We start from the raw sequence: 144,179 nt of genomic DNA on the forward strand, positions 1-144,179 counted from the left end.
AAAACTACCAGAAGAGGGGTCTGACAATTAACAATTCTTTTGAAAAACACGTTTGCCAGGTAAACTGTCACTTTAGCTAGGTTGCTGAGGGTGGCCACTATGAGATGTGAGGACAGCTTCTTAGGCATTTTACCAAACACAGTTCTCAACTTCAGGCAGTGAATGAAATTCAGTGGCAAACTGCACTGAGTGAATATTGGGATGCATATATGCTTGGTCATTTTGGGTAACTCGGGTATACTAATCATCAAAAGTAAGGGAGATGAAATAAGATAATGCAAGATTTATTTTTAATTTTTTTTCAAAACCAAAGCTTTAGTATAAATCGTATTAGCCTTATTTACTCACCCATATAAACACATACTACATACATATACATACATATACATATATATAAATATATTTATATTTATTTACATATAAATAAATATATACATATATAAATATATTTATATTTATTTACATATATATGCACACACATTAAAAGTCAGGAAGGTAAGATTTATATATATGTGTATATATACACATATATAATTATATTTATATTTATTTACATATAAATAAATATATACATATATAAATATATTTATATTTATTTACATATAAATATATACATATATAAATATATTTATTTACATATATATAATATATATAAATATATATGTGCATGTATGTATACACACATTAAAAGTCAGGAAGGTAAGATTTATATATATACATATATTAAAATATATTTATATTTACATATAAATATATACATATACAAATATATTTATATTTATTTACATATATACACATATATATGAATATATATGTATATGTATGTATACACACAACACACACACATTAAAAGTCAGGAAGGTAAGATTTCTCATAATGTTTATTTGAAAAAAAATTACATGCAAATCCCAAGCAAAAAAATTATAAATCAAAGTGAGCTACTCAACACCTAAGGATTTCTCTGTCACTGATTCTGTAAATCTCTATCCAGAATTTGGCAGGATATAGCATGTAAAGAGTAAATCACCTATGTCTTAATTTTTGCCAGGAACTGTTTAAAGGCAAGTAACTTGAGTTTTCTGGGTCTGGTTGTTGAAATTTCAAATGTGAAAAGAAGCTCACTTTGTTACCCTACAAAATATTGTTGAATATAAAAAGACTAATTAGTAGAGAGAAAAATAAGGCCAAAAAATATTTAAAATGGCCTATAGAAAGAAAGTATCCAAAATGACTGAGTTCTTGCCAAAGAAGAATTCAGCAAATTAAAGAATTTTTATACTTTATATGTGTATTAAGCTAATTGTAATAATTTATTGGGTAAATACTCTCTTCATCATGTCGTATGTGAATTTACCTTACTAGCATTTTACATATTTCCAGTTCCCAAGACACATTATCTCTTATATTCTCAGCACTATACATCAGAATACAGAATGTTGACTACAAAATAAAAGTCTGAAGATAGATTTCTTGAGAATCAAAATAAAGTTATGAGATATGTCAGAGTATTCTCTTTAAAATGATCATACAGGGGCGCCTGGGTGGCTCAGTCGTTAAGCGTCTGCCTTCGGCTCAGGTCATGATCCCAGGGTCCTGGGATCGAGCCCCGCATTGGGCTCCCTGCTCAGTGGGAAGCCTGCTTCTCCCTCTCCCACTCCCCCTGCTTGTGTTCCCTCTCTCGCTATGTCTCTCTCTGTCAAATAAATAAATAAAAATAAATAAATAAATAAATAAATAAAATGATCATACATTTGGGAATTTCTATAAGACTGATTTGAAAGACTCATTTCTATTGTTTTCCAAAGAATATCAGCAATCATCAGAGCCAATACTGGATCAGATAATAAAACATGATTCTGTGATTACATTTTTGGGTAGAGATTAAAAGAGATCGATATAAAAGTAGGCACAAATAGAAAATGTTCATTCTGAAACTGGGTTTTTATTCACTGGACTTCACATCTGTTCTGTGGCTGGAGCTGCCATTAGTGAAGCTATGGATCAACCATGGAGCTGTGTTTGTCATATAGAAATGGAGTAGTTCAGGCAGGAAACAAGTTCTGGATGATGGGGATGTTAATGAAGAGAGGCAATGAAGAGCTATGAGGTCCAAAATAGCAACAAAAATTCAAAATAATTGTAGGGGCTATCAGAGCAAATATCTTACATCAGATCTCCAGGACCAGCTTAGTACGAAAGGCCCATCTGATTCTCAGTTACGCAAAAACACTCTGAACTCTTACTTTACATTAATTTTAACAGAAGTAAAACTAACATGGGATGTATTTTTGTATAGCTGAGATCATTGCTGATAGAATAATAGTCTCGTTGTAAGATGGTCTGAGTTCTCTCAGATGATCTCCTGAATATGTTCGTGTCCAGACAGCCCTTCCCATGGAGAAGTCTGGACCTTCTCCCTTGGCTTATGGCTCTAAGGAAGACCAGCATCCATACAAGTCAGGAGGACATGAGTTCATCAAAATAGTAATGGCTGATCAAAATTGGTAAAGTGAAAGAACTCAAACCAAAGGAAAACTGAGTATGTATATATGCATGGAAGATGGATAGATAGTTTATCTATTTCATTTTCACAGAATATGGGGCAATTATGTCTCTGAAATTGCATTTTCCAGTTACCAGCATACCTAGCAGAGCCCTGAAACATTTTTATTACCTTTTTTTTTAAATTAAACTGACAAGTTCGTCTTATTCCATAAAACTCCTGCAGTTAATGTCTTTTATAAGCTTATTGAAAGATACTCTCTTTCAAAATGCCTAATAATCATGGAAATATGTATATGGGTGTAGGTGTGAGTGTTTACATGTGTGCATAATAGAATAGTGAATATAAAATTCGCCACAGGGCTTACTTCTGGAGAGGCTGTGAAATGATGGAGGTAATTCCACACTCGTTGGTAAATGGCTAGTGCTTCAGTTTAGATGAGTATCCTCTCTATCTAGTCTCCCTACCACCCCTCACCTTTACCTCTCCCCAAGCAGGTCTCCTAAAGATCCAGGCACTGGAAATTTGCCCCCTTTAGCATAGCAGGGGTCTCCAAAGTCGCTCCAAAGTTTGGCCAGCCTCAGTTTTCCTCATCTGTGCCTGCTTTTTCCTGTTCTTAGATAATTTGTATATCGCCCCTGGACCAGCTGTATATTACTTGCTGTTTTATTTCTTGGGTTGAGTTATGGATGTATGGGTGTTTATTATATTATGAATTGAACATAAAGCAAATAAAAGAAGGGAAAGGGGACAAAAAGATAAGTGGATAATCGAATTGAGTATTCTCTTGTGTTTCTGATAGTTTTCTTATGCTTTGTGACTTATCATACAGTAGGTTTAGTTCATTTTTCCTCTTTTGCTTCTAGCTGGGGCCCAGACAGGAAATTTATCCTGCATGTTTTCCTGGAAGACATAATCTTCATTGACATTATCAATACTGGGAGCACTGCCCAGGGAGTGAGATTCAATATTAATTATTATTACTTATCGGGCATTGACTGTGTACTTTGGATTCTCTAAAACACAGGAGACAAGGTCTCTGGCCCGAGGGTGTGTATAACGCTTCAATTAGTGAGACAAGAGAATTGAGCTGATGCACAGTTAGGAGAATCTGAAATTGTGTTCCCTCTGCTAGCTGCCTACCTATTTCTCCTCACATAAGGCTAAGACATGACCAGGTCACAATCAATCCTGCTAGAGATCTTGCTTAAAAAATTTATGAGTTTACTGTTGTTATTTTTTATTTTTATTATATGTTTGTCTAGTTTTAATACATGTCTACATCCTTACCTATAGGGACCTTTTTAAATGATTCTATTGGAGGAATGCTAAATGATCCACTCTCCTACTGTATTTCCAATAAAAATGCCAACATTTGTTTCTAGCTTTGTGTCTGAGAATATGCTAAACAATTTGGATATATTTTCTTATTTAATGTTCACTAATTGAAAAAACAAATTTTTGGTATAAGGGTGAGAGGTTTTTTTTATTGTTAATCACCATACATCATTAGTATTTGATGTAGTGTTCCATGATTCATTGTTTGCGTATAACACCCAGTGCTCCATGCAGAACGTGCCCTCTTTAATACCCATCATCAGGCTAACCCACCCCCCAACCCCCTCCCCTCTAGAACCCTCAGTTTGTTTTTCAGAGTCCATAGTCTCTCATGGTTCGTCTCCCCCTCCGATTTCCCCCCCTTCATTCTTACCCTCCTGCTATCTTAAAAAAAAAAAAAAAAAAAGATAGGGTGAGAGTTTTAAGAGTAAGAAAGTAATAAGCATTTTGAAATGGGAGGGATAAAAAAAAAGCAGGATCCTTTTTAGGAAGAAAATTCTCATTTTGTTACTGGGCATATTTAGATGTAAAAAGTGAATTTCCTCACTTGGCTAGCACTCTCATAATCATTTCTGAGGAGAGGCTGTAACTAAAGTTCTGCCTGTGGACATAAATGGAAATCTGGAAGTTTCCATCCAGGAACTAGAGTACCTAATAGATTGAGGTTCTTTACCTTTGGAAATATAGAGAGATGTAAAGAAAAGAGGAGGAGAGTCCCACAAAAGATTGGAGGGGGGTCCACCTGAAGGACAAGTCCATCAAGACATTCCCCAGGGTAGGGAATAGCCAAGTATTTCAGGACATTGATACCTAATATACTATTTTAAATATTCTACATGTTGTTGTAGTCCTCTCTGCTAGCCCAAATTGTGAGTAAACTCACATTGTCCTGGAATTGATGGCACTTTAGCAGAACAAATAGAAGCATGATAGGTGGAATTTTTTTTTTTTTAAAGATTTTACTTATTTATTTTTCAGAGAGAGAGAGAGAGGGAGAGAGCACAAGCAGGGAGGGTGGCAGGCAGAGGGAGAAACAGGCTCCCCACTAAGCAAGGAGCCCAATGCGGGACTCAATCCTGGGATCATGGGATCATGACCTGAGCTGAAGGCAGACACTTAACCGACTGAGCCACCCAGGCATCCTTGATAGGTGGAATTTCTAAAATGTTTGCTCAACGGTGTCCCAGCCTAATCTACAGAACCTGCTTTTATGTCAAAATACCGCCCCTGTACTTATGTTATCTAGTTGACCTTAAGATGGGAAGATTATCGAGGTAAATTTGATCTAATCACACCAGCACATAAAAGCAAAGAGCTTTCTCTGCCTGATAGTAGAAGAGGAGGTCAGAGAGATGTCAAGCCTGACAAGGACTCAGTGCACCACTGTTTCTTCCAAGCTGAGTGGGATCACATGAGAAGGAATATGGATTGCTCTGGGGACTGGAGAGTGGCACCTGGCTGAAAGCCAGCAAGGAAACGGGGACCTTAGTCCTATATCCACAAAGAACTGAATTCTGCCACCAACATGGATGAGCTTAAAAGTGGATTCTTTCACAGAGATTGCACATAGTAGCCAAGTCTAGCCAACACCTTGATTTCAGTTTTGAACGTGAATCTATTCAAGCTCATCAGGATCTACAAAACTGTGAGCTAATGACTGGGTGTTGAACCAAGCCACTAAGGTTGTACTAATGTGCTTCTCAGAAATAGAAAGCTAATGAGTCCTACTAATTATAAGCCAAAAGGAGTGGACATAGAAGAGGAATCCTAAGAAACAAGAGAGCAGATAGGATCCACAAAAAAGATGGGCAGAGATGTGAGCTGCATGAGGAAGACTCAAGGTTTCCCACAGTAGAATGGATGCTCATCCATTTGATTTACATTTTAAATTAGTATGAACACCCCTTCCCCAGATTTGGGGGAACATCCTGTGGTAAAGATATAAAATTATTGTCCCCACTTTGTGCAAGAATTGGTGAGTAAGGAATTTCAGTGACCTGGGCCAGGAGGGAAGGTAGAAATTCCTTAGCTTGGGTGAATACATAAAAGAGTACTTACCCTACCTTGAAGTAATCTTTTTTTTTTTTTTCCCTAGATGGAAACTAGAAAGTTGTAAAGAGTAGAAACTATAAAACATCTCACATTTCAGAGGCAGCAGAGATCGGATGTCTTTTATGGGCTTTAAGTAGTTACCAAGGAAATCTGTGGATAAAAGTATGTTCTTGACTGTAATGATAATATATTTGCAACTGGATGGCATTAAATTAAGACCAGAATATCAAAGGTCAGAATATATCTATATATCTATATCTGTATAAACACACACACACTTTCTGAAGACTACTGGTTAAATGTGGAAAAATCATCACACATACTGCTAATCTCATCACAGACCCTACTAAAATGTGGAATAAAGGGTTTTTGGAAAGCAAAAGCCTGAAAGTACAAAGAAAACAGGAGAGGCAAATACAGCAACACAAATTGGAAACCAGAAAACATTTGGATGAATGGTTATTGACTTATGAGTGGTACTAAATACCAGAGAAAACTGTAAACCAGAGATGGGGGAGGCCAGCTCCAGGCACACTGATGATTTAGCACCTTGAAAAAACTTGAAAATTGAAGGCAGCAGGTACAGGTACTAGTAGGGGAGCAGGTGATGTTGAAAGCAGGGGTAGTGTTTTAGTGACTTTCAGATCATATGCCACACTCTATAGAGTTGCTTACTCTTCTTGACTCTTCATGGCCAAAGATGAAATTTACTTCATGGAGATTGGCAGAGACACTTTAATCCCGGAAGCACTACTTACAGCTGAGGAGGGGCTATCTTATTAAAAACAGGAGGATTTAGTGCAAGACAATATACTCAATGGTGATGTCTTAGGTTTCCTTCTTTCACTAGACTCTGAATGTTGGCAGTTGAGTTTATACTACATGGGAGGAGAGTAAGGTAGGGGGTGGAAGCAATGGCCTGTTTTTATAAAATTTTATTGCAACATAGCCATACCCTTCATTTGTGTATTTTCTATGGCTGTCTTTGTGCTACAACAGCAGAATTGAATAGTTACAACAGAGACTATATAGCTGATAAATGATAAAATACTTGCTATCTTGCCTTTTATGGAAAAAGTTTGCTAATCTCTGGACAAAAAAATATTCAAGGAAACTGACAAAATCTATAGATTTAGAATTACCAAATGAAAGGGCTCTGCAAATTTACCCTAAAATAAGACCACCAATTGACAAAGTCTACCTATGCAAATAGAATTTATAAACATCAGGTGCCTGGGTGGCTCAGATGGTTAAGCGTCTGCCTTCGGCTCAGGTCATGATCCCAGGGTCCTGGGATCAAGTCCCGCATTGGGCTCTCTGCTCCTTGGGAGACTGCTTCTCCCTCTGCCTCTCTCTCTCTCTCTCTCTCTCTGTCTCTCATGAATAAATAAATAAAATCTTAAAAAAAAAAAGAATTTATAAATATCTTTGCATTGCTTCACTTCCCATTACATACAAAAGAACATTCAAGGATTACCAGACATTTAAACAAAGCTTCTAATATGAAATATAAAGATGAGGGGGCATAAGAAAAGAAATCAGAATAAAGAGAGTCAATGAAAATAGTAGAATAAAAATCCAAACGAAGAAAAAAAAATATGCATACATATGTGTGTGCACATACATATCCTTAGAAATTATAATATAAACTAAATATAATATAAATTTGTATGTAAACTATATATACCATATATGCAGATATAATTAGAAGTTCAATTGCCACATCTTCTTTATCCATTCATCTGTAGATGGACATCTTGGTTCTTTCCACAGTTTGGCTATTATGGACATTGCTGCTATAAACATCAGGGTGCATGTGCCCCTTTGGATAAAAGAAATTCCATTGCATCCATGAAACAGGAACTGAGGCTAGATAAGAAAAGTACTAAGGGGCACCTGGATGGTACAGTCAGTTAACTGTCTGACTCTTGGTTTCAGCTCACATCATGATCTAAGGGTCATGTTATCGAGTACTGCACTGGGGCACTGGGCTCTGCACCGGGTGTGGAGCCTGCTTAAGATTCCCTCTCTCCCTCTCCCATCCCTCCCTCTAAATAAATAAATAAAATCTTAAAAAGTACTAAGAAAAGTTTTCTTGAAAATGAATATACAATAACAGAAAAAAGATAAGAAATTCTGGAAGATAAAGTTTTACTCTGAGAAACAAACTGAGGGTTCTAGAGGGGAGGGGATGGGTTAGTGGTGATGGGTATTAAAGAGGACACGTACTGAATGGAGCACTGGGTGTTATACGCAAACAATGAAGCATGGAGCACTGCGTCAAAAACTAATGATGTAATGTGTGGTGATTAGCATAACATAATAAGATAAAAAAAATCTAGGAAGTAGAACAATAAAGAAAGGAAAGTATTAAATAATTCCATACATTTCCTAAAACAGAAATACCAAAGTTTCCAGACTGAGAGGAGTGACTATTGCCTGGGGCTCTGATACAATAACCACTTAATCCACAAGTCACCTTTTCAAACTGAGCAGAATTTACATAATACAGAATTTGGAAGAAGCACTAATAAATGGTCAATATAACCAGTTTTTTCCCTAATAATCTGGTTATAGATCAGATATATATATATATATATATATGTATATATATATGTAATACCTCTGTGTATATTATGACTTTATGTATGTATATGGATTTATATATAGAATATAATCAGTTTATGTTTTATATAATTTTATAAATTATATCTGTAAGTATATATATATAAATTATACATATACATATAAAATTTTGCAAAATTTAGAACAATAGAAATTGCACATAAAATTCCTGATTTGTGGTTTCTCTCGAGTCATCAGAAGACTTTGCCACATAAAGATCCTCATACATGGTAATAATGAGCTAGAATTAAAGAAAGGTTTTGGGGCAACTGGGTGGCATAGTTAAGCATTGGAACCTTGGTTTCAGCTCAAGTCTTGATCGTGATCACGCTCATGGGATCAAGTCACATGCATGGGGATCCATGCTCAGGGTAAAGTCTGCTTCCAATTCTGTCTCCCTCTGCCCCTCCTGCTTGTGCTCTCTCTCAAAAATTTAAATAAATCTTAAAAAAAAAAAAAAGGTCTTGTCTTCTAAAAAGAGTGCACACACTCTACTTTTCCATAATCTATGCTACTCCCCTTTGTCTTACAAAAGGCTCACCCACTTTGTTCATTCCTGTAGACCTTGATGCTGGAAACTGCTGGTTCATGTCCCGTCCATGAAAGCATCTCTGGTTATTCCATTCCTTAGCTTGGCACTCCTGTAAATTTCTCAAATGCTTCTCTTACATTCTTCATATAAATAACAAAGCAAACGAATGCAGTCTATAACCAAAGGCAAGGTTAAATGTCTTTCTCCACTAACGCTTTGTAATTTTTAAGATTTATTTATTTATTTCAGAGTAAGAGGGGGTTGGGGCAGAGGGAGAGGGAGAGAAAGGATCCTCAGGTAGACTCTTTGCTGAACACACAGCCCAAAGGGACTTGATCCCAGGACCTTGAGATCATGACCTGAGCTAAAATCAAGAGTCAGACGCTTAACCAACTGAGCCACCCAGCCCCTCACTAATGTTTTTTAAACTCCGTTAGAGTTGGATGAAGTCTCATTTGGTGTTTCCCTCTGAAGAACTTAGCACAGTAAAGTACACAGACTCAGCAAGTATTTTTTCAAGAAAGTAAATGAGTAGATAATTAAGTTCCCCTGGAATGTATTTTCAGTAAGTTCAACTTACCATTTCCATTAAAATGGCAAATATACAAATATAGCTCAAGCGAGATTGTCATGCAGAAGAATCATTTGGAATTTTCACTTACATGTAGAAGAAAATTGTTGTATTTTACCCTTCACAGCTAAATAAATTTGGTATTTGTCAAGCTCTGTATTTGGTAATGTCACTAGCACATGTATTTTCCTCATATTGTCTGCAATTATCTTAATGGAATCCTTATTTGGACCCTCACACATCTAGCCATATGGGAATAAGCTGTTATTTGATATGACCTTGTATCATTACTTCAGCCTCTTGAAAACACTTTTGTATTCAGAGCACAAAAACCAGTCTTCATTAGTGGTGGAGTGATTTGTTCAAAGGCAGGGAGTTATTGAATCTCACTGTCAACCTATTAAACCCAAATTACTTAGAAAATCATAAATTTGGAGGCACTGCTCTCTTTAAGTTGGATAAAAAAGAGTTCCGTCTCATGGACCCTTGGTCTCAGGTTTGTTTGAATGGTGTAAGCACCTGGCTTCAGGGCATTAGACAGAATGGACTAATATTCAATAAATTGGCTAACTAAAACGTAGCTGTTCAAACAGAATAAAAATTGGCTAATGGATTACTTGCAAAATGACCACATAACTCCTGATAGGAAGCTCTAACATTCTTCCTTATCATTTGACCTAGGAGGAGAGAAACATAAACAGTCCCTGTACTCCTTAAATTTGTACCTTCAGTTAACCTTTTGAATACTCTTGCTTTTGTTTTGTATTCCTGAGCTCTGGGGGGAAAAGTGAATGATAAGCTCATCAAGGGAGTTAAAAGTGCAGTGGTTGCATATTAGTCTAATGGAATTGTCAGGTCTCATTAATAATAGGTATGTATCATTTGCAATCAATCAGCTATTCATTGATAGAAACAGCAATGCTGTCTTCATTTTTTTAAAATACCATTTAGTTAGACTGAGATTCTTTCTACATGCTTTATAATTGTTTTACAAACCATTTTAAAATTACTGTCATTTTTACTTTTTTAGAAGAGTTCATTTCTGTCATATCGATGTGACTGCAGAAGAATCAGATTAAACTAAAAGATTTAGTTTGGCTGATTTATTCACCACTAAGTGGGTTTCTTTACCTTGAACCTTGGTAAATCAGACAGTAATGTCCTAGTTTGAAGGTAGAGGCATTTTATGTTACTCATTGCATGTGTGTGTAAAGAATTAAAAATGAGCCAGCTGGACTGATGGTAGCCTGAGCGTGGGCAGGGAAATATGTTAAATTGGGGAGTAAAGGTTCCCTTTGTAACTCCTCTTGACTTCTGAAAATTTCTGCTAAGCCAGTGAGACTGTGAGGCTAATCTGCTTTCTATTCCTAGAGACTTTCTAAGAATCTTGAACCAAGAAATACCTTTTTCCTTCCATTTCCTCCTCCAGAACAGAAAAAACGTAGACATTTCAAGAAGAAAGTGAAAACCAATCTCTTTCAAAATGCTGAAAAAAGTAAAATATGATTAGTTTTGATACTTGCGTGCCTGTTATTTTAAACATAACTTTAGAAATATGTAGGGGTTCTGGTATCATTCACTAGGTTCCTTTGTGCAAAAAAAAAAAAAAGTATATGGCCTCAGTGTTATTGCATAAACCATGAATTTTTAACAATTCATCAACAGCCTCCTTTATTTACAGCTATTTACAGTTAGCAAACATCTAAATGATACATTTTATTTTTTTTAGGTAGATTTTTTACTGAAGTATAATGTGCCAATGGAAAAGCACACAGATCATACTTATACAGCTTATTCTGTATAATTACATGCAAAATGAGCTATGTCACCGGTACCCAGATTAAGAGGCGGAACATTACAGACAACCTGAAATCCTCGCTTATCTCCTCCCAGGGACTATCCTCTAAAGGTAACTAAAATCCTGAATTCTAACACCTACATGATTTGTTTGTTTGCTTGCTTCTCAAAGTACAGTGGTACTCATTTGGCTTTGGTTTATCTCTCTGTGGTGTTTTTAAAGTCATCCATGTTATTGTCTGAAGCAATAGTTGGTTCTGTTCTAATCATGCATCGTGCTCAATTGTATGAAGCATTTGATTGTGTTCTCCTTAGAGGTTATGCTAAATAGTATTGTCATGACACAATTAAATATGTCTTCCTATTTAGCACTAGTCAAATGGTAAGCATATACTCAGCTTGATGGATGTTGCCAAATCATTTTCTAAGGTGATTTTTCTGATTCTTATTCCCACTAATGGTATATGAGAATTCCTACTGTTCTACCACTTTGTCAACACTTATTATTGTCTATCTTTTCCTTTCAGCCATTCCTGCATGTTAATAGAGATATCACATTTTGATCTAATTTGCTTTTCTCTAATGATTAATTAAGCATCCTTTCTAATGTTTACTTGCTAGGTTGGTTGGTATTCTATGAGTCTGAAGAAACTCAAATCTCTTCTAAATGGGTTGTTCACATTAGGGCTCAAACTGTCTTTTTTATGAGCATGAGACCATGCTAGTGGGTCTGAAGCCTACATGCCATCAGGAATAAAACTGTTAGACAAAAACCTTTCTCTTAAACTCCCCCAATCTCATCGTTCCTGTCCCCAAAGTCTTGTCAAAGTAGGTTGGTTTAGGGTAAAGAGGGATTGGGCAGATATAAAAGATATCTAATGAAGCTGAAAATAATGTCATGGCATTTATAATTTTCCTATTGTAGAAAGTATGTTTAACCTCAAAAATTCCAATCAAAACAGCAGACCAAAAATGAACACTGTTTATATCATAACACAGATCACCCAGAATGAAGACTGAGAAAGTGATGGGACAGAACACAATCCTTCCTTGGATTCTGTGGTCCACATAGATGGAAACAAACCCCCACAGATATCAGCTAACAAGTGCTGTTCTATAAACCAGTGCACATGCAAATACTTGGGGATTCCAAAAGATAGCAAGGGCCCTAAAACTAGAAAACAGCAATTACTGAAGACCAGTAATGGATGGCTGTAGCAAGGGCCACACAGAAAAGAAATAGAAACTATTCTCTTGGCCTTGCTAGTTCTGACACCTTACCAGGTACTTAGCAAAGAATGTCTAGGAGACTTCATTAGACCAAAGCTGTATAGGACTTAATATCTATACATGAGTGGAATGATCAGGTATGGGGGGAGAAACACTGGAAGTGATCCTGTTCTTTAGACAAGTTATCTTTGCTCTTTTGTTAAATACAGGCAAACTCAAATGCCCTAAGCAAAGGTATATTTAAGACAGAGTAAATTAAGGAAGGACAAAGGCAGAGAGAAATAATTGGAACAGGTCATTTATAAAGTGAAGGAGAGAGAACTAATTAGCCAGTATATATCGAACGTCTTCTGTGTTAGGGCTAGGGAGGGAAGAACCGGTTTGGCAGGAAGTTTACAAGCGGGAGAGAAAAATCAGCAACTCCGCAGTAATTCCACTCAGCAATCCTTGGAGGCATCCTGTGGCCCCTGAGGCCCCAGTGAGGACATCATGCAAATGGAGCCACAGTGTTAACACTCTACTTTGTCAACCCAGAATTTTCTATGGAGCCAATACAAACAGAAAGGGCCATTGTAAAGTTTTCTTTTTTTTTTCTTTTCACAATGTGACTATCTAACCAAAGTCCCAGCTGTTGTGTCTTGTGAATGGATCTTCCCCTTTTAGCATTTTGAGAGATATGGCTTCTCCTTGGCCATGTCCAGCTACTTTGTTCTCCTCTTTGCCACACCCCTTCTCCATTTCACTTTGTAGAGAGACACACTTCTTTCCATGTATTTTATAGGGGAATCTGAGCGGGTGGGAGAAAGGGCTATTTTTCCCATTGGCATGCAGTTGGGCATTTGTGGCATTCTGTAGTTGAGACCGGGCGTCAATTATTGAGTTATGTATCAGTCTTATTTAATGTGATCCCCACATAAAACTGTCCACCCAAACATACACATTTATATATATATTTTTTATTTTATGGTTAGGGAATAAGTGTCTTTCAGCTCTAAAATAACAACTGGCAGATTGTGGTTGCTGCCTGCCTACTGAATAGTTTATTGAGAGTATAGTTAAATTAACATGAGCTTTGTCATAACACTTTATCTTTGGAACAGGATTCATGATTTGGCTGACATTTCCCCCTCTTACTCCATTGTTAAATGTATTTTCATTCTATTAAACTCAGCCTAGGCTTAACGCAGTAACTTGGATATGCCATCTTTCCTTCCCCCTCCACCCCCCGATTTAAGAATTTATTTAGGCTTGAGAAATAAACTTGCAGGTCTAATGAAAGATTGCATGGTGTTAAATTTGATAACTCTCTCAACACATTACATAAAAGGGAGAAGCTTCCATGTTCTATTTGTGAGGAAGTTGGACCGGCAGGGTGGTCCACTTGTCTTTATGAAATAGTGTTTCTCTCATTCCTCCATCATGCCTCTGGGACTTTGTAAATTCATTCATTTTATTCTACCTTTGCAGACAAAAAAAAAAGTGGAGGTACAGAGAAAGGATATCACTTGTGATCTCAGAGTGTTACTGTATTGGAGGGCAGGTTAGCACTCCGCCTATTTGTTGGGTCACGTTGAGTCTCCACACTAAAGAATTATTCTGCTTATTTTGATCCATATATATCACTATTCTCTAAATAGTATGATACCCTGAAGGCACCTACCTAGAAGTTCTACTTTCTGGATTCTCACAGATGGGCAACTTTCATCTCTCCTGTTCTCAACTCACTTCTCCAAAAAGAGTGTAATTAAGCATTAGCTTCTGGGCTACTGTATCTATACAGGATGTCAGTAAAGACCTAAGATCAATGGGCAAATCAAGGCACATGTCCAGGTTTCATGAATAAATTTCCCCAACCATGAAATCCAGATAGGTTCATCTGGATGCCTCATAGAAAGCTAGAGTGTGAAGCCTCCCAAATACAATTGCAGGGAGTAGCTTCAGCAGGTAAATAATGGTCTGGCAGATAAAATCTCCATGAGGGGTAAGTGACAGCATCACGAAGCTGGAATCAGGACTCATTACAGGAAATTCTGAGCATTTGTCTCAGACTCTACCACCCTATGACCCCAGGCTTCCTGAGGGAGACAATCCACATGAATACATCTGGGACAGAATAAGCCAAACCACAGTGATTTTGTGCTGAGAAACAGAAAGCAGCAATGTTGGAAGTGAGCCAAGGTTACAGTAAGGCATGAGCATATCATATAATATGGATGTCCGAGATGAAATATGGACATGCCCATGTGATGAACGGCATATGGCCGAAACAGAAAAACACATCTGCCCTTTGACATTAAGTTCCAGGCATCTACACATGGGAGACATTTATGTAAAGGCAAAAGTGCTCAAAAATGGAAAACAAAACAATTGAGAAGTTGATTTTGATGGAAAGATTACATAGGTTAAATAAGCTGCCTGTTACATACAGAGAGGCAGCTAAAGGGTTAAATAAGACCTTTGAGGAATGTGTTCTGTATATCCCTAACATCTAGCAGAGTTCCTGGCACATAGTTGGTGTTCAGTAAATACCTGTTAAATGAATGAATAGCTTTCAAGTATAAACTCTATTATAAAAAAAGGAGCCCCTGTTCTCTACAAAAATGTATAACCCCAAGATATTTTTAGTGCCCTTCTTTAGAGGGTTGATAAATAATTTAAAGAGAGCAGACTCCGTTATTTTCTCTAACCAAGAGACAAAGCTTATGTACTCCTCTGATGCACAAAGGGAAAGTGAACTTCCTCATGATGCTGCTTCCAACATCTTCTCGGATGTGAGACATTCCAGGCCTCTGCTCAAGACCTGTAAATTGTGCCAACGTTCACAGACAGAAGCAGGAGCTTTTTATATGTTAAAGATCATAGATTCTTTAGAATGAATTGTGAACTATGAAAGCTTCTACCCCACATGCCACCCAGAACCTTACTGTTCCTCATATTTGGATGTCTAAATAAAATGTAAATTACACTTCACCATGTATATCAGGATTTTTGGCTTTGCCTTGGCTTTGTCATGAATAACTTCAGCAATGGAATTAGACTGTAAATCTTGGCTGATTTTTAAATAGCCAAAACGTATTCACTATATAGCTGCAAACGTTTAACATGGCATGCATTTGATCAAAACTTTAATAAAATGCAAGAAAAGTTATATGGTTCCCATATGGGAAGCTGGAAATGAAAGGATAATGCTGTGACTCAACAGTGCCATGTTTACATAGTTGTCTCTGGTAAGATTAATCCAGAGTTCTAGCCCGGGACAGGAGATCAAAGGGAAAATTAGGGAAACTGGTGTCATCTCTGACAAATCACCTGTGGGTAACATGAACAAAGAATAACTTTTATCAGAAGATCAGGATGTAGGAGTACGGAAGATTACCAAAAGGTCCATTCAGTAGCTTTTTCTTTTAACAGAGTTTGGATGGTCTCAGAAGATGCATGCATATTGTTCACAGAGCTTTTGGACATGGTGATGGGGTCTATTTCATGGCCAGCCTGCTTTCTCTGGCTAGCATTAAGCAGACACAAAATAAGTAGTAAGTGTAAGAAGACGTGAAGTAGATGACTGGAAAAATAATCTTACCAGCCTGCGGATGGGCTGTCATGCCAGTAGATCATTTTTCTATTTCTAAGTAACTTAGGGTCCTTCATGATTAATATTAGTTCCCTATTGGGTGAGGCTATCCTTGACTCCAAATCCTAGATGGGTCATTGAATGCGATCATTCCCACACTGAATTCCTACTCCATACAAGGTACATTTTTAGTGTTAAATCATCATTATGTGTAATTATTAATTTATTAAGATGATATGGAGGCAATGTAACCAGGAAGAGCTACACGCCTTACATCATTTCAAATTCTCAAAATAAAAGGGAGGTTATGGCTCCCACTTCCTGTTCTACCCTGGGCAGGATAGCTTCAAGCCAAGCCCCTCCTGTATTACTCTTCTCTCTTAGAAGTTAGCAGTGATACTCCAGCCATCTCTCAAGAGAGGGTCTCTCTCAAGCCTACCCTCCTTGCTTTCTCCGCAGCATTTGTCTATTTGTTCACTTCCATTTTCGCTAGATTCCAGGATACAGAATTGCCCCCCTTCTCTCTGACCTTCACTTGCTATCTACTATTCTTACCCCTTTAGTGTAAATCATTTAGTGTAATTCTCACCAAATTCTGCCCTCAGACCACTTTTCTTCCACTTCTGGTGTCTGTCCACTCGTTCTGTTACATCAGTAACCATGCCTTTCACCCCTCACTTTCAAGGACCATCTCTCCATGAATGTTCAGTCATCATCTCAAATCTGACATGTCTACACCTAATCATCTCCTTTCTCCTTGTGTATATGCTATCTTGCTTTTTCTCCCCATAATCTAATTAAGAACTGTCTTCTGTTGTGACGAATATCAATAAGAGGACTTATTTTACTACAATTCCTTCTTTGAATTAATTGTGTGCAATAGTGGGAAAAATGTGGCTAAAGCACAACTCTGATCAAGCTGTCCCTAATCCCATAAATTTTAGTTGTTTCCAAATAATTCATGAATAAGTGAAGGGTAGGAAACATAAGGACAATTAATTCCAAAGCAGAGGGCACTGGGTTAGATGAGAGAAAGACTGGAGGAAGTCTTAAAAAGTAATAGCAAATATTTTCCATGAAGAAACTGAAGAACTCTGTATCTATGGTAAGGTATGACCAAAGGTATCATGCTATCTTTATGATATATAAAGAACCAAAATGTCTTTATCTAGATCATTACTCTCCTATACACCTTCCTTTCTTGACTCCTCAATATCATTCTTTAGATACACAGTTATTAAAACGAACATACCGCTCAAAGATGTATTGTGGGATTTAATCAATTTCATGGTTGTTGACATAGATCTGGGAAGGCACGCGAGGAGCCTGTGGGCTGATAAGGCTTAGGGTAGGCTCTGAAAAGCTGAGAAGCTTCTGTTCTGGACTAAGTCATGAGGAATGCATTCCTGATGCATCTCCAAATATCACCAGGTCTGTTTTGTGTCAATAATTAGTAATCATCTAGAAAGGGAAGTACTGCTATTAGGGGTTAATAGCCCTTCCCAACTCGTATCAACCAGATTTATTTCTGAAGAAACACTTTGATGCACTCAAAGCTCTAGAACAAGAAAATTACTCCTTTCAAAAAGGTCTCCTTCAGCTTACAATAAAAATCACAAATAATTTTTCAAATCCCGATAAAATACCACTTTTCATTAAGACTCTCTAAACCATTAGAAAGGTTTTGGTCCTTTGTATTTTATAGCATTTTGCCTGAACCATTATGATTGATTATATGATGTCAGGTGTTGAGGTTACCTATATTTCTAATGCATTCTGTATTCACTGATGGCTAGAGTGGAACTTCTGTGTTTTGTTAGGAAGAACATGGAATATGGAATCAGAAGTTTTGGGTTTGAGAAACATCTCTGGCATGTATGAATTCTGTGATGGACTTCAAGTCCCTACAGAAACCAGTGTGAGTCCAATTCATCAGGGACATTTATCTCTCGGGCCTGAGAGGCAACACCCTGGTCCAGACATCAGTGTTCTCATGGAGAAGCCAACCATAGTCTCCTTGGAGACCTAGAGGACTTTTCAGGAAGCAGTCCTTAAGGAGAAAGAGCCTGAGAACGTGGGAAAGCATAGGACAGGCCTAATAACAGTAATAATAGAGTGTCCAGCATTTTCTGAGTGCTTACTATGTCCCAGGCATTAACTCCCACTCCTTACACCTGTCTCCTCACAGAATTCTCACCATACCTGTATGGGGAAGGCACTCTTGGTATTCGAGTATTCCAATACGACAGACCCCAAAATGGAGGCAGAGATTAAATACCTTGCCCACCGTTGTAAGATTTGCTCTTCACAATTCACAACCATGCCTTCCTGCTGCCTTAACCATCTGAAATAACTGAAGCTGAAAAACTGTTGGTGGACAGGTAGCTGTACCAAGTAATACACCTGGAGGTGCTTGTAAATAATCTGATGAGTTTGAGACAGGTTTGTGTGAAGGGGTGAGCTGTGCAAGTCCATTAAGACTTATCTCCCTAATGGACTTGCACAGCTCAAGATTCAAGTTTTCCTAGGCCTTGCTGACCTGCAAAGGCAAATGGAGTTAAGGCCACCTGGACATGTGGAAGATGCTCGTGGGGCTCATGTTCCTCTCAGAAAAAATGTCCTTAATTTTCTGAGATCTGGGAATAGAGGGACAAATGTTTCTATGTTTCTGTTTCATTCTAATTGCTTTGTCAGTATCTCATCAAAGTTGCTCTCCTGACTGTAAATCTTTTGGCTTCATCTTTACCTGGTGTATTTTCTTCTGCCTTTTTATAATGGATGTGGAGAGTAGGATGTTCCAAATAAGTATCAGAGAGGAAGGAAGGGCAGGATAAATAAGGAGGTGGGAGAAGTGTGTATATAATGGCTGTTTCCTTGTAATGTTGTGGGGACCCTTGCCTGTGGGAAATGTAAACAGTGAAATACGGGATCGTCTTTTGATGACCTTACTTGTCAGAACACTGTTCTTTATCCATGAATTTTCTCTGCCACTGAATGTATAAAGTAGCCCTCCTACTTGTGAAAATTGCTTCCAGACCCTTCCTTCCTACTGTAGTGCAAATGAATATGATTTAGAGTAGTGGTTCCTAAACTTAGCCTTTTTGTGCAATGGGCTATGTCAACAGACATCTATGGAACTCCTCAGGATGGTGTTTTTCAACACATAAAATATTTTTAAAATATGTAAAAATAATGTATTAAAATAATGTCACAAAATAATTATAAAATTATTTGGAATAAAATTATGTTATTAACATTGAGTATTTTAAAATAATATTCTAATAGAAATCATTTGTATTGAAATATAGTTCTAAAATACTAAACAAATTTGTAATATAATATGAGTCCTCTAGCACACTAAAGTTCTGGCAATTACTATAATTTCTAGATAGTGGTGAAGGTGAACAATATTTTGCCATTTTTGCAACAACCAAGCATAAGATTTCTATTGGTGGCAAAGTCACAATGGCTGCTAATATTACTGTCCATGTTGCATACATTAATAATTGAAAATCATACTAACTTTCAGTTAGAGATTAGTGAAAATAAAGCTGTAATACTTCTCCATCCTTGACTTCCCTTCAGAGATGTCTTGGGGATTCTGTGGACTCAAGGTTGAGAACATTAAATTAAGTGGTGTCCTTTAGATGTGACTTCAGATTTTTTTTAAAAGATTTTATTTATTTGAGAGAAAGAGAGCACAGAGGGAGAGAGAGAAGCAGAATCCCTGCTGAGCAGGGAGCCAGGCACAGGGCTCAGTCCCAGGACCTTGAGGTCATGACCTGAGCCGAAGGCAGATGTTTGACTGAGCCACCCAGGCGCCCCCAGATTTTTAAACTTATGAGTGACAAACATTGAATCTTAAGTATCATTTGTTAGGTGGGAGAAGTTTGGGCAAGCCATTGCTTTCTTTGCATTCCTAAAACCATGCCGTAAACTAGGCTACCTGTTACACGCACATACATTCCAGTGAGTCCTTTTTTTCTCACATTTGCCCTTAAAGGGGCAGCAAAATAAATAACTGCTGCTCAAATAGGGTCATGCATTTAAACAGTTTTAATTCTTGTTTAAATTCACGTCCAGGTGTCTATCCAGGTATGAGCCAAGAAACTAACGAAAGAAGTCACAGGCCTGATAATTTTGAAGTAGAGATATCTGTGCAGTGGAGTGACTTATAAGGAGGACATACAAAACAGTTGTATCCTAAAGATCCAGAGCGACATCTGACCCTGCTAGGAATCCTGACCCTACTATCAGATGAGGAAGGCAAGGAAGAGGGGCCAGTAGGCAGCTACCTCACTAGAATTTAGTATCTACAGTGAGATCTGGATGCAACATAATAGAGAAGCTGTTCTTATAACCCATGCTCTGGAATAGCCTTATAACTCAGGCGATTTATTAATGAGATCTTTTGGGACTTGGATGGGACTCAACACAAGCCTGCCTTCTTATGAATTCTATACTCTAAAAAGCCTTTGATGGAGAAGGTCCTAATATCTTTAAAACGTTGAGAAAGGAAAAATGTCTCCTTTATATAAATACTGAGATGGCAAAAGAGGCAATAAGAATATTTGAAGTTTTTCTTCCTTTTTTTTTTTTAGTTCTTTGGGGGGTTGATTCCTAGACAATGCAGGGAACGGGTCATGTGTAACTACTGTGGTAATACAGTTGAAGGTGGAATAAAAAAAGCCTCAGACACAAAGACATGACGAGAGCAACAGGATGGATGTGTATGTTTATGTATACTCATGTTTATACAAAGACTTTGCCCACCGCCAAAGCCTCTGGGTGCATTTGCATAATTAAAAACAGCCACATAATCAGCACTCTGGAAAAACAGCAATAACTAGATAGACTTATACTCTTCTGAACATTCTTGGGAAAATGCTTGTTCCTGGTGAACTCTGAGTCACAACAGTCTGAGCAAATTATTGAGACATATCCAGTGCCCTGAAGGTTAGTGGACTCCGTCTTTTGAATCAGCATAGATGTGGTATATAGTGTGGGAGCTTGGACTAGGAATATCCTTTCCAATGTAGAACTTTCCTCTAGTGATCTCTAAATATAACAGAACTCTTAAGAAAATAAGTGGCTTCTTTGGGAGAATAAAACAGTACTTTCTAGTTGCATCCAGAAGCACTCAGGGAGTTTAGCTGTTCAATTCCTGTTACATTTGTGAGGCATCCAGGGCAGGAGGAATTTCAAAGAACCAGCTGCTGCCATAGACAGATGGAGCCAGCTAGCCCTCTGCCTGCTTGCTCACCCGCCTGCCCTCTTTCTGTCTCTCTCTCTGCAGCCTCTTCATGGAGGGCTATAGGGTCCCTCTGCTCACCCCACTTTGAGGATCTAGTGAAGCTTATCTCTACCTTAAATTCTCTGTGTTTCATAAAATTTAGCCAGAGTGCCCAGTTACATTCAAAGTCTTAAATGTCTTGGTTTGTTTCATGGCCCCATTGATGCAATGCTGGCAGAATTATCAGAAGAACTGCTGATGGACAAGAGGCAAAAAGGATCCTCTCTGTTGGCTCCCACTTACATACTCCCAAGGGAGAGGTGCATGCCCTGCAGGGTGTACAAGGCTCAGGCATTACTCTAGTTGTCTGAGGCAGTAATGACCCATTTGCTCTCAGAGTGGGAACAGGGCTGATCTTCTGTCCACATTTATTGTGGACACAAACCAGAAAGCATACGCTCTTGCAACAAAAATATATCCTGTCACTTCCACTTTCTTTAATAGTTGTAAAACAGAGTCTGGAACCTGGCTGAGTCAGAGAACAAGAATCTTTGTATGCAAAATAATTAGCTTATTGAAGTTCTGTCTTCCTAAATTAATTTGCCAAGGATCAAGATGTTCAAACTTGGTGGCTTAAAATGCTTGTTTTTCAGTTGAAAACATTGATTGCCCCAGAAATATGAGTGGGTGTTGAGGGAGACATTTTCCCTAATGGAGTCTTATGACTTGGAATCATTCATTAGCTTTGGGCTTTGAGTTTTCTTTTGCCCTGCTGGTACCTCTCTGGGGAATGTCATACATGCTCATGCACACTGGCATCATGCATCAACAGTGCGATAAGCACGACTGGATAAACCCGTGAATGAAGATACGATGAAATGGAGTTCAAAATATACGTAAAGATGGAAAATTACTTCTCTACTGAAATTTTTCTGTAGGGACTGTGGTTCTCATTCACTCCAGTTTCCATAGTTGTGTTTTCTGCACCATCTTGCAGAGAGTGAGACATTCACGGACTGAAAGTGCGTGACAACCTTGAGACTATTCACTGTCAAGTTCAACTTCAACTCACATTTCCCCATTCCACTATATTTTCTCCTTTACACCATTTGTGTACATACCTCTATCTCTATTAGATTTTAAACTCCTGGGAAACCTAGATCATATTTTTATTCATCCTTATGTATCTTCCACCTTAGCTCTAACACAGCATTTTATAATCATCAGTCATTAAATAAATACTCACTGGAGACAGAAACAGAGGACATTATTTTCTAAAGTGAGCTACATAACATGATTGCAGGCAGTAAACAAATTAATCTCATTATCTTAATAATATAATTATTTTATGCTTATTATTAAAATCACATAACATACATCATATCTATAATTTTAATGATACCTTCATAACAAGTTAAAATGAGAATATCCAAAGAATGAGTATTAGCAACATTCAACAAATGCTGTTTTATGTGAATATGGCAAGAATTTTGACCCTGGTGTGTTAGAGAAGCAATAATAGGAGGAAAGCAAGGGGTCCATTACTAATGAGTATTTCTTACTATCGGTGAGTTTGAGGGAGTAAAAACAAAATGCTGAAGGCAGTTTCAGAGCAGGGTGTAGAACCCAGGGCTCTTCAATGATGCTGGGAGTTTAAGCCTGTAAATACCCTAAATCTTGACTTTCTCATCTGAAAAAGCAAGTGATTGGACCAGACGGCATGGTCTCTCCTGTGCCCCGAAGACCATACATAGGAACTTAATGAATCTGTTTAAAGATGGCCATGAGTACTTTAAAGACCAGCTGCATTTTTCTGTCTGTTTTTAAGTAAATTCTCCTTGTTCACTCTCAGGTTATACAACGTGGCTCTGATCAGATTTGCTGCCAACCACAATATGATCCGTCTCTTTATTATATAGGCCAGAATGTGAGGATAAGCTGATTTGGGGTTCCAGCAAGTCAGGTCTTGAAATGCTATAGCTCTCTTGAAAGTAATTCAAGCAAGTTTCAATGTCCTTCCAGAGTATGTGAATGTAGGTGCTTTGTATGCTTTTTTCTCACCTGTAGAAATTAAAGTTTTAGATAGTATTCTTCTCTTTGTAAATAACACGTTTTCTGTAACCAGTTTGTGCTCCCATATGTTACCTTTTTATTTTTTTATTATTATTATTTTTTATTATGTTATGTTAATCACCATACATTACATCATTAGTTTTTGATGTAGTGTTCCATGATTCATTGTTTGCGTATAACACCCAGTGCTCCATGCAGTACGTGCCCTCCTTAATACCTGTCACCAGGCTAACCGATCCCCCCACCCCCCTCCCCTCTAGAGCCCTCAGTTTGTTTCTCAGAGTCCATAGTCTCTCATGGTTCATCTCCCCCTCTGATTTCCCCCCCTTCATTCTTCCCCTCCTGCTATCTTGTTTTTTGTTTTTTGTTTTTTTTAACATATAATGTATTATTTGTTTCAGAGATACAGGTCTGTGATTCAACAGTCTTACACAATTCACAGTGCTCACCATAGCACATACCCTCCCCAATGTCTATCACCCAGCCACTCCATCCCTCCCACCCCCACCACTCCAGCAACCCTCAGTTTGTTTCCTGAGATTAAGAATTCCTCATATCAGTGAGGTCATATGATCATGTCTTTCTCTGATTGACTTATTTCACTCAGCATAATACCCTCCAGTTCCATCCACGTCGTTGCAAATGGCAAGATTTCATTCCTTTTGATGGCTGCATAATATTCCATTGTATCCCATATGTTACTCTTGATGATATCTTTCTAGGAGGGACTTGCTGAGCACTTACAGTCCTGCTTCATCAATAAACACAGATTTATATTGCTTCCATGAGCTCTAAACCAGTAAATTTTCTCTAAATAAGGCTCATGGTAAGTATAATTGAATTATAGATTCACAGTACATATTTATAGAGGTACCATGTTATGGAAGCTCATGCAAAATGTAACTGATGCTAACTAATAGAATATTTCCCATTGGGTACAGCCTACCAGGCTATATTTCTACCCAATCCTAATGTTGATAGTCTCTGCTTTCCTATATATAACTTTTAGAAAGTGAGACTTTTTGAATGAAACTACTTATATGTTTCTTAAGTCTTTTCTTCTGATTTTAACTTCTTTAACCATCCACTCTGTGGAATCTGGTTATTATGGATGGTTATAAAAAGATTCCTCTTGTTACCAGGTCTGTTTAAACTCTAAAATGAATAGACAATTTTACTTCATCCCTTGCATGAAACTACATGAATTTTAACAATTTAATATAAAATGTAAGTGCTCTAGTAATGCTTGAACCTGGCCTCAGAGGAATGGTATTTGAAGATCTCAGTAGGACATTAACTCATTTGAAATTGTTGTGTCCCTCAGGGAAGCCCCTAACTTCCCAATTTTTCTTTAGTGATATAGTATGACACTGTGGATGTATGTTCACAATCAAATTTACTCTCCTAAGCAGATGATACAGCAAATCTTTTATTCACCTAGGTCAGCTGGCATGAGCTAAGCAAAATGCCTTATTAGATGAAATGCTCTGAATTACTCAGTGGATTAATACAAATCTGTTTATCTGAACCTACAGCTGGCAATGTAAACCATTCTCTGAGTTCATTGCTAACATTCAAAAAAAAGAAGGTCATATTCCTGAAGGGGGATAAAGAGAAGAAAAAAGATAAGCAATTCAGTTCTTTCAGATCAATGGGGCATGCTTTTGTACAACCTGGCAAAATAAAGCCACTAGAGACCTTGTATCCTAAAAGGAGACTGGGGAGTCTTCCTACGCAATCAGTGACAATCAGCAAAGCATTAGTGGATTGTCTGGAAATCCTCCCTTGAGGATCTAAAATACCACGTCTTGCCTTAAAACCTATAGAACAGCAATTCAGGACTCTCAAATAGTGATTTTTTTTCAAGTTCATTGAAGTGTCTTAATTTTCCATTTCACTTTGGCAGCCAAGTCATAGTCATAAAGAAAACGTACATTTATTTAGTTTCCACCATGAGCCAACCATTGCTTTAGGTGTAATCACAGAATTTTCTTACTGAATCTCCTTAATAACCATATGAGCAAATTGTTGTTGTCCCTTTTATCCAAGGAAGACAATTGAGACTCAAGGAAATTAAGTGATGTTTCCCAAGGTCACACAACTAATAGGTACAGAAAATGGGATTTTGACATAGACTAATATGGCTGTAAGGCTCATGTTCTCTGCACATATCATGGTTCTCAAAATACTAGATCGAGCCACATAAAATTGCTGGTTTTATTAGTAAAAACCAATAGAAGATAGGTAACTGCATGATTCAACCTAATACATTTGGAGTAGTAGGACTTTTAATGACGCATGGACATGTTGGGTAGCAACACAGGAGGGGCTCTGAGTTTGACAGAGCACAAAACCTCAATGAATATCTTTGGAAAAATTTGCAGTGTATTTAGTATAATGACTAGTATACTTTTGACCAGGAAGTTCACCAATGCTTCCCAAACTCTTATGTACATACAATCACAGAGGGATCATGTCAATAGGCTGAGGCTGACAACGTTTGGGACAGGGCCTGAGATTCTGCATTTCTAACAAGCTTTCAGGTGATGAGAGTGTTGCTGGTTTGAGAACCATACTTTGAATAGCAAGTGATCAGATACCTGTTGTTAAAAATGAGCATCCACTCTTCAAGAATTATCTGGCGCCCACAGCCTAGAAAATTACTGAGAGTCTTCTGTGTGATGCTTGGCTCTCTCAAGCAGAGAAGTGGGAGCTCTACAGGGGTGGGGCAATGACCTCTGGACTCTGCAGGAATCACCTTAGCATGTGATTTGGCTCTTTTCCAGACCTATATACATAGGAAATATTTAGAGAAATTATTCCTTTATCCTAGATAGGTACCACCACCTCTGTGATAGATTATGGTAGTACAAGCCATGAGAAAAAGGTAAGTTCAAGACCCAGCAATTGTACTACTGGGTATTTACCCCAAAGATACAAATGTAGTGATCCAAAGGGGTATGTGCAACCTGATGTTTATAGCAGCAATGTCCACAATAGCCAAACTATGGAAAGAGCCAAGATGTCCATTGACAGATGAATGGATAAAGAAGATGTGGTGTGTGTGTGTGTGTGTATATATATATATATATATATACACACACACACACACACACACACACAATGGAATATTGTGCAGCCATCAAAAGGAATGGAATCTTGCCATTTGCAATGACGTGGATGGAACTGGAGGGTGTTATGCTGAGCAAAATAAGTCAATCAGAGAAAGACATATATCATATGATCTCACTGATATGAGGAATTCTTAATCTCAGGAAACAAACTGAGGGTCGCTGGAGTGGTGGGGGGTGGGAAGGATAGGGTGGCTGGGTGATAGATATTGGGGAGGGTATGTGCTATGGTGAGTGCTGTGAATTGCGCAAGACTATTGAATCACAGACCTGTACCTCTGAAACAAATAATGCAATATATGTTAAGAAAAAAAAAAAGAAGAAGAAGAAGAAGATAGCAGGAGGGGAAGAATGAAGGGGGGGAAATAGGAGGGGGAGACGAACCATGAGAGATGATGGACTCTGAGAAACAAACTGAGGGTTCTAGAGGGGAGGGGGGTGGGGGGGATGGGTTAGCCTGGTGATGGGTATTAAAGATGGCACGTTTTGCATGGAGCACTGGGTGTTATATGCAACCAATGAATCATGGAACACTACATCAAAAACTAATGATGTAATGTATGGTGATTAACATAGCATAATAAAAAAAAAAAGAAAGAAGTTCCTGTATATAGTTAAACCAAGGAGACTGTTTTGTTTTAAACCCTGCAGGTACCAGTTCCTCTTAAACTCTTGCTCCAAACCGAGTATTGTTTTCTTGAGAGCAGTGGTATTTTCCTCAGTTTTAGCACACACAACCATAAGCATCCATGGATAATTTTCACATTCAGTTTGGAGACTTCCTTAGCTAAAATCCAAAAGTTGATTAGATATACTTGTCTGGCAAGTTATTACAGCTCAGGGTTTGCCAATTGTGTTTCTGCTCTATAATACAGGTTATTATTTTTCCAATCTCTTCTTCGAGAAATTTCTGTGCTGTTTTTCCAGACTTCACTAAGAGTTTCCTACCCATTGTTCTGTCCCACCTTCACTAACAATTGATTCCCAGCTCTTCCACTCCTTTCTGCTTCCTGGTCCCAAGTCTAATACCACATGTTTTGTGTTTTTGTTCAGCAGCACTGTGCTTCTAGGTATCAATTTCTTTTTCTTTTTCTTTTTTTTTTTTTTTTAAAGATTTTATTTATTTATTTGACAGAGAGAGACACAGCGAGAGAGGGAACACCAGCAGGGGGAGTGGGAGAGGGAGAAGCAGGCTTCCCGCGGAGCAGGGAGCCCGATGCGGGGCTCGATCCTAGGACCCTGTGATCATGACCTGAGCCGAAGGCAGACGCTTAACAACAGAGCCACCCAGGCACCCCTAGGTATCAATTTCTGTCTCAGCCTTTGCTGTATAGCAATTTACCCTGACACCTAGCAGCTTAAAAAATTATACCTTTATTTTTATTTTCAAAATTCTAGGGATTTGCAGAACTCTGAGCCAGGAACCGGTAATCTGAATGACTATATATATATACATATATATATGTATATATATACACACACATATATATATTTATATATTATATATTTTATATGTTTTTATTTATATTTATATGTATTTCTATAATATTTTATATATGCATGTACATATATATATACATATATACATATATATATATAAATTTCCTACCCATCACAGTATCACAATTCCCAAATCAGATGATTCTCTTTTGAATAAAAAACATGGGGCTCATTTTTTTAAATAAATTCTGTTGCATTTTTTTTCTTTTTCACTGTATTTTACAATTACAATAATACTTTTTATCCTAATTGACTTCATTTGGCTAAGGACCTTTTTTTACTTATATATGTAATTTAACAACCAAGTTTTCACTCATTTTGTAAATCAAACTCTCAATTACTTTTTTATACATGGCCATAGGATACTTTTTATTTCTTAAAATGTTCTTTTAAGATCATCAGTGCTATAATTGATACAGTATTTACTTTCTTTTCTTTTTTAAAGATTTTATTTTTTTAAGTAATCTCTACACCTATTTGTGGGGCTCAAACTCACTACCCTGACATCAAGAGTCACACGCTCTACCAAGTATTAACTTTCTGAGTGTTGTCAACCTTAAAGACAAAATAGCTAGCTATTTTACTAGCAAAATGAGTTTATTCAGGAATAGCAGAGGAATTGTAATACAGCACATATGAGCTATAGTGAACCATAGGTCAGTCCAGAGAGACAAAGGGAAGGTCAGTTTGTATTAGGTTTTAGGAGGAAATCAGGGAGGTTATTTTGAACAAAAGTTCATTGGAGAAGAACAAGAGTTAGAGGCTGGAGCAGTTTCTCATTGGCTGCAAGAGGTGGCTAATGTGTTGCTGGGGCTGAGAAGGACCTTCTTTTTCTTAAAAGTAGGAGATGGAGTTCCTTTGTGAAAAGTGCTCTACCTTGTCAAGATCATTCTTACCTTCTTTCTGCTGGGTCTCCAGGCCCCAACAAGTACCTGCATGAGAGCTCCCCCTTCAGGCCTTCCCCTCCATTTTAAATGACTTTTCCTTTACTTATTTTCACAATGTAAATTTAAGTTAGGCAGAATGTTAACAAATGTAGAACTGAGTTGCCACCTTTAGTCTCCAGAATTTTTCTTGAGTGTTCTATTAAAATTATACCTCTAAATCATTCCAAGTAAAACAAATGATGATTTTACATAATTGGGATTTTTTTTTTCCCCACGTAAGAAATGTAACCAATATTGAAAATTTAATTCATCTTAGAAAGATTGGAGTATACATGTGATCATGAAGTTTATCCGTTTTCTGGTAGGGCCTGGAATATTTGATTATAGAAATATTTTGATAAAGTAATTACAAAGCGGTACTTATAATTTTTATTTGTCCGTGACAACTCAGAGCATAATTTTTCTCATATAATACCTTAAGTAATCCAGAACTTACTTATCTAGTAGCTGCAATTATTTTAAATATAGCTAAAAGACAGGTCATAACAAGGGGACTAAAATGATGTGTCATTAAATAATGAATGAATGAATGGATGAATGAATGATCTGGCATCAGACCCAAATCCCTGAGGCCCTCTGCAATACATAGTTGCTCTTGTTTTACCGTTCATTTAGCAAATAGGTTCAAACACCATAGGTTCAAACACCAATTTATATCAAAGAGATGCTAAGGATAGGATAACGAGGAAATCACTGTCCTCCTTGCTCTTAGGGACCAAGAGATGACACAGGCAAGGAAAAAGACAATCACAACACAGTATGGTTTTGGTTAGAGGCACTGGAAGAAAAGTTCTCGATAGCCCAATGTGGAAACTACAAGTCAGGATCAAGGGAGTGAAACAAGATTTCCTCAGAAAGCAGCCTCTAAACTGAAACTTGAGGATAAATCAAAATTGACCAAGTAAAAGGTGTGGTCAATAGGGACAGGAAGGGAGGTCATTCAGGCAGAGGACAGCATTTATAAAGACCTCAGGGTGATTAATAGTGGCTCTCCAGGACTCCTGTCAGTTCCCTCTTTTGGGGGTTAAATGGCAAACAGTTTGCTTCTTTTGTCTGGAATTTCTCCTTACCCTACACCATTACAGTTGCAAATTCCCTTTACTCAGATGACACATAATCCCATTTATGCCCTAGTCCTAATTTTACTTCTTCAGAGAATGAAGGTAAAATTAAGGTTCTTTTTCCTAGCGAATGCTCCAGGAGAACACCATATTTTGTCTTGGTAACATTTGTCACATTTGAATCAGATAATTAAGCAATGAGCTGTTTATTAACTCTGTTCTCGTAGAGTTAAGACTCCACCAAGGCAAGGACTATGCCTATTTTGATAACCAAGGCTTATGCTCTGTAACTCTTTTTGTTCGATAAATGAATGAACAAATAAGAAAGTAGTCATTGTTGGCTACCATGTTACTATTTTTTATCTGTAGCAGCATTGTAGTATGGTATGGATGAGACTTGGAGAATTTGATGAACATTGGTGTTTTGTATGGAGGTAATAATTAAAGGATAATGCTACAAGAATATTGTATAAATACTGGAAGGAATATTGGTCAAGTGATACACCACAGATTCTAAGCTGAAAAGGAAAAGAGAAGAGATTGATAGAGATAGAAAATGTGCAAGGTTAATGGGACTAACGATCTCCAGAAAGGTACTTACGAAGAGCTGGAAAACAAATAAAAAACAAGTGAAAAGAGCCAGAAAGAAAACAGCTGTAGAAAACGGGTAATGAGAGAATTATAGACCTATTCCTCAGAATATCTATCTCCGTGTTAATATTTCCCAGTAAACTGCCTCTTGGTTTTCAATTTTACAATGTAAAAGAATAAATGCGGGGCGCTTGGGTGGCTCAGTTGGTTAAGCGACTGCCTTCGGCTCAGGTCATGATCCCAGGGTCCTGGGATCAAGTCCTGCATCGGGCTCCCTGCTCCGCGGGAAGCCTGCTTCTCCCTCTCCCACTCCCTGTTTGTGTTCCCTCTCTCGCTGTGTCTTTCTCTGTCAAATAAATAAATAAAATCTTTAAAAAAAAAAAAAGAATAAATGCGTAAATATCAATTTTTCAACCAATGTTTACAAAGGAAAATTTTCAGTTATGTACTTTTAACTCATTGTAACATTTAAAAGCTGTCAATCTTTGGGTCGCCTGGGTGGCTCAGTCAGTTAAGCATCTGCCTTCAGCTCAAGTCATGATCCCAGGGTCCTGGGATCGAGTCCCGCATCAGGCTCCCTGCTCAGCAGGGAGTCTGCTTCTCCTTCTGCCTGCTGCTCCCCCTGCTTGTGCCTCTCTCTCTCTCTCTCTCTCTCTCATGCGCTCGCTCTCTCTCTGGCAAATAAATAAATAAAATCTTAAAAAAAAAGCTATCCATCTTTTTTTTTAATTTCCTATTTTCATCATTTATTTTCATTTCCCTCCTTGAATTACTTGGCTATACATAATGTGTAAAAATGCTTGCTTGTTTTCAATTTTAAGCACTATCTTCCAGTTGCCCATTGTTGGTGGGGATCAAAATGTCTCTTGTTCCTTCTTCATTACCACTCCACATCTTCTTTTCATACCCACATACTCTCTAATATTATAATTGAGGTTAGATCAATGTCCAGTATTTCTATCAATTTATATTATTATTACCACTACAAAGGGTATCTTTTTACCATCATCCAGGGGAAATGTCCTTTGTCTCTCTTCTTGTGTTGGGTCCCTTGTTTCTTGCCTCCCCCAAAATGTCTCCTTGCTTGGTTTACTCCCTAATTATGGGCGATCAGACCTACAATAACATCCTGAAAAAGGATACATATGGGATCATGGAAGGTGTTCTTACATGATGATTTGACTAGATAAAAAATTCTGTATTGGAAATAATTTCTGTTTGGAATTCTGAAGGCATCAAACCCACCATTTTCTAGTTTCTGATGTTGCTGCTTAAAAGGTCCAAGCCATTCTGATACTCTGATTCTCATCTGCTACCCTGAGGCTGTATATCCTCTCTCCACCTCATCCCCACCTTTGTGGAAACTTGTAAGATCTTCTGTCCATCCCTAGTCCTCTGAGATTTTGCACACTCGGTGTGATCTATTTTAATCATGTATAGGTAATCAGCAAGCTCTTTCAGCCTGACAGTGAAAGCTCTTTTGTTCTTGGAAATATTCTTGAATTATTTGATAGATGATGTCCTCCATTTGTTTTTCCCTTTTCATTTACTTTGGAACTTCTTGTATTAGGATGTTAAACTTTTGGACTTTTTATTTAATTATATTTTTCTCAAATATTTTCCATCTGTGATTTGTGTGTGTGTGTGCACATGTGCGTTCTTCATGGGATATTTCTTTAGTTTTCCATCATTTTGTGAGTTTTATAAGTATTCTTTTTTGCTGTCTTTTTAAATTTATTTTCAAGAGCTCCTTTTTGGTTCTGTGAGTACTCTTTTTTCTTTTTTCTTTTTCCTGAGAATTCTTTTATAATAGCAATCTACTCTTGTTTTATGGATTCAATATCTCCTCTTGGTGATCTGAAGGTATTAATGATAGTTTATTTGAAGAAGTATTCTCTTCACATACTTTTACTTTATGTTGCTTTTGTTTATATGTATGTGCACGAACATGTGTTGGTTGTTACAAATTTTATACTAAAGACTCCTCTCAGATATTATTTCTAATTTATTTTGGCCTTTGATTTTTTTTGTTAAAGACTTTATCAGAAACTGAGTAATCTATGATTTTCTTCTCATACTAAAGATTAGAATGCTGAAAATAGGATTGGAACCTCATAGACTTGTTAACTAGTTTTCATTATTAAGTGTGCTGCCTGAGCACATAATTTTGCAGCTTTCCTCTTGCCAGCTCAGTCCAATTCACTAGAGAGGGATGATTCAATCTCTTGCCAACATTCTGAAAGCCAATTGGCAGAAGAGGGTTCAGGAGCCTCAGGAACTGGTATGCAAATGCCAGTACCATATTTTAGTACAGTACTCCTACTCACAACTGTGGCTAATTTCTCTCCTGGAGTCTCTTCTGTTTACCTTCCTGAGAGAACAAACCTCCAGAGTCCTGCTGAAGTAGAAGAATGGGTGGTTGCTTGGCTAGAGCTAGAGGTCTCACTGAGAATGGGGGCTGGGTCAGAGAAGTGCACAGCTCATCAGGGGACCTTCTTGGCTTCAACTAAACATTCAGATTTACAACACTATCATGGGCCATGCTAGGACCAGGCTGCTCAGATAGATACACGCAGGAATGACAGCTTGCAGGAGGGCAACATCAAGCATCCCTTCAAAAAGAGTCCTACAGCAAGCAACCATGCAGCTGTTCACACAATCATCCAGTAGCCATCTTGAGCCTAGATCACAATGCGAAGACTGGAGGTGAGTCCACATTAGGAGGTGCAAGAGTCATCTTGGCCTAAAAAACTCATGCTTCATAGAAAGTGATAGCTTTTATAAGAATTCTGTAGGTATAGCTTCCAGAGTCTGCACAAAAGATATCCCAGTTATAAGAGCCACCATACTCAAGGAAGACTAGAGCTACATCCAATTCACGTGTAGTTTTTTAGGGGTCATTTTTGTCATAAGCAAAAACTGTAGACCATTTTTATCAGATATCAGATGAACAGTTAGAGATCTAAATGAATGTCAAATTCTCCAGCCCGAAGGAATGGATATGATTAAGCCATTCACACAATCCCATTGTTTCTTTTACTCTTTTCTTATTATTGATGAAACAGGAAGGAAAGAAGTACATGGAAAGAAATGTGGGGAAGGTGGCAGGTTCATGTAGTGTGAAGATAAGGGCATTTCTATTTCTATATGCTCAAGGAACATGAGGTAAAAATACAGTCGTAGAGTAAGAGTGGGGAATGAGGTGCAGGTGATTAGCAAGGTGAGGGGAGCAAGTGATAATTAGTCCATTTTGTAAAAGCATTTGATAGGGACCTCGACTCCTCCCCCAAAAATGTTATATTTAGGATTCTTTTTAATTGAAAAAGATGATGTGTTGCTCAGGATAGGCTCAATGCAATAACACACTGACTCCAAAATGTATAATGGTCCAAACACAATAGAAGTCTATTTAATGCTCACATAAGAGTTTTAGGCAGGGACATAGATGGGTGTGACGAAACCTCCTCCATACAGTCAACTTGGAACACCTACTGGCAGAACCTTTTCCATCTACAGTACCTGGCTGGGTCTTCTTTCTTTCAGCTAGAGTGGAAAAGTCCAAGGGGGCGTGGGTTGTTTGAAGTAGACCTTAAAGTTCTACCTACTGGAACAAAGGCACATAACCACACTGAATCTCCAGCAGGGCTGAGTAATGTAATCCAGCTATGTGCCCACTCTGATGAGGGAAATATGGATTTTATTGAGCAGTAGTATGAGCATTTTGATTTTAGAATGATTTCTATTAAATACCTTCTATTAAATATATAGTAGACATTATTTTAGCATCCAAGGATATAGTCAGTTATTGTTAAAGATCCTATTTGGAACATCTAATTCCTTAGGAAGGGCAGGTCAGTAAAATAGTATTTGAAATTGAGCACTAGTAATTTCAATAGCATCACTTTAAATGCAAATCATCATGTCATTATGGTAGTGATTTATGTGTATACACACAAACGCATACTGTTATATATAAAACATACTCCTAAACTTTGCAAAACTGACCATAGGTCAATTACCTTCACAGTAAATGAAGTATTCATCTTTATTTTTAAAGAAAAACTTTTTTTTAAATCTCGATGGCTTATTTTCACGGTTATTTACCTCTTTTAATTTAGGTAACAGAGTATTTTACTCAATTAGACATGGCACCAAATTACCACATTATACTGGATATGACATTTTAAGGGATCAAAAGAAACCAGATATCAAAAGAAACCAAACCAACTGGACACATCCAGTTTATTAAAATGTTTCTGTAACTCTGCCTGCCACCAGCTGAGGCTCTATTTTTTGGTTATCTTGCTTTTCCTAATGGAACACGGGAACTGCCTTGAAGCTGAACGAACACCATTTTTGCTTCAAAACACACTTTACGACACTAAAATAAAAAAATAATTAGAAAATAAATCTTTTTAACTCCTACATTAAAATTAAATACTAAAAAGTATACCCCTGCCCTTAGTTCATAAATGTGAATTATTTTAATTTTGTCACTAATTCTACCAGTTTTATACACGGATCTCTTTTGCCTCACTTATGATGGTTTGTAGCACACCTTTTTTTTTTCTTTTTAATAAAGTGACTTCACAAAAAAGGAGAAGAAAGAAAGGGCCAACTCAGTGTTTGATCGCCTGTTTCCATTCATTCACATCTTTCTGTAAAATTATCCTTCTGATCTAACAGGTTCCAGTAAAAGATGAAAGTTTTCATGGTGTGTGAGCCAAACGCACATTGCTTTTTTTAAGTTTACATAGGGATGAAAGGAAAATGCTGTCCCTGCCCTTTGATTATTTTTGCATATGTGTAACTTAGAAGGTGACTGTAAAAATTGAAACTTTCCATGGATCTAGTTTGCAAAAAGGAAGCCTCTCATGGCCAATTTAGAAAAATAAACATCCAAAGTCTGAATGTTTGAAAAATTACTCCAAGGCCAGTTCTGGGGCATTACAAACATTTCAGCTCACCCTTATTAAACGCCCGTCTTATCTATTGCTGAGGATATTCACACATATGGCATAACTGTCTTATGCCTATGTGGTGCTGGCATCTTTGGTAGTTTTTGTGTGTGTTTGTGTGTTTGTTGTTGTTGTTGTTGTTTTGTCGTGTTTTCTACTCTTGGGTTGGGGGAATAACGATGAACCTAAGTGACTCTGAATTTCAGCACTACTTTTTTTGCACAATGTATCAGTGTGTCTGTAATCCCTCAACTTTAGGAATGTGGATACAATTACAAAGGAGAATAAATCTGAGTATGTTCAGACATACTTACCTCCTACACTCCAGAGAGATAGAAGCAGGGGGAGAGGGAGAGAGAGAAAACAATGTACATTTGCTTAGCCCCCAAAATCAAGAAACATATTTCTCACCAGAGGTTAGAACAGACAAAATGTTCATGTATCTAATTTTATTTGAGGGAAAGGCAAAAAATTTGTGTTAATGTTGAGTTACATTCCGAGCCCTCTTTCTACAATTCTACAAGAACTGGCAAGATGTTTCTTTGCCAAGTGATGCTTGTCAGAATTTAATAATAAAAATGACATTATGGAATTAAGTGACCCTAAAGTATATCTTACAAACCCTCCTTGTTGTGGATGACTACAGTCAAAACAAGTAATATTATAAGTTGAAGATGATAAAAATCATAGGTATGCACTTAGTATAATAACCAAGCTTAGCTCACAAGGTGATAACTGGTGAGCCATCTTGCTGGGTTTTTAATATTATACCATAACAAGCATAGAATCTGAGCACCGCTTTGTGGAAAGCCAGGAGATGTAGATTTCTGCTTTTCTGGGAGTGAGAGCTTCATGCTTATATATTATAGAGATGATATATCTCCTAAACATCGTTCCCTTAAATTTTGGCGATATATGGATTTCCCTGATCAGAGTAAAGACTTTTGGTCTTGGACAAAGGAGCATGTCAGTGAAGCTGTTAAAGCTCCTTTATGTTTCAAAGTAATCTAGGAATCTCCCATGGGAGAAGTCATAATTTTTTTTTCAAAATCTGCAGTATGAACATCAGTGATCCCATTATTCAATGTAAATATCATAAGACAAAGAGGGCCCATGAACATGCTACCATCCACCAATCCCCTCTTCAGAAATCTTCCATCCCCCCTAGGGGCGCCTGGGTGGCTCAGTCATTAAGTGTCTGCCTTCGGCTCAGGTCATGATCCCAGGGTCCTGGGATCGAGCCCCGCATCGGGCTCCCTGCTCGGTGGGAGGCCTGCTTCTCCCTCTCCCACTCCCGCTGCTAGTGTTTCTGTTCTCTCTCTCTCTGTCGAACAAATAAATAAAATCTTGAAAAAAAATTAAAAAAAAAAGAAATCTTCCAGCCCATAGACCACATACCACGGTCTGTTCTTTCCCCTCTAGCGTCATGCTTTCCTTTTCCCTCACACCCTCATTATCTTTCTTTCTTTCTTTTTTTTAAATTTTATTTATTTGCTTTAGAAAGAGAGCATGAGAGAGAGGAGAGGGTGAGTGGGGGGAGGGGCAGGGAGAGAGGGACAAGAAGACTCCACTCAGAGCACGGAGCCCAGTGCAAGGCTGGATCCCACAACCCTGAGATCATGATGTGAGCCGAAATCCAGAGTCAGCCACTTAATTTGACTGATCTACCCAGGCATCCCCCCTCATTATCTTTCATTTGGTCTCTTTGTCTTATCTCTTAACAGTCTTGCCCTAAACCATTGCCAAAATGGTTTACATAAAATGCATGTCTGATCACACTGTCTTCTCTTCCACATAAAGGCTAATTGTTCTGTGGTTTTACCATGACTAAAGAATGAAGTCCAGACTCTTTAACAGGGCAGGAGACATAATGTCTTTCATCCACCTCCTTCCTACCCTACATCTCCTCTGTGATGCCAAGCACCAGTCAATCAAAAATGCCTCAAAGCCACACCATTTCCTACCTGCTTTCACCCTTCCTTTTATTTTGTTTGCCATACTCCGTCCTCCCACCTCATCTACTTTTAAAATCTTTGAAATTAAACTTTTAAATGAACATCTTTAACACATCTCTGGCATACATAACCATCACCTAGATAATAGCCTTGCCTGGAGAGAATACCTTCCTTCAACAGTTCCTGCTATAATTTTATGATTACTCTTAAAGTCATATTTATCCCACACCCTCAAAAAGCAGAGTGGACTTTGAATGAAAAATAAAATGCTTGTTTTGTGTATCAGTGGAGATATTAACATAGTGAGATCCATGTTTCACACCCACTCATGCTTTTTTCTGCACGGAATCATACTTGCATTTGGAGGAATGGAATCCCAATACTACCCACACACAAGTTATATCTCCAGAGTGCCTTGGATACCTGGGGGATGCAATGACTTTCAGGTAACTCTGATGCTTTGGGGCAAATGCAGATGGAATATGCTGTTAGGCAATTGACTGATGGTTCCACTAACTGATATTCAAGTGACTTGAGAGTTAATGTAAAGGTAAATGGCTTTAATACCAAAATGAAAAAATGTGTTTGACTTATATCTATCTGAGTCATACATTCTCATTACTGTTGGAAAGAAGGATTTGTGTTTGGCAGATCTTTTCAGTTACACACTCTAAAGGCAGAAGATGTTTTGTTCATCCTGGCAAGAACAGTATTTTCCCTTTTAGATTTATTTTTAAAAATAAGTTGCTGATTGAAAAGTCACCCAGGTAAATCATCTTCTATAGAAGTAATGACATTTCCAGGCCAGCAGGCTTTAGTTCAAAATACTAAACCAGGCACCGTCTGGAATATTCATTTCCAAACACTGTGCCAATGGGATCAAGCCCTGGCATGCTCAACCTATATTTGAATGAGTAACATACTTTTAAAATAGAACTGGCAAATCAAAACCTTTAGATTTCTACCCTTGGCTCAGAGATATACTGACATGCTTGAGGTTGACTTTACTTTTTAATAGGAAGCAACACCTGGCTGCATAGTAATCATGGAAGAAGGTGATATTTAATTGTTAAAAAAAAAAACAACCCACAAAGTTGTCCAGAAGTGAAGTCAGTGATTTAAATGTATATTAGATGGCCTTTGAATGTGCACTTCAATGCTCCTAATCAAAATGGTGCTGTTAACCTCACCTAGATTTCATGTTGCACACGTCATTCACTCAGAATCATGTGATTTTGTATGAAGGTAAGGAAATTGTATGAGGGTAAGGAAATGATCAACTATTCAATTTCTTCCGTAGCTTCCATTCCCTCTTTAATTTATTCAGCGTTTATTGGGTGCCTGCTATTTTCCTAACAGCAATACTTAGGAATATAAATACAAGCATCAGTGTTCCTTACTCTTGAGAATTTCAGTGTAATGAGAAAAACAGATATTAAAACAAATAATTACGGCATCCTGGGAAATGTGGTACAGTGTAGGCATGCAGGGAATATTATGGGACAAGAAAGGGAAAAGCCACATTGGTCTGGGAAGTTGGAGAAAGATTTCGAGAGATCACTTTGGGTTTGGCCTTGAAGAGTGAGTAGGATTTAAACCAGAGCAAGAAGAACGAGAACACTTTAGGTAATGGCCCAGTCCAGAAAGCCCTGTAGGGCCAAATGTGCTTACATTAGTGCCAGCCCTAATTAGCTTTGGCTGGAAGAAAACACCTTCCCCAGAAATCTTGCTGTAATTGTAGGATTTCTGTAACAGTAAAGAAAACATAATAAGAATGTAAATTCTGAACAATATAATGCAAGAGAAGTGTGTGGTTTAAGGCGTGTATTTTGGAACCAGACTGCCTGGGTATGGCTTCCAACCTGAACACATAAATGCAGTAAGTTCTTTAACTGCCATTGGCCTCAGCACCCTGGCCTGCAAACTGAGGGAGATATTAGTAACTAGCTTATAAACATTATTGTCCATATTAAATAAAATAATCCTTAAGGATTTCCAAGAAAAGTGACAGGTATGTGAAAACTTTCTATAAACATTGGCTACAAATGGTTGATCACTTCTTTTTTTTTTTTTTTTAAAGATTTTATTTATTTATTTGGGAGAGAGAGAATGAGAGACAGAGAGCATGAGAGGGAGGAGGGTCAGAGGGAGAAGCAGACTCCCTGCCAAGCAGGGAGCCTGATGCGGGACTCGATCCCGGGACTCCAGGACCATGACCTGAGTCGAAGGCAGTCGCCTAACCAACTGAGCCACCCAGGCGCCCGGTTGATCACTTCTTTAACAGTATTATTGAGTTGTAACTTATATACCATACATGTATACCACCCATTTGAAATGTACAAGTCAGTGATTTTCAATAAATTTGTGGTGGGGCAAGCATCCCATCAGTCCAATTTTAGAATTTTTTCTTCTCCTCAAAAAGGTACATGTTGATATACATTCTCTATTTCTACCATTCTATCTAGGTCTAAGTAAAAACTAATCTCATTTCTGTCTCCATAGATTTGCCCATTCTGGATATTTCCCATAAAAGTAGTCATAAAGAGACACCTGGGTGGCTCAGTTGGTTAAGCATCTGCCTTTGACTCAGGTCATGATCTCAGGGTCCCAGGATCGAGCCCGCATCGGGATCCTTGCTCAGTGGGGAGTCTACTTCTCCCTTTGCCTGACGTTCCCCCTTCTTGTGCTCTCTCTCTCTCTCTGACAAATAAATAAATAAAATCTTTTAAAAAAAGTAGTCATAAAAACTGTGGTCTTTTGTGTCTAGTTTCTTTCTGTTAGCCTCATGTTTTTAAGATTCATCCATGTTGTAGTACATACCAGTGTTTCATTTCTTTTTATGGCTAATACTCCATTGTATGAAATGCCACATAATATTTATTCATCAGCTGAGGGATGTTTGGAATATTCTGCTTATTGGATACTATTAATGCTGCTAAAAATATTTATGCACAAGTTTCTACATGGATGTATATTTTTATTTGTCTTGGTTATGTACATAGGAGTATCGTTGCTAGGTCATGTGCTACTCCTATCTTTAACATTTTGAAAAATTGTCACCCTGTTTTCCAAAGCTGCTGCACAAGTTTACTTACCATCAGGAAAATGCATGAAGGTTTTAATGTATTCATATCCTCACCAATGATTATATTATCTCTTTTTGTGAAAAATGCCATTAGAATTTTTATAGAAATTTCATTTAATCTAAAGATAGCTTTGGGTAGTATGGACATTTTAAGGACGTTGACATTTCTGCTCCATGAACATGGGCTATTTTCCACTTATTTGTGTCCTCTTTGATTTCTTTCATCAATGTCTTATAGTTTTTGGTATATAGATCTTTCACTTCCTTGGTTAAATCTATTGTTTTTGATGCTATTATAAGTGATAATGTTTTCTTCATTTCTTTTTCAAATAGTTTATCATTAGGGTAGAAACATAACTGACTTGTATGTTGATTTTGTATCATGAAACTTTACTGAACTCATTGAATAGGTCTAACAGTTTTTTTTTTTTTTAGAGTCTTTGGGATTTTCTATATACAAGGTCATGGCATCAGCAAACAGACACAATTTTACTAATTACTTTTAGTTTTGAATGACTATTATTTCTTGCCTGATTCCTTTGGCTAGGACTTCTAATACAAAGTTGAACCGGAGTAGTGAGATTGGGCACCTTTTTCTTGTTCCTGGTCTTAGAGGGAAAGCTTTCAACATTTTACTGTTCAGTATCATGTGACTTGTGGGCTCATTAAACATGGCCTTTATTGTGTTGAGTTACTTTTAGTTTATATCCAGTTTGTTGAGTTTATATCATGAAAGGATGTTGAATTTTATTCACTGTTTTGTCATCATCTATTCAGATGATCATATGATTTTTATGTTTCGTTCTATTGTGATACACCACAATAATAATTGATTTGCACATGTTGAATCATCCTTGCATCTAGTGATAAATCACACCTGATCATGTTGTTTGATCCTTTTATTGTGCTGATGAGTTTGGTTTGGTCATATTTTGCTCAGAATTTCTGCGTCTATATTCATCAGGGATATTAGCCAGTAGTTTTATCTTCTTGTAGTGTCCTTATTTGGCTTTGGTATCAAGGTAATGCTGGTCTTGTAAAAACATTCTGGGTGTGTTCCTTCATTTTCAAACTTTGTAAAATACTTGAAAAGGATTGGCTTTGCATCTTCTTTAAATATTTGGTAGAATTCACCTTTGAAACCATGTAGTCCTAGGCTTTTATTTGTTGGGGTGTTTTTGATTACTGATTCATTCTCATTACTCATTGTGGGGATGACCAGATTCTCTGTTTTTTCTTTACTTTGTCTCGGTAGGTTGTATGTTCCTAGGAATTAAGCTGTTTCTTCTGAGCTGCCCAATTTGTTGGTGTATATTTGTTCATAGTGGTCTGTTATGGTCCTTTATATTTCTATGGTATAAGTTGTAATGTCTCCATTCATTAATGATTTTATTTATTAGAGTTCTGGTTTGGTTTTTTTTTGTTTTGTTTTGTTTTTTTTCTTAGTGGATCTACCTAAAGGTTTGTCACTTTTGTTTATCTTAAAAAAAAAAAAACAACTCCTGGTTTCATTGGTGTTTCTATGTTTTTCTGGTCTCTATTTAATTTATTTCTGCTCTGGTTGTTGTTATTTCCCTCTTTCTGGTAACTTTGGCTTTAGTTCTTGTGTTTTTAGTTCTGGTAAACTTTAAACTTTAAACTTTATTATTGGGTTTGTATTGTGGAGCTACCAGCTTTCTCTTAATTGTTCTCCATGAAATCCCCAATGCTCTCAGACATGTAGTTCTCCATGTTCTGTTTCAGGTAAATTCAGTTCCCACCAGTTCTCATGGCTTGCCTTTACCCTGGGCAGAATCCCAGAACTACGGCGCTGGAACTTGGGGGTGGGGCTCAATTTTCCTAAAGTTGACATCCTCATTCTAGGAGTGGTCATGGGATGGAGGTGGCATCTTCTGGTCTTCTGTTTGGCCCTTTCAATATAGAATTTCTACCCTTGAAGCAGTCTGAGGAAAGACCACTGGGGCCTCTTTATTCTTACCCTTTCACATTTAGAGTAGAGCTTCTGTTCTTTGCAAGGAGTACAGTGGGAGGCTATGTACCTGATCCTTTCAGCCTTCCTGGCTGGAATAGAACTTCTGCAACATACAACAAGAGATGAGAAACCCTAACATCCTGCCTCTCCATGGGTGAAATCCTATCCCAGAGTGGATGTGACATAGAGAGCCCCTTATCTTCCTAATCCTCACTTGACAATTGTAGGACATTTAGGGTAGAGCTTCTGTATTGCAGAACCAGTAGAGTTGGGGAGGTTGGTGGTGGTAAGACCATGCTCAAAACCACAGTCATGTTCTTGCTGAGGTTTAGTAGATTTTCTTTAATGAATGTTTCTCCATTTGCTGTTTTCCCTTAGGACAAATTCCAGAGACTTTAAATAATTGTTGGTTTGATATTTTTATTTAATGTTTACAAATTAAATTGTTGTTTTTTAGGGTAGAGGGCCCACCAAGCTTCTTATCTTGCCACTCAGGTGGTCTCACCCCCTATAATTATTGTTGCCAGTGCATTATTTTTTCATCTCTTATGGTAGAGTGTTCATCACTTCTGTAGTTGTGCATTTTGCCATCTATTTTTATAAGAAACTGCATTTCTTCATGTTTGATAAGAACCTCTGTAATTTAAAAGAAGTGATGCGGTCATATGTTTTGAATCTGTCTTATAGGCCCCTCTTAGATAGTCAAATTTCTAATCAGAATATTAAAGGGTATAACAACCTTACACAGAGGAAAATTGACTCTATAAAGTCTCTTTATAAAGCAGTGTTTACTGGAAATGTGGCAGTGGTAAGCGAGAGTCTGTAGACAAGAATAGAACAAAGTGTGTGCTCTTGAAATTGGAGACCATAATGGAAACAAAGGCACAACCAGGGTGGTGTGCAGAAACCTCCATTTTAACAGAGGTCAATGAAAATATATCTCTGCTGTAACAACATGAAACATATACACTCTACCCCTCAGCTGCTGCCATCCCAGGGAGGAGAAAACCTTTACCTGATCATAAATTTATTGCGGGAGACTGGGTTTTAAACTAAAACTGACTGTTACCTTGAATACACAAGGTTAAATTCCTCTCTGGCATAGACTGAATGTTGATGTCTCCCTGAAGCTCTGTGTTGAAACTCAGTCCCCAGTGTGATGGTATTTGGAGCTGGAGACTTTGGAAGGTGACTGTCATGAAGGCAGAGCTGTCATGAATGGAATTAGTGACATTATAAAACAGACCCCAGAGAGCTCCCTTACCCCTTCTGCCATGTAGAACCCAGGGAGAAGTCCTCAGTCTGCAGCCCAGGAGAGGGCCCTCCTCGGAATTCGATTATGCCAGTGTCTTGATCTCAGACTTCCAGAATGCAGACCCGTCAGAAATAAATTTCTGTTGTTTATAAGCCCCCTACTCTATGGTATTTTGTTATAGCACAATACCCTCCAAGCCTAAATGAGTAAAGCAGATCAAAGTTCATTTCATTACAGACATAAAAGCAAGTTTCATATTTGATCACTTGAATTTTGTGATTAAAAATTCATACCAGCTACACTGTCTTGTACTTTTCCTATGTAGATGCCGTTTGAAAAATAATAATATAAAATACAAGGTGAAAAGAAACACTATAATGAATGAAAATGTGCCCTCATGCTTTTTAAAAAGACTAATTTATGGTGCTAAAATATTAAACATAATAGACAGGTACCTTCTTAAGCCACCTCCCATGCTTATGTTCATAGGAGCATACACACACCACTCAGTTCAAACATACTCATAAAAAGTTGTCTCTTAAATTTCTATTACTATTCCAGACTAATGATGACAATGTGTTAACATTAAATGACTAAAATTATATATAATAATTCCTAAGATCCCCATTATATATCACTTATAATAATTTAGGCAGATAAACCAGACCAGAGTTTTTTCTCTGCTTATTCTGTGAAGGAAGGATATGTTCTAAAAAGCCATAGTATGTAAGTAGACCACTTCGGAAATGTCTAAACAACTTAAGAATATACAAATACTTCTGGAGCAGCACCAGATAATTTATAAGCTTTTATTTGTAAAGGCATTGCTGCATGTTAATGCAAATGAAATCCTTTCATTTAAGCAAGCCCCTTAGGACAATTAAAATGCAACAGTTAGGTGAGTTCTACTTATTGTATTCTGAAATAAAGTACAGTTGAAACATACGGTTTTATGCCTGTCTGACTCCTGAATTCAAAGCAGAATAGATTTCTATACAGACTTCTGAGTTCTCCCTAATTCTCACACCTAGATCTTGTCAATTAGTACCTCTTCTATTTGTAGCTTGCTTCAATTACATTATTTTTCATTCTCAATTTTTTTTTCAGAGCTCAGTACTTTTTCTTCTCCTTTGTATATATTTTTTTAAGATTTTATTTATTTATTTGACAGAGAGAGACACAGCGAGAGAGGGAACACAAGCAGGGGGAGTGGGAGAGGGAGAAGCAGGCTTCCTGCCAGGCAGGGAGCCCGATGCGGGGCTCAAACCCAGGACCCTGGGATCATGACCTGAGCCGAAGGCAGACGCTTAACAACTGAGCCACCCAGGCGCCCCTCTTCTCCTTTGTATATTTTAACCCTTATATCTAATTCGCTCCTCCACAACACTTCTTCAGATTGGAGCTTTCCAGATGAACAGAACAATAGTAAGCAATTCCTCTTTGGGGATTACACGTGTCTTTACTTCTCTCCGCAGACAGAACCTTTCTTTCTTACCAGCTCTCTCTCTGCAACAAAATTCTGTGTGTGAAATAAAGGACTCGGGCACATTTAAATTGTGATGCAATATTTTTTAATAGCTCTGAATACTGCATTCCATGATGTAATAGTGCCTGTTAGCTTTTAAAGGGTTGAAGTTAATAAAAGTGACATGTACCTACGACTTCACAGCAGCAACAATAGAACTTCCTTATTCCTTCCAAATAGATCTCCCAACTGAGATCCTTTTGGAGCTGTCAGGGGACTGCTATGTAGGAATTTGTTCTGCATTCTGACACACACTTAGATAATAAGATGGATGATGATCAAAGCTGCCTGCTGGATAATCACAGCAACCCTCTGCAGGTTCTCCAGAGGCCTATGGCCATCAGTGAAGGCTTTCTGTTTTATGAGCTATCAATAGTGTGCTATCCTCCAAAGTCAAATCTCCAGAAGATAGAATCACACCTATTACTCTTATACAAACTTTACAGCAAGTAGCAGCACTAAAGATTATTCATACATATCCAATGTCACATCACTAATATGAGTTTTGAAACCCAGGAAAAAAAAGAGTTTTGCCATTTAACTTGCATGTGTTTTCCATCATGTTGCAAGCCTTTTAAGATTGCTTGCTAGGCTACTGGGTATTTACCCCAAAGATACAAATGTAGGGATCTGAAGGAGTACATGCACCCTGATGTTTATAGCAGCAATGTCCACAATAGCCAAACTGTAGAAAGAGCCAAGATGTCCATCGACAGATGAATGGATAAAGAAGAGGTGGTATATATATACAATGGAATATTATGCAGCCATCAAAAGGAATGAGATCTTGCCATTTGCAACGACGTGGATGGAACTGGAGGGTGTTATGCTGAGCAAAATAAGTCAGAGAAAGACATGTATCATATGATCTCACTGATATGAGGAATTCTTAATCTCAGGAAACAAACTGAGGGTTGCTTGATTAGGGGATGGGGTGGGAGGGATGGGGTGGCTGGGTGATAGACACTGGGGAGGGTATGTGCTCTGGTAAGCGCTGTGAATTGTGCAAGACTGTTGAATCTCAGATCTGTACCTCTGAAACAAATAATGCAATATATGTTAAGAAAAAAAAAAAGAAGAAGAAGAAGGTAGCGGGAGGGGAAGAATGAAGGGGGGGAATCGGAGGGGGAGACGAACCATGAGAGACTATGGACTCTGAAAAACAAACAGGGTTCTAGAGGAGAGAGGGGTGGGGGGGATGGGTTAGCCTGGTGATGGGTATTGAGGAGGGCACGTTCTGCCTGGAGCACTGGGTGTTATGCACAAACAATGAATCATGGAACACTACATCAAAAACTAATGATGTAATGTATGGTGATTAACCTAACAATAAAAAATTAAAAAAAAAAAAAGATTGCTTGCTAGGAATTCCTTTCTAGGAAACACTTCATAGTTGTTAGGTAATAAATGATACATTTTCTAGATAAATTAATGTTTGAAAAATATTTCATATATATATGTGTGTGTGTGTATATACACACACATACATATTCTTTCCTTTATTAGTTCCAAATTCTTTTAAACCAAGTACTCTAAAATAGGGATGACTTTATGCATCAAGTGGCTGATGTGATCACCGACATAAACTGTAGAGTCTCCTTGGCATATGTTCTAAATCTCTAGGGTGCTGTACAGATTGGGCCTGGGAAGTGCCGTTTGGTTATTTTCTGTTTTCAACCTTGTGCAGAGCCTGTATTGAATTTTCAGAAAAGAAATAGATGGCATAGGTTTATTCTAATTTCATATAAAGCTCCAATACAATAAGTCATATATTATACTATATGGCTTCACACAAATAGACTTTTATATTAATATAGTAACAGAATAAGATGTTTAAAACCCCTTGAAAGCACATCTAAGCCTCAGTTAAGATGTTGTCAGAAGGAACCCCTGGCATTGGGAAAACCACATGGTTAACAGCCTTTTCTTTTCCTTGCCGAAGCTCGTGAGTCTGCCCTCACTAGCCAAACATTTCAACTATTTCTTAAATTTAATTTAATTTTATTATGCTATGTTAGTCACCATACAGTACATCATTAGTTTTTGATGTAATGTTCCATGATTCATTGTTTTCGTATAACACGCAGTGCTCCATGCAGTACATGCCCTCCTTAATACCCATCACCAGGTTAACCCATCCTCCCACTCCTACTCCTCTCCCCTCTAAAACCCTCAGTTTGTTTCTTGGAGTCCATAGTCTCTCATGGTTCGTCTCCCCCTCGGATTTCCCCCCCTTCATTTTTCCCTTCCTTCTCCTAATGTCCTCCATGCTATTCCTTATGTTCCACAAATAAGTGAAACCATATGATAATTGACTTTCTCTGCTTGACTTATTTCACTTAGCATAATCTCCAGTTCCATCCAAGTTGATGTAAAAGTTGGGTATTCATCCTTTCTGATGGCTGAGTCATATTCCATTGTACATATGGACCACATCTTCTTTATCCATTCATCTGTTGAAGGGCATCTCGGCTCTTTCCACAGTTTGGCTATTGCAGACATTGCTGCTATGAACATTGGGGTGCATATGGCCCTTCTTTTCACTGCATCTGTGTCTTTCAGATAAATACCCAGGAGTACAATTGCTGGGTCATAGCATAGCTCTATTTTTAACTTTTGAGGAACCTCCACACTGTTTTCCAAAGTGGCTGTACCAACTTGCATTCCCACCAACAGTGTAAGAGGGTTCCCCTTTCTCCACAACCTCTCCAACATTTGTTGTTTCTTTCCCTGTCCATTTTTGCCATTCTAACTGGTGTAAGGTGGTATCTCAGTGTGGTTTTGATTTGAATCTCCCTGATGGCTAAAGATGATGAATATGTTTTCATGTGTCTGTTAGCCATTTGTATGTCTTCTTTGGAGAGGTGTCTGTTCATACATTCTGCCCATGTTTTGACTTGATTATTTGTTTTTTGGGTGTTGAGTTTGAGAAGTTCTTTATAGATCTTGGAAATCAGGGCTTTGTCTGTAGTGTCATTTGCAAATATCTTCTCCCATTCTGTGGGTTGCCTCTTTGTTTTGTTGACTATTTCCTTTGCTGTCCAGAAGCTTTTTATCTTGATGAAGTCCCAAAAGTTCATTTTTGCTTTTGTTTCACTAGCTTTTGGAGATGTATCTTGAAAGAAGCTGCTGTGGGCGTTGTCAAAGAGGTTACTGCCTGTGTTCTTCTCTAGGATTTGGATGGAGTCCTGTCCCACATTGAGGTCTTTCATCCACTTTGAGTTTATCTTTGTGAATGGTGTTAGAGAATGGTCGAGTTTCATTCTTCTGCATGTGACTGTCCAATTTTCCCAGCACCATTTATTAAAGAGACTGTCTTTTTTCCATTGCATGTTTTTTCCTGCTTTGTCAAAGATTATTTGACCATAGAGTTTCAACTATTTTTGAGGAGAACATAAGATGCACTCATCTTGTAGGCAGTGGTTTCCTCAGAAGACAAAAATAAATTTGTTTGTGTTATTAATAGGTGATATTAGGTATTTTACCTTTTACATGGAAAGCCAGCTGACCTTCCACTGACATGAGAATGAAGTCTGTGGCTCTCATGGGCAAGATGTCCACCTTGTAGAAGGGAGCTGTGATGGTTAACTCTATGGTCACAAATATCTTTGATATTCTTCTCCAGTCAAGAAGCAGGCTATCCCCTCCTTTTGAATTTGAATACCTTATGACTGACTCCTTTGCTCAAAAGGGTTCAGTAGACATAAAGCTATTTGATTTCCTAGCCAAAGTTACAAATTCAACACAGCTTCCAGATTTTTCCTGGGACATTTAATTTTTTTGGATCTCTGAACTCAACAATTGTTGAGTCTTTAAGCCATGAAGAATAGCCACATATAGGCACCCTTTACAGCAGTCAAAGCTGGGCACACAGAAGATAGAATTAATTGCCAGTCACGTGAATGAGCATCTTCGACATCCATCCAGTTGGGCCTTAAGAGGACCTCAGTCCCAGCCAGCATCTGACCACAATCACATAAAAAAACCCAAGTGAAAACTGCCCAGCCAAATACTTCCCAAATTCCTGATCCATAAAATAGTGAGCACAAGAAAATAGTTGATTTACATCGGTTTTTAAGTAACTTGTTATACAGCAATGAATAACTACATCAGGAACCAACCACCAATTGTCTGAAAGCTCAAAAGAAATGTTTTAAACTGAGTAACAGTTTGGAGTTATTATATATGGGACTGGAAGAATTTTTTTTTTATTTCAAAAATAGAGACCATTAATATATTATTTGAGGATGTCAAAGAAGGTAAAGAGATTGTCTTAGATTTCATTCTGGGAGGAAATGTATGCCCCACAGAGCTGATTAAAAATAGCCGTTGTAAAAAATGATTATGTTGCTTCCTTCTCACATCATGCTGAGTCCAGTTTATTTAATAAGTCCAGTTCCAAACTGCATAGACCACCACCAGCTCTATCATCACCATCACTATTACAAGAAATTAGTGTGCTCTGATTAAGTTGTTAAAGTCCTCCATTAAAGCACTTTTATTTTGGCAGGCATAAAGGAGATATCTTCATACTTCTTCCCTAACCCATTTTTAGTGATTAGCTAATTACCATTGGGTTAGTTGTAGATGATTCCATAAAAGGAATCCTTTTGGAAGAGATGATGTGGTCCAAGGAGCCAGACTCAGTGCCTCAAAATAACATAGAGGAGGAGAATTGAAAGAATCAGAGAGAATAAACCCAAAAGACAATGATTTGGTATTTTCCTAATTCCATCTACATACTGAAATTATCTTATATGTGAATTACCTTCTGCTTCTTTTTATGTGAGACCCATCTTCTTCCCTGAACAATAAAAGGTTAAGCTTCCACTGTGACTGATGCACAGCAATAGAATCTTGCTAGCCATGATTCACCTCTTGTATTGTAACAGAGCATTAGGAAGACTTTAAATGAACTTCTCTCTAAATTAACTTACAAAAAAGAATTCCCTTTTGTTCCATTGCCCTACAAATATGACTCAGTGTAGTAGGTAAAATTCTAAGATAATCTTCAGTGATGCACATCCTGGTACAATCTCCCCTACTTTGAGTGGGGGAGCACCATGTAAATATGTTGATATATCGCTCCAATGCTGAGGTATTGTAAAGGTAGATTCTCTCTTCCTGGCTTTGAAGCTTTGAAGATGGGGGCTGGAGCAGGAAGCGGGTGGCAGGGAATGCAAGTACCATCTATGATCTGAAAGCCACCACTAGTCAAAACACAATGAGAAAATGGGACCTCAAGTTTCAGATCATAAGAAACTGATTCTGCCAACAACCTCAATGAGTTTGGAAGCAGATTATTTCCTGCAGTCTCCAGAAAGGAACACAAGTCTGTTGACTCCCCATTTTCAACTGTAAGGCTCTGAGCAATAGACGAGCCACCTCAAGCCCAAACTTGTGACCTATAGAATTGTGAACTAATAAGTAGGTATTCTACTAAACTGCTAAACTGGATATAATTTGTTCATAGCGATAGAAAACTAATGTGGGCAATAGATCATAATTTTATTGTATCTAATGTGGTTCCAGAAACATAAAGTTAATTGTGTATCAACATTTTTTAGCATTAGAAATCACTTTTGTATTAGTGTTAATGAATCAAAATAAAGGCCAAATACACCTCAATAAAATAATTATCAGGTATCTTTGGGGATTTGTTTTAAATAAATTTATCCTATAACTACTTTTTTTTTTCTTTTATTATGGTTTTCATTATCACAAGTGTACTATTTCACCCATTCCTCCCAGACCCTCCTCTCTGGTAACCATCAGTTTGTTCTCTATAGATGAGTCTGTTTCTTGGTTTATTTCTCTCTCTCTCTCTCTTTTTTTTTTTCCTTTGCTTATTTGTTTTGTTTCTTAAAATCCAAATATGAGTGGGATCATATGGTATCTGTCTTTCTCTGACTTACTTCACTTAGCATTATACTCTCTAGCTACATCCATGTTGTTATAAATGGTAAGATTTTATTTTTTTATGGCTGAGTTATATTCCTGTGTGTGGGTGTGTGTGTGTAGATGCTTGGGCTATTTTAGTTTGGCTATTGTAAATAATTCTGCAATAAACGTAGGGTGTGTATATCCCTTTGAATTAGTGTTTTTGTATTTTGGGGGGAGGAAATACCCAGTAGTGGGATTACTGGATCACAATGCAGGTCTATTTTCCCTTTTATGAGGAATTTCCATACCACCATACTGTTTTCCACAGTGGCTGCACCAATTTGCATTCTCACCAACAGTGCAGTACTGTTCTTTTCTCCATATCCTCACCAACACTTGTTGTTTCTTATGTCTTTGATTTTAACCATTCTCACAGGCTTGAGGTAATATTTCATTGTAGTTTTGATTTGCATTTCTGTGATGATGAGTGATGTTGAGCATCTTTTCATGTGTGTGTTGGCCATCTGGACATTTTCTTTGGAGAAATATTTGTTCATGTCTTTTGCCCATTTTTTAATTGGACTGTTTTTTAGGTGTTGAATTGTATCAGTTCTTATATATTTTGGATATTAGTTCTGTATCAAATATGTCCTTTGCAAATATCTTGTCCCATTTTTTAGGTTGCCTTTTAGTTTTGTTGATGGTTTCCTTTGCTCTGCAGAAGTTTTTTTGTTTTGTTTTGTTTTGATGTAGCCCCAATAGTTTACTTTTGCTTATATTTCCCTTGCCTCAGGAGACATATCTGGAAAAATGTTGCTGTTGCTGGAACTAATGCCAGAAATATTACTGCCTGTGCGCTTTTCAAGGGATTTTTATGGTTTCAGGTCTCCATTTTGAGTTTATTTTTGTGTATGATGAAAGAAAGTAGTTCCGGTTCATTTTTTTTGCATATGACTGTCTAGTTTTCTCAACACCATTTGTTGACTGTCAAAGATTAATTGACCATGTAATTGTGGGTTTATTTCTAAGTTTTCTATTCTATTTCATTGATCTATGTGTCTGTTTTTTATGCTAATACCATACTGTTTTAATTACTATCACTTTGTAATAGAATTTGAAATCTGCACTTGTAATACTCCAGTTTTGATTTTCTTTTTCAAGATTGCTTTGGTTGTTTGATGTCTTTTGTGGTTCCATACAAATTTTAGGATTGTTTTTTCTAGTTCTGTGAAAAATGCTGTTGGTATTTTGATAGGGATTGCATTAAATGTGCGATTGCTTTGAGTAGTGTAGGCATTTTAGTAATATTTGTTCTTCCAAGCCATGAGCATGGAATGTCTTTCAGTTTCTTTGCATCATCTTGAATTTCTTGTGTTTTAAGGTTTCAGAGGACAGGTCTTTCACCTCTTTGATTAAGTTTATTTGTAGATATTTTATTGTTTTTGGTATAATTATAAATGGGATTGTCTTCTTAATTCCATATTCTGCTGCTTCATTATTAGTGTATAGGAATGCAATGGATTTTTATACATTAATTTTGTATCCTGTGACTTTACTGAATTCATTTATCAGTTCTAGTATTTTTTTGTGTGAACCTTTAGTGTTTTCTGTATGTAGGATCATGTCATCTGCAAAAAGTGAGAGCTTTACTTCTTATTAGTTTGGATGCTTTTTATTTCCTTATGTTGTCTAATTGCTGTTGCTAGGACTTCAAGTACCATGTTGAATAGATGTTGTGAGAGTGGACATCCTTGTTCTGTTCCTGACATTAGAGGAAAAGCTCTCAGTTTTTCCTCATTGAATGGTGATGTTAAATGCGGGTTTTTAATATAAGGCCTTTATTATGTTGAAGTATATTTCCTCTAGACCTACTTTGTGGAGAGGTTTTAATCATGAATGGATGATGTACTTTGTCAAATGCTTTTTCTACATCTATTTAAATAATCATATACTGTTTATCTTTTCTCTTATTGATGTGATCTATCATGTTATTTTGCAAATACTGAACCGCCCTTGCATCTGGTGAATAAATCCCACTTGGATTGTGGTATATGAATTTTTTAATGTCTTATTGGATTATTGGAATATTTTGTTAAAAGTTTTTGCTTCTGTATTCATAAGAGATATTACTCTATATTTCCCTTTTTGTGTGGTGCCTTTCTCTGGTTTTGGTATCAGGGTGATACTGGCCTTGTAGAATGAATTTAGAAGTTTTTCGTCCACTTCTATTGTTTTGGAATAGTTTGCAAATAATAGGTGTTCACTCTTCTTTAAATGTTTGGTAGAATTCACCTGTGAAGCTGTCTGGTCCTGAACTTTTGTTTTTTGGGAGATTTTTTTGATTATTGGTTCAATTTCATTGCTGTAATTGATCTGTTCAAATTTTCTATTTCTTCCTGCTTTAGTCTTAGTGGGTTATGTTTTTCAGAATTTATATATTTCTTCTGAGTTGTCCAATTTCCTGGGGCATATAGATTTTCATAATATTCTCTTACAGTTGTTAGTGTTTCTGTGGTATTGGTCATTTTTCTACTCTTTCATTAGTGATTTGGTTTATTTGGGTTCTCTCTTTTTTTAATTAGTCTGGCTAAAGATTTATCAATTTTGTTGAGCTTTTCAAAAAATGAGCTCCTGGTTTCATTGATGTGTTCTACTGTTCTTTTAGTTTCTACATCATTTATTTCTGCTCTAATCTTTATTATTTCCTTTCTCTGGCTGGGTTTTGGTTTTGTTTGTTCTTTTTCTAGCTCTTTTAGGTTCAAGGTTAGGTTGTTTGAGATTTTTCTTTTTTCTTGAGGTAGGTGCATACTACTATATATGTCTCTCTTAGAACCACTTTTGCTGCATCCCAAAGGTTTTGGACTGTAGTGTTTCCATTTTCATTTTTTTCCATGTAATTTTTAAATTATTCTTTGATTTCTTGGTTGAACCATTTGTTGTTTAGTAGCATGTTATTTAACCTCCATGTATTTCTGCTCTTTCCAGATTTTCTCTTACGTTTGACTTTAGCTTCATAGCATATAACTACTTTCCTACTTCAATACATGCACTGTATCATAGTGTTGTCCTCTTTCACAAGACATGTTTTGGCATGTTAGCAATTAGTTCTCTGCAAAGAATTTAAATAATAACTCTGGCCAAATTAATTAGCAAAATATGCTCATTACTCCTTCTTTGGGGAGAACTTTATTTCAACTAACATTCCAGTGGGACATGAGTCTCAGCCCCTTCTTTCTTTTGTAGTATTTTTTCCCCCCTAAATGTTATTTGCTCTTTTGGAAGGGTGTACATCATGCATTCATGTCTGTTTGTGTCTCCCTTTGGCTATGTATGGACATTCTGATCCTGTATTCACTTAGATGCTATCTGTTCTACACACTGACATTGGCTGAATTTCCAGAGGGTCCAGGTCCATCAAAAGCCCTGCTCAGTAAGTGACTAAATAAGGTTCCCAGAGAACTTCTTCACTCCTCTTGAAAATACTCTCCTCACTTCCCTCTCCCAATGATTTATAGCCAGTTTTCTAGAAAACACAGTATGAAGCAAATGGTTACATGCCAACCCTGTATCAGAGAATGCAATCCCAGAGAATTGCTTGTGATGAAGAAAGAAAAGTATGACAAGGAAGGACAGAGAGCAAATGCATGAGGATATTTACTAAGCTAGTCACAGATTCAATATAAACTCATTGTTCAGACTCATGGACTATCTGCGGAGAGGCTATATAAAAAAAACACTATATTTTATAGTAGTTGGAATATTCTGGACCTGGGGAAGGAAGGAAGAAACTTGCTAGATTTCTTGTACCTCATCTCCAGGTGGTCAAAATCCACCCCACAGGGCCTTAATACCTGTGCTACCGTGGAGTGTGATCAAGCTCTGCAGGCAACCACTGAGGAGCAAAGAGCCTGTATGAATCTATTTTTGCCAACTCTACCATGTAGGGCTTTTCTATGGGTAGTGGTACTAATAAAAGTAGCAAACAGCTGACAAGCCGTTTTAAAACTCTTCTGCTAGGAAATGAAAGAAGAGCCTGAGGCTTCGAGCAGAGGGTGTGGGCATGGCAGAAATGATCTGAGGTGTCATAAAAATGGAGTCAGGAACATCCCAAAGCTCATTACCTTACACGGAGATATGTAAAAGAAGATCAGGATTTGTGCTTTACCTCATAGTTTACACAGTGAACAGAGGAGACACAAGACACCGAGGTGGTATCTTACCACTGGATTCCTGCTTTCATACATCTCTCCTACATCCTTTAATCCACACCTCATCCCTCCTCAACCGCTCACACTTTTCCATGGTGACCTGTGGAACTCATGGTCTGATACCATCTAATTCTTAATACTCTCAGTCTCCTCTCTGAAGGAACCTTACCATATGTCTCCCAGTTTATCCAGAAATTAACTTGAAATTATCATAGAGATAAATGTAAAAGTTGCTATCATAACATTTCTAAAAGAAAACATAGGAAAAAATCTGTTGGCTTTAAATTAGCTACTGGATACCAAAAAAATGAAAAACTGGATTTCATAAAATTATAAGTTTTATATTTTGAAAGAGAAAGGAAAAGTAGCCAAATACTAAGAGAAAATACTTACACATTATATGTATGCTCAAGGTCTTGTATCCAACATTGATAACTCTCAAAACTTAATGTTAAGAGAATAACCCCATACAAATAGGCAAAAGTATTTTAACAGACACTTAACCAAAGTCATGTAAATGGCAAATAAGCACACAAGAAGATGCTCAGCATCATTGATCACTTGGGAAATGAAAACCTACATTCACACAAAAATCTTTATGTTAATGTTTATAGCAACTTTATTCAAAATTACTGAATTATTAAAACAACCTGAATGCACTTCAGCTGGTGAATGGATAGACAAGTTGTGTGATATGTCCCTACTATGGAGCAATGAGAAGAACACATTCTTTTTGTTTGCAATAACATTCATAATTCTCAAATGCATTATGGTTAGTGGAAGGAGCCAGGCCCAAAAGATTATATATTCTATGTCTGAATTTATACACTGTTCAGGAAAGGGCCAAAAAAAAATCTACTTTTATTGAGAAACAATTGATGTACATTACTGTATAAGCTGAAGGCATACAATATGATGGCTTGATTTACAGAGATTGAGCAGTGATTGCCTTAAGAGTTTTAGTTAATGTCTATCGCTTATAGAGATAGAATAAAAAGAAAAGAAAAAAAATTCTCCTTGTGTTGAGAACTCTGAGGATCTACTCTCTTAACAATTTCCTATATATCATACAGCTGTAGTCATCATGGTGTAGATTATATCCTTAGTACTTATTTGTCTTCTAAGTGGATGTTTATACCTTTTGACCACCTTCCTCTAACTTCCACACCCACCTCCGGGGATCCACAAATCTGAACTCTTTCTCTGTGACTTTGATGAGTGTTTTTATTTATTTTTCTTATTTTTTAAAGATTTTACATAGAAATGAAATCATTTCTTTGTTTGACTTATCTCACTGAGCATGATTGTAAAAGGCAAAATTTTCCAAGAAAAAAATAGACCAATGTTTTCCAGATATTAAGGGTAAGAAGTAGTTCACTGAAAGTGGATAGGACAAGGGAACATTTTGGGGGTGAACTGTTCTGTATACTGAATGTGGTATTGGTTTATACAACTCTGCATTTTTCATAATTCATATAGTTCCTTTTTCATCTTAATATTGTATATTTGTGGGTTTTTTTTTTAAGTTAGACCATACTGTACAGATTTTTTATTTACCTGGAGTTTCTACTTGTTGTTCTACCTTATTATTAAGAATATTTCTGCTTCTCTAGAATGGAATCTCTTCCTAAACAAGACATTTCATGAAATTTTTTTGAATTTCTGCATGGGAATACCCATGGGATTTATTTTCCCCCTTGATCTAGTTTAATTGTTCTTTGCTGTCAAAGTCTCTTTAAAAAAGTCTTACTTAAATTCTCTCTTAGTTTTGCTAGAGTCGAGTATTCAAGATTGATTCAAAAAAAGGTAAATCATTAAAAGATAAAATGATTGGGCCATGCTCTTGTTTGATGAATCAGGGGTGAATTATTTCAAGTTTGTTTCTCCTCCAATGTTGAAGTTACTGTTACATTGTCTTCTGGTATCTTTTGCTAAATTAATATCTTGATTAAAGGAGATTATCTGCCCTTTTTATGAAATCTGTTTATTCTTTGTTCTCTGTGTCTCTCTCTCAGAAGTTTTTAGTACTTACTCTTTGCGTTCTACAACTTAACCACGATATGTCTAGACATTTTTTTTTGTCATTCGTTGTGCTAGACATTCCAGTCATTGTCTTTCAGGTTAGAATTTTTTTTTTTGATATGGAACTTTTTTTTCCTGTTATTTCTTTGATTTTCTTTCCTACTCTCTCATATACACCCTTTAATTTTCTTTGTTCTCTCTTTTTGGGAGAGCTATCTGAAGAAGGTTAAATTGCTTGTATTTTCTTGTGTTGCTTGTATTGGTTCTTATGTCCTAATTTTCTCTTAGACTTTTCATCTTTCAAATTTTCGTCTTTGATATAAAAGATTTGCTGGAGTCTATTTTCCAGGTCTCCTATTAAACTGTTTCATTTTGACAAGCACATGTGTGATTTTCAGAAATTGCTCTATTCTCTGATTATTCTGTTTACATAACAGGTTCCAAAAATTTCAATATCTTTTCAAATTTTTCTATCAGAGTATTAATCAGAATCTTCCAAAATTACTCCTTAAATTACCTTAAATATATAGCTTTTTTCAAGCATCATTGTTTAATTTGTTTATTTGGATTCTTATCTTTGGGCATGTTGTTTTTTTTTTTCTCTAATCTCAGGTCATCCTGGATTTCTGTTCATAACTATAAGGAGAAAGTTTGACTCATCAAAATCTATTGTTGCTCAGTTTTTTGTTTGTGAAAAGAAAGTGTTGACTATCAGACTGTATTTCTAATTAACCTTTGATTTGGAAATTATTTTCAAGATAGCAAAACTTTGTAAAAATAAAAATGGTACACAGAATGCCCATATCCTTCACCTACATGTACCTGTCATTAGCATTTTACCTAATCTTGTTTACTTTATCTTTGTATGTATAGATATGTATATTTAGCTACTCTAGGTTAAGTCTCATACATCATTGCCTTTTACCCCTAAATACTTTATTGTGCATTTCCTAACGATAGAGACAGTCTAATGTCTTTATAGCATTTTGTCCTTTCCAGGACAGGACCCCATCTGGAATCAGATATTTCATTTAGTTTTCATGTTTCTTTAGTGTCCTTTAATCTATAGCATTCTTACAGTCTGTCTTCATCTTCTATGCCATTGACATAGTTTAAAGACTACAGCCCCTCCCTTTGAAAAAAAAAATTCTTATTTTCTGTTTGTCTAATCTTTCCTCATGATTAAACTAAGGGCCTGCATTCTCACCTGGGATATTGCACAGGCAAAGTTTTGTCCTTCTCAGGATATCACATCTGGAACAACATCTGTACCCGGTTAGTTATGTTAATTTTGATCACCTGACTCAGTCTTATTAGACTTTTTCACTGCGTAATTATTGTTCCCCCCCTCCCTTGCAGTTAATAAGCAGTCCATGGAGAGATATTTAAAGATCTTTTTTTTTTTTTAAGATTTTTATTTATTTATTTATTTGACAGAGACAGAGATTGCGAGAGCAGGAACACAAGCAGTGGGAGTGGGAGAGGGAGAAGCAGGCTTCCCCCTGAGGAGGGAGCCTGATGTGGGACTCGATCCCAGGACCCGGGGATCATGACCTGAGCCGAAGGCAGACGCCTAACGACTGAGCCACCCAGGCACCCTAAAGATCTTGTAAATACTTGATACTCATCAAAATTTTCCCTGGACTTAGCATTCATTGGTGATACCTGTTTAATCTGTCCCAATGGTTACAAAATAATGATTTTCCTCTGCATTTATCAGCCAGCCTTTACATTCTCCTGTAAGCAAGCACCCTCAATTCTACTCCATTTATTTATGTGCTTAATATCTTATTGTTGGTATGAGTGTGAGTTCCTATTTTTCAATGATTTAAATTTTTTTTACTGTATTTTATTATTTTGCTGTTGAAACTATTGTAAATTTGACCAGTGACATCCCCTTTAAGCTGGCTCCTTCATCCTTGTGACATTCCCTGATCATTTTGGTGGGGGTGTGGCGGAGGGGCACTTGCTTTTGTTCTGACACAGCAAGATATTCCAGGCTCATCTTGTACCTACTCTGTCCCAGCCCTAAAAAAAGCCTTTTCTCTGACAAGTCTACATTCCTTTTTTTTTTTTTTTTTTTTTGGTTTGGTTTGGTTTTAGGCTGTGGGAAATTTCTGTCTGTGACAGCTCTATGTTTTGGGAGACGAGAGGAGAGGTAGATATTCCTTTCATTTTCTTCCAATTGTTTCCTCAAAGACCAGCCCCGATTTTTATAACTTCGTTTAACAAATGATAATAATTGGACATGTCAGCTCTGTGGATTGATATTATTTCATGAGTCAAAAGACTTCTGCTCGTTGGAGCCTAAACAATCTTTAAATTGACTTCCAAATTGAAAATAAAGCAAAACAATAGACATATGTTGAGAAGGCAAAAAAGAATCTCTTCGGAATTTTCCTCTGATGAAGAAAGTGGTATTAGTTGATATTCATGGAAATGGCAGACTATAATAAGATATACTTTTCTTTCACATTCTTTTTTATTTTAGGACTTACTGAAAAATTCACTCATCTTATTTTATTCTTAGGAGAGGGAGGCAACCATTGATTAACATGGTTGGCTCTTCCCATCTCCAGTATGTTTATGCGGGTATGTTTTGTATGGAAGACAAACTGCTATCAGGCATTCACAAATATCTGTTGAATGAATAGATAAAGATAAGCCATTGACATCTTTTGTAATGAGGGAAATAATTTTAAAGTCAAGATAGAAAAAGAAATTGGAGAAATTCTTATCAGTTTTATTTATATCTTTCCAGCTAATTACATCAGGAAAAATAATAAAATTTTGCCATAAAAACATATGCAAATTATATAATACATTGCCACATGGTGCATTTAATTTCATTTTTAAAGCAAAACAGTGATAATTTGTCCTTCCTTTGGGCTTAGCCCAAAATACAATTTTTTTTATGGTAACTTATTTAACAAGGCTGGCCCCTGTCTATAATCGTCAAAGTATATTGGATGATGAACATTTTCAAATTACATGGTCTGCAGTTCCTGGTTCCACTACATTTACACCTGCTTTCAGACTCACTGAACTGCATTTGATGAGGCTGCATTTGGTCCAGAATCTTTCTTTGGGTACATAATTGAAACTGTTCTACCAAATCTGTTTCACTGAGACAGTCTATAGTCACATCATTCTGTCAGCCACCGAGAAATAGCCACACTGCCACAGACAATTTGCACATGTGTTAAAATGCCATTTAATCTCTTTTCTAAGGTGTGGGTGACATTCCACCCAACTGTTCAGTGACAGTCCAGGGTGACAGGTTCCATGATGAAAAACTGAATATTCCAATGGGTGCAATCTCTGGGGATCATGAGTAAGAATTCAGACATGACTGTGTTGCATAAAAAAGAGTATTAAAAAAAACTGGTCCCCGGGCGCCCGGGTGGCTCAGTTAGTTAAGCGACTGCCTTCGGCTCAGGTCATGATCCTGGAGTCCCGGGATCGAGTCCCGCATCGGGCTTCCTGCTCGGCAGGGAGTCTGCTTCTCACTCTGACCCTCCTCCCTCTCATGCTGTCTCTCATTCTCGCTCTCAAATAAATAAAATCTTTAAAAAAAACAAAACAAAACAAAACTGGTCCCCAGTTTCAAAAACACATGTCTACAAAGCTTAAAGTAGAAACTTTCATCTGCCCAGTCAGTTACAGATCTTAGTTGTTTGGATCCCTATTTCTCCAACAGGGACTTTATAAAGCAACAGAGGGCTTAAGTTGCATAAACAGGTAATAACTACACTTTTCTCAACTACATTTTTTTTTTTACTCACCTACTTAGAAAATGATTGATTGATTTCTCTAGTCAGGCATAGAGCAATAATGGCCAGCTTGTACGTTTGCCTTTATTCTGTACCAGAAGAAAATCTCCCTCTAGGTTTTCTTCAAAAGTTCATGTTCACCCAAAATGGAAAAATGAAAAAATGGTACCGGTTCACTAGAGGAATTAATAGCAGAGAGGACAAGCTAAAGCAGAGGACAACGTTTGTTTTATTCTGGTCATTGTCAAGATGCATATGAAGAGTAGATGATGTTGTCAGAATGAGTTCAAAGTCACTGAATGCAAAATGGATGGAAATGGCAGAGTGTTGAGAATGTACCTCCTGGTAATGCTAAAGAACTTACCAGCAGCCCTCTTTGAGGAAAATGTGAATTAAAGATGTAGACTAATTTTTTTCAGTTTTCATTTAGATGAAGGAATCTGAGATGCAGCGTTATCCTTTGCCATGATAATGCATGGACTCTAAAAAAGCCAAGAGCGAATGGCTTCTAAACATGGCATAGCAGAATTCTACACTCTTAGCCAGAAAATCTAGGATAAAATCTCATTGCCTATTCTCTGTGGGACCTTACACTAGTACCATAAACTGTGTTGTACCTGTGCTTTCTTAAGTGCAGAACTTAGCTGTAGAGATGAATAATCTCTATGCCACAAACATTTTCAAAATGGCCGAATGAGAATACATTTTGTCAACTAGAAAGTGTTAACATAAATTGAAGCTGTTTCTGAAACAGTGAGCTCTCCTCAAGGAAGATTTCTTTGTTCCCTAGGTTGGGTTAGTTGCTCTATCCTATATCGTTTCATGGCATACCATGCTTCCCTCTAAATCAAAGACATAATTATAACATGATGTGATGAGTGCTCTCTAACTTGAAGACAATGAGCTAATGTGGGAAATACGTCTGATTTATTTCTATAGCTAGCTCTGGTGCCTAAAATAGTGCATTTCACTTAATGGGCACTCCACAAATTTGTGATCATATTGTTGTGTGACCAAGTACAATCAATCAATTTGGAATAAAATGTGAGTACATTTATATATACACAAAATCATAAGTATTGAACAAAAAGTAAACACAGAAACCCGAAGGTTATTCCATCATTCCCCCATACCAATCAAAATTAGTTCCCTGTGGCATAAAACTACAAAAATACATAATCCACAAAGACCATGGTTTGTCATTACAGGAAGCACTAGAAGGCTTGGTAATGTAATTTAAAATAGGGGTTGGCTGAGTATTTGGAAAAGAGTGACTTTAGAAAAATTCAAACATCACTTTCCAGCAACCAAAAGAAAAGTCAAAAAGAAAAGGAGAAAGTAATAGCACGCAGAAGAAAAATACAAAAACTTGGCCTTGATACAAGAAGAGGGAAACCAATTCTTTCTTACCCTTCCTTTATGTGTTCAATGGGTAAGCAGATGTTTTTAGAATATCCCAGTGATTGCATAGGTGGTGTTTTACTCTAGGAAATGGTGTCCTTTGGTGTTCTGAACATCCAACTTCCAGTGTGTGTGTGTTGAGAGATTTTCACTCACACCAACAAACAATTCTTGGACAATAGCTGGGTGTCTGAGAATTCAACTCAATTCTGACGCTCTGTGCCAGGAGATAGCATCATATTTTACAGGTTGAGGGCTCAGTCCTACAAGACTGCTCAGCCTCTACCTCCTACCCTCTCCCTTTCAGATGCCCGTGGCAGGTCCAGGTTGTTCGCTGTACTTCAGACCAACTGGCTATCAATAAGAGGTTCCTACAACCTCTTCCTCAGATTTGATTTATTTGCTAGAGCGACTCAAGGAATTCAGAGAAACACTTTCTTACTAGATTACCAGTTTATCATAAAAGGATACGACTCAGGCACAGCCAGAAGGAAGAGATACGTAGGGCAAAGTATAGGGAAGGTGCACAGAGCTGCTATTCCCTCTCTAGATGCAACACTCTCCCCAAATCTCAATGTGTTCACCAACCTGGAAGGTCTCTGAACCTTTTTCTTTTGGGGTTTTTCGGAGCCTTCTTTGCACAGTCGTAACTGATTAAACCATTTGCCAGTGGCATTTGATTCAACCTCAAGACCCTCTTCCCTTTCTGGAGGTCAGAGGGTAGGACTGAAATTACCAGTTCTCTAATCTCACGGTTGGCTCCTTTGGCAACCAGCCCCCATCTGTACTGGCTTTGCAAAAGTCGCTTCATTAACATAACAAAAGACACCATAATCATTCCTAACACTTGGGAATTTCCTAAGGTTCTGATAGCTGTGAGCCAGAAATAGAAGGCAGAGACAAATATATATATATATATTTGTATCTTAAAATAAATCACAATATCACTACATGGTTCCCATTGTAATGGCCCAAGAATACAAGGATAAAGAAAAAAGTCACTTAGATTGGGAACTTGGTAACATTTAATGATTTACAGATTATGATTTTTTCCACTAATCAAACTTGAATTCATATAAGCTGAGGTAACATATGTTAGTAAGAGAAAAGCCTTGTCAGAGTACTTGTCCAGGGTTGCTAGTAATATTTATATGTCAGCAAGCCATATACACTTAACAGAAAACTGGCCAAAGGTTGTACAGTTTTGGGTGTTATTTATAATTCAAACCCAATTCTTTGTTAGCTTATTTTAAATAATGCCTGGCATAATGTTTACTCTTTTCCCTAGGATACAATTCTTTGATGATTGCATTCTTTTCCAACTTAGACTCATTTGACTATTCTTAAATTACATTTTATTATTTCTACCAACTTTGAGCTCAGATACAAGATTTTCATTTTTCAAATATTCATAACACTCCTCATTTGCTTATTATTTATTACTTAGCCAATTAAATACACATGCTCCTTTAATCTTTCCTCATGCATAAATTTCTCCATTTTATGTATCCTTTTTCTTTGAACTATTTCCAGTTCTGTGTTTCTGCTTCTAGGATCTCACTTACCTTCTGAGATTGTTAAGTGCTTAGAAATCACTAGAAGACCACCAATTAGGGCTGATCACCTAACCAGAGTGATGAAAAGAGAGATTTAAATTATTGAGCTTTTATTTTTAATAATACATTTTATAGTTAGTAAAGAAAAACATTCCTTTCTACCTTACTGAATGGTTGATTCATCTATCCCTCTCATTTTTTTTAGAGAGGAATAGGGAGAGAGAAAGTTAGAGAGAGGGAGAGAGAGAAGCAGAGAGAAAGGGAGAGAAAGAATCCTAAGCAGCCTTCATGCCCAGTGTGGAGCCCAATGGGGGCTCAACCTCACAACCCTGAAATCATGACCTGAGCCAAAATGAAGAGTTGGACACTTAAGTGATTGAACCACCTAGGTGCCCCTATCCATCTCATTTTAAATAATTTCTAAGACTCTGGGGAATGTCATGAGCTAGGGAACAATGCTGGAGTGACACTCTGAAAACCTGAGACTTAGGAACTCTGCAAAATATGACCATAGGCATCATAGAATGTTTTTAATTTACCTGTACAAATGAGGAAATGATACTACCACTGTAATGGCTGTCTCACTTTCTGTGTAGGGCTGTTGTGAGCCCTACACAAGTGAGATACAGGTGATAAATGTGCTTGTAAACTATATATTACATTAAAATTATAAAGTAGGATTAGTCCTTCATGCTTTGCACATTGGCATATAAAAATGGTAACATTGCAACTTTTTCATGCCATCATTTATAACTGAGTTTAACTTAGTGACCATGAATTCACATAAAACCATAAGACTCTGATGAGAAAGTATTTCATAGATGACATCTCAAGCTATTACTAGGAAGAAGGTTGAGAAGGTTACAAATAGCCACATTAGAGCAGGGGAATGACTAAGCATTTGAAAAGAGAAGGAAGAATGTGATTATTTTATTAGAAAGAAGGCAAGAGGTCAGAAATAAAAAAAAGAAGAAACAGGAAGCTCACAAATGGGAAAAGAAGAGTCATGGAGTCAATTAGGTACGGAAAGGCTGTTCCAGATGGCCAGAGGAAGCGTGGGAGAGGAGTCTTCTGGGACAAGGACTCAGACAATTGCAACAGACTGTGACTGAGGCTGATGGTTGTAAATCATACACTGTTTTCTTTTTCAGGGGAAAAATAACACCCATAGAAACATTACCCTCTACTTCCTGTCATACCCCAATTTTAACCTTTTCTTATAAGGTACACTTATAAACATTGTCATAAAATTTTTTAAGTCCTGTAGTTACCTTAAAAAAAAAAGGCTTTCTAGAGATTAACTACATTTATAGAATTTCCTAATAACATAAGGGGGAAAAATACAAATGGTTCATATCAATACCAGGTAAACAGCCTTGCCCACACACAGCAAGGGAGTCTCCCAGATGACTTAGTGTTGTCATATTCCAATATTTCTTAAGGAAAGCTTCCATTAAATTTAGTAGCTGGATCAAAAAAAAAAAATCCTATTAGGCTCAACATGTTGAAAATCTTATAAGAAGGAAGTAAAAGAAAATTAGGTTTCTCTGAGTTCATAGTAGCAGCAGCATCCACCTAAGAACACAGCTTAAAAAACTCAGACATTGGGCGCCTGGGTGGCTCAGATGGTTAAGCGGCTGCCTTCGGCTCAGGTCATGATCCCAGAGTCCTGGGATCGAGCCCCGCATCGGGCTCCCTGCTCGGTGGGAAGCCTGCTTCTCCCTCTCCCACTCCCCCTGCTTGTGTTCCCTCTCTCGCTGTGTCTCTCTCTGTCAAATAAATAAATAAAATCTTTAAAAAAATAATAATAATAATTAAAAATAAATAAATAAATAAATAAATAAAAACACCAAACTAAACAAACAAACAACAAATTAAAAACCTCTCAAAAGGGGTGCCTGGGTGGCTCAGTCATTAAGCCTCTGCCCTTGGCTCAGGTCGTGATCCCGGGGTCCTGGGATCGAGCCCCGCATCAAGCTCCCTGCTCCACGGGAAGCCTGCTTCTCCCTCTCCCACTCCCCCTGCTTGTGTTCCTGCTCTCGCTATGTCTCTCTCTGTCAAATAAATAAATAAAATCTTTAAAAAAAAAAACAAAACTCAGACATTAACAGTAGATTTCTACCAATTCAGTATCTTCCAAGTCTCTGGAATCCTACCTTTCCTCTTTATCCCTGAAGCAGCAGCTGAATTAATGCTTCTGTTCTCTTTCTCTGGGGAGGGGTAGCTCTCTCAGCAGCCTCCTATCTACTTTCCTTACAAAACAGGCTGCTCTCATCTTCGTTGTTCTTCTGGGTAGTTTTCTTTAAATGGCAGTTTGCAAATGTTGCCAAGATCATTTTACACTAAAAAATGATGGAGGACTGCAAAGAATTTTTGTTTATGTGGGCTGTATCTATTAATATATTTACAGATAGTCCTCATTTTGTATGTTACCATGTTACCTGTAACTCAAGAATGTCCGAGAGTTTACCCGAATTACCAAAAAGCTGTATAAGAAGCAAGAGCACCATTCCAGTAAACATGGGTTTCAGTCAGCACATCAGAGTGTAAAATGGAAAATTACTTGTATTAGAAATTTGAGTTGAAACATTTACAAAGTATTTAGTTAACCAGTTTGTTTTAAAATAACAATAACAAATTAATCATAAGTAAACATAAATAGAAATTATGTTTTCCAAAACAAAAGAAAATGAGCAGGTACACACTGTTTTACATTTTTGTAAATTTCTTTTAACGCACGGCTTCACGGAAGACCACTAAGACAACTGAATTATCTAGTTCTGCATTCAATCTGTTGAGATATGTTTTGGTTAAAATATATGGGGAGAATATGGACTCAACAGACTTATAGTCAGAAAAAGGAAAAGTAGTTTATTAGTCTTTTCAGATAATTGTAAATATTCTTTAATATTATATTAAAACTCAACAAGAGGTAGAATCTTAAAGATTAGATGCAGTGAAGAATGTCAAACTGTATCAGTTAACTTTTGATAATCTTTTACATTAAAATCCACTGGTTTATCTTGTATTTTAATGGATTTTGCCCATGCACCAGTATTTTTAGCATCATTCAATGGTCATTTGCAAAACATTAATTCATTGGATTATGTCAATCTTCCAAATGTTGACATATTTCATTGTAAAATATGATAAAACACCATTCATTAATCACACTGATCTCATTAGGCATGACTGTAATTATTAGCAAACGATTAAGCTATCAAAGGCAAATACAAATTTTCCAAAATTCCAGTTTTCCTTTGAAAACATTACCATTTGCAACAAACGCTCTCTATTATTTTCCTTGTATATATGTTGCTGAAATGAGCACACTCTGTTGTTTTCCTTGAAGTGACAGCCTCGCTTCATTCATATTTTGAAATATATTTGTCAAATACCAAAATCTGAATGAACATACATTATTATCTCTTACCTCTTCTTTCACACTAGTTCAACCTGACATTCCAACAAAAATGTTTTTGTTATAGTTTGCATCAAAAATGCTTTATGCCTTATGTATGCTTTCCATGTTATCACACAGAATATTAAAAATGCATGTACTCAAGGGTCATAATTGAATAAAATCAGTAATTTGTGTTACCTCATCAAGGACATTCCTAAGTGAAACTGGCTCTTTCTTTCTAACTGCAAGTACATTGCAATGAAGAATATAAAGACTACTAGCGTTCTTTGCTACTCTGAACTTCATGAGGGCTAAGACACCAAGAGTTTTAGCCACTTTTGCTTTTCAAACTTTAGTACAAATAGCAAACTACTGGTGGTGAGGGGGAAAGAATGTCAGTATTACTAAGAAAAATGTTTTAAACTTGCATACCCCCAGAATGTGTTTCTCAAAGTTATAGGGATCCACAGACTACACTTTGAGAATCATTGCTTTAAAACAGATCTGATCTTATCAAGTCCCTGCTTTAAAGTCTTTTATCTTTTGTCCTAATGTCAGGCAAACAAATTCCAAATTTGACACACAGAACTTTGACAGTCTGGACTCCACCTGCCTCTAGACTTTTGGCTGTCATGACTTTTAGAAATGTACCTTCTTCACGCTGAGCTAATTATTACACATCTCAATCTGTGCATTTCTTTCATCACTGGTTTCTGTACAAGTGTCACTTACTGCCTGATATCATTCCATCTCTGCTTACCTAAAAAGCTCATTTTTAAGATCTAATTCAACTCTCAGCACCCTGAAGAAGCCCTTTCTCTCACTCCTGGCCAGCTGGCCAGCACTAGACACTTCTTCCCCTGGGCTTCTATAGTACTTCATTTATTCCTTCAACGAAGTATTGGGAGCGTGTGTAAATGCCAGGTGCTCTTCTCAGAGATGAACAAGACAGAAAAGAACCATAATTTTATCTATTAGAACTGATCTAATAGAACTTAAATATTAGTGGAGTGATAGACAAAATACAATGAAGTGTAAAGTCATAGGGTTTCAGATGATGATAACTGCTATGAAAAAAAAGTAGAAGGGATGGAGAATCACTGAATACGTCACATGTACTAGTTAACATGTTCAGGGAAGTGTTCTCTGTGGAGGCCCAGGACATTTAAAGGAATAAGTTGGGTCAAGAAAAGGGGAAAGGCATTCTGGATGGTGAAATGGAAGATGTAAGGGGCTAATAATACACTTAGGGTGTTGGAAGAACGGAGAGAACCCTAAACCACACAGCTGTTCATGATAAAGGAGTCAGATGCTGAGCAGATCTGCTCAAGTGCAGGCGGTAGTAGAGACATTAGTTTTCTAGAGGTTGCCTGGAAAAGCCCAAGGAGGGACCCACAGTGCCCATATGGAGGGCAGTGCACGCACAAGTGTTCCTGCTGTCCTGTATACAGTGGAGCAGTTTGTGGTTTAGGGAACTCTCCATGCCCAGGTCTCAGGCTCCACAGATGATGCCTTGAGCAGCTACATATCCCATAATAAATTCTCTGTTGTCTTGAACTAGCTAAGCTGGCTCTATTGTCAGTTGCTAAGAACACTGACTGATATAACGGTCCTTGCTATATATTTTTGTGGTATTTGAGACAAGGTCATCTAGAGGGTAAATACGGGATGAGGGTATCAAGCAGACTCTCTTCACTGCCTTGCAATGCATTATCTCCCCAGATAGATGAGGCCAGCCAAGAAATTCCTTCCTGATGGTCCCTGCTCTTGCTCCAATTTGACCAGTTATCCTACTTGTTTGGACATGTCTTTCCCAAATAACATATTATTTGTCATGTCCTCTGTATGCCAATTATTCCACGCACCTAACCCTCCCCTTCTCTTGTGCTCAGGTCCAGACAGCAGCCGGGATTCATCTCGGATGGTATGAGCTATTTAAAAACAAACAAACATGGGAGGTGGAGGCACAAAGAAACTCAGGAAAGCAGATGGCTTTTACTGGTCTCAGAGTGTAAGGAGCAAGGAAAAGGCACACAATTATAGGAGTCCAGGGACAGAGGGAGTCTCGGCACCAACTAGAAATTCAGAGCTGATGCAGGGAGACTCAGCCTCCTGTAGGACAGACCAGGGTGGAGAATGGATCTGGAAAGCCAAAACGGAGAAGAAACAGTATACTCTTGTTTTAGTCTGCTCGGCCTGCCATAATGAAATCCCACAGACTGAGGGGCTTAAGCAACAGCAATGTATTTTCTCACAGTTTTGGGGGCTTGAAGTCCAAGATCAAGGTGTCAGTAAGGTTGTTTGCCTCTGAGGTTTTTTTTCCTTGGCTCACAGATGGCCATCTTCACATGGCCTTTCCTCTATGTGCATCTTCCTGGAGACTTTTTGTATGTCCACATTTCTTCTTCCTATAAGGACACTAGTCAGATGGGGCTAGGGTCCATCCTAATGGCTTCTTTTTAACTTAATCACATCTTTAAAGACCCATCTCCAGATGCAGATACATTCTGATATACCAGGTATTAGGACTTACACTTATGAATTTTGAGGGGACATAATTCAACCCATAATAACCCTCTCTGTCAGTGATGTAAATTTCTTACTTATCAATTTTGTTTAAGAATATCTATCATCCAGGGCGCCTGGGTGGCTCAGTTGGTTAAGCGACTTCTTTCGGCTCAGGTCATGATCCTGGAGTCCCTGGATCGAGTCCCGCATCGGGCTCCCTGCTCGGCAGGGAGCCTGCTTCTCCCTCTGACCCTCCCCCCTCTCATGTGCTCTCTCTCATTCTCTCTGTCTCAAATAAATAAATAAAATCTTAAAAAAAAAAAAATATCTATCATCCATACTTTTACCTCTTTTTCTTCTGCCCCTGAATTCCCTGTTCAGTTCCTACCCAGCTTATCTGGATGGGACGTAGCAATTGTTTTCTAAATAATGAGTAATTTATTAATAACTTACAGTTTGACGGACTTCGTTACATATGTTTTCAAGTTTTTGGGGCACATGGGTGGCACAGTCATTTAAGCATCTGATTCTTGGTTTCAGCTCAGGTCGTGATCTCAGGGTTGTGAGGTTGAGCCCCATGGCAGGGGGCTCTGCTCAGCACAGTCTGCTTGAAGTTTCTCTTACCCTGTACTTCTTTCCCTCACATAAACAATAAATGTTTTCAAGTTTTATCTCATTTAATTATGAATTATAGTTGTGATATGGATGTTACTATTTTATGCCCATTTTCTAGATGAGGAAACTGAAATAGAGCTGTTAAGCAGTTTTCCCATAATGGAAGAGTTAATAATTGGTGAAGTTAGAATTCAAATCACAGAAATCTGATTCCAGAACGTGGGCTTTAGTCACCACGCAGTTTTGGCTACCCTCCTTAATATGTCTAAACTAGGATCCAGAACCTATCTGCTTATATACACGATATTCCTTCCTTCTTTTCTGATAACTTGAGATTGAAATCTGTGCTCCAGAAAGCAAATACTAGGAAAAGTTCTTACATAATGTATTAATTTTCTATTGCTGTGTAATAATTAACTTAAGAATTCACCATGTTATAAGAATGCCCATCTATTATCTCAGTTTCTATGGGTCAGTGTTGAGGACTCAGTGCAGCTGGATTTTCTGCCCATGCTCTCAGTTGAGTGAAATTAAGATATTGCCAAGTCTGTGCTCTCATCTGAGTTCAAGGGTTCTTCACAGTTCATTCATGTTGTTGGCGAAATTTAGTTCTTTGCATTTGTAGGACTGAGGCCCCTATTTTCTGTTGGCTATTGGCTGCGGCCCACTTTTAAGCCTTATCATCACCTTCTCTCAGGCCCTGGATATGTGGTCCTCTCATAACATGGAAGCTTACTTCTTCAAAGTCAGCAGAGGAATTTTTCTTTCCAGTCTCAAATGGCAGTCTTATATAATATAATCACAATCACAAGGATCACAAGACATTGCTATGAACATCATGTGAACAAGATGGACATACTGGAAGGAATGGATAAATTCAAAGAAACATACAACCTACCAAAGCTGAAACAGGAAGAAATAGAAAATCTGAACAGCCTGATAACAGTAAGGAAGTTGAATCAGTAAACAAAAACTTCCCCAAAAGAAAAGCCCAGGACCAGATGACACCATGGATGAATTCTGCCAAACATTACAGAAGAATCATTGCCAGTTCTTCTCAAATACTACCAAAAAACTGAAAAGGAGGGAACATTCTCAAACTCATATAACAAGACCAGCATTACCCTGATAGCAAAACCAGATAAGGACATTATAAGAAAAAAACAAAACAAAACAAAACAAAATCTATAGGCTACGGTCCCTGATGAATATAGCTACAAAAACAGTTCAACAAAATACTAGCAAAATGAATTCATCATCACATTAGAAGGATTATACATCATGGCCAAGTGGGATTTATCCCTGGATAAAGATGGTTCAATATATGGAAATCAAGAAATGTGATGTACCACATTAATAAATAAGAGATAGAAATCTTATGATCATCTCAAATAGATGCAGTAAAAGCATTCAACAAAATTCAACATCCTTTCATGACAGAAAGTCTCAACAAAGTGGGTATAGGCTGAACAAAACTTGTGATAATAAAAGGCATATATGACAAGCCTACAGGTAACATACTCAATGGCAAAAAACTGAGATCTCTCTAAGATCAGGATTTAGGGTGTGCACTCTCACTCCTATTTAGCATAGTATTGGTAGTCCTTGCCAGAGGAATCAGTTTAGAAAAAGAAAAAGCATTGGATTCATATTTTTTCTACCTGATAAATGGAATTGAATTGCTATGTTTGGATTGGGTGAATGCTCATGGGTCCAAAATCTCTTTTTAAATCCATTTAATAAAAAAAAGAAAAGAAAAGGCATCTGAATCTGCAAGTATGAAGCAAAATTGTCTCTGATGATGATGTGATCTTGTATACAGAAAATCATAAAGACTCCATCATAAAACTGTGAGAACTAATCAGTGAATTCAGTAAAGTTTCAGGATACAAAGATTTATGAGGGAAGTTGGCTATACATGTGCAGAAAGTCTTGTTCCCTTTTCCAGAGTATTCTTTCTCTTTCTTTCTTTTCTTCTCCTTCCTCCTCCTCCTCCTCCTCCTCCTCCTCCTCTTCTTCTTCTTCTCCTTCTTCTTCTTCTTTTCTCTGAAGATCCGTGATTTATGGAATGCCAATGTGGAATGCCTCAGACTGAACCATGTAATCACTGAGTATGTCTTTGGGCAATTATAAGGAAAGGTCAAGATAAAGCTCCTGTTGAATACTAAAATCATGTTGAATTTAAAGTGAAAGTTGCTTCAACCCTGGTGAGATTCATCCTGACCCAACGGAAGTAGAATTCTTTGAGATGGATAACCCAAGTTCTACTTGCTTTATAAATCTTTCAGTTAAAAATATGTAGAGATTAAGGGCAGCATTCCAGCCTGGGTGGTAGAGTAAAATACAATATGGACTCTGCTCTTGAAGGACCTACAAGCTAGTAAGGGGAAGAAAAGTGATAATTAATATAGGACCACAATGCACACACCCACAGGCCACACACATTCCTGGTAAGTGTTGTTTTTTAATAATTCAGAAAATTAGATTCTCTATAAAAAAAAAAAATGGAGAGAATCCTTAACCACCAAAGTCATCTCTCCTGGAGCAAAGGACATTAAGTCTGGGACACAAAGATGGGTAGGATTTGAAAAATCCAAGGCTACTGAGAAGCCAAACAGTGGCAACAAATGCAAAATGAAGAACGTGACACAGCTTGGCTGGGAGTAAATAGAAGATGGCTTGAGGGAGAATAAATTTGATAATGATGAGACCTTCAAGTTTCACCAAATTTGCAAATGCCACTTGCAGTTCATTTCACCTTCCATAAATTCAGTGAAATATAACTGCTGAAAAATTTATGAAAGTTCTCCAGACAGTTAATTATCTTAAAAATACAAAAGCTAAGTTTCTAGCTGGAAGTCACCACTTCTCTGACCTCTTTAATTTCTGGTCATTTGCGTTAGCAACAAGTTCAGGTTTTTTTCTTCCCAGAGACATTTTACATAAAGTGCAAAACAATTTATTGGGTCATAGGAACTCCTGTGTACTTAATAAGAAATATACAAAGAAAAAATTTCTCTTTGAACTCAAGATTTGCTCCTGAACACCAGCTTCACAATATGTGTGATCAGAATACATGTCCTAAACATATGAGGAACCACAAATCTCCAATAAGCAATGTCATTTACAGCATCGTGTTTAAAGGTAGGGCCTCTGGACCAAAATTGCCCTTGGAGCACGTAGTATTTCATATGAAACATGATAAATATAATAATTTCAATATTAATCCTCTTTGAGAAAAATACGGGCCATCTGGGGTAGTATCAGCTAATTGACAGAATTGAAAATTTGAGAAATGTAACATTCAGGAGGAAGACTTTGAAAGTGTTTTTCTTAAATAAAGGTGAGGGTAAGATATAAAGAAAATGCAATGTTTATGATAGCTTTTTTCTCTCACCTTAACATGCTGAAATTTTGCAAGGGCTATCAGATTAAGCCAGGTGTAACAATCTTGTTTGGACCAAGTTCTAGAAATTTTTTCCTCCTACTTCATTTTTCTCAATCATCCTATTAAAAAAAAATAGATGATTTCTTTCTGGAAAGCATATTCTTATTCCTTTCCATGAAATGAAATTCAAGCCTCAAATGCTGATAACACTCAGTTATAACCAGTATTCCTATAAAGAAATATAAATTGTTTTCAGGATTTCTTTTATTCACCATGTGGTAGTTATAGCTAATCCAAGCGGCTGTATTTTCAAGGTTACTGCTGCTTTGCAGGGCATAATGCTGATTTTCTTATCTCAGCAATGCTGCCTTCAGTAATTTTTGTGATCTTGATTCTCCTGAATCCTTTTTTGCTGAGATTGAAAACTATTTCTTTTGTCCTGATTTTCCTCATGAGTTTAAAATAGCGTTTTGACTTTGAGGGTTTCATGTGTACATAACAAAGAAACCTGGAAACTTTATTCATGGTGTTGTGATTGATTTGTATTCTTTAAAGGGAGTTTCAAAAACAAAATCATTTTGCTGTTATAGGAATCATATACCTTTCTTGTATCTAAAATAAAAAGCACCTGCCAATCCAGTTCTTTAGTAACGTTGGCATTGCATATGCGCTCAACTCAATAATTCAATGACATAATTTTTACTCAAAACTTACATATTATATCCATATTTTTACATAGTCATGACTTACTGAACTAAGGTGAAACTATCTTTCTATTCCTTTACCTTACTAAATATTTTCAACTCTGCATGCATATACCAGGATATATAACCCACAAAACGTATAAACCTGATAGATATGTTCCTCTTACTTTCGGTTTACTACATATTTTCTACTCTATCTCCAAGTAAACTTTTCTAAGATGTCAAAGAAGGTTGAGATCCTATTCTGTTTCTGTAAATAGTCCTAATACATCTTACTAGATGGACAATAACATTAGAAACCCCCCTTGGGCTTTGAGATACTGCCAATTGGACATATTGACCTCTTACAAAAAAAAAAAAAGAAAAAGAAATGGAAACATTCAGCACAATATCTTTAACAGGATGCCTTTGATGGATTAGTTAGACAGGGCTACAGCTGTCAATTGGAAATGCCTAGTCTACCATACTTTTCTCATTTTTCTTCTGCAAGGAAAAAAAAATCAGAATTTCTCAAGGCAATAGAGAAGTTTGCCCTAAATGAACAAAAAGGGGAAGTGACAACATGCCCAAGTTTTCATTTTAAGTCACTTGTTTAGCCATGTACGGTTTGTGTGAGTTATTCTGAACCTATCTCACTGCATAAGATCATGTTATAAAATGCTGAGATATACAAAATATCATTAATTTGTCTCAGGAAAGTGAACCATGGTTCCTTCAGTGCTTAATACTGAATGTATTGTATTTTTTTATTATTTTAATTTTAATTTTTTTTAAGACTGAATGTATTTTAAAGTCCCTGGATGGAACTTCTAAATTCTAGAATAGGTTAATTTGAAAAGTTATAATTGCCCTACTATTAAAGTCTATTCTCAGGGTTTAAGAAAACTCCTGACAGGAATACAAAGCCATTTCTTCAGTTGGTATATCTCTTATAATTTTAAAAGTGTCCTTTCCAAATTGTTAAAATGATGAATTCCTAAAATTATAAACCAGTGTTTTTGGTGCTAACCATAGCTAATCATTGAACAGCCTATGTAAGCCTGTTCATAAAGAATTTGTTTTTTAAATTGTTTTATATATATATATATATATATATATATATGCGTAATTGGTTCATATATGAGAAACAATTTTAAATGCATATATAAATTTATATATTTATAATTTATATATTATATATATAGTTTTCTGTATATGAAACAGTGAAACTATACAAATATATCTGCAGGTATAATGAAGTGTTATTATCATGTAATCCCAATTAGTGCTTTGAGAAAAAAATTATAATGTAAATATAAAAGTTAGAAATAAAGTTTTGAGAAGAAAATATGAATGTGGGCAATAATGAACAGGAAGTAGCTTTAAGGAAATTGAGCTATGTTTATAGCAAAAGCTAGTGCATATCAGGAGGATGGAAGAGCACAAGAGGGGTGTGGGGTCTAAGATCGGGCAGATGAGGAGGAGGTAGTCCAGCATCACTGTGGGGTGAGGATGGAGCTAGAGTAGGCAGGGGCTCATATGTAGGAAAGAGAGAGCGGGATGTGTTCCTGGAGCTCAGAGAAGTTGTGAATACAGCTGGGGCACCCGGTGAGCAAGGCAGATGAGAAGTCAATTGTTGGTAGTTTCCAGAGGACTTGTAAGCCATATAAAAGGCTTTGGACTCTATTCTCAACACAGTAGGGACCCTGTGGTAAGCTTTTAAGCAGAGGAGCTTCATCATCAGATTTGATTTTTAGGATAAATCCCATGCTCTAATGGGATTGGATAGAGAGCAGGGTCTATAACATGGGAAGATAGGACTTTAGTTAGCAGACATCAATGTACGCTTTGAAGGAGGTGATGATGACTTGAAGTAGTAAAGAATCATTGAGCACTGAGTGAGGTGAGTGACTTCCAGAGATATATTGATATATTGGCATTAAGAGCATGAAAGAGAGAAGACAGAATTGTGAACAGAGCCCAGAGCTCTGTTTTGGGCACCTGACTAGTGGTACATTGTGCCATCCCCTGGCAGAGTAGACCGTAAAATGAAAGAGCAATTGAGGGAGATGGGGAGGGTGGTTATAAGAGTTGATGAGTTCACATTCAAACGTATTGAGTAGGATCTTCATTGGGTCATTTAAGTGATCCTGTGCCTAAGTAGTTGGATAAACAGATAAAAGGTTTAGGGGAAGAATCTAGATTCAAGTTAAAGACTTGAAATTAATGCTTTATTAAATGTATAGTTGACCCTTGAACAACATGGGTTTGAACTGCATGGGTTCACTTATATACCTATATTTTTAGTAAATAAAGTGCTGTGAATGTATTTTCCTAATAATTTTCTTAACATTTTCTTTCTGTAGCTTTCTTATTGTAACAATACAGTTCGTAATACATATAACCTACAAAATATGTGTTAATGGACTGCTTATGTTATAGGTAAGCCTTCTGGTCAACAGAAGGCCTGTAGTTAGTCAAATTTTGAGGAAGTCAAAAGTTAGACATGAATTTTCAGCCATGTAGGGGGTGGTTAGTGCCCCTAACTCCCGCACTGTGTAAGGGTCAATGGTAATTGATGACAGGAATGGTTCAAATCTCTCAGAATTATGGAGGAAGAAGAGTAAGGAATTGCAAAATGGAACCCTAAGAAACATTGACACTAAAGAGCAAGCTAAGAAAGAAAAGCCTGAAAAATGGCTATGAGAAAGGTAGGAGGGAAACTTACTTTCATCATAAAAGAAAAAAAAAAAAAATCACTATAGTAAGGAGATACTTTGTATCCTCTAAGGCTAATCTACATTTTAAGAGTGTTACTGGAATATGTCAGAAAAGGAATGAAAACACACCGAGCAGTGTTTGGGGGCAGCAATATCAGGGAAAATGAAGTCAAGGAACCATATTTAGGTATTCATTCATTCACTGATACATTCAGGAGCGTCCTATTAAACATTCATTGTTTGTTTTTTTTTTTTTAAAGATTTTATTTATTCATTTGAGAGAGAGAATGAGAAAGAGAGAGCACGAGAGGGGGTAGGGTCAGAGGGAGAAGCAGACTCCCCGCTGAGCAGGGAGCCCGATGTGGGACTCGATCCCGGGACTCCAGGATCATGACCTGAGCTGAAGGCAGTCACTTAACCAACTGAGCCACCCAGGCGCCCTAAGCATTCATTGTGAAATCCTGTAAAAGATGCAGCAAATAGAAACATTAATCATGCACCGAGTCGGGCTTTCAGGAGTTTATACACTTTGGTATGAGATGAGACATGAAACGACTCAAGATAGAACAGGACATGTTTCCTAAAGAAAGTGTAGAAAACATACTAAGGAAGGTAAGAGAAGGAAAACAGCATGGGCTTAGCATCAGGCACAGTGTAGCTTCTCAGCATGTACGTACTGAATCAAGTTGTGCCATCCAGGTAGGGCCTTACGAAAGGCTTTCTGTAGCAGTTGGTATTTGCCATTAAAATAAGAGAATTCTTAGATTTAAATATAAGAGCAGGGATTCGAATAAATCAGTGGCAGGTACAAGGACAACAGCTGGATCTACTTACTCCGGGGCAAAGGCCTGAGAAATGGATTTATTTTAAAAATGTGTTGAGCATCCATGCTAACCTCAAGTTACAAACTAAAGAAAACAGCTCATTTCTTTGTTGTCGTGGCAGTCCCACTGATCAGGAGCTAAGCATGGTACGGTCATGTCCATTCAACAATTTGTAGTGCCCCAAAGCTTTTGAATATATATATTCTGTTTAATCCTCAAAGCAACTTAAGTGATCAGGACAGTTATTTCTATGGATGTGAACTGAGATCCGAGTGATAAAATGTAATCGAATGCACTGCCCTCTATCTTATGTTTTAGAATGTTCTGGGCATTTTCATGACATCCTCAATAAATAATTTTTGAGTACAGATTTATATAATTAAAGACTTATATAAGATTTATGCTTATAAGTAAGGATTATTAAGAAGAATATAATTCTTGGTCATATCGGTTAAGCATAAAAGTGTCTCCAAGAGTAAATAGAGTACACAGGTGTTGGATTTTCTGTCTTGTACACAGTGAGGGCTTCAGAAGGAAATCCCTGAAATGCTCCAAATTGAAGGGCTTCTGCAGAGGCTCTGTTTGTTAAATAGGGGACTTAACACAACACAGTGAGGAAATGTAAGTGATCAGAAGTTTGGGTGATCATTCGGAAGCTTAGTGTCTGAGTCTACATTCCTGGTTTTATCTTTCGTCAGTTGCTAACTTCCAGATTATACCAGTTTTCCTTCTCTGGGGTATCATAATAATGTAGGTTTGTGAGGGGCTTGATGAGAAAATGACAATACTCCGAAGACCTTTTAGGAAGACAGTATCATCCAATGAGAAGAGGTATATGGTTTTTACATACTGTCAGGAGTCTACGTATGTATATACTGTGTAAATTTATCCAATTGTGCGATGTAGCATGTGGTCCTAGCTACTCATACTGCTCTAAGTAGACGTCCCTGTTATCCATATTGTAAAATGCATGATTCAGCATCCAGAGCTACTTTTTATTTGAAATAATTCTTCATAGGGTATTAAATACATAAATAATAACACTTGATGCTTTAAGAATGCCTGTTGACTCAGAGGTCTGAATTTGAAAATAGACTAATACACATTCCTTTTTGAGTAAGGTATTTTTTTGTACTATCTTCTTGAAATTGCATAACGGAAAGCAGTTAACTTACTTAGATTTCTCCTGAACTTTCTCAAAGGTACCCCAAAATTTTTATTTGTGTGAACCGATTGTATGTTACTGACATATGACAGTACTTCTATTTTCTCTCTCACTCAGTATTATTATATTAAGGTTATATATAATTATAATATTATCAAGTATATTACATATACTTGATATGTATTGCATCAATGTAATATCCCTAATGAAAAATGATGTAATATCCCTCTTTGGCTCTCTGACAAGGAATACAACAAAGTGTGAGGGGCCTCTTAGGCATTCAGCTAGCTCCCTTGATCATAGAATGTGCTCTGTAGCACCTGAAGACAAAGTCATTGGTTTCTGCCAAACTTGCATTTACCATTCTTGAACGGTAGCCAATTGTAGCTTTCTGCCTTAAGTTGAATGCCTTTGTCTGACACGCATAAAGTAAAATTGTTTCTAATGCTTCCACTGTAAAGCTTCCCCGTACAGGAAGTCAGAAGGACACATTATTTTCATGTTAGGAGTGTAAGTGGGAAAAAAGAAGAGTTAGCTCTGATTCCAACACACAGATCTGAGTTACTCTTGGCCAGAAAGCACTTTTCCCTTCGAGGTTATTTTTCCTATCCCTGTACTAAATCAATATTGATGTTTTTGAAAATCTTAAATCTTGCTAGGAGTTCTATGGGCTTTTAGAAGAAACTAAAGCACAGTTGTTGTTGGTTGTTGTTTTTTTTTCCCTTTTCTGTCAGTGTAATAAACACAAGAACAAATAATCATAGATTTGCAAATGTGAAACTGCATGTGTTTTCTGAATGGCAAACCATACTGAAGACTGTTTTTAATATGTGTGTGTGTTTGTGGGTCTTATCTGAGCATTTATAAGGTAGTGTGTATATATATTCTTACATCTGAAAGTTATCAGCAAGGAAATAGATGTTATCCATATGAAACAAGCACATAGGAAAATTGTCTACTTTGATTTTCCTGAATGTCACTTAATATCCAACCAAAAATAAAAATCTGTAGGAAGCAAACCTAGGGGGACAGAGTGTGTAGTTTTCTAAGGGATAGATCTTTATATTCCACCAAAGCAAGACCACCCACCAAAGCCCATTGACTTCCTGAGTTTAGAAAGTGCATTCTGCATTCTCATAGCAGTGAGATCATAGATCATGTTTAACCATGGGCTTTTTAGGGTGTGGTCAAAAGCTGTTGACAACAAAATCTCTGGTACTTAGAAAAGCAGTTCATCACGCTGGAAGCCTCTGGGTTCAGTCCCATCAGCTAACAAAAGGGACTATATCACATGATAGTATCACGAACCTATTTTGAAATTCAATTAATTTGACAAGAAAAAATACATGTTTTCTGTCATCCACTTTTATTTCTTTCTACAGTACATCATGGCATGAAATTTTATCACAAATAGCACAAATGGATTGCAACAGAAATGTTTACCAAGCCCAAATGAGTTAGATCTAGGGTAGAGTATGTAATTTGATTGGACACGTTATTTAAAAAAACAAGGACTACTTTCCTAAATTGGAAATTTAGATTGTGAAATTTCCAGGCTGACATAATAAAAGTTTGTTGTGTGTTTGTATATGCTGTCCTGCAGGAAAAGAGATCAAGTTCATTTTAATGACGTTAGCCAAAATCTGAAATCCCATGCTGCCTCCTGAAAATGAACACACATAAAACTTTTTAAGGTGCGTTTACATATTTAGGTAAAGATCAAGAATGGGGATCTTGAGGATATGAGGGTCCATTGCAACCCATGGATTTTATAGAATTGTAGAAAAATTTGTGGGATAAAAAATAATTTGAGACAATTTAGATAACCCCCCAAATTCCTGCTTAGACATACATGTTTCCTTGGCTGCATCTTTATCCTTAATGATTTACTTAATGTCTTACTTTATATTATATTCTATGTTAGACTCGAAATTTATGAGGGTGGGAAATGTGTTTCACTTAACTGCTATACCCAGTTCCCAGGAAGGTATCTGCCCTATGGCAGGCTCTGAATAAATATTCCCCCACCCCATCCTTGCCCACACAGTGATAAACTTGACCTTTGCTCCTACCTGTGTTTGTTCTTCCTGTTGTTACTGAACCACCTGCTGAAGGTGTCAGAATCGCACTCACCGGGCACTCAGGAGCCGTACTTTCAGCGAGATTTCCACAATTTCTGTCTTCTCTTCCTTTCCATTGTGATACCAAATTCAGACAAATTCTGTCCAATTTTCCACTTGAATCTTTTGATTCTACATTTCATTTCATAAGGAGGACTTTGATGGTCTTTCTCCAATGTGAAGCCTGTGGTGATGAATGCATGGGAAGTGATGTAGATTCCATTTTATGCTGTGCTCTGCTGTGTGGTGATGCATGTTTTCTTTCCTTCTTCCTGCCTTTTCCCCCCTCCCCCAGGGATGGGTTTTGCTCTCCTCAGCTGTAGGCATCCCAATTGAATTCCCTCATATCAAACCAGACTTTCATACGTATAAGGTGTCAGCAGTATTTCCTGAGAATTCTAGGGCCTGCTCTGAGTATATAAAGAGGGAAAATAGGGGCGCCTGGGTGGCTCAGATGGTTAAGCGGCTGCCTTCGGCTCAGGTCATGATCCCAGGGTCCTGGGATTGAGTCCCGCATTGGGCTTCCTGCTAGGCGGGGAGCCTGCTTCTCCCTCTGCCTCTGCCTCTCTCTCTCTCTCTCTCTGACTCTCATGAATAAATAAATAAAATATTTTTTAAAAAAACCTTACACTCAATTAAAAAAAAAAGAGGGACAATTAATAATATTGTCACCCAAGCAATGATATTACGAATGAGAATGTATCTAAGTCAACAAGATCCTCAAAAGAGCTACAAATGGATGTCACTAAGGGCAGGCGTTTAAAAATTATAATATAACCTAATATATTAATATATTAATACTGAGCAAGAGATAAAATAGAAGTACTGTGTAATGAGAGTCCATGAAGCTTCCCCAAATAGGAAGTTTGGCTAATAAGCCTTAATTCACTTTTCAGAGTCCAAGGCTGATTGCATTTAGTTGGCCTAAATATACGACATGATAATAAAGTTTTGTAAATGTCTAAGTTTGTCAGTATCAGAGACAATGTAAAGGGATTTCTGGTTTCTGGTAATGGCCACCAAAGTTATTCATATCACCCTTCCCTCCGCAAAAATAATTTTAACTACCATATGAAATACTTCTTAACTTTTTTTTTCCAAAGCAAGGGTAATGTGAAAAGTTAATAGGGAATCACTAGGATAAAACTAAAAGGAAATTGGGAACCACAGGAGCAAGCAAAGATTCAAACTGTTTTTTTATCTGGATGGCATTTGCTGATGCCAGGCAATTTGGACTTCTGTTTTGAAAGCCTTGTAGGCAAGAGTAATAAAAATCAAACTCAGTGCCTGCCAACAGTAAAGTCTTCTAAAGGAAGCTTAACATAGTAGGCTGGGACCCCAAAAGGCTCAACCCTCATGATGTGATTCTATAAATAAATAGTCACCTCGTCATCTTGAAACTTAAAATTTGATTTAGGTGTTGTTGAACATATGGATGTGGGTAATAATGAACAGGAAGTAGCTTTAAAGAACTTGAGCTGGGTTTATGGGAGAACCCAGTATATATCGGGAGTGCACAAGAGTGGCGTGGGATCTGAGATCTGACAGACCAGGAGGAGGAAGTCCTACACCACTGTAGGGTGCGTAGGGGTGCAGGTGGGGTGGACAGGGGCTCATATGTGGAAAGAAAATACAGGATGTGAACCAGGAACTAAGAGAAGTACACTTCCTAAAATACTTGATGAGATACGTGACTTTCAGTCCTGTTTTCAAATGCCTTTCCAACTGATTTTCACTTAGGAAAATTTGCCATATTGGTCGTAATTAGATGAATTTAGTGAAATACATTACTTAGATTTTAATCCAATTCAAATATACTTACTGGACACCTACAGATCCTGTATTTTTAAGTGTCTCAACATATTAGACACTTAAAACATGCTTCTTATTAAAATGAACTGCATTGGAACAGTTTAATTGGGAAGAAAAAAAAGAAATGTGTGTAAAGCCAGATGTCCACGAGGTAAAGAATGCCTGCCTCAGGTGAAGAGAATGGTAGAATGGTAAAATTGGACTAAATAATCTTCCAAATAACAAAATATGCCTACTATTTAGTGGAACTCCACTTAAAACTGCTAACCCTGACCCTGAGGTGTCCCTATGCTTGAACAAATAGATCGGTATTCAAATTCCACATTTCCCACACTGTGCTCACCCAAAGAATAATTACTCCATTTCCCACTTCCCAAATTAGCTCTCCTTTGGCCCATACATTCCTTCTAAGCCTATCTGCAGTTCATTTGGTCCTCTTGCATTAAAGCCCCGTGAAATGTTTTGAGTTCCTTCATTAAGTTAGAATGCTCTGAAGGGAACCTCTCATGCCTGGCACTTTTGAGTATAAGATTATGCTAGTGATACCGTGGTTGACAACATTTTAAGGAAAAATCAACAAAATAACCATCATAATGGAAGACTGAACATACTTTTTGGAGTAATTGATAGAATAACAGATCAAAATTGGTAGGATAGAGAACACTGAAGCAACACTACTAAGAAGCTTGATTTAATATAAAGAAGCCATAGAAAAATGTCGCTTTTCTTCAGTGAATATCCACCTAGTTTTTCTTTTCCGGTTCTTTTATTTTGACCTTATTGTGCTCTTTTATTTTAAGTTCATCTGTTGTAAACAACCCAAAGCTGTTTTTTTAAAGAGTATGTTCTTACAATCTCTGCCTTTTATTTGAGAACTTTATAGATACTGTACACAATGACATTTTTAGGCTTTTAAAAAATCAAATTCCCGATGCCTGGGTGGCTCAGTTGGTTAAGCGTCAGCCTTTGGCTCAGGCCATGATCCCAGGATCCTGGGATCAAGTCCCACATCGGGCTCCCAGCTCAGTGGGGAGTCTGCTTCTCCCTCTGCCTGCTGTTCCCCCTGCTTGTGTATGCTCTCTCTTTCTCTCTCTCTCTGTCAAATAAATAAAATCTTTAAAAAATCATATTCCTTTCTTCTATTTTTCCTGTTTTCTTTTGCTTCTTTTATTCCTTCATTTCCTGCTTTTTATATTGGGATAGATGGCTAAGTTCTCTCTTTTGCCTTCTTTCTTTTATTTTCTCACATCTTTTATAAAGTTACCATTCCATTTTTATTCCTTTGGTTCAAACCCTTGATGGTTTACCACACTTACTAATAAATTGTGGAGTATATCCATATCCTAACCTCTTCTAACACAGTAAAATTATAACTCTCTAATTACATTACCTCTCTGACTTATATACTCTTTTGTAAAATATTCTGTCTTTGTCTCTGTCTTATGTATTCATCTCTCTGTCTCTCTCTCTCTCTGTCTCCCCCTCTCCCTCTCTTTCTCTCTCTCCACACTTAGTTAAATGCTCTGTTGGGTTTTTCCTCTATTTCCCAGCAGAAGCTTTTCACAAATGTCTAGTGAGTCTTGGCTGCTAGTTCCTATTTAAGAGAGAGGCATGAAAAGCTCTGGGTTTCTGAGCAGGCTTTGACACTAATGGGCCTCCCTACAATATGAAAATGAAGCCCTTTTGGCCACCTGTATTTCCGTATCTGTGGGTCTCTTCTCTGAGATCTTTGAGCTGTCAAAAAGAACACAACATGAAAGGGAATGAAACAGGCAATCAATATTATTACAATAGAGGAGAGAGATTGAACTCAGCTCCTCTGCTATGAAAGATGGGGGAGCATTGGGGTAACCTACTGGGAGAGTACTAGAGTTTGCTGAAAGGAGGCTGGTCATTGGGATTAGGTCATCTGTGTTAGCCCATTGACCACCCACGGAAGATAGGTTCCTACCCTCCCACCAAGATTGGGAGATTGAGGTAGTGTCTTTCCTGATGATTGCATTTCAAAGGGATAGCTTCTGTGTCCTGGAAAAAGACATTACTGGATAGTTGAAGATTTATATCTCAAAGGGCAGAGAAAGAACTTAGCACTGCAAGTTTTCCAAAGTAAGTGCTCTAAGAAAAGGAAGGTCATGGGCCTTCAGTCAGGAAGAAACCTGTCTCAAGTTCAGGGAAAGTGAGGGAAACATTAAGGTTATCTTGGTCAGAGCTTTAAAGAAAAAATATTATGCAGACTGAATTGTCTGCTTTCTGAGAATGAACAGGGAGAAAGTGTGGGGACGTCCTAGTTTACATGCAGACTTGCCCACATTACCCTCCAGCATCAGCCCTGCCCTGTAACGCACCCTCCTCTGTGGGGATGGGTGCTAATGCTGGATTCTCCACAGTCAGGTAACCTCTGGTCTCCTGCAAGCATTGCGGTGGGTATGGCTGGCTGTATGCTATTGGGACACAGCCTTCTAACATTTCACCATATTTCTTCCATCTTAAGCCTCATCCTGGCCTTCGGCATTCCCAGAAACTCTCTGGGGCTCTAACTGGCAGACTTCTCCTCCTCATTCTGCCTTTCTAGAAGTATTTAGACCTTAGCCTGCTCTTTTTACTACTTCTCTGCTGTCTGTCTTCTATATTCCCACAACTGGTCGGATATTCTAATCTGTTGTCTCATTTATCATTCCCTTAGTCCTACCTGGATATAACTTTTTGTGTTGATAATATTTCCCTTTCTTCATTAGATTGTAACTATTCATATGAGCATAAGATGAATACATGTCATCACCTTAGTATGATAAACTATAAATGGAAGTCCTTGACATCCAACCTTAATTAACATGCAACCCTTCCCAGCCTGCAACATGGCAAGAGATGGCCAGAAGTGCAGAGAGTTGGGTTGTACCCGATGCTCTTGCTTACTGTGAAAATAAGTACTATGTGGGTAAGCAGGCAGGGTGCATGCCTGCAGAATGTACCCAAGTTGTTCTTGAAGGTAATGGGGATCACACAAGAAGCATGAGGACCTGTCTTCACCTTGCCTTTGAAAAAACACTCTTGCAAGTGGTATTTCTTCATGATGCTATATTAAGTATAAAAAACAGGGATGCTGGGTGGCTCAGTCGATTAAGCGTCTGTCTTTGGCTCAGCTCATGATCCCTGGGTCCTGGGATAGAGTCCTGCATCAGGGTCCCTGCTCAGTGGGGAGTCTGCTTCTCCCTCTGCCTTCTGCTCCCCCTGCTTGTGTGTGCTCTCTCTCTCTGACAAATAAATAAAATCTTTAAAACAAACAAACAAACATATAAAACTGGGCCTATAAAATGATATTATGAGAGAGAACCAAGAATTTGAATTATTAATATTTTCAATAAAAATTGAAAATGTCTCAAAGGGCAAAAAAAATCCAGACGTTATTATTATTTTTTTTTAAAAAGCTCTGAGGAAAAACTACTGAGACTTAAATTAAGAGTTAGGTTTCCCAGAAGAGCCCACAACAATTGGGACAGGAACAGAATATTTACAAGAAATGTCCATGAGTTGCCAAAGGGAACTGTTTCCACAAATCACATGTGTTCCAGGCAAAACTACTGTAAGGAACATGCAGGCATAACTTTTGAATTTCAAACATAAATTTTAAAAATCCTAAAGGCTTCTATGTAGAGAGAGAGAAAAATGTAAGAATGTTGTTACCTAAAAATAATCGCAAATTAGGCTGACTTCAGAATTCAGACTTAAAAATGTAGACTCTGTGATTTTTTTTGTTGTTTTGTTTTGTTTTATTGTTGTTTTCTGGTTTTTGTTTATTTTTTTAAGACTCGATGAGAACACAGGATACAAAAATGATTATATACTATGGTATATAGTATATATATACTATGGGTAAGGTAAAAAATTTGGAAAAATAAAAGCATTTGGAGAAATTATGCCAAAATATTAGTAGTGGTTGCTTCTGATTGGTGACAATTTTATTAATGTAGGTTCTGCTATTTTACAATTTTTTTGCTACTTTTTAGATGTTCTAGAATGGTCACGTATTACAATAATAATTAGGAAACATACAGGTAAAAATTAAAGAAAAAGAAAAAAAAACTTGTTTTCCCACTCTGGGCTAAGATATGTCAAATTGGGATCATAAAATTCTGAAGCCATTTCTTGAGTTTACTCATTATTAACTCTGGCTCTACCTTAAAGACTCAAGTAAGCCTGTGATGTTTCAATCAAGCGTTAGATGAATTTGAAAATCTTACCATGAGCTTCCTATGGCCTTAAACTTTTTTTTTTAAAGAAAGATTTTATTTATTTATTTGAGAGAGAGAGAGAGCACACAAGCGGGGGGAATGGCAGGCAGAGGGAGAAGCAGATTACTACTGAGTAAGGAGCCCAATGCGGGGCTCGATCCCAGGACCCTAGGATCATGACCTGAGCCGAAGGCAGACGCTTAACCGACTGAGCCACCCAGGCGCCCCTGGCCTTAAACTTTTAAAAAATTCTTTGGAACACTTTGGAGTCCTAAAAGCAAACTTTCCATTAAAAAAAAAAAACAAAACCACACTATTTTTCTTGAGAACTAAAACTTAAAATTTCTGCAGAGGCAAGGATTTGTCAAAACAAAATTCCCTCAAAGGTATAAATTGTGGCGGCTTGCCCTGGGTCTAGTTTGAGCTGTTTCCGCTTGGGTTAGACTGGGGATAAAGAACCATCTCCCTGGCACTGCTGGGTTTGCGTTTTCTGAAGGCTAGTGGAAAAATCACACAATTTATTTTATAAAGGCTACACTGACATTATAGATATAATAAAACTGTAGTCTTTTAAGGTAGAAGTTGCAAAATTACAACTAAGGGACCTGATGCAACTTATATACATGCTTTGTTTGACATGGATATTTTTTAAATGAATTGGTGGCCAAAATCATTAAATTACAAAACAGTCCCCCCAGAATTCTGGGTTTTGAGGCTTCTCTTAAAAAACTGGAGAGTCTGGAAATACTGGGCAGCAATTTGCTAGAGGTTAGCTTCCTATTCTTTAAGGTAGGTCTCTGTTCTCCCGGCTTCCAAAAGCTACCTTACTCATTTAGGTTAACTGCCTGGCTCCAGTGGGCATTTGGATTGGTGAATTCTCTTTGTAAAGAAGGATGTTAATCCTAATTGACAGCTATAATGATTAAGTGAAAAATGGATACTGATGGAGGCCACTGTGGTGTTTCTGTGAAAAACTGTTGCTGGATTTTGAGTCAGACATCCTGGACTGTGTATCAGCTAGGATGGGTTTTAGATGTAGCTCAAATGTCTTCAGCAGAGGTAAATGAATTTCTCCTCAGAGTAAGAAGGCCTGAGCTGAAGTGACTCCAAGGTTGGTCAGTTTAGGAACTCAACATTGCCCTCAAGGATCTAGAAACTGTCTCTCTCACTGCTCTGGCATGCTCAGAGAATTGGTCTTACTCTCATGCTGCTCCCCTGAAGGATGTAAAATTGCTAACATAGCACCTATCAACAAGCAAAGACAGTACACAGCAGAAGAAAAGGGCCCCTCTCTTCCTTGGGTCTCTTTTTAAGAGTAAAAACACAACAAAACAAGCAAACAAACAAAACACTTTCCAGAATCTCCTTCTAGCATATCTTCCCTAATATAACATTGGCCGGAACCCTGCCCTAATGTCTAATGCTAAACCAAACATGGGCAAGGAGGGTACAGTACCTGTGATAGGTTTAGAAGATTCAACCTAATAGAGACATAGTATTGCCTTCCCTTACCACTGGGTGGGTCACACTGGGGAAAAATGGCCCCAGAGTAAAGAACTGATCTATCACAGGAAAGAAATGGTGGGAAGGGGAACTAATTTTAGATATGTAACTAACATAAAATGCTACAAATTAAAAGGGATTCTCTAGCTTTGTAATGGCCTTGGGCATATTGAACTTCTCTAACATCAAATTCTTTGTAAATTAGGAATAACCATGCCCTTTTCCTGGGCTTACCATAAATATTAAATGTTGTAACATATGAGAGAGTGTAGGTATTTCATATATGGTAACTTTTTTTAGAAAATGCCAGATATATTTCTGAAAATGGAAAAGAGTAAAAAATAAATCAGAAAGGTCGTAGAAAGTTAAAACGAAACTCATTGAACCTTTCGGACAACTTGCAAAATCCTGTCGTAGGTGAAGGACATATTTTAACTTCCACTCAATCAATGGATGAGAAGTGCCATTCAAGATTTGAAAGTAGACAGTTGTGCTTATGAGGTTTAGATCTTTTTCTACTGGTATGTTTTATGAAAGAGAAAAGTAGACATGGTACTCTTGGCGACACAGCTGAAGTTTGGCTGAATTCAGTATATACCCCCTTTCCCCACCCTGTCTTTTGGATAAATGAGAATACGGGGTTGTTTGATGTTCTACCAGAAAGGATACTTCATAGCAAGGTACAATATAAAGCAGGTGCTCTACTGGGCAGGATGACAAGTGATGGGTTCCCCAGAGTCATAGCAAAAGACAGATTTAGTGAATCTTGCTTTATGATGGAGAATCCACACACCAGGGCTGCAGATTAAACTCTGCCTGCTGAAGTGAGAGCATTTACATTCGCACTCCCAAGAGAGCTTTCATCAAGTGGCAGGAGAGAGTGAAACCCTGAAGTCGGCGTATAACACAGTCACCACCTGATGATCCCTATGGAGAGGACTACAAAATCAAATTAAGACCTCGGAAAACAACAGATGTAAGAATCTTGCAAATCCTTCTGGTTTCAAGGACATTACTATTTCCAAGGGGGGAAAAAAAGTACTGGCTTTGGCCAGAACCCTGCAAGGTGATCCAAATAATAACCGGGCATTCCAGCAGGTTCCAAATGTTCTTTGCATTTACATGTTTACAGGATTATGCTCCTTGGAGATCATCTATCAAAGGATATCGCTTGCTGACATTTTTGGTCGCTTGTAGCCTCGGTGATGACAGTGTGCTCATGTTAAGCCTTGAAAACAAAATGAAGCTACCCGCAATGGCTTCAGCTTCTACTTAAGCAAGCATGTTTCAACAGATTTAAAAAAAGAAAGAAAGAAAAGAAAAGGAAGAGAGTGCCTTGGTAAGAAGACTGGGATTCTAATTCTAGTTTCTTCTCCAGATATAAATGCCTCAGATCTGTAAGCAGAGTCTTCTAAGTTCTTTTTTTCTTTTTTTTTTTAAGATTTTATTTATTTGACAGAGAGAGACACAGCGAGAGAGGGAACACAAGCAGGGGGAGTGGGAAAGGGAGAAACAGGCTCCCCGCAGAGCAGGGAGCCCGATGCAGGGCTCGATCCCAGGACCCTGGGATCATGACCTGAGCCGAAGGCAGACACTTAACGACTGAGCCACCCAGGCACCCCAAGTCTTCTAATTTCTACACCCCCTTAGTTTTTCTTCAACTGTACGATGAGGATAATAATGTCTATGCTTCCTATATTATTCCTGTTGCAATTAAATTCTGAGTAGGTTTTCAATGGGAATATTCCCAAATGATTATAGAACAAATAATGCCAAGAATGATCAAGACATGTAAACTCATTCTAATGAAATAATATTCACATTCTTATTCCTTGGGGGAGAGGCGCTGAAACATCTGACAGTAAGTCTCAAAAATTGTCATGATCCTTGGCCCTTAAATATTTCTCTCACTTAGCCACTGAGCAAATTTTAAAAATTTAACATTGATGTATTATTATTATGAAATACAGTGCACATTCATATTTCACCGATCATACTCACAATGCTATTTCTCTCCTTTAACATGGGATAGCCTCTCTCTTTTCTTTGTCTTTCAAGACCTGGCCTTAGTGTTTGAAAGAGCCCAGGCCCAGTGTTTTGTAGCATATCCCTCAGTTTGGGTTTTTCTCATTGTTTTTCCATGATTCAATTCAGCTTATGCATTTTTTTTTAAGATTTTATTTATTTTTTAGAGAGCGAGCGAGAAAGAAACAGCATGAGAGGGGAGAGGGTCAGAGGGAGAAGCAGGCTCCCCGCCGAGCCGGGAGCCCGATGTGGGACTCGATCCCAGGACCCTGGGATCATGACCTGAGCCGAAGGCAGACACTTAACCATCTGAGCCACCCAAGCGCACTCAGCTTATGCATTTTTATCAGAAGTATTACATAGGTGATACAGCAAGCATCTTTCTCAAACCTACATCTCCAGAAGCACTTGATGTCAATTAGTTCTACTCTTGGGTCTGTTAACTTGGTCAATTAGTTCAGGTAGTTTCTGCCACATTTCTTTGCTTTAAAAGAAATAGCTTTATAATTGGCCCATAACCTGTTGGCCAGATACTTTAAAGCTATATAAATATTTTATTGGTCAACAAACTTGAACCTTTGGTTTTAGCATCCAGCAGTGATATTTGTCCCTATCAGTTTTTTGGGGGTTTTTTTGTTTTGTTTTGTTTTGCAAATCAGTGGTTTTCTCTCATTTGATAAAGTTAATGCATATATCAGCCCCACAGACTGGAGGCTGTCTCAGTAGCCTGGTCCACATCACAAATCTAAACATAAATAAGTCAGCATGCACTTGAGGGAAACACTTTGTCAAGGAATTATAGCATAAGCCTATCAGAATCCTCCCACTCACCTTTTAGCTGGCTTACCTTATGTAGAAAATAGGACCTGCTAGCCTTATAAGGAAATCCCTGACCTCCTAGCCAAATGTGCTCTGTTTCCCAGTTGCCTGTTCTAATTCTCCATGAAACTTACACTTGCCCCAGATCCCCCCGATCCCTCAAGGAGAATGCTTGGGAGGTACTGCACTCTCCCAAACCATGGATTGTTTCCCCTTGGAGGAAGGACATTAAACTCATTACTAAATTGTATTATTTTTGTCACTTGACACATCCCTTCCACCTTTAATATATATTCATTACTTGTTTATTGGTATGAGCATCATTTATTTTTCCAATATTATACCCAGTATAGCCGTTATTCATTTTTGATGCTTAAATTGTTCTAGATTTGGCTGGGGGAAGCCCCGTCAAACTGGTTCTTATGTTATTTTTGTTCCCCTCTTTGTTTTAGTACTCTTTGGAGTAAGGAGACTCGGGCTCATCTCAGGCTTTCCCTGAACTTGCCCGGGATCTCCTAAGAGTCCTGGTCCCATTTGCTACAGAACTATATTTGGAAACCAAGAGCTCAAAGCTAGGGGTGCACATGGTTTTGGGGCATCATTGCTTCTAGGCTCAAAACCACGTTTCATACCTAAGGGAAAAAACTAATATCAGTTTTTATTTAAGAATTTTAGAGCGCCCGGGATCGAGTCCCACGTTGGGCTCCCTGCTCAGCAGGGAGTCTGCCTCTCTCTCTGACCCTCCCCCCTCTCATGCTCTCTATCTCATTCTCTCTCAAATAAATAAATAAAATCTTTAAAAAAAAAAAGAATTTTAGAGCGAATTACAATTAAAAACTAGTGAAGGAGGATAAAATGGGAAGTATGTCATACTCTTGGTGGAATTTTAAGCCGTTGCGGAAAACAATCTGTCAATATGTAATTAGGTTGAAGATATTCATACCTGTTAAAAGAGCGATTTCTTCTTTAGGCTTTCACCCTGAGGGTGTCATTGCATCAGCGCAAAAAGAGGCATGTTCGGGAATGTTCACTTGGCATTACGGATTAGAGCCAAAATATGGGCTGTGATCAAGAAGCTCTGTCGTATTTATCAGATGGAGCCCTTTTTAGCAGTTGGAATTCATGGATTAGAAATACATGTTTTAATATACAATTCAAACCTAAAATGTAAAAATGAGAAAAAAAAGATATTCCAAAGATATCTACAATATGATATTATAACTTGTCTAAAACAGCAATGCTACTTATGGTTTATGTGTATATCCACATGCATTTCCATTATAAAAACATGAATTAGAATGATAAGGGCCAACTTCAGGTTAATGGTTGCTTTTGGAGAAAGGAGAGTGGAGGCAATTAGATAAAGCTTCAGCTCTCCCTCTTAAGTTGTATTGCTTTACTATTAAAAGCAGAACGATAATTTTGTAGATTTCCAAATGCTTTATAATTTATAAAAGTTTAAGTGATTACATATTATTCTATGGGATTTTATCTAACAGTATGGTCATTTAGCAGAACTCTTTTTTTTTTAAGATTTTATTTATTTATTTGACACACAGACAGCACAAGCAGGAGGAGTGGCAGGCAGAGAAGAAGCAGGCTCCCCGCTGAGCAGGGAGCCCAATGCAGGGCTCAATGCGGGGCTGGATCCCAGCACCCTGGGATCAGGACCTGAGCCGAAGGCAGATGCTTAACTGACTGAGCCATCCAGGAGCCCCTTAGCAAAATTCTTGAGAAGAAAATAGGTGGAACAATAATGAGAGAACCCAGAAATCCAGAAACCGAGGAATGTTAGATCTGTTTCAGCCTAAGGGTTTTCTTTTTTGGAGAATGTATACATCCCCCCCCCCCCCATTATTCGGTAAGACATGAAAATGTGGAATCCTCACAGTATCTTCCTGTGAAGGAGAATGGCATCTGCAATACGTTGTTCAATCTTTTTGAGCTGCAGTGGAAGTAAATGTTAACATTGCCACAGAATGCATATATACATTTTACATCCCCGACTAGGAAATGTTTAGAAAATTTAACAGTCTAAAGAAGGAAGGTCATTTCAGCTAAATCTAGTGTTCGAAGTTATTAGAGGAGGCAGAATTAGGAACCAGTTGTCTGAGGGGAAATTAGCATTGCAGAAAGAGAATCAAATCTGGCAGATCTAAAGTAGAGGCTATGGAAGTACTTATCAGTAGGAACAGCATAGAAAGGAGAAAAAGGTATTCACTGAGCAACAGGCCAGTTACTTTCATAGGCCACAATTATGAGATAATAAGACAATTTTCTCTCCCCCCCCCCCACACACACACACACAAATGTACATGAGAGAGGAAAAGGGAGATTTGTCCTAGTGTGTGGGTGGACGGGCACAGTAAGAAGCCAGCACAATTCAGAATGGTGCAGGGCTTTGAGGTATATAAAATAACATGAACTGTATTAATTAAATCATTCTTAAGCCCTAGATCCTAACCCCGGTTCCAATTACTTAATGACCTTTAGTGAGATACCTGACTTCCTTGAACCTCAGCTTTCTCATCTGTAAATAAGGAGGATGTACTTAATTATCTACTTCCTTTTCCCACCTTAACATTTAGGATTCTATGAAATCCAAATCATTTAATCAGTAGGTACCATATTTATCAAATATCTGCCTTGTACAAAGTTTTCTTCTAAGTTCTTGAAATGAATCCTCTCATATCATGAAGTAGGTTTTACCAGCTTTTTGTAGAAGGCCCAAAAGTTTGTCAAGGTTTAGTAACTTGCTTAAGATCCCTGAGCTTGTTGGTGAAGAAGCTGGAATAGACCAGGAATATGAAAAGTTCTTGCTTGAAATATTTTTCCATATAAAGAATCACTTGGGTAAGCAAGTGATATATAACACATAGAAATCATTGTATGTACTTGCTTCTCATGTGTTATACCTTAGTGTGAATTGTGTTAATAAGGATATCATTTATCTGAGATACCAGCATTCCTCTGATTGGGTAGAGAAGAAAGAAGGAAAAACATAAAGGGTATCGTAGGGGAGTACATAGACCTGTAGAATGGGAGATTTCAAATAACCCAAGAGCAGCAAAAAATGTCGCTGGAGAGCTTAGAGGACAGGGAAGAAGAACTGAAGATATAAAAAGAGCTCAAAGAAGAGTTCCAACTGCTAAAAAGGGCTCCATCTGATAAATACACCAGAGCTTCTTGATCACAGCCCATATTTTGGCTCTAATCCTTAAGGCCAAGTGAACATTCCAGAATATGCCTCTTCAAGGATGCAATGACACCCTCAGGGTGAAAGCCTAAAGAAGCAACTGAAGGTATAAAAAGAGCTCAACATGTGAGATTTCAGAATTAACCCTCGTAATCAGCCAGCCAAAGCCTAGAGCCTGTTCTACCTACCTTTGTGGTATTTAGTAAATGCTGTAAACGCGAGAAGTGGCCTTCCTTTCCCTTTTCTCTTGCTTATTTTACTTTCTAGTTTGTGGGAAAAAATATTCAGGTTCAATTATAGAAAGGATGGATAATATCAATAATATTATTCCCTAAATTTAGATTCCTGAGAAATATTCTCCCCCCCCAACACACCTTTATCTAAAAGCGGGGGGGGGGGGCGCAGGGAAGAGGAGTTTTTTCTTTAATTTAGACAAAAACACCTTAGTTCCAACTATCTTACTATTTTAAGTCAAAGATGATTTAGATCTGAACGAAGGAGACATATTTTTCTTTATTCAAGAAGCCTGACTTAGACGCACCCTCTTCAAGACTCTGATGGCCATGTTTAAATTATTAGAGGCCTTGGTGAGTCAGTTGTTTTCTGTTTCTGGATCATTTACAATTGTCTGTTTATTTGTTTGATGGTTTTCATATTCTAGCTACTGGGTTCAAGTACCATCATCACAGTTCTAAATTATATTTCAATCCATGCTTCTTATAAACAACCTGGTGGAAGGATGCAATAAAAGTGTACTTTGTAATACTGAGTCTATTCATGCCATTATAGAAAGCACAACGTCAGCACTTTCATTTCCATTATACACCCTATTTGTTCAGAAATTATATACAGAGCCATAAAAAATTTGCTTGGCTGCGAGGTATTAGCTCAGCCCACGGATAAACAATTAGATAAAAACCATAAAATGGCTAAGACAATTGATTAAGAGTAAAGTTTGGGCCAACTGTGTATGTGACCTGGGTTCAATGTCATTTAGAAACTCTTTCTGCCGTAACAAGAAAAGAGCAGTGAGACAAGGATTCATAGGCCAGAGAGAAAATACCGAGGCATAGACACAGAAGTCTGAGGCTGGTTGTTCGTTGGGTAGGTTTGCCTATTTCTTTGCCTCAGTTGTGAAGTAAAAGGAATTAAAGTGAGAATAAAATTTCTACTTTGATGATATTTCGGTGTATCAGGAGAGCTTTTGTGTGACCCACAGATCAGGAAAATTGTCATGAAACCTCCTCAGCATAGAAAAAAGGTCCATCTTATAGATCAAGGAGTGAAAGAATTCTAGAGGACAGACATCAGTCCAGTACTTTTGTTTGTTTCTTATCATTGTTCTTTTATAGTTGGGAAAATATTAAGTAAGAATCTAGGTACTGCTCACATGGATTTCTCCACCATCTGGTGGTGTTTTAGCCAGCTTGGCTACAAAAACAATATATCATAGACTGGGTAGCTTACACAGTAGACATTTTTTTCTCATACTTCTAGAGGCTAGAAGTCTGAGGTCAGGTGCCAGCCTAGTGTGGGTGCTTTTCCTGGTTTGCAGATGACCTCCTTCTCTCTAGGGGAGACAAAGGGAGAGAGGGTCTGGTCTCACGTCTTACTCTTGTAAGGATACCAATCCCATCCTTGGGGAGGACCAGGGACCTCCTCATTACCTCATCTAACCTAGTCACCTCCCAAAGGCCTCTCTTTTAAATACTATGACACTGGGTATTAGTATTTTAATGTAAGAACTTGGAGGGAATAGATACAAACATTCAGTCCATAACATATGGTTAGGTTTTCTGTTTAGGCTGATTTATTTTAAAAGATCAGATAAAGATTCCAAAAGTTTCAGTGATCACTTACCTTGGACAAGACCTGGTTGCACACCCAGGAAGATTGATGGGGTTAAAGTCAATTGAACTATTTTATTTCTCATTTGGGTCACTGAAGGGTGATCCTCCACTACTCTCTCTAAAAGAAAAAAAAAATGTTTTATAGTACAAAGTGCAAAAGAAAAAAAAAAGCCCTCATGATATTATATAAATACTTTGGAACATTTCATGCTCTGTTATAGTCTTAAAGCCCTACTGTTAGGATTTAAATTTCTATTCTGCAACTTAATAGGTATATGATTATGGGCAAGCCGCTTAACCTCTCTATCCTTTAGCTTCCTCATCTCTCATATGAAGATAAAAATAGTATCCAGCTCAGATGTTGTTATAAGTATTATATTAATTGATAAATAATAAATACCTAGAGTAATGCTTGACACATAGTAACAACTAAATAACTGGTAAGTGGGGAATGCAAAGGCTTGTTTTGCTGGACCATGTTCTCCTAGCAAGGATTCTCCGAATCCATATATTCATTGATAAAAAAAAGTTTCACAATCCCATTGACCAGAAAAGAACTCCCCATCCTGTGGCTCCAGATTGTCCAAATGTCTATAACATAAAAGAAAAGCATAATGAAAAGAGAAAAAGACAATCTATTCTTTCCTCTTCCTTTGAGTTTCAACTAATATACTTCATTGGAGAATACAAAAATAGGATATCCATTCTTTTAAAATTTATAAGTTCATTGTCAAATGTTAAATAATCAGATGAGACATTAAAATACTTACTTGAACCTTTACTAATAGTTGTTGCTTTTTTTTCCTTTTAAGAAGTTGAACAAATGCAACTATTAATGTCACATTCAGTACTTTTTCTAGAACATTGCACAAAATTTGTTCTCAAAGGTAAAGTTATACTTAACTAAATCTACTTGATCTTTACCATCACAAAAAATGTTTTTAAAAAATTAAATATGGAATTATTTCAGTCAAGCCTAGACTAACTTATAGACTGATTTTGGGAAAGTATAACTTTCTCAAAAGAAAACTAATATTTCCTTTGGCTTTTCTGAAATAGGCAACATTCCATTTTCTCATAGACAATTATGAATTTCATTAGAAGGGTTGATTAATCCAAAAGCAAATTGGTTTGGCTTAAATAAAACTGTAAAGCTGCTTAAATTAAATCAAATTAAAGTATTAGATTTAATTCCTTTAAAGACAAAAGCATTAAACACATTTTGTTTGGCTGAGAAACATAGGTGTCAAATACAAACTTCTATTTCTGAACCTACACCTTTATTTTTTTTAAAGATTTTTATTTATTTGCTTAGAGAGAGAGAGTGAGTGAGAGAGCGCACAAGCAGGGTAGAGGGCAGAGGGAGAAGCAGACTCCCTGCTGAGCAGGGAGCCCGAAGCGGGACTCGATCCCGGAACCCCGGGATCATGATCTGAGCCGAAGGCAGATGATTAACCGACTGAGCCACCCAGGCGCCCCGAACCTACACCTTTAAACTGAAGAAAGGAGCAAGATCTTCTGTCCCAAATTGTCCCCATTCGTAGTATTAAGTAAATAATCACATCATATGGTATTGTTATAAAGGAATCCATAAAACTTAAGTCCATTCATCAAATGGTACTTCCATCACAGCATGAGAACATAACCTACAAGGTGGATTAACCTATATAAGGAACTCACTATTGTACAAATGTTTTTCTGGTGCTCAAGGTGTGTGCTTGTCCCTGTCACTGGGTAAATCCCAATAACTGTTCTACTTCCAATAGACAGCAGACAGAGATCAATTCAATTAACTCATACGGACAGAAGGTGAAGAGTGCCAGTTCTCCAGCAAAGTTCTCGGCACAGTGAAGATGCTCCAGACAGAAAACCACTGTTGCACGTGTCTGGGGAGAAACAGAAGTGAAATGAAGATAGAGGACACCACTGACCACCTAAAGCAGAGGATCTACTCCAGAGCTAAGCTGATGAAACACTGTTCTCCGTGACCACGCCCTCAGGCCTTCATCGCTAATGCCTGCATGATGAAGGCCACCAGTGGATCCCTCTCAGCATCTGCACTACCTCACCTCCCTTTTAACCTTCTGCAAGATACAGTAACACTGCAGCTTGTGCATGTCGTAACTTCCGACAAGCCCATAAGTAAGTCCTATTTCCACTGTGCGTGAGAGCTGGAAGAGGACCAAGTGAGCACTACTTTGGGAGCAAGTTTTCCTCTCTAAAAATTCCATGAACAGATCTAAATCAGGAAGAAACGTGAATAATAAAAGGAAAGTGGGATCCATGTTGGAAACGATGAGAAATTTCAGCTACACCTAGAGAACATGAGATGAAAGGAAGGAAAATAAAAATTGCCTCTTGTTTGCCCAAGAATAGTTTCTTTAAGAATAACCAAAGCAAACAGTGGTCAGATCCTGTCCACATCTTTGACCGATAGTATAGTCTCCGAGGTGAGGCCAGTTGTGGGATAATCAGGAGACCCATTTCAAACCAGCTGATGACTGTGGCAAGAGCTCCGTTTGCTAAAGCCATTTTGAGCAGAAAGTCTCATGCTCTGTAAAAGGGAAGCCATGGCGGCTGGCTTTGGGCAAGAGCAGCCCCAGCAGGCTCTAAACAGGACTCCTGGTGGTCTTGGAAACACGAAACAGAAACTGTTCATTGCAGAGCCACACTTTTTAATTCCAGCTCTCATTTTCTCACTCTTCCCAGGCTGCCATATCTCTGGATTTGCATAGTAAATGCTTCCAATCCAGATGAAAGCCGGAAGAAATAATAGATTTAATGTAATTTAAGATAGATAGCCTCACCAATCCCAAAGGAAGTTTATTTCTATTTCAACATATTCATCTTTATCAATGAGATTAATACTTTCACAGTAAATAGGAAAAAAATACCATATCTTGAAAAGGATAACACAGTATGTTCCAAAGAAACCAGAGCAAATATATCCTCTGAAATAGAATAGCACAAAGAAGAAAATGGCATTTGCAAATGTTTAATTTGTATTTTTAATAAGATTTTGAGATATTGCATCTGTGAAACCACAATAGCCCTATGTAGAAAAGAGGTGAGGAAAATCATTCTTTCAGCAAGTATTCATCGATTAGCTGCCCTGTTGCAGGCATGGAGCTAGGCTCTGAGGACCCCACTGTGTGTGAAGAAGACACCCTTCCTGCCCTTAACAAAGTTTGCATTTAGATGATGGCTATTTACCTAATCCCACTTAATTAAAATTAATTAGAAGTATGCACAGTGCTATGGAGATGAACTTTATCATAAATAACACAGATAATTGGGGAGTCCTGATCAAATCTGTGTAATCAAGGAAGGCTTCCCTGAGCAAGTGATATTTAAACTGAGAAAGAAAATAAGAGTTGGAATTAGCCAGGACAAGACCTGGGGAAAATATGAAGTTTGTAGAGGAAAAATCAAATGGGAAGCACTAAAAATGAAAAAAAAAAAAGGAAAAAAAAAAAAGATCCAGGAGAGAGTGAAGGTGGGAAGCTGGGAAGCTACAACATTAGGGTTGAAAGAGAAGCAAGGGTTAGCTCATCTCTGGTCTAGGAAGCCATACTGATGAGTTTGAAATTTATCCTAAGACTAATGGAAGCCAATAAAGAATTATAAGCAAGAAAATGACATGATAGAATATTCTTTTGGCAACTCTAGAGGTTGGCAGAGCGTGGGAGAAAATGGGAGAGAGAGGCTAGGAGGGCAGGGAGTGATAGTTACTTGTAGGATGGAGGTATTCCAATAGATTGGAGTCACTGGAATCCTGAAATAATTCATGGAAATGAGAAGCATTATTGCTGATGAAACTCTGCAATGGAGGAAATTATTGATAAATTAAGCTGGAGGTCATGCCATTCTCTTAGAATCCAGAGGAAAAGACCAAAAGGATGAATATGGTGTCAGAAATATTAGGAGGTGTGGTCTAATAAATTACACATTAGGGGATCTAAGAGGTGAGAATGGCCAAATGAAATAGGAAAAAAAAAAAGGAGCAGAGAAATGATATAAGATGGTACAGATCAAAGAAATGAGCTATCAAGTGACAAAATATATGGAGGAAAGTTAAATCCATATTGACAAGTGAAAGAAGCTGGTTTGAAAAGGACGCCTCCTATATGATTCCACCAATGTGACATTCTGGAAAAGTCAAAACTACAGAGACGATAAAACATCAGTTTTTGCTAGAGGTTCAGAGAGAGGGGGGTAGGGATGAATACTTGGAGCATATGGCAATTTTAAGGCAGAAGGATTTTTTTTATGATTCTGTAATGGTGGACATATGTCATTCTAGAGTTGTTAAAACTAATAGAACTGAACAATACAAAGGATGAAACTTCAAACTATAGATTTTAGTTAATCATGTATCAGTGTAAGTGCATTGATTATAAAACATGTACCTACCACCCGAATGAAAGATGTTAGTTAATAGGAAAAACTGTGTTTGAGGAAGTTAGGGGTGGGTGGAGAAAGGAGTATATGGGAATTCTGTGTTTCCTGTGTAGTTTTTCTGAAAACCTACTATTGCTCTTTAAAAAATAAAATCTAATAAATAATACGTGACAACTTCCCAAAGTCAAAGAAAAGCCAGAATTTAGAGAAAAATGTTTACCACATATCTGGCAAAATTGTTTGGCCCTGAGTTTATGACACCAAAAGGAAGTAAACTCAGGCTGAAAAATGAGGTGTTTGATAGAAATAAATTCAGCTAAAGGAGAAGCAGAAGAAGGGCATAGAAGGAGAACAGGAAAAAAAAGGGAGGGGGATGACTGTGGATAATCTCGATTACCCTTTAAAATACACAAAACATAAGGGAAAAAATATCAAGAATATCTTAAATGAGAAAGTGGAGCCCATTCCAGCCACCAGTCAGAGTAAAATGGACATGGAAAAGAAGCATTTCCTTGAGTCTGGTCTGTATGGTACAATCAGGTGGCTCTGGTAGCAGGCATAGCTGAAAATGAAATGGTAAATCCTATCTGTTGAGTAAAAGCATGGGCAGGCTAGACAAAATGAAGAGAGACGGTTCTTGGAAGTCATAAATACATATTCTAGAAGTGAGGATTCCCACAAATGGCTCATAGCCTTGCACAGATGGATTGGCTGTATGGTACAATCAGACTGGTTAAAATTATATGCTTATCAGCCATGAACTAACATATTTCAGGGCTAAAGTGAAACTAGCAAAACCTTACTCTTTCTTGCCTTCTTCCAAAATAATACTTTTTGCTGGAGCAAAAAAAAATTTTTTGATTCTTCCTCCTCTCTTTTATTATGGTTTAATCAGCTCTCCCTTAGAGGCTGAGCTCTAGCACTCATTCCTAGGAATAAGCCTTGTATCTCTTTCTTTATCTAAGACCAAATATTTCACAGTCTTTTGAGTATTTTGCACAGCGTTTTCTCATGTTGCCCCTAGTGTTCTTCTACAGTTAGAGAGACTGGAATACTGAGAATTGTAGAATCTCTTTGAAATACATTGGCTGGATCAATAAAACTAGGCATGTTTGAATGTCAAAACTTTAAAGAACCAAAAAATGCAAGGGGAGATAGCATTGGTGATAGGGGCTGAGGCCAATCTTTCCCTACAAAATACTAAAAACCATTTATGTGTGACAAAATCGGGAAGCTACTACCAGAAAAGCTGAGACAAGTGGGTTCTTCTCTATGATTCTCTATATGAAAAATCTCTTAATGCATAAATGCTAACAGTGATGAGAAAAAAACTCATATTGCAGAGGAAGAGAAGGGACAATCTCCTTGAAAAGAGGCGTAATAAATCCATTTACTAGGATTGCAATATTATATCAGAGGTTGAGTATGAACTTAAACTTGTATGGAGCTAGTTTTTCTTGGATGAGTTGCCATTTTTTGTTGTGACGAATTAAGAAAACCCTTCTAAGTAGCACAGTCATCTTTCATTCCTAACAGGGATTCTGCATTAGTCAATGTTTTCATAAAGGCAATTTTTGGGCAGAAAAAGAATCTGACCAGATTGAATGAATGAATATACTTTACAACACAACCAAAAGAAGACAGAGATCAATAAATTCCCTAACAACTATTTCCTGCTCACATATATGAGGCCAGGTTCAGTGGAAATAACACTGATTTTTACATAAATCCCAATGATTATTTTTGAAAGACAGGAAAAATGAAAAGGATATAAGGGCATTGATAATACTGCACAAAAATTCTCTTTGATGAAGCAGCAACTCCAAACAGAAGAATCATGAAGTTTGGGGGATAGTGATCCTTGAGTTTATCTTAGCTGTGCAGCAAGTAAGAAAGGAAGAGAGAAAAATATCAGAGAACCTTTGGCTTGAGTGTTGAACCAACCATGCCTTGAATCTCTGACATTGACCAAACGTGGACAATTAAAATATAGATGTCAGTTTTCAATTCATTGAGTGACAGAGGAAGAGAAAGAGAAAGAGAGAGAGATAGTACAATTTAAAAATACTAGATAAGGTGACCTTTATAAACCCAACAACTTAACATATAATAAATAAGGCATACGCTTTCAAGTCAACTGCTAGTTCTTGGCTCAGTTAGCTGTGGGCAGAGGAGTAAGTCATATAACACAAGCCACTGTGACCTATGATTAAAAAACTGTTCAGTCTAGCTAGTACTCGTTGAGGTATCTTGGAGTAGAGCTGCCTATACTGATTAATGATTAATACTGAGTGTGACTGATTCATCCAATCAATTCTATTTTGATGAGATTCCATCTGAGATTCTCCTTCCCCTGCTGGCCATCTGGGTTTCCATAATGGCATCAGAGAAGAGGAATAATCATGTCTCTGTTGAAAGATAGGAGGGTCAGGTCACCGTAGCATTGCTTATTATGAAGGTCATTTGGATGACTATAAATCATGAATATAAAACATTCTTCTGTGCAACCTAAGGCTCTTGAGAAGTTTCCTTGCTCTCTTGCACATGTTTATAATAAGGTACCTTATGGAAAATAGTGAATGTGAATATATCTGGTTGATGTTTCTTGAAACTAATAAATTCATATAGAATTTCTTAAACTCATTCACTTGATAATTAAATAAAATTAAACATTAAACACATTTAAATAAAATTAAGATTAACATTTAAAATTTTATTGCCAAGACATCAGAATGCATAAGAAAATACGTTATGAGTGTTGTGACTTTGTTAAATTAGTATTTGTTAAGCTGAGACCTGGGGTGTCAGATGGTTCAACAGAAGATCACAAGGGAAATGTCAATGGAGTTTATTATATGGAGATACTGAAGGAAGTGTACTGCATGCCTCAAGGGGCTACAGCGGGAGGTCAAGGCAGAGTACAGACAGAGACACAGGACATAGGGCACCACCTTTATTAGGGTCCATGAGTTTGGGATTCCAGACTAAGGCTGGATGATCAGTTCAAACCAAAATAAATAAATAAATAAATAATAAAGTTTTGGTAAGCTCCACAGAGGTCTTGTCTTGGGGGTACACAAGAGGAAAGCCCTGGGGAGGACTGTTGCTCACAAGGGCTTCTGGGAAGTCATACCAGCAACTTACATTTGCTTGTGCTGTCACCTCTTGGGAGGTTCAAGTTTCTTGCAGGCTACTTAGCCACACAAAATGGATACGGAGGCAGCAAGGACTAAACAGTGGGTTTCCATTAGGTGGACACAGTGTGTTTTGTATTATGACTTATGTGACTATAGAGTCCTTCCATGTAGGAATAGTGCTGTACTCATTTCTGGTTGATTTCCCGTTTTAGGCATTGCTACACTTGACCAACGTCACTGCTACGTTGCCTAATAAGAGCATGAAACCCGATAAACCATGGGGAGTTCTTCTAGTTTTCTCATTTATGATCAAAGAAGGTAATTAAAAGAGTGTCAGAAAAATCTTCATGTAAATTATAGACTTCCTTTGGATTTTCCTCCTTTGGGTAAGTGATCTTATTTGAAGGAAATGTCCTCATTTGGAGTGGTTTATTGATAATATGAATCATCACATAGCTTACTTGTATTGGTAGTTAATCAATGCATATATTGATCTAAAACAAAGTGAGGCATGAAGTCAATATGTCTATGCTATAGAATATAGGTGTCGTTTTGTTTTGTTTTGTTTTCAGGTAAAGTAAAGATGGCAGCCAGTGCTAGGCAATTAACTAGCTAAATATACTTTGTTTTATCATGCTTTAATGAATAGTTAAGAATAGCCCTGATAAATACATAAAAATATCGGTATATGTATGTATGTTTGTGTGAGTGTATGTATTGGTATATGTGTGTATATAAATGTGTATATTATCATATACCTATTGTTTACAACGCACTTTTATAAAAATTATTTCTAAAGACTTTCAATTTAGTTTTTAATTTTAATATTTTTTAAATTTTTAATTGAGGTATAGCCTATATATAATAATATATATTATATCAGATGCAAAACATAGTGATTTGACAATTATATACATTATGAAATGCTATCATGGTAAGTATAACTACCATCTGTTACTATGTAGAGTTATGACAATTTTATATTTTATATCCCCATGACTTACTTTATAACTTGAAGTCTTTATCTCTTAATTCCCTATTTTGCATATGCCCCATAATTAGAATAGTTTCAAATTTGGGATTGTGACACCTCTAGCCTTCTTTCTCAGAATTGCTGTGGTTATTCAAGATCTTGTGGTTTCATACAAATTTTAGGATTATTTCTCTTACTACTGTGAATAATACTATTGGTATTTTGATAGGGATTGAATTAAATCTTTAGACTGTTTTTAGTAGTATGCACATTTTAATAATATTCTTCCAATCCATGAGCATGTTGTATCTTTCTATTTATTTGTGTCATCTTTAATTTCTTTCATCAATGAAATTTTAGGAGTAAGGTTAGATTGCTTACATGAAATTTTACTTGCTTCTTGAGGTTGTCTTATATCACTATAAACTTTCCTCTTAGAACTGCTTTTGTTGCTTCTCGAAGATTTTGAAACATTGTGTTTCTATTTTCATTGGTTTTCTAACAATTCCTCTTTGACTTCTTTGTTGACCTATTTGCTTTCTAGTAGCATGTTGTTTAGCCTCCATGTATTTGTGGGTTTTTTTTTTTTCTACTTGTTTACTGGTAATCAATTTTCAGTTTCATACTACTGTGGTCAGAAAAGATGATGAATATGATTTCAGTCTTCTTAAATTTATCGAGACTTGTTTGTAGCCTAACATGTGATGTATCCTGGAAAATATCCCATGTGCACGTGAAGAGAATGTGCATTTTGCTGTTTTTGGATGGAATGTTCTGTGTATATCTGCTAAATTCATCTGGTTTAATGTGTCTTTCAAAGTCCTTGTTTCCTTATTGATTTTCTCTCTGGATGATCTATCCATTGATGTAAGTGGGGTGTTAAAGTCCCGTATTATTATCGTATTACTGTCAACTTATCCCATTATGTCTATTAATATTTGCTTTTTATATTTAGGAGCTCTTCTGTTGGGTACATAGATATTTGTAATTGTTAAATCTCTATGTTAAATTGATCCCTTTATCATTATGTAATGTCCTTATCTCTCGTTATTCTTTGTTTTAAAGAGTGTTTTGTCTGATATAAATATTGCTAACCAAGCTTTTGGGTTTTTTTCACTTTCATTTGAATGGAATATCTTTTTCTGTCCCTTCACTTAGAGTTTGCAACTTTCATTAGGTCTGAAGTGTATCTCTGGTAAGCGGCATACTGTCTTGATTTTTTTTTTTCCTTCCCTATCTCTTTGTTGAAGTTCTCATTTGGTTTATCCACTCTTCTCTCAAGTTGGTGAGCATCTTTATGATCATTACTTAGAACTCTTTATCAAGTAGATTGCTTATCTCTGTTTTGGTTAGCTCTTTTTCTTTTGTTTTGTCTTATTCTTTCATTTGGAACATTTTACAGTTTCATTTTGTCTGGCTCTCTGTTGTCAGTTATGTCTCCTGGTCTTTAAAGTAATGGCTTTGGGGCGTCTGGGTGGCTCAGTCGTTAAGCGTCTGCCTTCGGCTCAGGTCATGATCCCCGGGTCCTGGGATCGAGCCCCACATCGGGCTCCCTGCTCTGCGGGAAGCCTGCTTCTCCCTCTCCCACTCCCCCTGCTTGTGTTCCCTCTCTCGCTGTGTCTCTCTCTGTCAAATAAAAAAATAAAATCTTTAAAAAATAAAAATAAAAATAAAGTAATGGCTTTATGTAAAAATAATTCTGTGGCACCCTGTGGCAAAATCCTCCCTTGTCACCAGAACCAGATGCCCCAGGGCTGTTCCCTGTGTGGCCTGTGTTTGCCTTTCTGTTCTGCCCTGGCTGAGACAGCTGAGGTTGCACTGGTGAGCAGGGCATGCCCCAGGATGGCTGACTGAGAGGTCACCTGTAGCTACAGCAAGCACACTGGTGTTTAGGAGTAATTCCCCTCTCCCTGGGGATGGAGTTGCTCTGGAGGGGTGTCATTTCACACCCAGTGGCCAGGCCATATTTGCTCTATGGGGATACTGGTCCAACTGAGGCTGCCTGTTGAGAGTGGCAGGGCGAGAGCCACAGGGAGGGGCCCTTTCCCAGGTAGTTGTGTTGAGTGGGACAGGTGTGCATGGGAATGCCATGTCAGGGCAATGTGTGTTAACAAGGGAGATGGAGTGTCAGAACTGGCTCCTGAAAATGTCCGGGTAGATAAATTGAAAGAAAGCAAGAAAAATGGCACCTACCAGTACTTCTGTCCTTGGAGAAAACTCCTAGAGATCCCTCTTCCTCCAGCACATGTCCTGAAATTAAGCAGTAATTCTCCACATATAACCCAGGCTCTTTTCATACTGCTGCCTCTATTCTGGGTCTCAGGCTGATTGATACATCATGCTGTCCCTTTATAGGCAGAGACTCAGTTTCCTATAGCCCTCTGATTCTTTCAGAGGTAAGCCCTGCTGATTTTCAAAGCCAGACACTATGTGGTCTCCTATTCCTAAGAAAGGTCCTAAAATCCAGGGGTGCCCAGTGTGGGGTTAGATCCCCTCACTCCTCTGTGCTTGTAATATCCCTCCCATTTGTGAGTAGCCACACTGGGGGTTTGGTTCTCAAGCATGTCTCTGTTGCTTTTACCCTTCTCTGTGTGGCCTTCTCACTATGTCTTTAGCTGTGGAAGATCTGTTCTGCCAGTCTCCAGGTTGTTTTCAGAGTGAGATGCATTACATGGAGTCTTGGTTTGTTTGTGGGAGGACATGAGCTCTGGATCCTCCTCCTACACTGCTATTATCCCTGAGAGTCTGTTCAATAGTTCACTTTCTCAAATAGGTAAATACATGCCTTATAATTGCGTTCACTTTAGTTATTTGCTTAGGTACTTTGTCCTTGCTTTTTTTTTTTTAAGATTTTTTATTTATTTTGAGAGAGATAGAGAGTGAGAGAGTGCATGAGCCAGGGGAGGTTCAGAGGGAGAGAGAGCAGACTCCCCACTGATCAGGGAGCCCTATACAGGGCTCAATATAATGACTCTGAGATCATGACCTGATCTGAAACCGAGTCGGATGCTTAATGGACGGAGCCATTCAGGTGCCCCATCCTTGCTTTTTTTGATACAAAGAAAAGCTATTTATATATATATATTTTTTATTCTTATGTTAATCCCCATACATTACATCATTAGTTTTAGATGTAGTGTTCCATGATTCATTGTTTGTGCATAACACCCAGTGCTCCATGCAGAACGTGCCCTCCTCAATACGTACCACCAGGCCAACCCATCCTCCCACCCCCCTCCCCCCCAGAACCCTCAGTTTGTTTTTCAGAGTCCATCGTCTCTCATGGTTCGTCTACCCCTCCAATTTCCCCCGCTTCATTCTTCCCCTCCTGCTACCTTCTTCTCCTTCTCCTTCTCCTTCTTCTTCTTCTTCTTCTTCTTCTTTTTTTCTTAACATATATTGCATTATTTGTTTCAGAGGTTCAGATCTGAGATTCAACAGTCTTGCACAATTCACAGCGCTTACCAGAGCACATACCCTCCCCAGTGTCCATCACCCAGTCACCCCATCCCTCCAACCCCACCCCCCACTCCAGCAACCCTCAGTTTGTTTCCTGCGATTAAGAATTCCTCATATCAGTGAGGTCATATGATACATGTCTTTCTCTTTTTGACTTATTTCGCTCAACATAATACCCTCCAGTTCCATCCACGTCGTTGCAAATGGCAAGATCTCATTCCTTGTGATGGCTGCATAATATTCCATTGTGTATATATACCACATCTTCTTTATCCATTCATCTGTCGATGGACATCTTGGCTCTTTCCACAGTTTGGCTATTGTGGACATTGCTGCTATAAACATCGGGGTGCACGTACCCTTTTGGATCCCTACTTTTGTATCTTTGGGGTAAATACCCAGTAGTGCAATTGCTGGATCATATGGTAGAAAAGCTATTTATATTATTCTAAGTTATTAAGGTCTACTATGCATCCAGGACAGCCTCAGGCTCTGAATGAAACAGAAAAGACTACTAAAAAAAAAAAGGGGGGGGGGCAAAGTTAAATTATCCATTATGGACATGGACATTCAGCTATAATGGAATACTTTAAAATAGAATTCCCATCAGTCTTCTGGTGTACAGGCAAAAACTGATCATTTGACTCCAGATAAATGATCCATATGTGTAAATGACAACTTTCAGAATAACCCAGTAGTAAAATTAGGTAGAATTCTTTAAAAATGCATGAAAAAAAGAACTCTGCCATTAGATGGAAACAAATACTGTTTCTTTTTTTTTTTTTTTTAGGATTTTATTTATTTATTTGACTGAGAGAGACACAGCGAGAGAGGGAAGACAAGCTGGGGGGAGTGGGAGAAGCAGGCTTCCTGCAGAGCAGGGAGCCCGATGAGGAGCTCAATCCCAGGACCCTGGGATCATGACCTGAGCCGAAGGTGCCCCAACAAATGCTATTTCTTTAGAGTATTACAGCTCTCTGGTTTTCTAACTTTACTCACATTATAGTCAAGTAAAAATATTTATGCACAGATACAGGATTAGGTAATGATGAACTGTCCTGTGGGTTAAAAGAACTCCTCAGGTCAAAGGTTTCATCTTAAAAACTAAACACATTCTTGTAAAACTTAATGGACTTTCACATTGGTTGGTTAAATACATAATAAATAAAATTTTACCACCAGCCAAAACATATTTCTTATAAAAGCAATGTAAAAAAAAATTGCAAAAAGCAAATCTCTTTTCTGTGCATTTTCTGACCAAAGATATGTCTATTGCTATAACTCACCCAGTGAGTTATAAAAAAGAAAAAGAGCATGTATTATTTGTTTAACTTTTTATGAAGTAATATTTCTAAAGGATAGATTCATTAAAAACTGCTTAATTACATGTCATAATTAAAGTATGTGGCCCAAACTTGGTGTTTGCTTTGAAAAATCAAAGTTAAAGAAAATGATAGTTGCTGCCCAGACATAATGCACAAGATCATTAAGGAGATGGTATTATTTGGTTTAGTATTTATTAGTATTTATACAGCATTATGGAGAATGTTCATTAATGAGAAACATCTCAAAGGGAGAACAATTGAGTTTTATAAAAGGAGAGAGTCATGAGGAAGAGTGAAAGTGGGTGTTGAAATATACATGGGCAACGTGGTCCTTTGCATTTAGCATTTTCTCAGAATACAAATGATATATGTGTGTGGGGGGGTGTTCAGAGAAAAAAAATGATGGAGGAATTTCTTAATTATTGATTTTTTTTTTTTTTGGTAGTATAGCCTCAAGTAAAGTTCAACATCGTCACTGTTATTTAAGCCTTTAAAAACCTTGCTAGAATAGACACACATTACACATGCACATACAGATCTCAAGATTCTTTTTTTTTTAAAGATTTTATTTATTTATTTGAGAGAGAGAATGAGATAGAGAGAGCATGAGAGGGGGGAGGGTCAGAGGGAGAAGCAGACTCCCCGCTGAGCAGGGAGCCCGATGTGGGACTCGATCCCGGGATTCCAGGATCATGACCTGAGCCGAAGGCAGTCACTTAACCAACTGAGCCACCCAGGCGCCCCAGATCTCAAGATTCTTAAATATTTATTATCTCCACTTTACAGGTGCATAGGTAAATGTACTCAGGAGTAGTTTGGATTAGTGTACCAGCTGGTTCCACTGAAAAGTCACCTTGGGCGTGAGAGAGTAAAAGGTTATTGTCTCAACTTCGGCAATATCCACAGAAGTTCTACCTAATTGCAATGGAGTAGCCATTTCTGAAAATTTATTTATTTTTGTCAGATTATGGGTACAATAAAATTTGCATTTTTGATTTTTCATGAAATGGAAAAATATTGCCATGAAATATTTAAGAGGCTTTGGAATGACACACTGGCCTGACTGGGCTGCTAGACACAGAAGAATAGATAAAGGATAAAGGAACAGACTCTGTGCCCTGTGGCTGGGCATGGGCCTCGTGTCGAGAGCATGGGTTTCTGGAAAATAATGTGCATCAGGTAAGGAGCCAGAAAAATGATAGCAAGCATTTTGATTTTTAATGGGATCTTCCTTTATAACGATGACTCAAGCTTTCAGAAAAGTTGGTAACTGTACGGCAACGTTGAGCATGCACGGTGATGCCGTTGTTTCAAGGCGGGTCTGTCACAGTATCTCCTAGCATTGTAGCTAGTAAGCTCTATGAATTACATAATTCAGAATGATCTCTAGAAAGTCTCACATGAAAAGTCTCTCTGAGAAATAATGTTTCCCTTCGTCTGAGGAACCAATGGGCTTTCCCTTACCTGAATGTGATGATTACTTATTTAATCATAGAACCCTTTTTGTTTTGGTTTCTGGAAAGCTCAAAGGCAAGCTTAAACACTCTTGAATTGTGTTCTCCCAGGACGATGTGTTGAAGTCCTAACCCTGGTACCTCAGACTGTGACCTCATTTGGAAATAACAGAGTGATTCACAGGCTATATCAGGAAAATGAAGGTCCACTGATAGATTTTTAGGGTGATAAATTAAGGTGATCAATTTTACTGCCCCATTCAATTGTTACTTACTTGACAGGTATAAAAAATTTACTTGAAAATTCAGTATACAGCGAAGAGTTGGGTTCTGTAATGAGCCAAGGTGATAGTCTTGAGACCTGGGCTGCTATTCCTGCCTCATCTGCATTAATAGCCAGGACTAATGCCACTCAACTGTCTTCAACAGCTGTGGGTGGCTCAGTGAGATACTTATCCACTCCTCAGCCCAAATGTTCCAGTTTTTAAATTTTAGGTCCATTCAGGGGTACCTGGGTGGCTCAGTCAGTTAAGCATCTGTCTCTTGATTTCGGCTGAAGTCATGATCTCAAGTCTCAGGGTCAGGGGACCCAGCCTTGCATTGGGCTCTGTGCTCAGTGCAGTCTGCTTGTCCCTCTTCCTCTGCTCCTCTCCTTACTCTCTCTCTCTCTCTCTCTCAAACACATAAATAAAATCTTTAAAAAAAATTTTAGGTCCACTCAGTATCTGTGTCTGCCAAAAACGCTAACAATTGTATACAAAGGCCACTGCCTCCGATTTTCCTAAGTGCTACCAAAGTGAGTTGAGCTGGGCTTCTTCATACTAGCTGGGAATGTGATCTGCTTCCAACAGTATTTGGGGGAGTGTATTGGTTTCTTAGGGCTGTCATAAGAAAGTACCACAAACTGGATGACTTTAAAAAATAGATATTCTCTCACATTTCTTAAGGCTTAAAGTTTGAGGCAAAGGCCTTTCTTTCTCTGAAGGCTGTAGGATATAATCTGTCCCATGCCTTTCTCTTAGCTTCTGGTGTTGCTGTCAACCCTTGGCATTCCTCGGCTTATAAATGCATCACTCCAGTCTCTGTTTCTGTCAAGACATGGCATTCTCCCTCTGCATCTCTTCACATGTGTTCTCTCTGTGATTCTCATCTGTCTCTGTGTCTCTTCTCTTCTTGTAAGGACACCAGTCATATGTGTTAAAAGCCTACTCAACTCCAGTACCACCTTATAAGTACATCAGTGGACCTTTATTTTCCTAATATAGCCTGGGAATCACACTGTATTTTTTAGACTTTATCTTCATTCAGCCTCCTTCAGTGTTCAACATCACACACACAAACACACACAAATGCCTTGCCAAATGTCTTTAAAAAATATATATATATATATATGGCGTGATTCAAATTAATTGGAAAAATAACTAAATTTCCAAATGTTAACGAATTGTAGGGCAAGAAAACTTTTCCCTTCTTCTCTTCTTGGTTCTTTGTCTGGCCTATAATTAAATGAAGCCCCAAAGATGTGAGGCTCAAAGAAGTGACCAGAGCAGGCAGCTTTTATACCTTTTAGATAAAGAAACAATAAATCTGTGAAGAATTGACAAAAGAAAGGGGTTTGAACTTGGTGTAGTAAATTAGCGAAGAAGTAACAAGATCTGTTTATATAGCCTTCTTGGCCCTGAATTTCCTCTCTCTGGTGACAAGGGTGCCTTCTTCCTTCCTGGTATAAGGAGGGTGCTATCCCATGAGAAATTCATTCCCTGCTTTCAGAGAGACAAAGGAGGTCAGAATGTCCTAGCACCTGCTGTTTCTTAAGTAACTTTAATTCACAATAATCAATATGTAAAAGTGGTATGTTTGGGGTGGCATATTCTGCTCCCCTCAGATTGTGTTCAGTAGATTCTTACTTTACAGCACAGGAGTACCCCATAAATGCATGAGGCAAAAGAAAACATCACAGCTAGGCCCTGATCTTTAGTCAGAAGGCAAGGATAGCAAATAATAATGAGCTTATTTCTAGCCAAATGAGCCTTTTATTACTTATCCTTAACTTCTGAATATTTCATTAATGCTTCACTGAGACAGAAATGGCACTGCATTATTTTTTTTAAATAAGGTATCAGCGAATACGTGGTAATGGTTATTGAATCAGAAAATTTGTTCTAAGGAGGGTATAAATAAAGGGTACGGTGAGGAGGCTGTAGCCCTTGATTGCATTGGGCTTTGATTCCAAAGAACCAGACTTTTGATAAATGTGCAATCTGGTTGTTTTAATAAGATGGAAGTTTGCAGTGCACTCTTCAGAGTGGCTCATTAAATCCTACTATTACTGCTTGTCCATTACTCAACAGTGTTCAGCCTTCCCAGGAGGAAAATGGGGGAAAAGTGCTCTAAGGTTCTTTATATAAAGATACGACTACATTTTATGCTGTGTCCATAACTTTTCCTACTTTTTTAGTAACATATGTTTCAGACACTTTTTTTTTTTTTCTGTTTAAGACCCCAGGTAACATTTACCCAAATTATTAAATTTTCCAACCTTCACTAAATTTACATTTAGATATCTTTAAGATCTATGGAAAAGACATTTTCTGGGGCTGGTTTGTTAATGAGGAGAAGCTTCACATTTCCCTGTATTTGCATTTAGTCCATCAGGAGTTGGTGTTGTTGTTGTATCTGATCCCATGTGTAGTTAACCAGCTGCCTGCAGCATTAATATCGCCAAAATAAGTAACAATGCAGTTCTTTGTACATTCATTTGTAGCTGCTAGTTTCTTGAACATACCTTTCTTGGGAAGATCCCATTGATCTTCACAGCTCTATTTAAGTATTTCTCATTGAATTAAAGAAGTGCTTATTTTTTAGCTATCCAAGGAGTGAGATCATAATAAGCTACTCCTATATTAAAAGGCTGGAAATAAAAGTGACCCCCACCCCCAGCCGACCCACCCAAGAAGGGATAGAAATGTCTACTTTCAACTCCCTTTTTAAAAACTCATCTCCTCCCAAAAGTATTTATAAGATGGAATCCAACTAATTCTGACTCACCTAAGCATTTGCCATGTTCTTTTACTACCAAAGTATGTAAATATAGAATAAGTAATAATTACAGTATACTTAGGGTTTTTTATGGCTGTTTGATGTTGCATGGCTGACTCCTTGAAGACAGGGATCATTTCCACTGTTTATTTGAAGCTTTCCACAATGTTGACTATTAAATGATAACAAAGCATTGATACATAATATTGGTGTTGTTTTTCATATGTTTGAGATACTTACATTTTACATTTTTTTTTTCCTTCACGTTTCCGATGCAATATCAGGGAATGGTGTTGGACACTCAAGCCAAGCATACAGTGACTACCAAATCAACTTCCCAGGTCTATTCCCTACTATTTCATTTTGGAAAGTCACAAAGGCTAATCAAGGCATTACCTGCCATGTTCTCCACTTAAAATAATGCTCACACTGGCCCTTTCATCTGGCATAAATGAACCCTTTCTACTGAAATATGTATGTTTTTTTATTGTTACCCATTTTTTTCCTGGTCATCTCTACTTGCAACTTTTCTGAGAAACAAGCCTTACTTACTAACTAACAATAATAACTCCTCTAAAATGTTGAAAAAATTTTAAAAATCTGCCTTTGTTCAATAGTCTAGATTACATGAAATAGTACACTTTTGTATGTTCATCATTTGTAGCTTCAAATAATTGTCAGTTTTCTTGAGAATTTACTTCTGCATTATTCCCATAAACCAGTAACTAACCCTGAATGCTAGAGTAACAAGAATAGATTTTAAAAACAAATACACATCTGATTTTAGCTTTTATTTGAAGAGCATTTTTTTAATTAATGACCAGAATTCATCTGAATTAATATCCAAAACTGGTAGTCCATAAGAATTATTTTGCAAAAAACACAAATGTATTTTGCATAAGAAAGTTGAATCACATTCTCTCCATTTAAAAATGTGCCTTTTATTGTGTCAATAAAAGCTTCTAACATTTTCAAGGAAAAAGAAATGACACTATATAAACTATATCACTGTATTATTTTTTTAAAGTACCAGTTTTGTAACTGTAACAATGTATACTACCAGGAGTATTTTTAACTAAAATTTAGAAAGGTATGTATAATGAATAAGAACTCAGTTTACATATTGACACAAATGACAATTGAATTTTTCTTTTTATGAATCTAAGCATAATTGGATATGCGAAATGAAAGATTTGGGGAAGGTTTATTTTTATTTGAAGTACCAATATAAAATATTATATTAGTTTCAGTTGTATAACCTAGTGAATTGACAATTTATATACATTACAAAATGCTCACCACGATAAATGTAGTTACCATCTGTCACCATGCAAGGTTAGTACAATATTTTTATTATATTCCCTATGCTGTACTTTTCATCCCCCTGACTTATTTATCTTATAACTGGAAGTCTGTACCTTTTAATCCCCATCACCTATTTCGCCCATCCCCCCTCACCTCCCCTCTGGGAACCATCAGTGTGTTTTCTATATTCATGACTCTGTTTCTGTTTTCTCTCAGTTTGTTTTGTTTTTTAGATCCCACATATAAGTGGAATCATATGGCCTTTGTCTTTCTATGACTTTATTTTACTTTGCATGAAACCCTCTAGGTCCATCCATGTTGTCCTGAATAGCAAGATTTTCTTCTTTTTATGGTTGAGTAATAGTCCGTCATACACACCACATCTTTATCTTCATCTATCTGTGCATACTTAGGTTGTTTTCATATCTTTGCTACTATAAATAATGCTGCAGTAGTCATAGGGGTGTATATATCTTTTTAAATTAGTATTTTAATTCAAGTAAATATGCAGATGTAGAATTGGAGCATATGGGGGGGCGCCTGGGTGGCTCAGTTGGTTAAGTGACTGCCTTCAGCTCAGGTCATGATCCTGGAGTCCCTGGATCGAGTCCCGCATCGGGCTCCCTGTTCGGCGGGGAGCCTGCTTCTCCCTCTGACCCTCCCCCCTCTCATGTGCTCTCTCTCTCTCATTCTCTCTGTCTCAAATAAATAATAAAAAATAAAATCTTAAAAAAAAAAAAGGAATTGGAGCATATGGTAGTTCTATTTTTTATCTTCTGAGGAATCTCTCTATATACTGTTTTCCAGAGTGCCTGCACCAGTTTGCATTCTCACTAACTGTGCATGAGGGTTCATTTTCCCACATTCTCTCCAACACTTATTATTTCTTGTCACTTTGATGCTAGCCACTCTGATGAGTGTGAGGTAATATCTCTTTGTGGTTTTGATTTGCATTTCCCTAATGATTAGTGATACTGAGTATCTTTTTGTGTGCCTTTTGGCCACCAGTATGTCTTTGTAAAGACATATCAGGTCCTCTACCCATTTTTTAATCCGATTGGTTTTTTGTTGTTGAGCTGTAGCAGTATATTTTATGTTCTGCATATTAATCTCTTATCAGATATATCATTTGCACATATCTTTTCCCATTCAGTAGGTTGACTTTTCATTCTGTTAATGTGATGGTTTTCTTCACTCTGTAAAAGCTTTTTAGTTTGATATAGTCCCAACTATTTATTTTTGCTTTTGTTTCCCTTGTCTGGGGTGATATATGCATAAAACTAATGCTTAGGCCAGTGTCTAAAAGTTCATTGCTCTTGCTTTCTTTTAAGAGTTTTATGGTTTCAGGTCTCACATTTGGGTCTTCAGTCCATTTTGAGTTTACTTTTCGGTGTGGTCAAGAAAGTGGTCCAGTTTCCTCCTTTTGCACATAGCTTTCCAGTTTTGCCAGCACCATTTTATTGAAGAGATGGTCTCTCTTTTTTTTTTAAAGATTTTATTTATTTGAGAAAAAGAGAATGAGAGACAGAGAGCACAAGAGGGAAGAGGATCAGAGGGAGAAGCAGACTCCCCGTCGAGCCGGGAGCCCGATGCAGGACTCGATCCCAGGACTCCAGGATCATGACCTGAGCCGAAAGCATCGCTTAACCAACTGAGCCACCCAGGCGCCCTGAAGAGATGGTCTTTTCCTCATTGTGTATTCTTGCCTCCTTTTCATAGATTCATTTACCATATTAACATGGATTTGTTTTTGGGCTCTCTGTTCTCCAATGATCTATGTATCTATTTTTGTGCCAGGGCCATACTGTTTAAATTACTATAGCTTTCTAGTGTGTTTTGAAATTCAGGATTGTGATGCCTCCATTTTTGTTCTTTATCAAGTTTGCTTTGGCTGTTCAGGGTCTTTTGTGCCTCCATACAAATTTTAGGATGCTTGTTTTAGTTCTGTGAAAAGTATTCTTGGTATTTTGATAGTCACTGCATTAAATCTGTAGATTACTTTGGGTAGTACGGACATTTTAACAACATTAATGCTTATAATCCATGCACATAGAATATCTTTCCATTTGTTTCTGTTGTCTTCAGTATCTTTCATCGATGCCGAATAGTTTCGAGAGTACAGGTATTTCACATCCTTGGTTAAATTTATTCCTAGGTATTTTATTCTTTTTGATGCAACTGTAAACAGCATTGTTTTATTAATTTATCGTTCTGCTATTTCATTACTAGTATACGAAACACAACAGATTTCTAAATATTGATTGTGTACTGCAACTTTATTGAACCTATTCATTACATCTGTTTTTTTTCCCCCCACTCTTTAGGGTTTTCCATATGCGGTATCATTTTATCTGCAAATAGTGACAGTTGGACTTCTTCTTTACCAATATGGATGTCTGTTAATTCTTTTTTGGTCTGATTGGCCTGGTTAGGACTTCCAAACTATGTTGAAAAAAAAAAAAAAAGAAGTGGTGAGAGTGGACCTCTTTGCATTGTCTCTGATCTTAGAAGAAAAGCTTTTAGCTTTTCACCATTAGGTATTAAGTTAGCTGTGGTTTTGTCATATATGGTGCCTTTATTATGTTGAGGTAGGTTTCTTCTATTCCAGCTTTGTGGAGAATTTTTATCATGAATGGTGGTTGTATTTTGTCAAATGCTCTCTATCTATTGGGATGATCATTTGATTTTTTATATTTCATTTTGATAATGAGGCGTGCCATGCTGATTAATTTGCATAATTGAATCATCCTTGCATCCCTGAAAAAAATCCCACTTAGTCATGTGTATGGTCCTTTTAACTCATTTTTAAATTCTGCATGTTAATACTTCATTGAAGATTTTAGCATCTAAGTTAACCAGGGATATTGGTCTCTCTCTATATATTTTTCCTAGCATCATTATCTGGGTTTGGTATCAAGATAATGCGATAAGTATTAACTCTTCTTTAGATGTTTAATAGAATTCAGCTGTGAAGCCATCTGGTCTCTGACTCTTTTTGTTTGGCATCTTTTTCATTACTGGTGATATTTATTCATTAGTAATTGGTCTGTTCAGATTTTCTATTTCTTCATGATTAAGTTTTGGGAGATTGTAGATTTCTTGGAATTTATCCATTTCTTCTAGGTTGTCCAATTTAGACCTGTAATTTTTCATAGTGTCTTGAAATCTTCTGTATTTCTGTGGTGTTTGTTTTAACTTCCCTTTCATTTGTATTTATTTAAGTCCTCTCTCTTTCCTTGATGAATCTAACTAAAGGTTTATCAGTTTTGTTTATTTTCAGAAAGCAAGCTCTTAGTTTTATTTATCTTTTTCAATCATTTTTATGCTGTATTTCATTTATTTCTCCTCTAATCTTTATTTCCTTCCTTCTACTAAATTTGGGCTTTTTCTTTTCTTCCCGTTTCTAGTTCTTTAGGTATAATGTTGAATTATTTAGCTGAAATTTTTCTTGTTTCTTGAAATAGACCTGTATCACCAGCTAGTTCCCTCTTACAACTGCTTTTGCTGTAAACAAAGATTTTGAACTGTTGTGTTTTCATTTGCATTGGCCTCAGGGTATTTTTTTTACTTCCTCTTTGATTTCTTTGTTGGCCCATTGGTTGTTCAGTAGCATTTTATTTAGCCTTAGTTTATGGTTTTTTCCATGTTCCTTATTGTAGCTGATTTTTAGTTCATAACCATTGTGGTTGGAAAATGTTATTATTTCAGTGTCCTTAAATTTTCTGAAACTTGTTTTGTGATACAACATGTGATGTATCCTGGAAAATAATCCACATGTACTTAAAAATACGAGTTCTGCTGTTTGGGGATGGCATACTCTGTATGTATCTGTTACATCCATCTCATCTAATGTATCATTCAAAGCCACTTTTTCTTTATTGATTTTCTGTCTGAATGAACAATTCACTGACGTAAGTGTGCTGTTAAAGGCCCCTACAATTATTGTATTATTGTGAATTTCTCCCTTTATGTCTGTTAATATTTACCTTATGTACCTATGTCCTCCTATGTTGGGTGCATAGATGTTTACAATTGCTATATCTTACTGCTGGATTGATGCCTATATCTTTATGTAATACCCTTCTTTGTCTCTTGTTACAGGCTTTGTTTTAAAGTCTACTTTGTCTGACATAAGTACTACCACCTAAACTTTTCTTTTCACTTGTATTCACATGAATTATCTTTTTCCAGTCTTTCACTTTCAGTCTATATGGGTTTTAGGTTGGAGTCTCTCTTTGGAACATTTAGTCTATTTACGTTTAAGGTAATTATTGATAGATATGTACTGATTGCTGTTTTCTGGTTATTTTTGTAATTCCATGTTCCTTTCTACTTTTGATCTCCTGTGATTTGATGACTTTCTTTAGTGTTATTCTTAGGTTCCTTTCTATTTATTTTTTGTGGGTCTTTTATAGGCTTTTGGTTTGTGATTACCATGAGGTTCATATATAACATCCTATATATGTAGCTGTGTGCATTAAGTTGATTGTTGCTTAAGTTTGAACACATTCTAAAAACACTATATTTTACTCCCCCACCGCTATGTCTGGCATATGTCATATATATTTTTTTTACTTTGTGTATTCCTTGACATATTTTTGTAGTTACATTGATTTTACTGCTATTTTATCACTCATACTAGCTTTATAAGTAACTGATTTACCACCTGTACTATATGTTTGTTTTATCAGTGATTTCTTATTACTTTTATAATTTTATTCCTTCTAGTTATGGCCTTCCTTTTCCACTTTAAGAAGTCCTTTTACTAGGGCACCTGGTGGCTCAGTCTGTTAAGCATCAGACTCTTGATTTCAATGTGGGTAATGATCTCAGGGTTGTGAGATCGAGCCCTGCATTAGTCTCCATGCTGGGTGGGGAGTTTGCTTGACATTCTCTGCCCCTCCCCACACTCATGCACACACTCATTCTCTTTATGAAATAAATACATATTAAAAAGAAAGCCACTTGGAGGGGGCACTTGTTGAGGTGAGCATGTTGGATGGGGTGGGTCCAATGGAGAATGCCAGGGCAGAGTAAGCTGTGCTGGCAAGGTAGATGGACAGCATCCTAACTGGCTCCTGCAAGATCCAGTCAGCTAGGTAGAAGAAGGGCATACAAAAGAAATGGTACCCAGCAGCACCACCATTTCCAGAGGAAGCTCCAGCAGATTCTTAGCTCTCTATTATACCTCCTAAAATTAGTCAGTAAATCTCTTTCTTGTATACCCCAAGTTCTTTTTAAACTGTTGCTTTTATGCTGTGTCTTGGACTGAATGATGTAGGAGCTGGTCCTTTAAGAGAGGAGACTCCTTTTTCTTTAGTCTTCTGATTCTCCTGGAGTTCAGCCCCACTGATTTTTAAAGCTCCTAGGGGTAAGCTCCCTGGTTTTCAAAGTCAGACATTATGAGGGATCATGTTCTAGTGCAGGGCTGGGTTGCTCGATGTGGGGCCTGATCCCCTCACTCCTCTGTGCTTGTGATCTCTGTCCTACTTGAGGGGCACAGTGCTGGGGGCTTGTTCTTGACTGCATTTCTTCTGCCCCTACCATTCTCAAAGTGGCCTCTTTTTTTATGTCTTTAGCTATGGAAGATCCGCTCTGCTAGTCTTCAGGTCATTTTCAGAGCAAATTGCATTTCAGGTAGTTGTTGATCTACTGTGTCTATGGGAGCAGGTGAGCTCAGGGTCCTCCCACCCCGCCATCCTCCCTGAGAGTCCTGAAATGGAAATTTTAAATGCTGAAAATATAGCTGCTGCATATACAGAGCTAACCCAATTGTAAAAGCTAAATCTAAATTAATGAATTTCTACAAGTCCTAGGAAGACTTTTATATTCTAATAATTAAAGACATAGGTGTTGGGGCGCTTGGGTGCCTCAGTCGTTAAGCATCTGCCTTTGGCTCAGGTCATGATCCCAGGGTTCTGGGATCCTGCATCATGCTCCCTGCTTGACCGGGAGCCTGCTTCTCTCTCTCCCACTCCCCCTGCTTGTGTTCCCTCTCTAGCTGTCTCTCTCTCTGTCAAATAAATAAAATAAAATCTAAAAAAAAAAAAAAAGACATAGGTGAAGCTAACATACAAACTTTGCTCTTCATAATCTGTTGCTTATCAAAGCCACTATTCAGTCAGTTATTCAATTCCTAGAATTAGACACACTGGCATCTCTTTTGCTTCACTGAATTACATAGAACTCTTTCTCAAACTATAAGGGAAGTTTGAGAACTGGCTCTGAGTTTCTTGATGGAGATTGGGAAAAGAATGAATATTTATTCCCCTATACACATTTCCAAGCAAAATACACTGGATGTCAACCTTGTGCCAGGCATTGTGCATATAATTGGGGCCCTAAAATAAATAAGACAAGAAACTCTGCCCTGGACAGGGTAACTGAAGACAGAAATTTAGCTCCTTTAAAAAGCATGTTTAAACTTCTTCTAGCATGTAAACCTTTGCCAGAAAAATAACTATGGCCTCATAGAAACATATACAGTATCTTTTTTACTTTGTTATCAGATTTGTTCTGCTGGCAATTAATGGTTTTCAGATTAGGGAACAGAGAACAAATTTTTTTTTCAGTGTGTGTTATTTTTAGGCTATTGATACTTAAACAAAATTGTCAATATAACCTATTAGAAGAAGAGGAAGGGAGGTGGTCAGCAAGAGGAAGGTAGCATTATTATAACCTACCCATTAGGTTCTGTGAATTATATTTACTTTATTTATTCTTAACTGCTATCTCAGAGGAATTGTTACTACCCCATTTACTGATAAGAAATCTGTAACATTTAGAGATTGTGTAATTTAACCAAAGTCATTCAGCTAATATATGGACAAAGATTTGAACCTATGTATGCCTCTTCTACAGTCCACCCTTATGCCTCTACACTGTTTCCTCTTCAACAATTAATAGAAAAAAATGTAAACAATCAATCAACAAGCCCAGTGGTTTTGTTACTAGTAGGATACTAAGCAGTTGACTTTTCTTTATTGAAATGATAAATTGATTACTTATGGTTTCTTTGAAATGCAATGTTTATACAATTTGGCTTCAAAGTTACTGCAGAAATAAATGAAGACCACCCAAATGAGAACAAACAGGTTATTTATTCAGAGCCTGTTAGAGGGAATCAGCCACCATCGCTTGCATTTGGCAGAAACTCCAAGACAGGCAGTCTTGGAAAAAGACTTTTATAGTAAAAAAGATGAAGTCTCCAGGTATGCTCCAATTGAAGGGTTATTGGCATGGGGAAGCTGGAAGCAAGCTAACTTGAATGGGACATATTTTGTGATTGGTTTGGGGAGTACCGTTGGCTTTCTCTTCTTGGTCCTGAGGTGAAGTGAGGAGTAAAATATAGGGAAGCTTGATTCACTGACCAAGCTGTGACCGATCTACAGAGGGTTTTTTTTTTTTTTTTTTTTTGACTTCTTGGTCCAATTGCTGCAGAAGCTGTACATCAGAGATTTTTGTCATATGTGGGCTGGCTACTGTCTATTTGTATATTTAGCCTCAATATTAATGATGTAATAGTATTACTTCAGAATTCAAGGTACTTAATGTTATGATTCGATTGTATAAATCTGATAATATACACAACAGGATTCATGTGTTCCTGTATTTTCCCTCTTTATACTTGCCTACTTATGGCAAGCAGTCTAAACCCTCCTCTTCACAAGTTTCCAACTTCTAGTCCTCTGATGTCATTACTCATTTGCTGACCACACTGACGATTTTGCAGAGAAAACATACAGTTAGAAAAGGACATCCATAGGTTCCCACGACTTCCCTGACTTATCTTCCTGTGAATGTAACCATGTGTTCCATCTTCCTTCCTCCTACTCACAATGAATTGCCTACACTCATATCTAAGGCCAATCCTGCTACTCACATACTGGATTTCATGCCCTTCACTCACTCATAGGTATCTCTCCAGCAATTCTCCCCTTCCTCTCATTAAGGATTTTTTCATTTCTTCTGTATTATTTCCAGGAGCATACTTTACATGTTGTAAATTATGCCATCTAAAAACAGTCTTCTTTAGACCTTCTATTACCCTTCACTAGCCCCATTTCTAAGCTCCTCATAGCAAAATGCCTTAAAAACATTTTTCTGTTCCTTCTCTCTCACCATTCACATTTTCATGAATCCATGTCTCTGGTTTTTACAGCTGAGTACTCATTTTCTGAAATTGCATGGTTAAAAGGCCACTTGTTTTCTTGAGTTATATATCAATGGGGTGATCTGATAATATACACAACAGGATTCATGTGTTCCTGTATTTGGAACACCCTTCAGTTGGAGCATACCTGGAGACTTCCATCTTTTTTACTAAAAAAGTCTTCTTCCAAGACTGCCTGTCTTGGAGTTTCTGCCAAATGCAAGTTTTTTTTTCAGAATGTAAGCATAAAAATATATACTACAGAAGGCAGTTAAAAATTAGATTATGAAGATTTTCCCTCTCCATTTATTAATTCTGTTTTTTATTCAAATATATACGTAGGGACTAAAATTGTATATTGGGTAGAAAATACTCAACAGGATGTACCTTTCTGATATTCTAGTAGAGTTTGGAGTTCAGTTTTTAGATAGGCTTTCTCTAAAATATGAGGAACATTTCCAATAGGGTTTCTAGGTGGGAAGCAGTGAAGCATGAGAAAACACCCAAAAGCGTAGAGAAGGTAACAATTTATTATATTCCTTGGGGCTTGACATCTTATGATTCATTTTCCATTTAAATGGACTTTAAGAAGAATAAGCTCTGTATGATAATCATTATTCACTCAAACATCATAAAATTTGTTCTATGAAATCCCTAATCATACTTGCCCAAAGAGATTTACTGTTTTCTGTCTTATATTTGAGATAACTCAAAACTTTATTCAATTAAAAGTGCATTTAGATAACTGACAAATAGAATTCTGTACACAAAAATTCAGAGGGTCATCTCTTGACTCAGGATCTAAAACTTTGATATTCCACCTGAATGGACAGGACAAGGAATTGAGGAAAATGTGTTGAGACATTCATCAATACCTATTTTTTTAATTAATAGACATTATTATGTATAGCTATTTTAGATTTATAGAAAAAATTGATTCATGCACAACTCTCTTGACCCCATATATTTACCATATTATTTAGATTCTGTATTAGTGTGGTACATTTGTTGAAAGTGATTAATAGGGGCGCCTGGGTGGCTCAGTCGTTAAGCATCTGCCTTCAGCTCAGGTCATGATCCCAGGGTCCTGGGATTGAGCTCTGAATCAGGCTCCCTGCTCTGCAGGAAGCCTGCTTCTCCCTCTCCCACTCCCCCTGCTTGTGTTCCCTCTCTCACTGTGTCTCTCTCTGTCAAATAAATAAATAAAATCTTTTAAAAAATAAAAAAAAATAAAAGTGATTAATATATCTACATTATTATTAAATCCATAGTTTACGTTAGGGTTCATCTTTGTGTTGTGAAGTTCTATAGATTTAACAAACATATAATGTGTCCATCATTATCATACTGTACAGAATAGTTTTGCTCTTAAATTCCCTGTTCTCTGTCTATCCATTATCCCTCCGTCCCTTCCAATGAATCACTGAACTGTTAACTGAATTTCTTCAGAATGTCATATTGTTGGAATCATATGGTGTGCAGCCTTTTCAGATTGGTTTAGCAGTGTGCTTTTAAGTTTCTCCAGGTCTTTTTGTGGCTTGATAGCTCACTTATTTTTATTGATATGTAATATTCCTCTGTCTGAATATACAATAGTTTATCCATTTAGCTATTGAAGAACACCTTGGTTCTTCCAAGTTTTGACATTTGTGAAAAAAAAAGCTGTTGTGAACATTTATGTGCAGGTTTTTGTGTAGACATCAATTTTTAACCTCATTTGCATAAACACCAAGGAGTATGATTGATGGATTGTATGGTAAGAGCATATTTAGGTTAGACAGTAAGAAATACTGCCAAACTGTTTCCAAAATGTCTGTACCATTTTGCATTTCCACCAGCAATGAGTAAGAATTCCTCTTGCTCTACATCCTTGTCAGCATTTGGTATTGTTGGTGTTTTGAATTTTAACTGTTCTACTATATGTGTAATAGTATCTTATTGTTGTTTTAATTTGCATATCCTTCAGGACATAGGATGTTGTATAACTTTTCATGTTTATTTGCTGTCTGTATATCTTTTTTGCTGAAGAACACATTTTAATGACCTCTGTTTACTAAGCACTGCATTATATGTCAGGAACACTTGTTAATTTTTCACACAGGAAAATATGTACTGAATATACTATGTAGTTTTGCCCCCAAAAATCAACTTACATTCTAAGGAAAGTAGGTTAGGTAGTGGCAAAAGCTGTGTCATTCTTAGGGAAATTCACCACGGAGCCACTGTTCTCAAATTATATGAGCAAGATACTATGTAAAATCCTATGTCCTTTTCCCTTCTAAAATGGCTTGCCACACTCAGAAAAATGTGCATATTTATAAGAAATGTGGAATATTTATGTCAACATATGGATATCCTATTTTATAGAAATTTCACTCATTAAATATACCCAATAAAAATGTATGCATATGTCCATCAAAAGGCATGTAAAATAATGTTTATAATAGCATTAGTAATTTCCCCAAACTGGAAAGACTCAAAATCTTTCACCTGAAGATTGAATTAATAACTTGTGATATATGCATTCACATAGAATACAAAAAAAAGCCAAGTGAATGAACAAATTATTGCTAAAGAAACAGCCTGAATGATTCTCACAGATATGTTAGAAAATAGAACCAGTCATAAAAGAACATAATTTGATTTATGTGGATTTCAAAATCAAAAAGAAACAACCACAGTGCTAAATGTCAGGATAGTTGTCATCCTTGGTTTTGGCATACCTGTGGGGAACTGGGCAGGTGAGTAGGATGAGGCATGGGAAGTGCTGGTAATGTTCTCTTTCTTTATTAGGAATTCTTTAAAAAGTTAGTGTTAAAATCTTTGAGTTGTACACTTGTAATTTATGCATTTTTCTAAGCATTTATTATATTTCAATTAAATGTTTATTCTAAAAACCAAATAATAAAGTGTATATCTTTAGTCCTTATATGTGTATAATGAAAAATCTAAGCATTAAGTAAAATTTTAAGTAATTTAATTAATTTTTGTCGATAAAATACTGACAAAGGAGTAAAATCTTGAATCTATTTCTGTATATACTTAGATGTGAAAAAGTTTGAAATAAAATACAGAACGTATATAAGCATAAACATGTATTTGTATTCTATATAGGTTTTGTATTTGTATTTGTATGTGTGTGTGTATATATATATATAATATAGGTACATATATACATATAAAATATATATATTTTCCATATCTTAATTGACTATTTCTATTTAATCCTTTTTTATTTGTAATTGAAGAATAGTTATATAGTATTTTATTTATTTCAGGTATACAGTGTAGTGATTTCCCTTTTGTATACATTATGAAATGTTCACCCAAATAAGTATAGTTAGAATCTGTCACCGTACAGAGTTATTACAATATTATTGATTATATTTCCTATGCCGTACTTTCCATGACTATGAGTTATTTATATTATTACTGGAAGTTTGTACCTTTTAAACCCATCACATTTATTACCTGTCCCCCTAAGCCCTCCTTGCTGGCAACCACCAATTTGTTCTTTGTATTTATCAGTCTGCTCTGTTTTGTATTGACGGTTGTTTGGTTGCTTTGTTTCTTTTGCTTTTTAGATTCCACACATAAGTGAAATCATATGGTATTTTTCTACCTGGCTTATTTCATTTAGCATGATATCTATATTGTCCTGAATGGCAAGATTTCACTCTTTCTTACAGGACAGTAGTATTCCATTGAGTAAATATATCTTACTTTCTTTAATATTCACCTGCAGATGGACATTTTAATTGCTTCTATATTGTAGATATTGTAAACAATACTGAAATAAACACAGAGTGCATATATTCTTTTAAATTAATATTTTTATTTTCTTTGGGCAAATACCCACAAGGAGAATTACTGGGCCATATGGTATTTCTATTTTTAGTATTGTGAGCAACCACCATATTGTATGCTATAATGGTTGTGCCAATTTACTTACCCACCAAAGTGCATAAGGGTTCCTTTTTCACCACATCTTTAACAACACCTGGTTTTTCTTGTCCTTTTGACACAAGACATTTTGACAGGTATAAGGTGATATCTCATTGTGCTTTTGATTCACATTTCCTTAATGATCAGTGATGCTGACTACCTTTTCAGGTGTCTGTGGCCATCTCTATGTCTTCTTTGGAAGAATGTTTATTCAGGTCCTCTATCCATTTTTTACTGGACTATTTGGGAATTTTTTTTTTTTTTTTTTTTTTTTTGCTGTTGAGTTGTATGAGTCCTTTATATATCTCTCCCATTCAGTACATTGCCTTTTCATTTTGTTCATAGTTTACTTCACCTTGCAAAAGCTTTCCAGTTTGATGTAGTTCCAATTGTTTATTTTTGCTTTTGTTTCTCTTGCCTACAGAGACAAATCCAGAAAAAATACTGCTAAGAATGATGTCCAGAAGTTACTGCCTGTAACATTTAGGTTTTTAATCCATTTTGAATTTCTTTGTATGATGTAAAAAATGGTCCAGTTTTCCCGGCACCATTTATTGAAGAGAATATCTTTTCCTCATTCTATATTTTTGTCCCCTTTTTCATAGATAAATTGACCATAAATATGTGAGATTATTTTGGGGCTCCCTATTATCCAATGATTAATGTGTATATTTGTGCCAGTACCATATTATGTTTATTACTAGAGTTTAGTAGTATAGTTTCAAGTCCAGGACTGTGATACATCCAGCTTTGTTCTCTTTCTCAGGCTTACTTTGGCTATGTAGATTGCTTTGGAGAACATGGACAGTTTAACATTATTAATTTTTCCATTCCATGAGCCTGATATATCTTCCCATTTATTTGTATCATCTTCAATTTCTTTCATCAAGGTTTTATAGTTTTCAGAGTACAGTTCTTTCACCTCCTTGGTTAAATTTGTTCTTAGGTATTTTATTCTTTTTGACGCAATTGCAAATGGGATTGTTTTCTGTATATGATTTGCACTTTACAACTTTTCTGAATTCATTGATTTGTTCTAATAGTTTCTTGGCATATTATATAGAATAGTTTCTTGGCATATTACATAGAAACCATATAATGGTTTCTATACATATTATCATCTCGTCTGCAAATAGGGACAGTTTCACTTGTTCCTTACCAATGTAAAAGCATTTTATTTCTTTTTTCTTGTCTCATTGCTATGGCTAGGATTTCCAGTACTTATAATGAATAAAAGTGGTGAAAGGAGACATCCTTGTTTTGTTCTTGATCTTGAAGGAAATGCTTTTAGCATTTCATCATTGACTGTGATGTCAGCTGTGGGTTTGTCATATATGGTCTTTATTATGTTGAGGTAAGTTTCTTCTATACCCACTTTGTGGAGAGTTTTTATCATGAACAGACACTGGATTTTGTCAAATGTTTTTTCTGTATCTATTGATGAGTTCATATTATTTTTATTATTGATTTTTTAATATGGTGTATCACAATGATTTGCAAATAATGAAACATTCTTGCATCCTTGGAGTAAATTGCATTTGATTGTGGTAAATGATCCTTTTAATGTATTGTTAAACTTGGTGTGCTAATATGTTGTTGAAGACTTTTGCATCTTAATCATCAAGGATATTAGTCCATAGTATTTTGATGGTATAGTTGTCTGGTTTTGGTATTAAGGTAATGGTGGCCTTATAGAATGAATTTGTAAGCATTACTTTTAGTCTGAGAAGTTTAAGTGTTAACTATTCATTAAATATTTGGTAAATTCACCTGTGAAACCATTTGATGCTGGACATTGTTTGTTAGAACTATTTTGATTACCAGTTCAATTTTGTTACTAGCCACCAATTTGTTCAGATTTTCTATTTCTTCTTGATTCTCCTAGAACGTTGTATTTTTCTAGAAATGTATCCATTTCTTCTCTGTTGTCCAATTTGTTTGCATATTTTTTCATAGTACTCTAACACATTTATTTCTGTGCTGTCACTTTGCTCTTTCATTTCTGATCTTGTTTTTTTTTTTCCCTATCCAAGTTTTTATTTAAATTCCAGTTAACATAGAGTGGGATATTAGTTTCAGGTCTAAAATTTAGTGATTCATCACTTATATACAATACCCCATACTCATCACAACTGCCGTCCTTACTACCCATCACCTATTTAACCCATTCCCCCCTGCTACCATCAGTTCTCTATAGCTAAGAGTCTGTTTCTGAGTTTTCCTCTCTCACTTTTTACCCCCCATGTCCATTTGTTTTGTTTCTTAAAGTCCACATATGAGAGAAATCATATGGTTTTGTCTTTCTCTGACTGACTTATTTGCTTACATTATACTCTTTAGCTCCATCCAGGTCATTGCAAAGAGAAACATTTCATTCTTTTTGATGGCTGAATAATATTCCATTGTGTGTGGGTGTATATACGTGTGTGTGTGTGTGTGTGTGTGTGTGTATACAAACACATACCACATCTTCTTTATCCATTCATCAGTTGATGGATATTAGGACTCTTTGCATAGTTTGGCTATTGTTAATAAGCTATTATAAACATTGGGGTGCATGTATCCATTCAGTGTCCTTTCAGTAAATACCCAGTAGTACGATTGCTGGATCATGGGGAAGTTCTATTTTTTTTTTTTTTAAAGATTTTATTTATTTGACAGAGACACAGTGAGAGAGGAAACACAAGCAGGGGGAGTGGGAGAGGGAGAAGCAGGCTTCCCGCGGAGCAGGGAGCCCGATGTGGGGCTCGATCCCAGGACCCTGGGATCATGACCTGAGCCGAAGGCAGACACTTAACAACTGAGCCACCCAGGCGCCCTGGGGAAGTTCTATTTTTAACTTTTTGAGGAACCTCCATACTGTTTTCCAGAGTGGCTGTACACCAATTTGCATTTCCACCAACAGTGTAAGAGGATTCTCCTTTCTCTTCATCCTCGGCAATACCTGGTGTTTCCTGTCTTGTTAATTTTAGTCATTCTGACTGGTGTGAGGTGATATCTCATTGTAGTTTTGATTCCTATTTCCCTGATACTGAGTGATGTTGAGCATCTTTTCATGTGTCTGTTAGCCATATGAATGTCTTCTTTGGAAAAATGTCTCTTCATGTCTTCTGCCCATTTCTTAACTGGATTATTTGTTTTTTTTGGGTGTTGAGTTTAAGTCCTTATAGATTTTAGATACTGACCCTTCATCAGATATGTCATTTGCAAATATCTTCTTCCATTCTGTAGGCTGCCTTTTAGTTTTGTCCATTGTTTTCTTTGCTATGCAGAACATTTTTATTTTGATGAAGTCTCAATAGTTTATTTTTACTTTTGTTTCCTTTCCCTCAGGAGACATATCTAGTAAGAAGTTGCTCAGGCCAATGTCAAAGAGGTTAATGCCTGGGTTCTCCTCTACTATTTTGATGGTTTCCTGTCTCATATTTAGGTCTTTCATCCATTTTGTATTTATTTTTATGAATGGTCTAAGAAAGTAGTCCAGTTTCATTCTGTTGCATGTGGCTATCCAGTTTTCCCAACAGGATTTGGTGAAGAGACTGTCTTTGTTCCATTGGATATTCTTTCCTGCTTTGCCAAAGATTAATTGACAATGTAGTTGGTGGTTCATTTCTGGGTTTTCTAGTCTGTTCCATGGATCTATGTGTCTGTTTTTGTGCCAGTACCATACTGTCTTGATCACTACAGCTTTGCAATATAACTTGAAGTCTGAATTGTGATGCCTCCAGATTTGCCTTTCTTTTTCAAGATTGCTTTGGCTATTCAGTCTTTTCTGGTTCCATACAAATTTTAGGGTTGTTCGTTCCAGCTCTGTGAAAAATGCTGGTGATATTTTGATAGGGATTGAACTACATGTGTACATTGCTTTGGGTAATATAGACATTTTAACAATATTTGTTCTTCCAACCCAAGAGCATGGACTGTTTTTTCCATTTCTGTGTCCTCTTTACCTCTTTGGTTAGGTTTATTCCCAAGTATCTTATGGTTTTTGGTGCAATTATAAATCAGGTCAATTCCTTGATTTCTCTTTCTGCTGCTTCATTATTGCTGTATAGGAATGCAGCACTTTTCTGTACATTGATTTTGTATTGTGTGACTTTACTGAATTCATGTATCAGTTCTAGCAATTTTGTGGTAGAGTCTTTTGGGTTTTCTATATAGAGTACCTTGTCATCTGCAAATGGTGAAAGTTTGCTTCCTTGCCAATTTGGATGCCTTTTATTTCCTTTTTGTTGTCTGATTACTGTGGCTAGGACTTCCAGTACTATGTTAAATAACTGTGGTGAGAGTAGACATCCCTGTCTTGTTCCTGACTGTAGGGGAAAAGCTCTTAGTTTTTCCCCATTGAGGGTGATATTAGCTGTGAGTCTTTTGTATATGGCCTTTATCATATCCCTTCTATCCCTGCTTTGTTGAGAGTTTTTATCAAGAATGGATGCTCTATTTTGTCAAATGCTTTTTCTGCATCTCTTGAGAGGATCATATGGTACTCAGCCTTTCTTTTATTAATGTGGTGTATCACATTGATTGATTTGCAAATAGTAACCCACCCTTACAGCCCAGGAATAAATTCCACTTGATCATGGAGAATTATTCTTTTAATATACTGTTGGATTTGGTTTGCTAGTATTTATTGAGAATTTTTGCATACATGTTCACCAGGGATATTAGCCTCTATTTCTCTTTTTTAGTGGAGCCTTTGTCTTATTTTGGTGTCAGGGTAATGCTGACCTCATAGAATGAATTTGGAACTTTTCCTTGCATTTCTAGTTTTTAGAATACTTTGAAAAGAATAGGTATTTACTCTTTTTTAAATGTTTGGTAAAATTCACCTGTGAAGTCCTCTGACACTGGACTTTTGTTTGTTGGGAGATTTTTAATTACTGATTCAATTTCTTTGCTGATTTTCAGTCTGTTCAAGTTTTCTACTTCTTCCTGTTTCAGTTTTGGTAGTTTCTATATTTCTGGGGATTTATACATTTCTTCCAGGTTGTCCAATTTGTTGGCATATAGATTTTCTAATATTTTGTATAATTGTATTTCTGTAGTGTTGGTTGTTATTTTTCCTCTGTTTGTGATTTTATTTATTTGGGTCTCTGCTTTTTCATAAGTCTGGTGAGGGGTTTATTAATTTTTTCAAAGAACTAGCTCCTGGTTTCATTTATCTGTTCTATTGTTTTGGGTTTTGTTTGTTTGTTTGTTTGTTTGTTTTTAGTTTCTATATAATTTATTTCTGCTCTAGTCTTTATTATTTCCCTTCTTCTTTTGGCCCCAGTCTTCACTTGCTGTTCTTTTTCTAACTTCTTTAGGTGTAATGTTAGGTTGTTTGAGATTTTTTCTTGTTTCTTGATGTAGGCCTGTATTGCTCTATATGTGCCTCTTAAGACTGCTTTTGCTGCAACCGAAAGGATTGGAACCATTGTGTTGTCATTTTCATTTGTTGCCATGTATTTTTTTTTTTTAATTTCTTCTTTGATTTTCTGGTTGACCCATTCATTCTTTAGTAGCATGTTGTTTAACTTCCATGTATTTGTGGTCCTTCCAAATTTTTTCTTGTGGTTGACTTCAAGTTTTATAAGAAAACAGGTATGGTATGATCTCAATCTTTCTATACTGTTGAGGGCTGATGTGTGACACAGTATACAATCCATTCTGGAGAATGTTCCATGTGCACTCATAAAAATGTGTATTCTGCCACTTTAGGATGAATATATCCGTGAAGTCCATCTGGTCCACTGTGTCATTCAAAACCATTATTTCATTTTTGATTTCTTGCTTAGATGACCTGTCCATTGATGTAGGTGGGGTGTTGAAATCCCCTATTATTTTTGTATTATCAATGAGTTCCTTTATGTTTGTTATGGTTTTATATATTTGGATGCCATATGTTGGGGGTATAAATATTTATAATTGTTAAATATTGATTGTCCCTTTATTATGATATGGTGCCCATCTTCATCCCTTGTTACAGTCTTTAGTTTAAAATTTAGTCTGTCTGGGGGCGTTTGGGTGACTCAGTCCATGATCTCAGAGTTATAGGATCAGGCCCTGTGTCAGGCTCTGTGCTGGGCATGGAGCCTGCTTAGGATTCTCCCTTTCCCTCGTCCTCCTACCCCCTCCCCCCACACTCATGCTAGTTTGTCTGATATAAGTATTGCTACTCTGGCTTTCTTTTGGGGTGCATTTGCATGATAAATTGTTCTCCATCCCCTCACTTCAATCTGCGGGTGTCTTTAGGTCCAAAACGTTTCTCTTATAGGCAGCACATCTAGGAGTCTTGTTTTTTATCCATTCTGACACCCTATGCCTTTTGATTGGAGGGGTTAGTCCATTTACATTCAGGGTAATTATTTAGTAATATATCTAGTGCCATTTTATTATTTGTTTTGTCATTGTTTTTGGAAATTTGCTCCTTTCTTGTCTTTGTCACTTTTGGTGTTTCTTTTCACTCAACAGGTCTCCTCTAATATTTCTTGCAGGGCTGGTTTAGTGGTCATGAACTCCTTTAGTTTTTGTCTGGGAAACTATCTATCTCTCTTTCTATTCCAAATGATAGCCTTGCTGGATACAGTATTTTTGGCTGCAGATTTTTCCCATTCAGCACAGTGAATATATCATGCCACTGCTTTCTGGCTTGCCAAGTTTCTGTGGCGAGATCTGTAGCTAGTCTTATGGGTCTTCCCTTGTAAGTTGGGGACTTCTTTTGTCTTTCTGCTTTTAGGATTTTTTTATCACTATATTTCACAAATTTATGTATAATATGTCTTGGTGTTCACCTGTTTTTGTTGATTTTGATGGGAGTTCTTTGTTTCTCCTGAATCTGGATGTTTGTTTCCTTTCCCAGGTGAGGGAAATTTTTACCTATCATTTCCTCAGATTTTCTACGCCATTTTTCTCTCCTTCTTCTTCTTCTGGGACCCCTATAATATGAATGTTATTGTGATGTTTGATAGAGTAACTGAGTTTCCTAATTCTTCTTTTATTTTCCATTATTTTAGCTTATCACTTATTCATTAATCTGCTTGTTCCATCCTTGTGTTCATTACACCCAGTCTGTTACAAATCTCAGTTATTGCATTTTACATTTCTGACTGTGTAACTTTTATCTCAGCTGTAATGAAGTATTCCACGCTTTTCTCAACCTCAGAGAGTATCTTTATAATTGTTGCTTTAAATTCTTCCTCAGGCATATTACTTATATCTGTTTTGATTAGATCTCTAATCTGTGGCCTTATCGTGTTATTTCATTTGGGTTGAATGTCTCAGTCTTCTTCTCTGTGTTAGAAAAGCCTGTTATGTTTCCTGCTCCTGACAGTAATGCCTTTATCATTTCTGATTTTATTTGAATTTTTTTTTTTCAAGAATAAAGAATCAGCTATTAATTTCATTGAACTTTTCTATTTTTTTTCTACTACTTTTGGACATCATTATTTGTTCATTTCCTAGTTTTTCTAGGTTTAATGTTAGACTATTTGAATTTTTTTCTTGTTGCCTTGGGTAAGCCCATATCCCTATCAACTTCTGTCTTAGAACTCTGATCGTATCATAGAATTTGAACTGATGTGTTTCCGTTTTCATTTGTCTCAGGGTATTTTTTTTTATTTCCTCTTTGATTTGATCTGCTAGTTTTCTTGGTGCATGTTGTTTAACCTACATGTATTAGTATTCTACTTTTTTCTTACAATTGATTTTTAGTTTTGTACTATTGTGGTTGGAAATTATACAGATAAGATTTCAAGTTTCTGAAATTCATTGAGACTTCTTTTGTGGCCGAGAATGTGTGTATCCTGAAAAATGTTTCATGTGACTTGAAGATAATGTGTTTCTGCTGTTTTGGGATTGAGTATTCTGTATATAGCTGGCCTAATGTGTGGTTCAAAACCACTATTTCCTTATTGATTTTCTCTCTGGATGGTCTATGCATTGATGATGTGAGGTGTTAACCTCCTCTGCTAGTATTGTATTAATTACTGTAAATCTCAGGTATTTACACAGGTAATATTATCATTACACAGGTATTTACAATTATATCCTCTGGTTGCTTTAATCACTTTATCATTATGTAATGCCCTTCTTTGTCTTGTGTTAGTCTTTATTTAAAATCCATCTAGTCTGTGGGTTGCCTGGGTGGCTTAGTTGGTTAATTGTCCAACTCTTGATTTTGATTCAGGTCATCATCTCAGGGTCCTGGGATTGAGCCTGCCTCAGGCTCCATGCTCAGTGGGGAGTCTATTTGAGGATTCTCTCCCTCTGCTCCTCCCCTACTTGTGTGTTCTTGCTTTCTAAAATAAATCTTTTTAAACAATAAAATTTATCTAATCTGATAAAAATGTTGCTATCCCAGCCTTTTTTTTTTTTTTTGCTTCCATTTCCATGGAATACTTTTTCTATCGAATGTGTGTCTTTAGATCTGAAACAGATCTCTTGTAGGCAGCACAGAGATGGGCCTTGTTCTTTCATCCATTCAGTCACCTTGTGTCTTTTCATTGGAGCACTTAGTCTACTTACATTTAAAGTAATTATAAATTATTGAGACATATTACTATTGCCATTTTTAAAATTGTAGTTTTCTATTCCTTTCTTCTTCTCTTGCTCTATTTCCCTTAAGATGCACTCCTTAGCATTATGTTTAGATTCCTTTATTTTTTGCCTATTATAGGTTTTTTTGTTTGTTTTTACCATGTGGTTCATATGTAATATCCTGTGTGTACAGTAGTCTATATTAAGTGGATGGTAGCTTAAGTATGAACACATTTTAAAGGCACATTTTTTCTTTGTAACTTGTTTAATGATGTGATGTCACATTTATTTTACATCTTTTAAATTGTATATCCCTTGACTAACTTTTGTAGATGTAATTGATTTTACTATCATCTTTTCAACTTCATAGTAACTTTAAAAATGATCTATTACCTTGAATGTATGCTTTTATAAGTGAATTTTTTTCTTCTAATGATGGCCTTTTCTTTTCCACTTAAAGAAGTCCCTTGAACATTTTTTGTAAGACCAGTTTAGTGGTGATGAACTTCTTTCTTTATTTCTCCTTTCATCCTGAATGATAACTTTGCTGCATAAGGTATTCTAGGTTGCTAAGGGGGGAAAAGTACCCCTACAATTTGCAGGCCAGAAAGGAGAGGTATGATACATTCAAACTTTCTTCTAAAAAAACAGCTGATGGCCTTGTGTATTTTCCTTCTACATAATTCTTTCCTTTTCTACTTTACTTTGAACATTTTCTTCAATTTTTGCTATTATAGTGTGCTACAGTACAGAATTCCTTAAGTTCTTCTTGTTAGGATGTGTCTGCTTTTCTGGACTTACCCAGATTATTAGCTATTATTTATTCAAATAAGTTTTATGCTCATTTTTCTCTCTCTTCTTCTGGGAACCTATATAATTCAAACAAACAGTATGCTTGATGTTGTTTACAGAGGTCTCTTAAGCTCTCCTCATTTTAAAAATTATTTTTTCTTTCTCCTGTGAAGCCTGGTTTCTCTTCACTAGTCTGTCTTTCAGATTGCTGATCCATTCTTTTGCATCCTCTACTGTTGATTGATTCCCTCTGAGTTCATCCAGTCTTAAGTCTGGTGAGTATGTTTTTGAACTTTCTATTGGATAGATTGCATTATCTCTGTTTCTTTTAGTTCTTTTCCTAGAGTTTTGTCTTGTTCTTGCACTTGTTTCTACGTATCAAGTAGGTCATTTATGTCTCCTAGTCTTGAAAGTATGGCCTTATGTAGAAGGTATCATGTAGTGCCAGGCAGGGCAATCCCTCATGGTTTTCAGAATCAGGTGCTCCAGGACATCCCTGGAGTGAGATGCATGCACCCTTCTCTTGTGGCTGGGCTGTGACTGCTGCAGGTGCATTGGTAAGCAGGGCTTACCCCCCCAGCATAAGTGCCTGAGAGGCCTGGTTACAGCCACTCAGAGAACTGGTGGGTGAGGATGTCCTCAGCCTGGCTGTTTGCAATGACCAGTCACAACTATTTCAGGTGTGCTGCTGGCACTATCTTTCCCCCACCTTCTCAAAGCAGGAGTTACTCTGCAAGGGTACACTCTCCTGGGTGAGGCTGCCTACCCACCATGTGGGGTAGGAGCTGCTTTGGAGGGGCAACTTATTAGGCAGGTATGTTGGATGGGGCAGGTTTCCAAAGGATGCCAGGTCAGGGCAAGCCTGTTAGCACAATAAATGGTGAGTGTCACAATTGGTTCTGACAAGTGTCCAACAATGTAGGCTGGAGGGCAAGGAAACTGGTACCCACAGACAGACACTTCTCTTCCAGGGAAAAAGCACATGTCCTAAAATTAGTCAATAAATCTCCCTAGTGTATATACCAGGTGATTTTTTTCAAACCCCTGCTTTGGTACTGGGTCATAGGACAAGTGATACAACATGCTAGTTCTTTACTCATAAAGGATCATTTTACTATAACCTTCTAGCTCTCCTGGAGTTAAACACCTCTAATTAATTTTCAAAGGTAAGTCAATGTTTCAAAGCCAGACATTTTAGGGGTCATCTCCCTAGTGCAGGTCCCCACAGCTGGGGTTGCTCAATATAGGGTTTGACCTGCTTGCTTCTCAGGGATATCCCTTCCACTTTTGGACTGCAACACTCATTGCCTCATTCCCAACCATGTGTCTCCCCTTTTGGTCATTTTGAAAGTGAGTTCATTACATGTAGTTCTAGCCTTGTTGGGTCCTAGGAGGTGGTGAACTCAGGATCCTCCTACTCTGCCATCTTCCACATTCTCTTTATTATCTTTTGGAATCATAAGATTTGGTTATCAGTTTGGAAATAAGGCATAATGGATATTAAGATTGTCCACTGTTTCACTGAGAATTAAATTGGATGAGGAGAGTTGGAAAACATGGCAGGAGGATTTGGAGTTCACCTCCTCCAACAGAAACACCAAAGCAACAAGTACATGTAATTCAATTGATTTTGAAAATGACCTGAAGACTGGAAGAACAGACCTTCTACATGTAAAGACATAAAGGAAAGGCCACAAAGAGAAGGGTAGGATGGGCAGAGACACAGCTGGGAACTAGACTCCTGGAGCAGGAATGCCTAAATAGGTGTGGAGGAATAAAGGGGATCAAGCCCCACCCCCGGCATGCTGGGGACCTGCACAAAGATGAGCTCCCATAATGTCTGGCTTTCAAAATGAGCTGGGCTTAGCCCCGGGAGAGTCAGTGGGGTGGGGTGTAGAAAACTGAGTATCTGTTCTTAAAGAGCCAGTGCTTTACTACTCAATCCAAGATGTTCAGCAGTTTGAAAAGCACGGGGGTTACACAAGAAAGATTTAGAATGTGTGTTGCAGAGACATGTATCTACAGTATTTGCCCTGAGGATGGAAAAGCTGGTAGGTACCATTTTTATTGCCCTTTATCAGACTATCTACCTAGACACTTGCTAGAGCTTGTTATGACACTCTCTCTTCACCTTGCTAGCACTCTTTGCCCTACCCAGGCAGGGGCCTCTGCAAAATAACTCCCAGCACATCCTGGGTGCCTCAGGTGGGGCTGTTAACCCCTCGGGGTGATGAGTACAATGTCTCATCCAGGGGCCAGCACCAGTGCCCCTAGAGAACCAATCCTGCCCACCCCAGGGATGGGGAAACTGGTCCCATCCACCAATATAGCCCCAGTATTGAAAAATCATGCCTTCCAGGCAGCTATACCAGGTATACGCCCTGCCTACCCACGCACAGAGGATTGTCTGGCAAGTCAATGCTGACAGCCAAATTGAAGGACAAGGCTGCCTACCAGCATGCAGGCAATGTGGACATCTAGAGCAGGTGGTTCTGGTGACCAGAGGGGATTGCTAACAAGGCATTAGAGGACACCTTCCACATAGGGCCACACATAGAAAAAAAAGGGGGGGGTGAGGAATATGTTGCAAATGAAAGAACAAAACTCTAGAGAAAGAGCTAAATGAAACAGATATAAGCAATTTACCTGATAAAAAGTTCAAAGTAAAGGTCATAAAGATACTCATCAGACAGAGAAGACTGAATGAATGAATGAAGAACCAAAGAGGAAATATAAAAACTACCAGTCAGAGCTAAAGAACACAATAACTGAAATATACAATCCACTAGAGGGACTCAACAGCAGATAAGAGGATGCAGAAGGATACATCAGCAATCTGAAAGACAGTGTAGTAGAAAACAACCAAGCTGAACAACAAAAAGAAGACCAAATTTAACAAATGAAATGGGCTAAGGGCCAAATTCAAGCATACTAAGACTCACATTTTAAGGGTCCCAAAAGGAGCAGAGAAAGGGGCAGGCAACTTACTTAAGTGAAGGAAAAATAAATAGATGAAAATCTTCCATATCTGGGGAGAAAACAGAAATCCAGGTCCAATAAGTACAAAGAACCCAAAACAAGATGAACCTAAGTGGCACACAAAGATAAAGACAAAATCTTAAAAGCAGCAGGAGAAAAGAGTTCTATTCAGTGGAAAATAAATGAGTCTATCAGTTGATTTTTCAATAGAAACTTTACAGGCCACAGGGAATATCATGATATATTCAAAGTGCTAAAAGAAAAAAAAACCCTACAACCAAGAATACTCTAAATGGCAAGGCTATCAATCACTCAGAATTGGAGAAATAAAATTTCCTAGACAAAAGTTAAAGGAGTTCATTACTATTAAACTATACAAGAACTGTTAAAGGGACTTCTTTAAGTGGAGAAAAAAATGTCTTAAATACAATTAAATTTTACTGGTACAAGTGAATATAGAGTAATTGTGTCAGTCACTTATAAAGCAAGTATGAAGGGTAAAAGACAATAGTAAAATTATATGTACAAAATTAAACAATACACAAAAAGATACAATGTACATAAAACCTTGATGACAAAGTAAGAATGTAGTGTTTTAGAATGTATTTGAACTTCAGCAACCATCAAATATAGACTGCTACATACATAGGATTTTATATGAAACTCATGGTAACCACAAACCAAACACCTACAATAGACATATAACACATCACAAGGGAAAAGAGCAAGAAAAGAAAAAGGGACAAAAATAACCAAAAAACAATGTGAACAATGGTGGTAAGTACATACCTATCAACATTTACTTTAAATGTACATGGATTACATGTTCAAAAAGACAAAGAACGACTGAGTGTATTAAAAAAAACAAAACCAATGATGGTGCCTACAAGGGACTTGATGCAGACTTAAAGACAAACAGACTGAAAGTGAAGGTATGGAAAAACATATTTCATGCCAACAGTGTGAAAAAAAAAAAGCTGGGATAGCAATACTTGTTCCAGACAAAATAGACTTCAAAACAAAGACTGTCAAGAGAAACAAAGAGGACATAATGATAAAGGGATCAACCCAACAAGAAGATATAACAATGGTAAATATCTATGCATCGAACACTGAAGCGCCTAAGTACGTAAGGTCAACATTAACAGAATTAAAAGGAAGAAATTTTTAGTTTTTAAACACTAATAGGAAAGCGGCAGAAAGAAATTACAAAACCAATCACATTCATGATTACATCGAAAAGAAGGAAATACCTAGGAATAAATTTAATCAAGGAGGTAAAAAACTTGTACTCTGAAAATTATAAGGCTTTGATGGAAAAAACTGAAGGCAACACAAATAAATGGAAAGATAAACCATACTCATGAATTGGAAGAATTTATTTAAAGTTACAATGTCCATACTACCAAAAACAATTGACAGATTTAATGCTATCCCTACCAAAATACTAATAGCATAATTCTACAATTTGTATGGAACTACAAAAGACCTCAAGTAGCCAAAGCAATCTTGAGAAAAAAGAAACCTGGAGATACCACGATCCAAGATTTCAAATTCCAAAAGGCTATAGTAATTACGCAGTATGATACTGGCACAAAAATAAATATATAGAGTAGTGGAACAGAATAGAGAGCCCAGAAATAAACCCATGATTATATAGTAAATTAATCTATGACAAAGGAGGTAAGAATATACAATGGGAAATAAATAGTCCCTTCAATAAATGGTGCTGGGCAAACTGAACAGCTAAATGCAAAAGAATTAAATTGGATCACTTTTTTGCACCATACACAAAAATTAACTAACAAACATGTAAGGCCCTGAACTGTAAAACTCCTAGAAGAAACTGTAAAGACCAAAGTCTCAGGCATTGGCTTTTGCAGTGTTTTCCTGGTATGTCTCTGCAGGCAAGAGAAATATAATAAAAATAAGCAACTGGGACTATATCACACTAAAAAGCCTTTGCACAGGGAAGGAAACCATCAACCAAACAAAAAGACAACCCACTGAATGGGTTGAGATAATTGCAAATGACATATCCAATAAGGGGTTAATGTCCAAAATATATAAAGAAATTATACAACTCAACATCAAAACACACACACACACACATAATCTGGTTAAAAAATGCACAGAGGACCCAAATAATAGACATTTTTCTAAAGAAGACCTATAGATGGCCACCAAACACCTGAAAAGATCCTCAAAGTTACTAACAATCAAGGTAATGCAATTCAAAACCACAATGAGATGTCAGTTCAAATCAGCCAGAATAGCTAATTAATAGAAGCTAAGAAATAACAAGTGTTGGCAATGAAGGGGAGAAAAAGGACCCTCATGCACTGATGGTGGGAATGTAAATTGATATAGCCACTATGAAAATCATACCCTATGACCCAGTAATTCTACTTGTGGATACTTGCACAAAGAAAACAAACACACCAATAGATGTACCCCTCTGTTTTTTGTAGCATTATAACAGCAAGATACTGATAGGTGAATGCATAAAGAAAATGTGGTATAGATACACAATGGAACAATGGTGAGCCATAAGAAAGCAACATAGTTGGACCAAGAGGGCATTTTGCTAACAGAAAGAAGTCAAACAGGAAAACACAAATGATTTATGATTTCACTTATTTGTGGAATATAAATATGTACATATATATGTGTGTGTATATATATACATATACACACACGTATCAATGAAGAACAGAAATGAATGAGCTCATAAATACAGAGAACAGACTTGCCAGAGGGGAGATGTGTGGGGAAATAGATGAAATAGACGAAGGGAATTTAGAGGTACAAACTTCTAGTTATAAAATAAGTCATGGGGATGAAAATATAACACAGGGGATGTAGTCAATAATATTGTAATAACTTTGTTGACAGTAAATACACTTATTGTTAGCATTTTGTAATGTATATAATTGTAGAATCACTATGTTGCACATTGAAACTAATATTTACCAACTGTACTTCAGTGAAAACCAAAATTTTTAAAAAAGAACTAATTTGGGTGAAACTGGAGTGGACTAGTCAATAATAATGGCAGAAAAAAAGATGCTATAATTTTTGTTGTTGTTAATCTAGCGGTAATTGATCATCCAGCTTCCCCAAATTAAATGATTATTTGAAAACTCCTAAAAGTGGGGCCTTTGTGTTACTCTTCTAACTGGGTCATTCTGTTTCCAAGTCTGATCATATTATAATTTCTATGGCAAAGAGCACTGATGCACCAAATAAAATTAGTAATTATAAATGGAATAAGATATGGTCCTTAATACAGAGAACTAGAAGCAAACAGTCTATAATTCTAATTTCAAAAAGGTTATATTTTTAATTAAAAAAATACTAGATAAGATTTATAGTATGGTCATATATATGGTTCAGTATATCACATAAGAAAAACTAAACCTCAAAGGCATGTGTGATGAAATCACACACATACTTGTCCACTTCTAACAGCCATTTGTATATAGGCATA

This window comes from Mirounga leonina, unplaced genomic scaffold (genome assembly GCF_011800145.1).
Source record: "Mirounga leonina isolate KUSES-001 unplaced genomic scaffold, KU_Mleo_1.0 Mir_168, whole genome shotgun sequence".
Taxonomy (NCBI): Eukaryota; Metazoa; Chordata; class Mammalia; order Carnivora; family Phocidae; genus Mirounga; species Mirounga leonina.